The 119,249-nt window shown below is 39.3% G+C and overlaps 6 protein-coding genes across 20 annotated transcripts; 4 read left to right on the forward strand and 2 right to left on the reverse strand.

The window, feature by feature from the left end:
- Positions 1 to 486: 486 nt before the first annotated feature.
- Positions 487 to 9,196, forward strand: trappc13 (trafficking protein particle complex subunit 13). Of its 2 annotated transcripts, XM_086152324.1 has the most exons (13): positions 487 to 646; positions 2,106 to 2,174; positions 3,161 to 3,260; positions 4,262 to 4,346; positions 4,432 to 4,559; positions 5,034 to 5,106; positions 5,326 to 5,370; positions 5,906 to 5,923; positions 7,482 to 7,615; positions 7,944 to 8,142; positions 8,226 to 8,326; positions 8,641 to 8,788; positions 8,882 to 9,196. In XM_086152324.1, the coding sequence occupies exons 1-13, from the start codon at positions 601 to 603 to the stop codon at positions 8,987 to 8,989; spliced, it is 1,254 nt and encodes a 417-aa protein (XP_086008450.1). In that variant the 5' UTR covers positions 487 to 600; the 3' UTR covers positions 8,990 to 9,196. The 2 variants fall into 2 exon arrangements, with proteins under 2 accessions (XP_086008450.1, XP_086008451.1); XM_086152325.1 differs by lacking the exon at positions 5,906 to 5,923.
- A 605-nt stretch (positions 9,197 to 9,801) lies between these two features.
- sgtb (small glutamine rich tetratricopeptide repeat co-chaperone beta) lies at positions 9,802 to 18,160 on the reverse strand. 3 transcript variants are annotated; one of them, XM_086152329.1, is made up of 12 exons: positions 18,045 to 18,160; positions 15,564 to 15,676; positions 15,309 to 15,412; positions 14,099 to 14,174; positions 13,826 to 13,925; positions 12,849 to 12,953; positions 12,583 to 12,721; positions 12,424 to 12,486; positions 12,003 to 12,040; positions 11,814 to 11,897; positions 11,610 to 11,730; positions 9,802 to 10,484 (listed from the first exon to the last, which is right to left on the reverse strand). In XM_086152329.1, exons 2-11 carry the CDS (start codon positions 15,661 to 15,663, stop codon positions 11,619 to 11,621), a joined length of 921 nt encoding a protein of 306 aa, XP_086008455.1. In that variant the 5' UTR covers positions 15,664 to 15,676; positions 18,045 to 18,160; the 3' UTR covers positions 9,802 to 10,484; positions 11,610 to 11,618. The 3 variants fall into 3 exon arrangements, with proteins under 3 accessions (XP_086008455.1, XP_086008453.1, XP_086008454.1); XM_086152327.1 differs by having other exon boundaries at positions 9,802 to 10,626; XM_086152328.1 differs by lacking the exon at positions 18,045 to 18,160 and adding an exon at positions 17,814 to 17,833 and having other exon boundaries at positions 9,802 to 10,626.
- nln (neurolysin (metallopeptidase M3 family)) lies at positions 18,146 to 32,034 on the forward strand. The gene is made up of 13 exons (XM_086152323.1): positions 18,146 to 18,336; positions 20,572 to 20,822; positions 23,449 to 23,597; positions 24,009 to 24,113; positions 24,425 to 24,527; positions 24,617 to 24,777; positions 26,479 to 26,614; positions 27,598 to 27,964; positions 28,859 to 29,060; positions 29,657 to 29,843; positions 29,911 to 30,039; positions 30,371 to 30,507; positions 31,188 to 32,034. Exons 1-13 carry the CDS (start codon positions 18,296 to 18,298, stop codon positions 31,383 to 31,385), a joined length of 2,166 nt encoding a protein of 721 aa, XP_086008449.1. The 5' UTR covers positions 18,146 to 18,295; the 3' UTR covers positions 31,386 to 32,034.
- A 181-nt stretch (positions 32,035 to 32,215) lies between these two features.
- Positions 32,216 to 88,704, forward strand: erbin (erbb2 interacting protein). Of its 6 annotated transcripts, none has more exons than XM_086152330.1 (27): positions 32,216 to 32,804; positions 46,299 to 46,373; positions 58,972 to 59,166; positions 60,227 to 60,344; positions 62,461 to 62,539; positions 62,758 to 62,847; positions 65,502 to 65,558; positions 67,781 to 67,844; positions 68,128 to 68,202; positions 70,067 to 70,211; positions 71,482 to 71,554; positions 73,073 to 73,202; positions 73,338 to 73,453; positions 73,698 to 73,767; positions 75,135 to 75,234; positions 76,075 to 76,196; positions 76,918 to 77,091; positions 77,224 to 77,406; positions 77,503 to 77,620; positions 77,729 to 77,912; positions 78,444 to 79,947; positions 81,163 to 81,306; positions 83,387 to 83,443; positions 83,552 to 83,719; positions 84,315 to 84,407; positions 84,622 to 84,696; positions 84,787 to 88,704. In XM_086152330.1, the coding sequence occupies exons 3-27, from the start codon at positions 58,981 to 58,983 to the stop codon at positions 84,892 to 84,894; spliced, it is 4,233 nt and encodes a 1,410-aa protein (XP_086008456.1). In that variant the 5' UTR covers positions 32,216 to 32,804; positions 46,299 to 46,373; positions 58,972 to 58,980; the 3' UTR covers positions 84,895 to 88,704. The 6 variants fall into 6 exon arrangements, with proteins under 6 accessions (XP_086008456.1, XP_086008459.1, XP_086008458.1 ...); XM_086152333.1 differs by having other exon boundaries at positions 83,573 to 83,719; XM_086152332.1 differs by having other exon boundaries at positions 77,503 to 77,605.
- A 337-nt stretch (positions 88,705 to 89,041) lies between these two features.
- srek1 (splicing regulatory glutamine/lysine-rich protein 1) lies at positions 89,042 to 103,066 on the forward strand. Of its 7 annotated transcripts, none has more exons than XM_086152344.1 (11): positions 89,042 to 89,285; positions 89,430 to 89,563; positions 94,066 to 94,181; positions 94,578 to 94,724; positions 95,378 to 95,556; positions 96,672 to 96,802; positions 96,894 to 97,008; positions 97,133 to 97,237; positions 97,655 to 97,726; positions 97,865 to 97,979; positions 99,012 to 103,066. In XM_086152344.1, exons 1-11 carry the CDS (start codon positions 89,158 to 89,160, stop codon positions 99,165 to 99,167), a joined length of 1,398 nt encoding a protein of 465 aa, XP_086008470.1. In that variant the 5' UTR covers positions 89,042 to 89,157; the 3' UTR covers positions 99,168 to 103,066. The 7 variants fall into 7 exon arrangements, with proteins under 7 accessions (XP_086008470.1, XP_086008465.1, XP_086008467.1 ...); XM_086152339.1 differs by lacking the exons at positions 89,042 to 89,285; positions 89,430 to 89,563 and adding an exon at positions 89,812 to 93,716 and having other exon boundaries at positions 94,575 to 94,724; positions 99,012 to 99,193; positions 102,379 to 103,066; XM_086152341.1 differs by lacking the exons at positions 89,042 to 89,285; positions 89,430 to 89,563 and adding exons at positions 89,813 to 92,224; positions 93,596 to 93,716 and having other exon boundaries at positions 94,575 to 94,724.
- LOC147231152 (interleukin-31 receptor subunit alpha) lies at positions 102,656 to 112,911 on the reverse strand. The gene is made up of 16 exons (XM_086153000.1): positions 112,731 to 112,911; positions 111,898 to 111,951; positions 111,758 to 111,817; positions 111,540 to 111,657; positions 111,278 to 111,426; positions 111,037 to 111,182; positions 109,988 to 110,126; positions 109,794 to 109,882; positions 108,487 to 108,689; positions 108,216 to 108,388; positions 105,736 to 105,867; positions 105,489 to 105,647; positions 104,941 to 105,084; positions 104,746 to 104,827; positions 104,582 to 104,654; positions 102,656 to 103,982 (listed from the first exon to the last, which is right to left on the reverse strand). Exons 1-16 carry the CDS (start codon positions 112,801 to 112,803, stop codon positions 103,575 to 103,577), a joined length of 2,202 nt encoding a protein of 733 aa, XP_086009126.1. The 5' UTR covers positions 112,804 to 112,911; the 3' UTR covers positions 102,656 to 103,574.
- Between the last annotated feature and the right edge of the window lie 6,338 nt (positions 112,912 to 119,249).

Below are 119,249 nucleotides of genomic sequence, written 5' to 3' on the forward strand. Positions count from 1 at the left end.
ATGTTGATCATTGTTTGGAATAGTATAAGAAGAATTGAAATGAATATAAGTTTTATTTTAAATGTTTAAGTTTCCAAATTTCTTTAATTTTAATGTCAGCCACCAGATCCACCCCACCCAATTTTGACAAGAATTACTATAATGAAAGTATCAGTTTCACAAATTGATAAATACGTAACGTTAATTTAAACCAATACACTTTAATGACTGGAAGAAAGGTGTACTATAAAGAATATCTATGATATCTTTTTAATTCGAAATAAAATCATTCTTGTAGTCGTGAGTTACAGATTTAAGGGATTCTTTGTGAATCTCCGGTTAAGGAGAAGAAAATTGCTCTTTTATTGGTTATTCTAAAAAGATTAGGATTCATAGTTAAAATTAAAAGTTGAGTCAAAATATCCTTGTTGAAGTAGCTGGTTTGTCCTGTGGGTGGCAGTACACTTCTCTCGGTGTCTGAATCAAAACAATGAAGAAGAAAGCCACTTCCTGTAAGGTCAGAGTTCGCCGGCTAGCTTGTCAACAACCTAAGATGGTCAACAACTAGCATAGCAGCTAACACCCCTGTCATTCCAGTATATAATTAATTCCTCTGTCAAAATGGATGTAAATCAAACAAAGCAAGAACACCTCCTCGCGTTAAAAGGTATGTACTCGTTTTAAAAAAATGATATTTTTTTAAATGTATTTTCGAATGTAAAAATCTTTATGAGTCGGGCTATGGTCACTTCTTGTTGCAGCAAAATGCTATCAGCGCTAGTAATGTTAGTCTAAAACTTTGAATTGTGTAATTTCTATGATATAAAGGAAATTAAGAGACTAATCCGAGAATGCTTTTCCTTTCGTTATCGCTCTCCGAACCCCCAAACTGAAACTTGTCTTCAGAATGTACAACGGTCCATATCGTCATTGTAGCACAGCTTTACAGCTGGTTCATCAGCTGTTTTAGTCAAGAAACAAACCAGGGGCGGCAATGTTTCTTAATGCTTTAAAGATATTCTATGTAGCCTAACTTCGTATATTATGGCAACTGTCATTTGAACATGCTTGTCAAACTATTTAAATCAGAAACATTGCATTGTGGCCCATTTAATCTAAGTCTTTAAGTATATGACTAAAACATACTATTCCATATATCGTGCAACTTTTATGTACCGTATTGCATACAATCTTTTTCTTTGTGAAGTTTATTGTGAGTTGTCTGTTGAACAGAAAAAAAACAAGTTGACTGAATAATTCTGTTATATCTATGACTGTCATTAAAGTGCTTTATTCAGATTTTTCACTCTATGACAGTGGTTTTTAACTTTGTTAGAGGTACTGAACCCCAGCACTTTTATAAGTGCATTCACTGAACCCTTCTTCATTGGAAAAATATGACCTTGGGGCACCTTTCACATTCAAGACATAGGTATATGTTTTACTGGTGGACAAATGAACCGTGCACCAAAATTACTGTGTTCAAAGAACAAAACCAGCAAAACATGATTTTCACTCAAAAACAGAAACATAATCATGAATATTTACTGCTGCTGCCTTTGAGAGACCAGGTCAGAAATGTGCAGCTTCATCTTGGTTAGTTCCACTCTCATGTCATTTCGCAACAAAGCTTGTTCCTTTTCTTTGTTTCTATGTCCAGCATCCTCAAAAAGGATTGCAAGCAAAGATATGATCACGACTTCTTAATGCATCAAAATCCCTGCAGCACAGATAGGCCAAACTATGTAGCATGGTCACATGCTGTCAGTGATGGCCAGACAGGACGAATTATATGAGTCCGATGTGTGCTTGACCCCCGCCAAACCACCGAGACTGACTCACAGAACCCCCGGGGTTCGATTGAACCCAGGTTAAGAAGTACTGCTCTATGATAATATCACACCTCTGTTTAGTGTAGTGTTGGCCCAGGCCTCCACTTAGGATTGACAACATTTTATCTTTGCTCTTGAAATGTACTCAAGTTTCAGCAGTCTGGTTACACTAGAACAGTATTTACTGTGAGGGGGAAAGGTTGATTTTACAACATAAATGTTGAAAGAATCTGAACAAAGCACCTCTCCAACCGATTTGACTGTCACTAATTAATTCTACTTTTTTTGTATCAGTGATGAGGCTAACAAAACCAACGCTCTTCACAAATTTGCCAGTGACATGTGAAGATCGAGATCTGCCAGGTGAGTGAGTTCATTTATTATACAGAAGTATTCCCGTTGGTTAGTTCGCTGGATCTCCTCATTCAAGGGCTTAAAAGTTCAAATATCCTTAACTGAATCTCTCAGCTGGACTGAATATGTCTGCCCAAGGATGTCAAGGATGTCTTTCAATTTGGTAAAGTCAGTTAGGCATTTTATATGACTGTGAAAATGGATAATAAAACATATCAAAACCTACTCAAGTATCATAGAGTCCCTGTACAAAAAACTCACTACATTGGGCAGGAACGACCACTATAATCCTACCTAAAATTTTAAAGAAATATCACATTTTGGTTTAAAAACATATTTAATTATGGGTGTTTATCATTAAAAAGGAATATGGACTACATGCAGTTCGAGCAAGAAATTTCATGTAGACTTTTAAGCTTGGTTTCATTATGCATTATTTGCTCATCCTACATGCACATTTGCCTCATTTATCAGAGGGTCTGATGTCAAACTTAGACCATGTAGACTTTCTGGTGTTTGTTTTTGCTTTTAACTAAGGGCAGCTCCGCACAGAACCCTGTGTTTCACCATTAACTGAAATCCACATGAACTGTAAATCACCCATACACTTTTGGGAATGGCTCCTATTAATATGTTGCTGGTTGCTGGTGTCAAATTTCAATATTCAAAATGCTTGAATTTTGTTTTGGAATTGTTTTTTCTGTCTGGTTTCTTGTCTTTAAAGATTTTTATTGTGTTAATGCAGCATGGATAGTATTAAGAAAATATTTATGCATATTGGGTTTAGATTTTCCCGCGACCCTGAGTGCAGGATAAGCGGAAGGATATGGATGAATGGGTTTAGATTTTGAATGACTCATTAGCTGTCAGAGAGCATTGCAGACGTGCATTCCCTCTGGCATGTGCTCTGTATGTTGTAGTAGCCGGCGGGACGCAGGCCAGGTTCATCAGTACGTGTGGCACTCACACATGAAACACCTTTTCCTCCTTTGCAGGGGATCTGTTCAGTCAGCTCATGCGAGAGGACCCCTCCACCATCAAAGGAGCGGAGACGCTAATGCTGGGAGAGATGCTTACCTTACCACAGAACTTTGGGTAATTAACCTTTTTACTACCCGACTCGTGTCGGATCAGTGAGGTAACAGATTCGCGAGCATTGGATGTTTGAATTTTTTTTCAACAATCTGCCAGATGGCTGAATTGCCCTGATGTGAAAACTGAAATTTCATACGATGACTTTTTGACAATTGGGTCTTCTTTGAGGCAACCAGCTGGATACCGGCTATATTTGTATATAAAATTATATTTCTGGCTAACCAAAATCCAGACGTTTCCCAACGTCTAAATCTGGGCATTGACGTGGCACGGAAAAACCTGAAAAAGCTGGAAAACAGTGGAACAAATTTCCAGTCGCACACATCATGTGGAAAACGAGAGAAAAACCAAAATGTCCTGGATATGTCAAGAACATTCAAATACGGTGGTTGAAATGTAATATTTGAATAGATTAGTGTTTGTATTTTCTTTAATTATATTGTATCACTCAGCGGTCATTGTAAAATATGGTCGAATTAGCTATTAAAAAAAAAAAATACAGCTGCAGTAGCTGCAGCCTTAATGAATACTGACCCTTTCTCAGTTCTTCCACAGAAAGGAACATATTAGCATTTGGACACAATCCCCATCTGTCACAGCAGCGACAATATGGCTGGACATTTCCTGGAAATGATCTACATATAATAGTGGGAACCTTATAAATGTCAGCATTGATGGCGCCTCAAAAGCCAACATCTTGTAGACAAACCTTATAGTATAAGAGTTTTTTGCATTTTTGAAGTTTGTATTTATCTGGGAAATGGACATTTGTTTACTAAATATCTGCATAAGCCAGAAATCTATATCCATATAAATCAATCTATAAAATCTATCTTTTTTCCTCTGAATCAGATATTATTCCCTTTATGCGAGAAAGACAGTTAAACTACAACATGCAGTTCAGTCCTAAAGTGTAAATATATACGTGCATCAGGTAAATTGTGGTCACACATTGCTCTAGAACTGGGATTTTGACATTTCCGTTCCTTATACTTCCACAGAAATATTTTCCTCGGTGAAACCTTCTCAAGTTACATAAGTGTGCACAATGACAGCAGTCAGGTTGTGAAGGACATTCTTGTTAAGGTATTGTGAATCAGGAAAATCACGACACGCTCCTCTTCCCCTTTTCACCAACAAACGTGCCATTTTGCCGCGTATTCTGTTCCAGGCCGATCTCCAGACGAGTTCACAGCGGCTCAACCTCTCCGCCTCCAACTCGGCGGTGGCAGAGCTGAAACCGGAATGCTGCATCGATGACGTGATACATCACGATGTCAAAGAAATTGGAACGCACATGTGTGTGCCCATTCTCTGGAGTTTTTAAAGAATTCACGTCCTTGTGTGATTGGAAATACTGTAGCCCTGAGGGTCAAAACACGATGACAATACAGAAAATAACGAAAAACCTACACGTCAAGGGTGTCAACAAAATCAAATGTTGCGTCAAATTGTAAATCAGAACCACAAATACAAGTGAAAAACAACAAGATGCACAAACATGACGAATGAAAATGTCACATAACAACTGGAATTAATAAAATACGCCAACAAATAAAATCAAAAACCACAATGGCATATATTAAAAAACATTAAAACACAAACACCACAAGTTAATCGAAAGAAGTTTTTCTGTTATGAGTTAATCATAGTTAAATTCTCGTGTTTTCCTGACCCTCAGGCCCAGTGGATTAAAACTGAAATGTCCTCTGGTTGCCAATGCGGGGCCTCTAATGATGGTGTGGTTCTAAGTCTCTATCCCGTGTGTTTCAGCTTAGTCTGCGCGGTTAGTTACACCACTCAGTACGGAGAGAAGCTCTATTTTCGGAAGTTCTTCAAATTCCAGGTGAGATATACTCGAGCATTCTCATTAAACGACTCATGTGCTAGTTTGGTAGAGTTGTGAGAAATATCACAGATCCACAACAGAACAAATGCCGCCCGCCACCCCCTGCTCGTGGGGTGGGTCCCATTCTCCTGCCCCCCCACCAATCCTTGGATATCTCTCTGCTGAATGGAGGCGCAGGGTGAGAAAACCTTCAGCTTACAGTCTATTTTCAATCAGGTCTTGAAGCCGCTGGATGTGAAGACCAAGTTCTACAATGCCGAGGTGAGTGTGTCCCTCTCCCGAGTCCGCGCCGGGGTCGTAAAAAAAACGTTCAGATGCCAACATTCGAAGCGGTTTGGAGCTCGTCTCTCACCACGTTCCTCTGCAAATAGAAGATGTTAATTGGATGACACGCGACCTCTTACTTAAGCAGTCGTAACATGCTTTTATATCATATTTCATTTGGTAGCCAGGAGTGCTTGTAATAGAGGCACTTAGCATAAAACAGGCCTCCCCTGGAAAAACCTCTTGTACCTCCAAAACTTGAGAGACTGATAAAACTCACAATCTGGACCTTTTTTTAAAACAAACAAACAAACAAACAAAAAAAAAAATCAATTTGATTTTTGTTTGGTTCATTCCTTTAAACTTGGAGATCCACAGGTTTTTTTTTTGGGTAAAAGTCAGCAAGCTTTTTTTTTTTCTCCCTTCTCCCTTGTTCATACCAGTATTTTTAGAATGCAAATATTCATTGTCATCATCTTCGGCATGTAACTTCATTTGTTTATTGTGTCTTGTATTTTATTTTCTCCATTAGAGCGACCTCAGTTCCGTGGTAATTGTTTCCTACGTTCTCATCACTGAACTCTTTTAATCTTCTCTTAATCCTTTTCAGTGCAGCTGGCTTTTGCTTTCCTGGGGCAACCAATAGAAAGGTGCAAAGTTAAAAAAAACAAAAAACAAAAAAAAAAACATGGAAAGGCGGTAGATATTTGAAACTGGCCAGCCAATAGTCTTTAATTTGGATATTTGAAAGATGTGGGTGTCTGGCTGCTGGAAAGGAAAATACAACCAACCGATGTGTTTAATTCCCAACGGAATTCTTGGTACCGATCATCTCATAATTCCATCTAACCACAGACTGTCCTTGAAATGTTAACTTTCCATTGTTTTTTTTGTTTTGTTTTTTTTTCTTTCATTTGCTCTCTCTTTGGACGCCCATGCTTTTTCTGGCAAACTCTTTGAATCACAGCTTAGAGATTTTGGTGTCAGTTTATGGTGTCAAATTGTGTTGGGTGGGGATTTGGGTGATTTAAGTCTTAATTAATTTTTTTTTATTTTTACGAATGACTGTTTTTTAAATGGTTTGGAGCTCATAAATTAATCTAAAAATACTACAGTGTGCCTTCTAAAGTTTCCATGCAATGCTAGGCACTGATGCATGGAATGGCTCTGTGATTGAACTTCATGAATGGTTCCATCGCAGGCATGAACTAATCCGCTCTCCACTCTCACTGTATAGTAGAGGTTGCATTGATGGAGTATATGCCAGCTTCAGAAAAGATCAAATTGTCGCCTTCATAAAAGCAGAAACCAACAATCCTCTGAAATGTTTGGGGGGGGCTTCGGAACTGAGGGGACACCTGAGGTAGACTTTCCCTCCGGCAGAGGGACTTCCTGACATGTGGAAGCAGGTGGTGGCTCGTGCTGCAACAACACCCCTCCATCTGTGTTTGTCTTGGATATTACGGAGGAAATCCTATATTCGCTGATTGAAACAACATCCAGAGGGTGTTAGCTCGCTGTTTACTCAGCCGCGACACTGTTGAATCAAACCAGTTGATGTGTCGCTCTGAATGGCTCATCCGGTAGCCAGAATCACAAGTGGTGCAACCCCTACTGTAACTTTTTTTTAATTTATTTTTGATTGTTTTTCTGCTGGTCTGCACATGTACTAACAACTCCACTCGAAGGGCACACTGAGCAAAATTAGCAGTCTGCCTGTCGTGATTCACTCATGGGTTCATGTTGACAGTGCTCCCAGCATTTATTGGAAAATCGGGAAAAGTAAAAAAAAAAAAAAAAAAAATGAAGCTATGTTGAAAACGTCACGCTTGGACATTTGTATGTGTCAGGTTACAGTACAGTGAAGCAGTTGCACAGTGAGGAGCACTGGCTACATCATCCCTCACTTTGCCCCACAAATGTCATCTTGGAAGGTCTGGTAACCCCTGGTTACCACGCCACAGATTTCTCATGGCTGCAGCCCACCTGATTGATTGATTGATTGATTGATTGATTGACAAAACCAAACATAATTTTGCTCAGTCCACCTTGGGGATCGTTTGATTGGAGCTGCGACCCTCCCCGTGACCCCTGGCTCTCCTCCACAGACGGACGAGGTGTTCCTGGAAGCTCAGATCCAGAACATCACCACCTCGCCCATGTTCATGGAGAAGGTCTCCCTGGAGCCCTCCATGATGTACAACGTCACAGAGCTTAACATGGTCTCACACAGAGAAGAAGGGTATATCTTTTCTCCGTCGAATGACCTGCACAATGAAAGTGGCCACTCTGGGAGTAGATTTTAGTTTTTCACAGAGCATGGCTGAAAGCACAGCACAGGTTTTTCTGTTTCTTCCTGACATTAGCTAATGACACAGGCTCTTTCTGCTCACCTGAGTGTGACAGCAACATCAAAAACTGCTGTAGCTCCTCAAGCTGTGTGTGGTTCATACTCAGACGCTCCGCTCCCAACTTGTTTCGGAAAAATATTAGTAGTAATAATAATCAATGAACCTCTATCAACCTCACTACTCAGTGCCGGCACTCACCCATTCATTCTTTCCCACCAGGGAATCGACGTTCGGTAAAATGTCCTACCTGCAGCCGATGGACACCCGGCAGTATCTGTACTGCCTGAAGCCAAAGCCGGAGTATGCGGAGAAGGCCGGGGTCATCAAGGGGGTGACGGTGATCGGAAAACTGGATATAGTGTGGAAGACCAACCTTGGGGAGAGGGGGAGGCTGCAGACCAGCCAGTTGCAAAGAATGGTATGACTGCGGCCAGCTTGAGCCAGGCCGCACCGGCGCCCTGTTTACTTCCTGCTACTAGCCTGTCGCTTTCTGCCTTCCAGGCGCCAGGGTACGGGGACATCAGGCTGTCAATGGAAATGATCCCAGACACCGTCAACCTGGAGGAACCTTTCGATATCATATGCAAAATCACCAATTGCAGGTCGGTCCGGCTTAAAACTCCTGAGGCTTTTTTTTTTCCTTCTTCCTTTTTGAAATGAATATTTAAACACAACACATCTGTTTAACGCAGCCTTTCCATCTGACGCCAACTGCTCGGTCCATTTGATTTATTTTGATTAGTTACAGGTGAGATCTTGCAAATGATTTCAAATTACTTCTGCCAAACCTAACAGTGGACTTTGGTTAAATTCTTAACCTTTCTTACTTCTGACCAAAGATAGTCTCTCAATGCATTATTACACTTCCTCTATTTATTTATATGAGTTTTAATTTGACGCGTGACTTGCGCTGCAGTGAAAGAACCATGGACCTGGTGCTGGAGATGTGCAACACCAGGTCGATCCACTGGTGCGGCGTTTCGGGTCGACAGCTTGGGAAGCTCAGCCCTGGTGCCTGCCTCTCCCTCCCCCTCATGCTGCTTTCGTCCGTCCAGGGTCTACAGGTACGCCCCCTCAACCGGGTGATGTAGATATTTAGAAAAGAAAAAAGAAAAAAAGGTTGGTGTCGGTGTGTAACGCTGGATTCTTTGTCCCAGAGCGTTTCAGGGCTGAGACTCACAGACACGTTTCTGAAGAGGACGTATGAATATGACGACATTGCACAAGTGTGCGTGGTGTGTCCGCACACCAGCAACGAGTGCTAGGGCTTTTATCCGCTGTATTGACTTTTAAACATGAAACGGACCAACCGTGGAATTATGCACGTCATGCCGGCATTTCACTCTCTTTGGGGGATACATGTGTTTTAAAATAACTTTAAAGAAAAATGAAAAGTGAAGAATACAAATCTTTGGAAATATGTATGTAAATGTCCATAGGTGTGAATAAAACCTCTCGAGTTTTGTTCTAAATTGTTCTTCTTTAGTGGTTATTATCATTTTTAAAGTCCTGATTCTCAAAATAAAATACCTCTGAGACCCAATTAATCCAGAAAGTCATTGTAGGCTATTAGCGGTCTGACAAAACTTATCCAAATTTAGCAGTAACATTTTAACCGCTAATTATTTTTGCTTTTTTATTTTTTTATTTTATGTTATTAATTTTTGGTGATGTGGGCTCATTTCTTGGTACTATCCAAGTCATCTCTGACAGATTTTTATTTATTTATAGTTGTTTATTTATATCGTTTATTTAGAGTTGGACCAATTGTGAAATCACTTAAGTGGGTCTGTTGATAAAAATGTTTTTGCAATAATTACCAGATAAAAATACATTTAAAAAAATAAAATAATCTTCTCAGAGGAAACAGCGAGATCAAACCGCCGAAAATAACTTCCACCGATTGACAGCAGAGTCTCTTCACAGAAACCGTGTCCTTGTTGCTATAAATAAACCAGATCTGGTTGTGAAGCCTTGCACGAGTAACTTCTACAGATGCAGGAGTTGCTGCGCGGAAAGAAGCCTCCTGTCTTTGTCCCGCTCGTTCATCACGAAAAAAGACGTGCAAGAGCCGTACTCAATCTCAAGACATTTATTCACAAGTCGTTGGACAAAACACGGCTGCCCCGGCAAAGCTATCTGTTTCCATAAAGCATCTGATCTCAAATACCAGATTGTAGAGCATGCAAAACCAACAATCTGGAGACTTCAACAGTTAATGAACAATTCAGTTGGCTTAAAGGGGGGAATATTTATATTCTCTTTACTAAAGTGCAATAATAACATGATGCAGGCGGCAAACTCTGCCATATGAGTCGTCTCTACCCAAAGTAAAGTGGTGCCCGCTGAGAAGCCGCTCCCGAATTTAAAGGACCGGATGTTCTTCGACTGTCGAACGCGCGCTCGGAGCGCGCATGTCCTCCAAAAGGTGATAACGAATGGAATGCAGCACTAAAAGTATAAACTCACGTCGAGTCGCCGGACAAGAAGCCGAAAGCCTCTCCTGCCATGATGTTGAAGGACATTCCTCAGTCACCCTCTTAAGTGACAAAAATGAAAACTAACCCGAACTGGTAACATGAGGAGGGCGGTGTGTTTCCACGCATGTGATGGAAAAGCTCTGAAGGAAGAAGGAATTCACCCGGGGTTCCGTCTGCGGCCTCGCCGGCTTTCTCGTTCTATGATAAGATGTTTACGATGTTTGGGGAGCATCTCGTCACGTTCCACTCTTCGGGGGCCCTCGTCACCTCCGCTCCAGAGCTGTTAGTCACAGTAAAGTGCCTTCAACCCCCATCCTCGTCTATTCATTCCAGCTCGGCTGGGTGGGATTTGACTTTTAAGAAATGGGTGTAGAGATTGTTATCGCGCCATATGGTTGATCTTCCTTGAAAAGAGTGAGAGGCTGAAAGCGAGAAGAGACGTGGTTTTTTATACAGACGCCATCAAATGTCGATCTTCATCGTGCTGTCAAAATGCGGAGAGCTCAGTGTGCGAATGCCGCTGTTTTTCTCGCGTGGGCAGAAACTACTCGGACAAAAAGAACTCCGTGAGGTGAAGACCATATAACTCCTGGATATGGTTTAGATGACTGGCTAGATAAATATAAAGAAATTGTTGGAAGTTTTAAAAAGCAGTTTTAGTTGGCTTTAGGCAAAATCAAATTACATAAAAAAATGCGTTTGAGAATACTGGGAAAATGGAAATCCTGACAGAATTTGTTTTTTCTTCTTCTTTCGGCTGCTCCCATCAGGGATTGCCACAGCGAATCAACTTCCTCCAACTAACCCTGTTCTCTCAATCGTGTACTTTGATACCAGCTAACTTCATGTCCTCTTTCATTCAATCCCTAAATCTTCTTTTTGGTCAAATCTTCTCGTCCCCCTACGTGGCCGCTCCAACCACAGCTGTGATTGGACCTATATACTCACTCTCCCTCCTCTGCGCAAGACCAAATCATTCAGTCTGACTTTACCTCCGAAACGTCTAGCATGTGGCGTGCCTCTGATGGACTCATTTCTAATCCCAAAGAGAACCTCAGTATCTCCGTCAAATCTCAGCCTGGCAGCAAGACTTCGTTCCCTGAAGATGTTTCAGCTCTCAACTCTGAGGCTTCTTCAGTTCCCAAGCATCAGCATCTTCATCTTTGCTACTTCCAGCTCTGCTTTGGGTCTTTTCGTCATTACCTCTGTATCTAACCCTTACGCTCTGTCTTGACAAGGTAACTGGTTTTAGCTTCAGATGATGAAAGTTGTCACTAAGGCAACTGAACTTGGTGTCATGATGACGAAATGGTTGAGGCAAGAGTGAGATGACTGGCCTGAGAGGTGGGCGTGGCAGACGTTTTTCCAGGAAAAAGCAGTGTTTATAAAATGAGGAGCGGCAAACCTGAGTGGCTCATGAGTGCTCCTCGGCGCTGCCGCTGAAGGAGCGACTCCGGATGTGGTTCCTCAACTGTTCGATGAGTTCTGGGTTCTGCTGCTGGATCTGCTGGGCGAACTGCTGACCTCTGGAGTGTAGAAAGGTGTGGCACGTAAGATAGAAATACATACTAAACGTGCTAAAAGAAGTTTCCGAGACGAGTCGACCTACGCTTCAATCAAGCTGGAGATGTCCGACATCCCTCCCACGCCTGCGGCGGGACCCCCGACCGCGTTTGACATCATTCCTGACATTCTGGCCACACAGCGGGAGGGGGGGGGATCATGGTTAGCCACCGTTCTTTCACACAAAAGCTAACAATAGTCTTTATTTCTAAACTTGTATGTGCTCGGCACTCACAGCTGCTGCACCTGCTGATTCTGCATCACACTCGCAGCCTGCGAAAGTTAAAACACACATTGATTTTTTTTTTCTAAATGACATTTGTCTATTTAAGAAATTGCATTAGATACCCAAAAACAACAGCATTAAAGGATATAATTCGATTTGATTTACAGTTAAACGGATCTAATGTGTATAGGTTTTATTAACCTGGATAATAAATATATATAGGTCACACAGTGAGTCAGAATTATGAGACAGTCTTAAAATATGATCAAACAGGTCAAAGTTAAGAGCTTAAAAAGTGATCAAATTGATTATAATGCAGGGCCACATATTCTGTGTCTGACTTTTTAAGCTTTTTAAACCCGGGGTCAGCTGATCGTTTTTTTTTAATTGTTTTTTTAGTTTCCTTGTTGTGCATGAATCTGGATCTCACCATGCTGATGAAAGCAGGGTTGTTGATTAAGCTGGCCATGTCAAACCCAAGTCCAGCAGCGATCTGTGGCACGCCGTCAGAGTCCAGGGTTAGTAACGTAGTAATGACTTGGTAATAATGTCCGTCTTTTTGTTTTTTTGATTTTTTTTTTTTACTCACCGGGCTGGTGGCTTCCTTTTGCTTCTGCTCTGCAATCTTTAGGTTAGATTTATAAGTGTCGTTCTCTGGGTCCAACACCAGCGCTTTCTTGAAGTAGGAGATCGCTTCTGGATATTTGTTCATGGCTGTTAACGCCAACCTGGAAGGACAGGTTGCAGACTAACTCGTTACTTCTTTAATACTAAATAACTATAACTTATTACATGTCACCCTATAAAACAACATGTGACACAGAGCCTTTGGTGGGGGGTGGAGGAGGCGCTCACCCCATCCTCCCGTAGGCTTTGCTGTAGCTGGGGTCGATCCCGATGGCTCTCTCGCAGTCGCCGGTGGCCTCGGTGTAGTTCCCCATCTTACTGTGAGCCGCAGCCCTGCGGTTTCGAGAGGCAGCACACAAACGCTGTAGCAATTGTAGTAATTCTTTGCCATCCTCGTCTTCTCCATCCCTCTACCAATATATATTCACCATCCCTCCTCTCCACACGTCCAAACCAATTTGGTCTGTGGTGTCCCTTTCATGGACTTTTTCCTGATCTTATCCCTCTTTCTAGCACCCAAAGGAAACCTCAGCATCGTCATCTCTGCTAACTAAGTAAAATATCCGACATCTGGTCATATGTTAAACAAATTTGTTTTTGATTGCAGAGTAACATTCTAAATGATTAAATAATTGATTAAAAAAAAAATGTATATATCTTTTTTTAAATGTCTTTTTATTACCTTTTTTCATTTTATTTTGAGTTGTACAGAAATATTCCAAAAAAAAACAAAGGTAATAAATTTAAGGAATGCAAATAAATCGATATATATATATATGATTTCGGTTGTCAGTGGAAAAATTTAGAATTTAAGGATTCGGTGGGTTTTAATGAAGACACGGCTTAAATTGGAAACATTTTTTTTTTTTGGGTTGCAGAGTTATATTCTTAAGGAAAAAAGAAAAATAAAATACAAAAAAATTATATACATTGTCATTTAGAAATTAAAGAATTGAGGGATTTACTGATTTTTAATAAAGACCTTAAAATAGAAGTTTGAGGTGTTGCAGAAGCAGTGAGACTTTGGGTTGAAACGGACTTAAGTTGAAACCTATGAGGGTCAAACAGTCAGTTTGAGCAAAAACTGAGAAACCGACTTGACACGAAGATGGGTCCCGCCTTCCAGGTAATTTTAATTTCATGAGCTCAGTCAAAAAAAAAACAGCAAGCGCAGGGGGGGAAAGGGGCTCAACCCCTCTTCGTACCTGTTGCAGAAGTAGACAGCGTTTCTCAGGTCCAAGTCGATGGCCTTTGTGTAGCACTCCACTGCACACCTGTAGTTCTCCTCCTTCATGTGATTATTCCCTGAAAACAAATCCCTCTGTCATGGATTGCTTTTTGGATGAATCAGAAACCCAAACAGAAGAGGAGACCTTCACCTTGGTGGTATTTTTTTTTTTTCTAACATTTTATGTCATTACTGTGTTATTGACAAGTGTCCTGCGATTGCAGTTTCATTATCCAATTGTAAACAATACCCTCATTTTTCAGCAGTTCTGCTCGTTCAATATCCTCTGGAGACGGCGAGGTCTCTGGTAAAGTCAGGTTGTCATTCTGCGGGAAATTGAAAACAGGAAGATTTATTAATTTGATTGAAAAAACACGAAAATGACCGACCGGCGTTTCATTTTCACTCCGTTTATTTATCAACAACTAACATCCATCTGTAATATCAACAAAAGCTAAGCTTTTACCGTCACTCCTGCAAAAGTAATTATAGTAGTTATAGCAGTACTTCAAGTATTGCTATCTTAATATCTTGTACTTGTAGTATTCATGGCAGAAGTATTTGAAGTAGCAGTGGTCGAAGTTTTAGTGTTTGCTGTCATGGACACTATTTTACTAATGTATCTGAATATTTCCTTTGATATAATCTTGTTATATGTATTGAAAATAACAGCTTCACTGTTAGTAGTGGATGGATGGATGGATGGATGGATGGATGGATGGATGGATGGATGGATGGATGGATGGATGGATGGATGGATGGATGGATGGATGGATAGATAGATAGATAGATAGATAGATAGATAGATAGATAGATAGATAGATAGATAGATAGATAGATAGATAGATAGATAGATTCACACATTATAAGAAAGCCATACCAAAGTAATTCTGTATACTATATATACATATGTACAGTATACAGGACTGTATCAGAAAATTTGAATATTGTGATAAAGTTCTTTATCTTCTGTAATGCAATTACAAAAACAAAAATGTCATATATTCTGGATTCATTACAAATCAACTGAAATATTGCAAGCCTTTTATTATTTTAATATTGCTGATTATGGCTTACATGTTGAGAAAACTCAAAAATCCTATCTCAAAATATTAGAACATCATAAAAAAGTAATTTTTGTTTTTTTAATTGCATTACAGAGGATAAAGAACTGTATCACAATATTCTAATTTTCTGAGAGTCCTGTATATCCACACACACACAATTCATATGTACACAATGACATTAAGGTGATAAGAAATAAAAGCAAATACATGACAGTAATTTGATCAAAGCTTCAAAGTTATTTGATAAATAACCAAATGCTAGAAGTCATTTTACCATCTGCATCACTTCCATTTGCAACCTGTGAGACACATCTGACGGACACGAATACAGTCTGGAAGATTTAAACTCTCCATCATTTCAAAATCTAGTAAGTTTCATCTGCCTTTCCAAACCTTGAGCAGGGAGTTGAGGAAGATCTCCGTCAGGGGCTGAGGCACAGCGAGGTGACAGTCACTGGAGCTGATCTTAAAGGTGGTTTCCAAACACTGGATGGCAACTGGAGCGGGAGAACGGAACAAGACCACATCCAAAAATGATGCCAATAATGCAGCGGGTCGGAACCAGGCCGAATTATAACGAGATCCGAATAAAAGAGGAGGCCGCGGCCCGTCTGCGACCGCCATCCCCGCCACGGTGAGCTGACCTACCTTCCAGGCTCTCCTGCTCGTCGGAATTCAAAGCGCCACAGTGTGTTTGATCTCGTAGGAACTGCACAATAGAGAACGCCAGGCGCTTCTCCACCGCCATTTTTACCTACAAACTACCGGGTAAAAGGAAAAAAAAAAGAAAACAGCTGCATGATTCATTTTCAGATGGTGTTATTACACAGTAAATACCGTGTGATTGACAGCAAGAGTCAATCACCTGCCGGTCTGGATTTGGGCCTTGACCGGGAGAGGAAACATCGACTGGGAGAACAAGAACGGATTTTCTTAATATGTTATAACGTAGTTATTAGTGGTGTTACAGCTTGATAGCGTGGCCATAAACTCGGGACAACGATACAAGAAACATGCCTTTCTTGGTGAAACATGTTATAGATGTTACTGCAATTAATATATAGACTGCCCTGTCCATTATAATATAATTTCATTTGACAACAGCTTGTTTGTTATTATTAATTTAAGAGTTGCATTGATATTTACTTCTATTTATACCTTGATCAACAAATTATACTCTTGTTGTTTGACGTTAGTAGGAAGACTGGAGAACAGGTTGCTCTGAGGACGTTTAATGGCCCGGGATCAATAATTTACCAACAAAAACCATGTTCACGACGCTTTCGTTTTCAGAACTATGAATGAAATGTAATGTTATGAACCAATTAGGAGGACGAGTAAAATTTTATACATCATATGAAAAGCAGCAAAGGAAATATTCTACTTGAAGCACTCAAGTAAAAATTCAAAGTCCCGACAGATTTTAGATTCACAGGATTAGAGAGAAAATTCACATCAGTGAATGAAAACATGCAGATCTACTGTAAAATATGATTAATAAATGTTTAATAACACAACTCTCCAACAGCTGTGACCAAATACAGGAGATAATATTGGTCAACAAGTTAAATAATGATCGAAAAACGCCGCCCGTGGTGGCATTTTCCAAAGTAAACAGCTCGATATTGAAGTTCAGCCAATGGTAGTAAACATGTCATATACATAAATATGTTTTATGAACACCTGTATCCGTGTTATATTACATTAGATTTATACATCCTATATATTTAATCCGATTTTATTTTGGTTCTACCTATTTTTCAGACCTTTCTATTATTGCTTACTACCATTGTGCCGTACTACAAATCCATATCTATTCCTTTCCAACAAGCTTGTGTTAATTTGAAGAGATATAACAATGAAATGTTTACATACAACTAGTTAATATGGTGATGGAATTATTCTTATTATTATTGTTGTTGTTGATATTATTCAGATACGTCCTTCGTTTTTTCGGTGCTTTTTCTCTTTCACCAATTTCAATCATTTCGGTGTAACTCGCAGGATTTTGGACAAAGTCACGTCTGCTTTTCAGTCGAGCGTGGGATGAATTACCGGAGATAATCCACAGATCCTGTTATGGGCAGTTCGATATATATATATTTATATATGTACATAGAGATATATATATTTACTGGTTAAAGGATAGATTATATTAATCTGAATATTTAGATCTTGAGATCTTCTCCCTGGCGTGCTGCGGTCGTACACCCTTCACCCTTCGACCTCACATCGATATCCCTTCTGTGTCCAGTTGCTGTGCCCTTTATGACACCAACAGCGAAATAAAATCTTGAAAAAGAGATTATATTAAACAAAACTGCCGTTTCCTTGACGGCATCACCGCCAGTCAGCAAATCATGCTGATATAATGTTAGACCGTTTTTTTTTTCCCTGCATATTTTCATCCTTTTTTCTTCCCTATGCAGAGCGTGTGTGTTTGTGTTCCAAGAGGCCCTACTGGCTTTGTCCTGTTTAGGGAAAACACGCTGTAGAAATGGATTTTCGGGGTAATAAATCATGGTTAGAGCCTGCTCGGGCCAGAACATGTTGACGGTGCAAACATGCAGGATGCAGGTGACCTCTGCACCCACGACATCCATGCCGGTGGATGCAAATATTGAATCACATTTCCATCTCTTGCAGCTGGCATGAGATGGGTCCGTCTGGAAAACCTCTACTCCTCCTTCAGTGTGTGTGTGTGTGTGTGTGTGTGTGCGTGTGTGTGTGTGTTGACACACGTACATGCAGTGATGCAGAAGCTGTGATGTAATACCATAATAGGAGAGGGGAGGTGTGTTTGTGCAAATGAGCTTTACATCAGATGAGCATTACATCGCAGATACGTAGGTAAAATGCAATAAATGCATCGAATTCGAATGTTTTCAACGGATTTACCGGGCAAGTGCGTGTGTTTCTTGCCCGTTTCTGACGGGAGGCGGTGCAGCCTGGGGTGATGGAGGCTGGAGCCAAGTCTTTGTCAACGACAGGGAGACGAGGAAAAAACAACGACGCGCACGTTTAGCGAAACACCCGTTCGTAAATAACAACTGCGTGGAAAGGACAGAACCCCCCTCCCCTCCCCACGATCGCCCACTCCCCCACTTTCCTCTTCCCCCACCCACCTACCTGAGCTCGTCTCCGGCCGCCTGCTGCCGCCGCGTCATGAGGACTTGTGTGTCAAGATTGGGGCTCGTCCTCCTCTGCGCATGCGTGAGCCAGAACGGAAACAAACCAGCGGCGGCTTTTCTCACGCCGGACCGACGGAGTGCTGCTGCTAAAGCTAATGCTAATACTGCTGTTTAGCCGGGTAACAGTAAGCGCAAGGGTGAAAGTGCGTTTGTGTTTGTACTGGAAATAATCTGCATGAAATCCCCGGCATGTTTGCGAACAAAGTGTCCGTCTGCCGAACGCTGTGCAGGTAATTCACCTCCCAATAATCTGCAGCGGACTAACACCAGTGTGGCGGATTAGTGGAGAGAATTAACTCCGATCTAGATACTGGAGTCCTAATCTGTAAATCCACATGCAATTTCAGATCTTTAATTTCTCTAAGAGGTTAGATTAAATCTACAGCGTTGTGTTTTTTTTTTCATCTGAATGTCACACCCACGAAGTTTGTTCAAAGTATTTGGTTCTTCCTTCGCTAATCCCACCTTTGAAACCACTGAGTTTAGTGTCTGTTTCAATTAGTTTTTGAATTTTTAGTTTTATCTTAATTTTCCGTTTTTTCGATCACCAAAAATTGACGGCCTTTTTTTTATTTTTCTAAAGCTCTTGTGATTTGAAATCGATGGGCAATTTGACATCAAGACAGTCAGCAAAATATTTGTGGATCAGCATCGTTCGCATAACATTATGCATTTGTTCTTAATTTTGCTTGCTGTATGAATATATACACGTTTGATTTTGATGATTCCAGAAGAACTTCATGACCCCACTTAGGGATTTCACTCCAGATCTAAATTATCAGACAGTCTTGTTGAGACTTAAATTGTTTTAAGAGACAGAAAAAAATAGCAGTGCTCTCCTGTAACTGTCCAATGCCCACAGTGGGCGCACGACACTTTCCACCACACTGTCACACAGCACAGGTAATAGTAACAGTCCATTTTCCGAGCGGACGCTCTTGATTCTCCACACGTCCTTGACCAGAGATGCGTCTGGACTTCCAAATCAGTCAAGGAGATCTCTGTGCAAAGTGTCAAGAGCCGAGCGGCTCGCAACCGTGTCGGCAACACATTCCAGATTGGCGGGCTGGGGTCAAAGAAGACCAAGGAGTCTGATGCTGGACAAGTGTGTGTTTGCACCTATGGCAGTGACCAAAAACTCTCAGCATTTACTTCACTCATCTTCTAATTCCAACTTGTGAATTATACTTGTTTGTCCTTGTGTCCACTTAAAGGTTTTCGCTGACAGCTTTCATTTGACACGCGATACCCGTTGGTCAACTTGGGACTGGCTGCCACTCTGGGCACTTGATATCCAGTTCGCTAAATATCTGGATCGAGTCCATGAAAGGCTCCAGTCGTGAGAGCAGCAGAACGCGGTCTGGCTTTGCTGTGATAATCACTTGTATTTGTGTTCACATCATGGACTTGTGATTGCTAAAAAAAAAAAAAACAAACCTTGCCATGCATGTTTTTTTTTTCTTTCTCAGTTGTGTGTTTTACATCAGAGAAGGAACTCTGACACCATTTCTGAGTGACACAACAGAAATCTAACAATTTGGGAAGGCCGGAATGTTGAACTTGACTTTTCCGACTGGCAACCCAGCTTTTGCATGGAATTTCACCTTTTCCTTCATCGAGTTGGATTGTTGACAACATTTACGTCATTTAAGAATAAATTTAGGAGTTAGTGAAGTTTAAACACTTCAAAGTTCAGCCATCCTTACACTACAAAACATTCTGAATAAGGGTTTTAGTGTTTCTATTGCTAAAAATCCCAAGGGAGTTAAAGTTTTGTAAAATGAATGAATCAGTTCAGTGAGCTCACTGATCCCTCCGGTGGACACAATGAGTATCGCATGTATGTTTTTGAACACAGGAGTCTGTGAAAGAAGACAGTTTAGCTGGTGAAAACTTCTGAAAGTCAAGTTGTTAAAAATATATTTGTGTTTATTCTGTAAAAAAAAGTTAAAATGTTCTTATTTTAATAGATTTCTGTGATGTCATCTCAGTTGTAGGTAGTTAGCTCCAATTAAAGTCTCCTATCCATCAATAAAACATGCTATAAAGACATTGTTTGTTCATAGTTTAATTACTCTATCAACAAAAACCCTTGTAAATGTTAAATTCCTGTTATACAAATAGATTTAATGCCGTATCCCCGCGTTGCACCTGTTGATGTTAAAAAGGTGTTGGCAACAGCAATTTCCCGCCATGGAGCATCTGAAAAATCACTGAGCTGCTTCCAAGTTTTGACGGTGATATGATATTTGGAGGGAGGTCGTATAGTTCGTCTGCCCTCCGGGGCTTGAAACTATACGGCGTGGAAATGCTAAAGGGTCAGCGCAGAGGGCAGGAAGAATGTAGAATACGTGTCAAGTGTGATTTGAAGAATTTATTGCTTTCATTAGCGGCAGCTGTTTTTTTTTTCCGTTGCTGTGATATCGAGGTTGATACAAAGCGCACAAACCTCTCTTCTTTTACAGAACTTCCAAAGCCCTCTTGAGAATGACCATCCAGAACGTGGCGGAGGGCTCGGCCAGAGGCTGCTCGCAGGCGGGAAACAGGAGAAGCGCACTAAGATGGGACCTGTCACCAGAGGAAATCAGGACCGAGACAAACGACTTGGTGAAGAGAGTAAAGAAGGTCTACGACGAGATCGGGTCTCTAAACATAGAACGGGTCTCTGTTGAAAACACCTTGAGAGCCCTGGCGAATGTCAAAATGGATTATGCATGTGAGTTTTAAAAATACAGAGGTTTTCTTTAGAAAAATACACATACAGTTGGTCTGATCAGTGGAGTTATATTATGGAAAAAAAAATCACATTAATAAATCATTTGATAATCTGATATTGGAGCAGTACGTGCAATAAGTGTTGTTATAGTAAACATACTTCAGCACCTGATACTGCTGCAGCACAGTGTTGGAAATAAGCCAATTTATGGTCAAAAAATTGAGCCGGATTTAACAAAAATACTGTTACTGTTAATGCAAATGTTGGACATAAAACAAAAATCTTCGAAGGATTTTAAACTGTTGACTGGACGTTAGCACTGGGATTGTTCCAGACTAGACTCAAAGCAGGATAACATAAATTGAAAGTTACACGGCGGGTGTCTTGAAAAAAATACTCTTCCTCCTTCACTGTAATACATCTGACACCTAATGTTTGGACCATTGCATCCAATGAGGGATACTAAGTGTGTGAAAAAATCAAAAATTATGACGATAATGATAATAACATTTCTAAAAATATTCACGTATCAAATGTATTTTCTGTCCTTTTTTTCCACTCAGGCCATTTACACTCTTTCTATCTCCATACAGCATGCGTGGCAGATAATATTACCCTCCCCAATCCTCAGAGGCAGCCTATTCAGTGTAATTCCTCATTTCCTGCTGCAGAGTCCCTGCCAGCAGTTCCTTGTTATTTAAATAGCACATCAATGCATTAAAATATTAGCACCTGTACCTTGCAAAGCCCCAAGTTCATGCAAAAGATTTTTTTTCCTCACCCTGAACCCCAGTCAGTATTCTGAATCAAATTGTCCGCATAAGACGTCCTGGCGTCGTCAAGCCAATCCACAGTTCAAGTCATATTGACGTCTAAACAACATAAGTGTCCAGCTGAATGCCTGCTGGTCAGCAGCAAGTACTTTACACTCAAAATATTGAATTTAAATTTGAAAATATCGAATCAAGTGTTAGTACCAGCCAACAATTGTATATGTATCAGTCTATATACTGTACATATATCGGTCAGGCTATAATTTCTTGTTAACAGCTGGATGAATGGATGACTGTTTTCAACCGATCCTCGATGCAATCCGCCTAACAACTGTTCTGTGACTGCCGTCGCAACCACCCAGAGTGTGTACTGCTGTGGTCAGTGTGTAGGTTGTAACCCCTGCCAGTCACAGAGGGTTAGGCAGGGTTCTGCTCCCTTCCCTCTCTTAAATCCCACTCTTAAGATGATAACAAGATAGTCGTTACTTCCATGTGCAATATTTATGTCATGTACAGGTGTCAAATATCAATATAAATTTAATCAGCTGAAATTTTCAGAGTCCATCTGGATAAGTGGCCTATTTATAGACATTTTCCCTTCAGTTAAACAGATAGTTCATCTGAATAATGGATTTCTGGCCCGCTGCCGACATTCATTATGCTGATGCAGCGGTGTGACATACGAGAGGGGTTTGCTAAATTCTCGTATTTTACAAATCGGCCGGCTGCTGCATGGCACAGTGGATAATGGAACACTCAAAGAAAGGTGCAATGCATTTTATGCTTAACATATTTTAGCTTGTGGAGAAGCCATGGACAACGAAAAGAAATCCTGAAAATGAAAATTGTCTGAAAGCCCTCTAAATTAATATTAGAAATAGTACAGCCGGCCTTTAGATTCACAGAGGTTCCCATCTACTTGGCTTGTGGCTCCACTTCTACACTGTGTTGACCGCTGATACAGTAACCAGAGGCAAAAAAAAAAAGCTGAGAAGCAGAAATGATGAGAAACCTGGTCTCAAATTCCAACCCTTCCATCATCTCTGCCAGTACTGACGTCCAAATTCAGTGGCACGAAACACGTGTGTTGAAGTATCCAGGCGTGTCCACACGAGACCGACATACCTGGAACCCCCCCTGGACACATGGCACCGTCATTAGACCCGAAGCTCAAACCTGGGCTCGGGTCCTGACCCCAGAAACAAGATGCGCCAGACCCTTGCCTAATTTAGGAAGTTTAACAAGCATCAAATGATTTTGAGACTATTTTTTTTTTGAATAATATTTTTTTCAACATTACATTTTTTTCATTTTAAGAATAGGGTTAGATTGAGGAGGTTGATTCGCTTGGGCGACCTTTGTAGGGAGTAGCCAAGAAGGGAATCCTCTACTCGTTTAATTATTGCTTATTTTTCTGAACAGCTCTTGTCAAGCTCTTGTCTTGTTGATTTTGTTGATACTGTTGATTTTTTGTTTCAGATGTTATTCATCAATTCTTGTTGACATTAAGTACTAGTTACCAAATCAAATGATCTCTTTGAAAATATTTTCTGCTAAAATTGTAGTATCTCTTCATTTGTAATCATTTTTGGCCTTCCAAAAAAAACAACACAAGCAATGATATTTTTAATGAAAACACGTGTCAAAGATCGTTTACTGATTACAAATATCTGCGGTGGAGATTCTGAGGAGGTCGACAGTCTGAAGATCTTTATCTTTTCATTGAATTGCTAACAACAAGAAGATAGAAACGCTGCTGTGTGCTCTAAAGATAAACCGTGTATAATCTCCCGTCTAACTGCTTCCTGTCTGGTAAAAAATCATTGTTGTGAACACTTCTTGGTCCCTGTCAGCTCGTCGCCACGCTCTGGACTTCCCCCAGTTCGTTTGTCCGTCCAAGGAGGTTCGGTCGGCGAGCACCGAGGCGGACAAGCAGCTGTCCGACTTCGACGTGGAGATCAGCATGAGGGGGGACGTCTTCGAGCGGATCACGGCTCTGCAGGTACGACCCGACTCATACCATCCATGTTGTCCAGATAATAAACTGAGTTGAGGTTGTCTCACTCTAAAGAACTTTGAAGCTAATTCGATCTAATACGCGAAGTTTGATGCATTTATCACGGTAGCGGTGCTAATTATTATTTTTGCATTTCCTGTCACCCAGAGGGAAGTAAACACTGGTCATGCAAGGACTGTGTTTTTATATCAAGATCAAGGCTGCCATATCCTCATTTGCCCCTTAACTAGTTCTTTTTTAGCCCCCTGGGAATTTTGTAATCTCTTCTCCTCATCTTAAGTCACAAGTCCTTCCACGCAGCACCGCCTGCCTGACAGGCTGTGTAACAAGATGACGAATATTCTGACATTATTGTAATTACTCGGCTGGATGTTATCTTTTTTTTTTTTTCCGCAGATAAATCCGAAAGAAAACATCTCACCTGAAGAAAAGAGATTATTAGACAGGCTTGTGATGCTGGGCCGTCGAAATGGATTGCACCTGTCAAAAGATATACAAGAGGTACTTCACGTTACTTCATATTTGCGGTTGCCTTGTAGAAATTCACCCTTTTATATTCCAACTTACATACCTTCTGATCCCATCTGATTATAAACAGTATTTGTTTATTATCAATGACATTAGGCATTTTTACTTGTATTTGAAATCTGCTGTCCATTTACATGTAATCAGCACGGCATTCTTTTTAAAGATAATTGTATTATTACTACATGTTGTACTTGTAGTGATTGAGTTATCACATCAAATAATGGCTTTCAGACTCAGTGTTTATTTTTGATATATGAACACTTGATGTTTTTTTGTCACTTTAGGAAATAAAAAGAACTTCTAAGCTCATCACTGAGCTCTCCATCGAGTTTAACAGGAACCTGAATGAAGACCATACTTTTCTTCTTTTCTCGGAGCACGAGCTTGGTAGGTTGATTTGCACAAACTGTTGTACGCTTTGTCTGAAGAGTGTTTCTGATACATGTCGATCATGTTGCCACCACCCCCTTATATAGAGGGGTTAGCCGACAGCTACCTGAACGGACTGGAAAAGACAAAAGACGGGCGGTATAAGGTGACGTTGGAATATCCCCACTACTACCCCCTGATGAAGAGATGTCACAATCCTGAGACCAGGAGGAGGATGGAAACAGCTTTTCACAGCAGGTGTAAAGAGGTACAACGTAAAATTTGTGCGTCGTCGTCTTTGTCTAAAGCAGGAAAATCAGTATAGATAATTAATGAATCAAATAATCATGGCTGAATGTGTTGAAATTAACATTAACATTAAAACAGCATGTTTGCTATTTATTTTTTATCACTACTTATCTAGTTAGTGCTACTGCAGATGGCAAGGTAAGAATTTCATCGTACAGGGAAACATTCAGCCCTGTTTAGATACAGAGTCCATCCGTAAAACATTTTTGCAGTCATACATTTTTAAAGGTGTTGTTTAATTAGTAAGGATGAAATTATAACAATGTCTCTATGTGCACAGATATTTTATGGGTTGTTCCCCGTCCCCCCCAAATGTTTGTGGTAACAATTGTGTTCATTTTTTAGGAAATACAAGAGCAGTTGGAAGGCACGGACCAATGCTAAAAGTATTTTCATATCAGTGCGGCCCACACAGGGAATCCCAAAATTAATCACTATTTACCCGGGAAAGTGAAAGTTGTAAAAGTTAAAAACTAGAAATCTCAGAAATGTCATCATGGACTCGGGGAGCCAAAAAAAATGCTTAAAAAACAAACACACTAAAAAAAACAACACAAAGATAAACGAGAAATTTATAGTTGCTGTAAAAATAATTTGTGAAAAGGAATGATTTACTATTCTTAAATATAAAAAGATCTGAACCAGCTGACTTGGTTTGTTCTCCTGGAGGACAGATTTGTTATGTCAACTATTTTAACAACCTACTGTTTGTTAGAACTTTGCTGCAACAATATGGGCCGCCATGCTCAATTCCTAACTTTCTGCAAATTCAATGGGATCATCCTCTACCCTTTCTCTACTCCGGTGGTTTTCACCTGTTCCTGCGCACAGGCAGACAAACCAGCAGAGTGAAAGCGTTGCCTTGTCTGTGGGTGTAATTACCTTTATATGGCGGTTTCCTTTTGTTAATCCGGCATTCCTGCCATCACATGCTTGAGGGATTTACATCAGATGATCCGTGTTTAATCCCGCGTCATTGTTTTTAATATAATCCCGCCGACATAAGCTTCACTCTTTACTGATACTTCTGATGCGGCCAGAACAGTGGCCACCAACTGTTTCCAACGCAGCATAAATTCAGATATATAAAAAAGATCTAGGCTTTTTTTTTTCTTACGTTATGATATACATGTCCTATTTGAATTTATGTTGGGGCGATATACATAGAACATTTCAAAACTCAAGTGTAGGAAAGGAATTTAAAACTTATCGTGGCTGTCCAAGATATTTGCTTGCCATCTAAGTGACTGAGGGGTGATGACAGAGCTGTGTTGGCATTATGTCAATCCATTATTTACTATTTAATCAATGCAAAAGCCACCTTGGAGACAGTGATCATGAGGCTGTAGCTCCTGAAGAGGGCTGTGCAACCCACATGGCTCACATCTTCATCATTATCATCACTGCTGCTGCTGCCGGTGACTCACCTCGCATTGGCTTCATCACCTTAACCACTTCCAGATAATTTTATGGGTCTAGTCGGGCCTACATTCACGACTCTGGATTTTTGACAGCACAGATCAGCCATACGGTTATTTGGCTTACAGCTGATGACTAAGAAACAAAAAGATAAATAAATTGAAGGGCAACCATGTGATGGATGGATTCTTTGTTGTGTATAGTGTATATTCAAGCTTACAGCCTTCCTTTTTTTCTACAGGAAAACACGGCGATCCTTGAAAAGTTAATAAAACTGAGGGCGGAGGTCGCAGAGTTGCTGGGATACAGCAGCCATGCAAATTACGTACTGGAGATCAACATGGCCAAGAATGCAAGCAATGTATCGGACTTTCTAGGTACGCCACCTCCACAGCACATGCAAAGGGAAACCACCTCTACCATTTAAGATTTAGACCTGCGCCATCCTGTTGCAGCCTTGCAGTGCAGTTACGGGGGTGGTGGAAAGGGGAAGAAGATGCAGGTCGAGCTGGAGGAAAGAAATGCAGTGGTCATTCCTCCTGCATGTAATGAGTGTTACACTGCATGACTCTATGTATTTTAACATGCAGCATTGTATGGCTTATAAGTATGCTGAGTACATATGGTTATTAGTCACACTGTGGGGGAGTCCAGCCTGTGTGTTTGTTTTGAAAGGATCTATACAAGGGGTTCTCAAATTGGCTAAACGGTTGTCCAGACGGTTGTCAGCGGTATAAATAATACTTTCATTTAACTTCACTCAAATGTTTTACGAATGCCTCTCATAAGGATTTAAACAAATGTGACCCAGCGTTACTCATCACACTCTTAGACGTGTAATTTTATCAAGTGCTAAATAGCTTTTCCATCAAGCACATGGAAAAACAAATACGAGTGAACTTGCGATACAGGGTGATTTGAATTCCTGTCGGTATTAGTTGTTTGTTTTTTTGGGGGGGTTGGTTGTGGGAAGGGCAAAACCTGCTAAAGCTGGGAAACCCTTGTTAAAAGCAATTGAGTTTTATACAATTGTCTTTCTAAAAATCTCACGTTCAGTCAGGTTTTCTTGAATGTTTTTGAGAGAGGTCATTTATTTTATTTTACCTCTCGAGGCTGTGATTTACAATGATGGTATTGAAATGAGTGTTAGATTAGATTTACGTAAATTCAAATATAAATTCAAGTAAATTCAAATACACTTGGGTCATTTGAAGATACGAGTAGAGGACATATTTATAGGAATAATCCAAAAAATTAGGTTACCTTAATATCAACACAAAGTCCTCCACTAAGGCATTTAAAGGAAAGCCATGAGTGACAAGATGAGATTTTGCTTGAAGCTCTTGTTCCCACTTCACAGACAGATTTTATGAGACCCTGAAGCCAATCGGGATCAAGGAGAGGAAATATATCCTTGCGCTGAAGAAGCGGGACTGCTTGATGAAGGGCTACCATTACGATGGGCAGATCAACGCCTGGGACCTGCCGTACTACATGAATCAAGTGGAACAATGCAAGTTCGCTGTGAACAAGGACAAGTTGATTGAGTATTTCCCGTTGGACGTGGTGACAGAAGGATTGTTTGGCATCTACCAGGAGCTGCTGGGCCTGACATTCACCGAGGTGGAGCAGGCTCATGTGTGGCACAGCAGCGTTCGGCTGTACACTGCCCACGATAGCAACACTGGGGAGGAGGTGGGCCAGTTCTACCTGGACTTACATCCAAGGTACAATGTCTCGGTTGTTGTGGATTAAAAAAAAAAAAAAACAAAGCTTACTAGGACCTTTTAGATATTAAATCATTTCATGACCATAAAATCCAAATGATAATTTTAATATAGTCCCTATTCTTATTCATTAGATAAGTTTTCGTGTAAACTTTAGGCCTTGCTGCAAAAAACAAACAATTTACAATTCTTTAAGCCTTCCTACATAACAGCAGTTCCTGCTTTAGATACAGCTGCTACAAAAAAGAACAAATTCAGACTTATATGGGAAACAGAAAAGATTTGTTAACCTTCATAAGACATGTTTTCATTTTAGATCGAGTTGATGCAAAGCTTAAAGTTAATTGGAAATAAGTGCATAATAAAGACTGCTGCAAAAGAATGACATCTAAATGACATTTATACTCAATAAGTGGGTTCATGAAACTGGTAAATACACATCACACATTCAGAATTAATATTTTTCATGACTATGTATTTCCCACATTTGTATAAGCACTTCTTAATGGGATATAATCCCACAATATTCAAGATTTAAAGTGCTTATTGTCATTCACATTCTGGAAACGTTTTCCTCGTACAATGAAATTCTTGTTTTGACGTCCACAGCGAAGCCAGAGAGGTAGTAATAAAAAAATAATAAACATACTGTTGCAGCTAGACGTAAGCAATGCACAGCATTGTAAACATTTTGTGTTTGAGGATCCCATTGTCTATTAACTGTCATTTGTTATAATGAACTTAACATATATACCTTAAAGGTACCTTTAAAAAAGTTGTCTTAGATGATATGATCCCACAAAAAAGTAAAATTGTAGCCATTATCAAAGTGGCATGTGCACCAGTCTCTAGACTGTTGCCAGGCTGAGACAGTCGTGACCTTTTTCCCCCCAGGGAGGGAAAGTATGGCCACGCAGCCTGTTTCAGTCTCCAGCCCGGCTGCAGAGGCCCCGATGGGAAACGCAGGCAAGCAGTGGCAGCCATGGTCGCCAACTTCACCAAACCCAGTCAAGGCTGGCCGTCTCTCCTCCAACACCATGAGGTGGAGACTTATTTTCATGAGTTTGGACATGTGATGCACGAGCTCTGCTCCAAGGTAAATCCCTCCAAATATCCCACCAACCACTGAATGACCCCAGCCAGGGAATTGATGTTTTAGCCGTGTTGTGCACAAACCATTGTGTTCATTTTCATCAAATGTTCCACTTTCCTGATCACAGCCAAAGCTGTGTTCTGTGGACAGACTGATAAACAATGTATTTTTAAAATGATAATTTAAATTTAATTTTGTTTGCCTTATATCAGATTATTTGTCATTAGCTAAATATTCTTGGTTATATGATGGCATAATGTTAATTCTTAAACTTTGTGGATACAGTCAGTTTCAACAAAATGTATGTGTGTGTGTATTGTATTCCGAATAATCTTTAATAAAATAAATAATAATTTTAGATTTTTGACATTTTCAATCATTTCATAGAAAATGAATGGAGACTTTTGAAGGCAGACATATTCTTTATTGTTTTAGAGCCATATGTTGATCTGTCATAGACAGAGGAGGGATCTGTTGATCATGGTGGAGGTCTGAGCCCTTTGACTGCACTCTTAAGTTACGTGTGTGTGTGTGTGTGTGTGTGTGTGTGTGTGTGCGCGTGTGTGTTGTGTATGTGTGTGGGTGTGCGTGCAAATTAGACCACTTTCTCAGAATTCAGTGGAACCCAGGTGGAGACAGACTTTGTGGAAGTGCCATCTCAAATGCTAGAGAACTGGGTATGGGAGAAGGAGCCTCTGAGGAGGATGTCTCGCCACTACAAGGACGGCTCTGCCATCCCGGACAATCTACTTGACAGACTTATCGCATCCAGAGTTGCAAACACGGGTCAGTCAAGAAAAACAAGCAGCAATGCAAAAATAATTTTGTGGTCTGACTGTGTTTTTCTCTTCAGGTCTGATGAACCTGCGCCAGGTGGTCCTCAGTAAAGTCGACCAGTCCCTCCACACCTGCTCCCGTGCAGACACGGCCGAGGTGTTTGCGAACCTGTGCCAGAAGATCTTGGGTGTTCCAGCCACAGAAGGTCAGTTGTAAAAGTTGGACAGAAAGGGAACAGGCTATCATCCAGTATTAAGAGAGGCAATCTTTAAAGTTATTTTCCTTCATGGATTTTTCAACGTCTTCTAAATACAGTGGAAAGAAACTGCTTGTGTTCCACAAATACCTCTTATTAGGCAAGTGATTGCAATTTGGGATATACAAGACCTATTTCAAACAAGCTGTGTATTATGTCACATATAAAACATGGATGTTATAACAAAATACATTTAAAATATTCAGATTCAGTCCAGAGCTAGAATTGGGATATTTATTATGGACTATTTTAATGCCAGGACAATGATCTTTGTTTACAGGCACCAACATGACTGCTAGTTTCAGCCATTTGGCAGGAGGATATGATGGCCAGTACTACAGCTACTTGTGGAGTGAAGTCTACTCCATGGACATTTTCTTCAACCGCTTTAAAAAGGAAGGCATTCTCAATCCCAAGGTGGGTTTAAATCTGACACTGACTTGTTAATAGGTTCTTAAATTATCTGTAACAGAGGTGTAACAATGAACGGTGGTATGATCTGAAGCAACTGAAAAGTATGGAAATATGCATCATGGAACTGAGAAATAGGTCACAATATTCAGTCAGTTATATCTGCAATAATATGTTCAAGAACAGGTTAGGATTTGAGCCTAAAATCTACTGGACTTTATGCAAACAGGAAAACTAAAAGATTTAGTTTTACTAGAATAACTTCAGAGGTATCTAAAAATGAGAAAATACAAATTTGAAGCCTATCTAAAAATAACTAGAAAATGAATATGAACATTTTCAGAAAATTGAAAACAGACTGTCTGAAATTCAATTATTAATTATTAGTCTTATTCTAAAGATACGAGAGGCCTGATAATTAAAAAAAAGAGGAAAAGATGAACAGTTTATAAGGATATTCTTACAATATGAATAGCATTCATCTTGAAATTAGTAAGAAATTACTTGAAAAAAGATCACAGTTAGTTTGACCCCAAGGCTCAATGGACTCCATTACCAGATGGATAGAAATGCAATTCACTGTGCAGGGTAAAGTAGAAAAGATAGAACAACATAGAACAGGTTTCCTATTTTATAATACATAAAGAGGAAGGAGTGACTGTATCTCCTGTGATGTCTTAAACCAGGTCGGAAAAGAGTACAGGAGAGTCATTCTGGAAGCTGGTGGCTCTGTGGATGGAATGCACATGCTGGAGACATTTCTCGGACGTTCACCACGCCAGGACTCATTCTTTCATTGCAAAGGGCTGATCAAACCGGAGACACAGCTGGAACGTGATGAGCACCCGAGAAGTCCTGATGGCGGGCCCCACAGAGAAAAATGACAATGATGATTTTTTTTTTGGGAACTGTTTCTGCCTTCCTCGGACCTCGGGCCTCACTGTGACGCCTGTCCGTGGTGCTCATTATAAGTGGCTTTTAAATCTCCCTTTCCACTCTTTCTCCTCAGGTGACTCTCCAATATGACATGTGTACTTTGAATGTCTGTGAATACAGTTTATAATGTCTGACATTCAAATATTGATGATTCTAATCAGAAATAGCATGTTTTGCAGCACCTTTGTTAGATATAAGATATGAAAGCCGTCAATAAATCTCAGCTCTTGGCATCTTAAATGATCGAGATTGTGTATTTACATCCTAGTATGACGTGCCAACTCTACAGAAAGATGTAATAAAGATGGAAATCTGCTATTTTGGAAGTTGTAAAGTCGAAATTACCCCCTTACATGCACGGCGTCTTGTTGTTGTTGTTTCAAATGCGGCACCGTGTGCACTAGGGGGCGCAACAGTCTTAAAAGTGCTGCGTTGGTAAATAGTGCAGAAAAATTAATGTGATAGATTACGCTGCGAGGATATTATCATCTTAATTGTTCTTCCGGCTTATTTATTTTACTAAACACACTGTTTTTGATGTTAATTAAAGTATTCAAACAGACGGGCGGCGTTTTAGATTAAATGTATTTTTCTCAACTCGCCTCTTTACTTGGCTGCCTGGCTGTGTATTTCCTGAAACTAATCAGAAGTGGAAAATCCGGAGTGGAGGACGAGGTCAGACGTGGGGGTCCGACGGGGTCATTGAACGCACCATCACCGAGGGAGGCAGGCGGGGCTCGGTGTACACGGACCGCAGAGCCCGGAGGTCGAGCAAAGCAAGCCCCACCGTCTCACGTCCAATCGTGCAGTAAAGTATCTCTTTTCGACAACATTGAAACTGCACTGACGGCAACCGTTTCTACTGGAAGGAAATAATGACTACACGTACTTGGGTGCGACCGACTTAATAGAAAGGAAAGAAAGGGGGAAAGAAAAGAGAGGTCGCAAGCAGTATTTTTTTTCGCCTTCTGAATTTTCTTGCTGAATGTGGACATTTTGGATTTTGTTTTAAAAACGCTGTCATTAGCGCTCACTAAAGTGAGAATCGGGTTGCTGTCGACCGTTCCCTTTTTAAATTTTTATTTATTCATATTTTTTCAAATCTGGAAAGTTTGACGAGGCGCCGGGGACTACATCGTTGGCCAACTTTCGGGCGGTTGGTGAGGAAATGTGCGCACTGGGCCAGCTTCGAGTTGCTCTTTAAGGGGGGCAGTGTTAGCTAGCGGCTAGCCAAAACCTATTTAACGGTAACTACGGACAAGCAAAGCTTGTACGGCTGTCTAATGCCCGCGTCTCTGAATAATCTCGGATAGTAGCTAACCAATTTCACCTGGACATTACTACAGGACACACGAATCCTGAAAAAGGTAAGTCTCTTTTGTTTTCTCGAGTTACGGCTTATGTCTGCGGGGGCCCCGTTTAAAATGCTAACATCGATGCTAGCCACAGCGTCGCGGTGCTGGTGCCTCATACTGTTAATGCTTTTCTTCCTCCTAAATTGGGTTTGACAGTTAAATTACAGCGTAATGAAGTGGGGTTAGACACGACTATGGCAGGATTGAGGTCAGAGCACATTTTTTTCGTTTTCGGACGAAAACAGACATGGAAGCAGCTGCCCCGTGTTGTCGGAACAGCTGTGCATGGCTGGGCACTCGCAATGTTGCTCGATTGTAGCGACCAAAATGTACAAGGAAAAATCCAACGGAATAAAGTGTGGCGTGTGTAAAGACACGCCTGTTGTGTTCGGATATTTTGACCTCAATCCTCTGTGATAAGTTGCAATCTGCAGACACACCGCTGCGTCGCAGCTGCAATCGCATCTTTTGTTGCGGGGCACCTTCAGCGCTTCCGCGGACGAGGGATTAGTGTACTCCTCACATATTAGGGTTTTCATTTTCTCACATCTCAACTAATCAGATTATCATTCCCCCCTTCAAGTCCAATTTAATCCCGTTAAGATTGAGATAGACGCGGGGCTAAGCTCGGGTTTTTTAAAGGAATTTGCGCAGGTCCGTGCCCGTTGACTTATTCGTTGTTCGTTAGTCATCTTAGGGAAATTCTGCGATGAGAATCGGCGATAGGAAATCAGGTAGAACTGGTAGCAGGCTTGAGATTCTGGCTCATGACACCGTGACTGAGTGGCCGACAGTAAATAAACCAACAGTGGGTACAGATTGAGATAGACATATTTACGCATCTGTGTGGGTTCCCTGACGTCGGCAAAGCAGCTCATCAAAATAAAACTTGACCCAGATGAATTAACCTCTGAAAGTGGCAGAATGACCTGCATTGTGTTGCCAGCGAAGGAAGCCATAGAATGCACAGATTTCACACCAACACAGCCTGAATCTAAGGGCACTCTTACATCATCCAGACTGCTGCTTTTGGAAATAGACAGAGGGATTATGGCACCTTGAAGTCACAGTTTAATGACTGCCATTGTTGTGTTGTAAAACAGATTAAGTGTCTTGATTATCTGTGAAAGAACATCTACAGTGTTTGTTGTGAAATGTAAGCAAAGAGGGGGCTATCAGATGGCAATAAAAAAATGACATATATATATATATATATATATATATATGTGTGTGTGTAGTATAATCTCACAGTCAGCTCTCATCTGGTTGTAGGCATCAACCAGATATCACTAGCAAAATTAGAAAGATGAGGAATTTGGTTCAAAGCATTACAATTATGATGAATCACCCAGTGTTCCTTCTTTAGAAATAGCATCATTTTGGGAATTCATTGTTTGGTACTGATCCACATATGACATTTGCATGCCATATAATATTCATGACCTAATTGTTGTATGAGCAGGGTTTATTTCTGCCACAACAGACAGACTTTAAACACTCCATACTGCTGAATAGTCAGAAACAAGTATCTCTGTTGTGCGTTTATATGACATCTGAAAGGCTTCACCTTAATGTCAGCATCCTCCTTGGACAGACACTCAGTTTGAGATGAGGGATAATAATCAGGTTACCCTTCAAATCCAAAAATGGATTTTAAACCAATATCATCAAAACATCAATGTCAGAAGATCTATCATTTTTACCCCCTGGGTTTTCCCACAGTCCAAATCCATGCAGCAAGTTAATTTGAAAAAAATGGGAAAAAATTGTCCCGAATGAATGAGTGGATGTTTGTCTGTATATGTGGCCCTGGCGACTGGCGAACAGTCCAGTCCCACGTCTCAGCCGATGCCTGCTGGGTTAGGCTCCAGCATCCCCCGCGGCCCTGAGTGGAGGATAAGTGGCAGATGATGGATGGATGGATGGATGGATAGATGAACATGGTAAAAATTAAAAGAACAAAAATAACTCTAATTGGATTCTTTGACATATTTATCCATACCTTAATAGATACATATTGATATTCATGATTGACTGAACATACTATCATAAGGCTTTCAAATTGATAAGCTGTAACTAAACAAATTTCTAACCTGTTTTAAGGAGTGTTTGTACAATCTCTCAAAAATCCCCTGTGCAAGTTATGATTTTTTTAAAATAATTAACAGCAGATATTCAAGGGCAACTGTGAGTGTGAATTGGTTGAATAATTGCACAAGATGCTCAAGACAGTCCAGCTTGATTTTTGCCATTGAAATATTGAAAGCCTATGATTGAGACCACTTATTTCATCTACTTCCTTGTTAGATAATTAAGAACAGATTTTATGAAGGATGAAAGATAAAGTTTATTCCAACAAAAGTTTTGTACTGTAATGTTGAATACTCCATCATGTGCCAAATTAGTGTAGCCACAGATACAGTTACCAGTACTGAAGTTTTGGTGTGCCGCTTGAATACTGAGGAAAAATTTCAGCAAAAGCCTTCAGCAAAGCAGTATTTCCTGATCTTCATCAGCTTCCCTTGTGAATGTTTCATAACATACTTGGGGATTGGACAAATCGAAACACTTCTGGGTTTTGGCATTGGGTCACTCAGGTTAAATCCCTTAGCAGGTCATTCTGAACTCAGCTTGATTTTCCCTTGTGACAATTGCTCTAAAAGCCTCATGCAACAGGAAGGTTTTACATCCTCCAGGCAATGTAATGAGATTGGAAAGGCAAGAAATTATGCTGTCAACCAATAGGGTATCAGTTTTTATTACAATATGTTGTTAGATGACAGAAAAAGGTAACACTTGTGGGTTTTCTTAAGAGGATGCATTTACTCTGTTTGTTTAGGTTACACCTAGTGTGCTATTTACTTACCTCGAAGCACAGTATTCAGCAACTGTGAGTGCAGTAGTAGCGTTGGTCTAGTGTCAAATAATTTCCTTTGCTTGTTTTTTATGTAGTCATATAATTACACACCTCTTTTCGAACAAACCTCTTTTTATTTACATTCACTTTACAAGGAAATGAAATACGTCAGAGAAATGTTAAGTTAAGGAGTAGAATATTTGATTTCATGGCATATTTGTCACGTAACATGATGTTGGCACTTTGCATGTATCGGTGCATGTATTGTGTCATTCTACACACATGTAGAATTTGCTCAGTACCGAAATTGGATTGCTGTGTCTGTCAGTGTTTGGTGTGTTTTGTAATTCAGCCTTTCCAACTTTGGGTTGAAAATATTGTCATATCATTGTGCATATTTTCCCTGTAAATTGAAGTTTTTCAGTTTCACCTGTATTAATTTGCCTCATGTGGTAAATTGTCTTTTAATGGTTTGAGATTCAGCAAGTTTTGCGTTCGTGTGTGTGTGAAAGCAGGGCTGCTTCTTTTCAACTGTATTTTGTTATAGGTGCACATAGACCCAAGTGTTTCTTCATTTTAGACTTCTGGAACTTCGCTGCTTCCAACAATTATGTCATGATTTTTGATCCTTTTCCCTTTTTCCTGTCGGGAAAAAACAGCTAGTAAGTGTCTATTTTGTGCCGAAAACCCCTTTGCTCCATATTAATAAAGGAAGGCACTATCCAAGGCTCCCCTCCAAAAATTACCTGGTTGCAGCAGGGAGTATGCTTTGTTGCAGCTCAGCAACAGATTGAAAACACGAAAAAAAAAAAAAAAAAGGATCATGAATGGAGGTGCAAAATTGAGAATTTGAAAGTGCTTTGACATATATTCATTAGCATAACTGAATATTTGGGCCATCTGGGGCAAGACAAAATAATTATGTTGTCAAAAAGTGGTGGAAATAGTCATGTATTGCAGGAGGATAAAAGCGTATAATATAACAAGAGTAAATAAATGATAACATCAAAGGAAGGTCACAAGTATAAAGGCTTAGGGAAAAATTAATGTTTTAACGTTACGAGATTAAAGTCATTATACTACAAGTATTATTTATGTATTTTGTAATATTTTGAGTGTAACGTAATAATTTATGAGAATAAACTATCAGCAATAAAGAGAGAAAAAATTCAATCTTTTTGTAAGTTTCACCTATTTATTAGTTAAGCAAAATGTAATGATGATAATCTTATGCTAATGAGCCCAAATATTATATCAGTTCTGAGGAAATACCAAGAAGGACATGGGGAAAAATGTCTTGTCAAGCAAAGTAGCTGTTGGTTGGATATGTGAGGCATTCAAAGGACTTTTAATTGTTTTTAGGGAGCTATGAGATTAGTGGTAGATCATTGGTAGTGGTAGTGGTTGTGCCATGTGATGTTGTAATCCTTTATTCTCCTAGTTTGATTTGAAATGTTCATAAATCATGGCACATTTTTTATCTTACGATTGTCTTGTATTCTGGCCCAGTAAACAGGGCCCATCATGAATTTGATAATTTGTTGCAACAAGTAAGACAAGTAAAGTAAGACTTTATTCTCCACCTTAAGAAATCACTACTTATGGCAGTCTTTCCCAGAAATCTACTTTCTTGGAATGTTGTTTTTATTAACATCATTAAATTTGTGTGACAGTTTCTACTCTGCAGTTTCTTTCAACCATTCAATCATGTTTAAACTTGGTGGCTTGATGTTGTTTCTCTTAAAAGAGATACTTTCTGTACACATTGGAATATGAATTGCATCTGTATAGACTCACTTGATACTTCATCTGGTAGTACCAGGTCCTTCAGAACTGCTTGAATTCTTCATAGCATAAATTCATCATGGGGTCAGAAGCATTCTTTAGAGATTTTGGCTCATGGTGACATCATAGCATAACCCAGTTTCTGTGGATTCGCAAGGAGCATGACTATTATGTTAATCTCCTATTCAACCACACCCTGGAGTTTCTCTATTTGATTGAGACCTGATGACTGTGGAAACCTTAGAGCACAGTGACCTTGGTGTCAGATGTAAGAAAGCTGTCGTAGGTCATTTGAATTTGGTGATAGGACGAGTTACCCTGTCTCAAGTGTCCGTCAGAGGAAGGCTACACTGTGATCATAAATGGATGAATATGGACAACAATGATACTTGAGTTGGCAGTGGTGTTTTAAACACACGCTTCACGACCCAAAGTGTTCAAAGAATTTGTTTCCCATTATCATTGCATGACCACCACCCAGCCAATTTATTGATATGAGACAGGACGGATCCATGTTTTCATGTTGTTTATACTGGTTCTGAGTGTGCCATCCTAAGGTTGCAGCAGCAAGCAAGACTCCTCAAAGCAAGACTCTTCAGACAAGGCAACAAGTCTTTTTCAAGTCTTCTGTTGTTCAGGTCTTTAAGAATTGTCGCTTCAGTTCCCTGATTTTAGGTGACATGTGCTCGTGTTGTTTTTACTGCTGTAGCCCATCTTCAAGGTTTGATCTGTTGTGCGTTCAGGGATGTTCCTTTGCATTGTCTGGCTGTGATGAAAGGCTATATGAGTCGCTCTTGCTTTTCTATTGTCTTGAACCAGTCTGACCATTCTGTGAGCTCTACTATCAACAAGGCATTCTTGCCCACAGAATTGACACTCACTAGATACTTTTTCTTTTCAACTTTTCTTTGAAATCCAAACAAAAATAGAGGCCTTCTTATGAGAGACATTTTATTCCATCTACACATTACTTGACAATATTGAAACAGGACTCGTGTGAGGTGTTTTTTGTTTGTTTGTTTTAAACCTGTAGTGTGTTTTCTCTGTCCTTATTAACAATATCATGGGTGAGCATATCAAAAGACATCTTCACTCATACCTGTCTAAGTTCTCAGGAAATATTCTGGTGTATCTTAATAATAAAGCACAAACTTGTCATCATTTTGTCTTCGGTTTTGCAGAATCTTGAGTGGAATGCTGATTATCCGAGGAAGTAATGTTTCCTCCCTTTATATCTACTTACCACACAATTAAACAAATTTTCCCACTTAAGGTAGTTTTATCCAGTCTCTTGTCACCTTGGTTGCTTTAATGTGATGTCAGATTTTTATGTGGTGACTGGTATCTTTTCACCTGGAAACAGCATCCTTCACCTTTGGTCACAAATATTGTGATAGTCCTCCATGCCCTTGAGAATAGCTTTCCTCATTTCCACTCATGCACCAATTTCTTGCAAGAATACATTTTTTGTCTGCTGGTCTCTGTCTCGAGTGAACTGCATCAGGTTTCCCTGCAACTGTGAAGCTCTTATGTGTAGTTTTCCATTGCAAGTTTGAAAGAGTTTGAAAATTAAATTGACCACACTTAATATGTGTATGTTTGGTAAGAGCTATAGCAACTCTGTGAATGGCACTTTGATTACCTTTTTGAGTCATCTCTTGGGTTTCATGTAAAGATAGACAGATTTAGATCCAGCTCTTCTGAAGATCCTTTAAGTGCAACTTCAATATTGATTTTTTTTTCCCCTCCTTTTCCTCTCCCCTCCCTCCAGTGATGTTGTTGGAACATTGCTGCAGGACAGGGTGCAAGCTGGATGTCCCTCATCAAGCCGAGGTTTGGCTTACGTCACTGACTCACCCGAGGAGCTAATGTTTGTAGCTTCACATGGATGACAGATTAGCCATAGACATTTGGCCGTATAACAGATGCTTTCTTACTCAGTTTTTTAAAATCCCATTGACTGGATTGATTTGGAGAAATGTGTATATGGTCTTTATAGTTATTTTGTTAAGTGCTATTTTGCTCATCAGTTGTAAGCACTGTAAATTCCGGACAATAAGCCACAATTTTTTTCACACGCTTTGAACACTGCGGCTTAAACAACGATGCGGCTGATTCGTGGATTTTTTTTTTGTGGGGGGGCTAATGAGCTTCACGCGTCTAAAACATTTATCCTCGTCACATTGGACCGATGAAATGACCGGGAAAGTCTGAGGCCGTTCAACTCTGACACCGAAGAAGACGACTTTGACGGTTTTAGTGCGCAGGAAGAAGCCCAAGATAGCCATCAGCTAGCTGACGCAATTTATATTGAGGTGCGCTCAATAGTCCGGAAATTATGGTATTCCTTTTGCAGACTGCTGTTCACTTCTGAATCACATTTTTATATTTATACTTTTTCCAACATTGATTCCTTAGATTTTAGTGGGTGTTGGAGAATCCAGAACCCTTCTAAGAAGAACCTTTTCTATATTTTGATTGATTGACACAAATCCATGTTCCAGTTTCAAGATTTTGATGCTTGATAAGTGTTTCAGCACAAATACTTAAAATTGACAATCGTTTCAGTAAATTTACACATCTGGCACTTCATCTTCATTGTTGCCCATGTTTTGCTACTGAACAAGTGCTCATTTTGACACCTGTTTCTCCCAAACGGAAAGTAATTATCCCAGAAAGCATTGCATAGCTGTGTGACAGTAAATTGAACGTGAGAAGTGGACAAACAACTGGAGGAAAGAAAGCACTGACAGACAGAGATCATACTGTGTGTGAAAAAGAATTAAGGGCAGGAGGGAGCATAACTGATGTATTCCTAACAGTGGAAAAGAAGAAAGATGGTTTTAAAATGACAACCGTGTGTATCAATACTTCTAACATGATGCTTAATTTTTACAACACACAGCAGTGCAACTACCTCTTGCAACAGCATTTAAACAAGGTCTCTCATGTATTCAGGGCACAGTCCATTGCCAAAGCACTGAGGGTGTTCATCCTAAAAGATTTACACCCCTGTGATGTGGCAGTGAATGGTGGATTTGACATATAAGTAAAGTGCCGAAGCCACACAAGAAATCTTTAAACCATGACATCAAAATTCTGACACGAGTAAAACCTTAGATATAATGAAATGTTCCACCCATAATTCAGAAAGGAGAAAAAGGAGAAGAATCAGACTAACTTAACTGAACTTCAGCCCATATTTATTATTCAGACAAAGAGTGTTAAACACACAAACACACTCTGCAAGCCAATTCTGTCATAACAGAATTGCACGGTAACTACTAATTTGTAGAATCACCATTCATTGGTACCACAAAAAAGGTCTATAACAGAACTGTGGTGACCAATAAGTTTTCAGCAGAGATCCCTGCTTGCTGACCACACACACAAACACAAACACACACACACACACACACACACACACACACACACACACCAATAATTACCTCTGAATGATGATTTTTCAAAAATTGTTCAAATAAGACAAGCTAAAAGGATGCATTGTTGATGTGCCAAGTCTATTCATCTGACACCGCCATGTTTATTTTGCATCTTGTGTTGTCCCTAACAAAAGTGAACAAAATAGAGACAGACTCAACATCTTAATTCCCAGCAACAAAGTCTTGATCCTAGTTCTTATTCAGTCCAGCAGCTGCACTCAGCTCCTTCCATTTCTGCTGTTTTTCAAGTTCATTACAGCTTGTCTCCAAAGTAAACAGGAGAGTAAACCTGCAGACATATTCAACCAATCACTTTGAGAGTGCTTGACTTGACAGAGTTTTTAATGTTTGAACTGGCGTGCCAGCTTTGTTTAAGCTTCTTGGAAAATAGTGTTTATGCATGTTCTGTGACTGGTTTAGGTAGCAGTGCTTTCCCATGAGCCTTTTAGCTTTTCAATGACTTTGCTCTGATCCCTCTGAATCCTTAAGAGGCCAGTGATAGGGCAAAGTGTTTGGCTGCCAAGAGCTTCTCTCTCTCTCTAAGCAGGTGAAAGTATGCCACAGTGTTAATAGTTGATACAACACAAGGGGAGATTTCATTGCAGACAATGACTACCATTGTGATGTTGCCAGTGTGGTCAGGTGACAGGAGAGCAAGATATCTGTGTGTGTGTGTGTGTGTGTGTGTGTGTGTGTGTGTGTGTGTGTGTGTGTGTGTGTGTGTGTGTGTGTGTGTGTGTGTGTGTGTGTGTGTGTGTGTGTGTGTGTGTGTGTGTGTGTGTGTGTGTGTGTGTGTGTGTGTGTCTTTTGTGCAGATAATTGTGACGGAGCACCAAGCACTCACAAAGTTTTTATGGTTGGGCTTGGATCTCCTGATGATTAGATGTCATCTGTCAGCAGTTGTAGTCATACAAAACATTTTCGATGTTCTCATCAGAGCCAGTTTCCATCGCAACAAGTACTAAAACCAGTACTATTAACTTGATTTGGAGCAGGGTATTTTAAAAAGGTGATGAAACAGGTATTTATAAATTATAGTCTTTGGTTTGGCTGCTCTTTAAGACCACGATTTTACTTTATGCTTTATGACTGAGAGAGAGCGAGTGTGAGAGCGAGTGTGAGAGAGAGTGTGAGAGAGAGAGAGAGAATAATTATTCCCTACATTGTTGTATAGTAATCCTATGATTGTAGCCACCTTTTCTAGTCACCAAAAAATAGTACTAGAATATGGATTCATAAGTGGTCATAAACATTTTTATAGTTTAGCGCCGAGGATGATTCACCAATCAGTCACTGATTCAGCCACTTGTTCAAGATTAGTATGGGGCTTTTACTAAATGGAAAGTCAAGTTGCCATAATAAATAGACCGTAACGTACATTCACGATTGCAGAAAATGAGTATGGAGTGAACTTTGAACAAAATTTGTTAATGTAGCATGTCTTTAAAATACATTTTGACTCATTTGTGTGAAAGCGTCATGTAACATGGGACACCTTTTCTTGCAGTTTGAATACAAATCCTCACATTTAGTTTGCTCGTAATTGGCTCTGTGTTTCAGTGACGGTTAGAAATATCTCTGCCTTCCTTTTCCTCTTTAAGAGCATAGTTGAGAGAACGGCATAGTTCTTTGTCAAAGTTAACATTTCTGTGCACTTCATATGTAGATTTTAAATTCTTAGAGCTATACCGTATGACAAGATTTAGAAATCCTAACATCCAGTTACTACTTTTTATTGTCATTTTCAGTAAATTAAGTATTACACTGTATGGATATATGCTTTTTATCAAAAATAGGATGTGAAAAAAATCTCATTTTAGATCTTTACAAGTGCTGTGTTTCAGAGTTCATGAAATACCATCACATCATAATGTTAAGTAATAATAATAATAATTTATACGTTATTAATCCCTCATGGGAACATTTGTTCTCTGCATTTAACCCATCATTGATGAACCAGGCCAGAGAAGCAGTTAGTGGTTCAGTGTCCCGCTAGGAGGAGCCAGGAATCTAACCAGCAATGTTCAGTTCCAAAGACAATTGCTCTACCTCCTGCGCCATGCTTGAAATGAACTTGAAATTTTGAGCCATTGAGTTTTAATACTACACTTAATCAGTACTAAGTTTGCATAGGCTCCAGCAGTTTTATTAAACTATGCCTTTGGGTGCTTTCTTTCAATTTCCATTATCTTGTCATCCAGTGTGTGACAGCAAAAAAAAAATCCTCCCCATGAGAGTGCCACCACTTCTTTTCTTTATTTTAACTCAGACATATGATGAGCAACTGGTGTGTACTCGCACACAAAAACCATTGGACATTGTGACAAAATATTTACATTTTAATTTTATCCAACCCAAGGGTCTCGCTTCTCACCAACTTATTCGGTTGCACTTGTGAACCTTGTGGGCTGCCATGTAACTGTCAAGAGTGGAATGTTTTCCCTCTACACACTTTATCACAAAAGTAGGTGACTTCTGCTGTGGGGGTTGTCTTTTGCATGGTACTCCCATGTGTGCATAAAGAGCTAGATCGGATACATTGTGACCTTTGTGATCCTGGTTACCTCTTAAGCTGTGTCTCCTTGGTGAGGAGTAGGACTAATGACTCTGCACCCATATGATGACATCCTTCTCCTACAACCATTGATTTGTATCTTTCAGTTCTTTGTCAAATATGCTTGGATACTGTTTTACTCTTTACATTTGGCGGCATTTATAAATCTTTCTGTCTTGGAAAAGGGACCTGTTACCAGAGATATCCTTGCTGTTTTCGTTGTTTATGTTTTTTTTTTCATCAGGCTTTGTCTGCTAAAAGTTTGAACAGTATTAGATCCATACCTAAAAAACAACAAACAGAGCACAGGGATTCAGTAAGAATTTCCAAGAAAACATAATATCATATCATAGTATGATGACCATTGATTGACAGACAGAAGCCTTTAATTGTGTATTGTTTACAGCTGGTATTCTGACGGTGCATGAAGTTACAACACTAAATGTTGAACATGGTGAAAATTCGGAGAGTGGTGTTGGGTGTCTCATTTTTAACATAAGTGGTTGGATCTATTACCGTTCTGAGGCTGGTTAAAGTCCATTGGTAGACCTTGATGAAGAGAGGAGGAAGTGAGAGGTTGCAATGCTTGGACTTAAGAGAGAAGCATTGCAGGATGAGCTGGAAGCACTGAGAAAGAATCAGGTTTTGTTGAAAGGGTTGTGCGCAAGCCTTCAGAAGGACCCTGATGAATTTGCTGAGGTTGCAGGGAGTGCACTCATAGCTCAAATGATCACCAAGTCAAATACTCTTAGGAGATACAAGGACAAATGCCTTGAACTGAAAAATGTTGAGACAAGAGTTGGAGCAAAAAAGGAAACAACTAAGAAAGATGCACTAATAATCATACACAAGATTAAATCCATGTGCTTCTGTGGTTCCTTTGTCATACAGAAGGTTATATTTACATATCTGTACCTGTGCAGAATCTATTCCAGAGTAAATTATTGACATTATTAGAAATAGGCATTGAATTTGTTTAAAAAGCATTAGAATAAAATGAACTGATACCTGCAGGAACCCTGTTTCTTTGCGTATCTATTTCTAAAAATTTAAAATATGTTCTACACCAAAGACATATACTACACTATTTTATGGTAAGAAAATAGTACAGTATATTTACAGTGGTATAGTGTAAATCGTGTGTATAGATATAAAGGGCTGTTCAACAAATCTCTGTCATCCCCCAAGCATACATCGAACAACGTTGAGATTCTTGCATCCCAAGAAAGAGCTGAAGAATACATCTGACCAAGCATATAGATCTGCTATATGTAGGGCCAAATGTAAGGCTTTGTTTACTGACTGCATATAAAACTGTAGCATTTGAATCTATAAATTGAAATCAATTGATTTGATATTTGGGGGTAAAGAGAACATTATCTGCAAAAAGAGAAATACAATGACAGCCTCTCATATATTAAAGCACTCCTGTGCCAGGTGTAGAGCCATATTCCCATTTGTGAATTGGATCACCAGAGCTAATACCATAATCATAAAATCGAGTGGAAAGCAAGTAGCAAGTGATATAACTGCAGTGTCCCCCTTCCCCCATCGCCAACACCCCAATTCAGAAATTGATGCTTTCTTTTGCTTTCATAGTGTAACGAAGTGAACTTTTGTTCAGCAAAATTCAGCATCCTAAATAGATGAAATGGGGATAAAGGCATGGCAGAGGAAGTGGAGCAGAAAGTAATGAGAGCAATGTGTGCTCAGCTGATTGGAAGACCCCATGAATAAGTCAGAATATCTCTCTCTCCACCTCTCTCCCTGTCTTTCTTCCCCTCTACTCTTCTGTTGCTTCTTTCTATCTCTTCCTCACAACACTGTAGTGCCATTGTGCTCAGAGAGTATGGTTGGAGGATGATCTTGTCTTTTAAATGGCTCAGTTTCCCTGATCAGCTGACAAGACTAGTGCTTCTCCAGGCATTCACTGACAGTTCTGCTGTGAAGTGCCTGCAAGGCCAAATGCTTTCACTTTCTCACCCAAGTCTCTTTCAGGTTGTAAAAATGGGAACGTGTTCTTTTAAAGGGATACAGCTCACCCAGGTTATCAGCAGTAGGACAGTGTTTCTAATGAGAGGAAAAACTTTGTGAAGCCTATTTTGGTGCCTCTAATGTTTTTATGACATCGAATACCCTCACTAATTGATGTGCTTCACAGTTGTGGCTCTTGTGCATCCAGTGTCAGCTACTAAATATTGCTTGGAATTTTTAGCCATGGTTTTAGCCAAGATTTTATTTCCAATGTTTCTCAATTTCTAATAGCAGAAACATTATAATTATCATCCCAATCCTAACTCTGTTAGTCTAGTTTCCACCCCATAAGACACACTGACAAAGCTGCAGATTTTGTTTTTATATAAGCTGGCCCACAGTTAAAATCAGAACTATAATCTGCATTCCCTTCATATAAAGGCTGCTGTGAGAAAATTGAATGAATAGTTAATTATGAGGCATTGTTGCATCTAACAGTTTACGTATATTGTTTAATGTTTAAAAAAATAGTTCTTCACATTTTTACAATTGAGTTAAATGGAAGCCCAACTTTAATAATATGTTTTTAGCTTGTTGTTTGGCTGTGTCACGCCGTAATTTCACTGCAAAAATCTATCGAACTTAATGGTACTGTGAGTCTTTTAACTTACATGCCAGCATCTGAAGTGACATTTATTGCATCTTTGATTTAAAGTTACTAAATACTGAACAAATTACTTGTTGAAATGACTTAGATGTTGGAAAACTTGCCAATTTGCTAAATCTTGCTAATGTTTAATAATTGATGTTTTTATCAACAAACATGCTTGATATGAAATATGTTTTAACTGCCTGTTCTAGTTTTTGATATTTGGCTCTATGTCTTCCAACAGATAAGCAGATTGTAGCAGTTGGATCTGTCACCCATTATCCTTTGGAATCCAGGCGCTTGAGTCCTAAATGACAAGGTATGTAAGGCAGCTCATTTAATGTCATTTTATTTAGTCTTCATCGGTCTTCTTTATCTCCTCTTTAGGTGTCTCTGTCCCGCAGAGACAGTTTATATTTGATAATGATAGTTTTTGGCCAGTATTTGACACATGGGTGTCATCAAATACAGCAGCAATCGACAAGCTCTCCCGAGTTTACTTTGCTTGAGTTGAGTTCTTTTTAACTTTAGTACTTACTCGTGCTCAAACAGTCTGATGGGATAGTTGTGTTCTCATAGGAGTGCAAACTTTACTTCAGGTCTAACAAAACAACAGGAGTGCCCCACCTTGTTCTCCTGGAGGCCAGGAGACATGATACACCTGTCAAACTTGTTCGGTGTGCAGTGAGCATCCTATTTGATCTTCCAAAAGCCAGAAAATAGCTGCCTGTTAGATATCATGTGATCTCCTTTCACATGGTTATGTTTTTTGTTAACTTGTGATATTCATCCATTTTGACCACTTTAATAATTGTGATGATAAACAACTATAATAATAATTTATCCTTCAATAATCCCCGTGGGGAAATTCATTCACCGCAATGAACCCATCGAGGATGGACCACGAGCTGCCATCAGCCAGCACCAGGGGAGCAGTTAGAGGTTCAGTGTCTTGTTCGAAAACACTTCGACACACAAGGAGGAGCCAGGAATCAAACCAGGAACGTTCAGTTCCAAAGACGATTGCTCTACCTCCTGCGCCACACTGCTCCTACTATGGCTGATAGTTTTTCTTTAGATATAATTTCTGAGGCTGATGGGAACTTTACATTTCATTTTCGCTGAGAAAAAGTGTGATTTTTGCTGGGCAATGTACCTGCCAGACATCTTTACATCTTGTACCCAAATACACACTCTAAATCTTGTGCTTCTACTAGGCGAAAAAAAAATTCCCTCTTTTTATTACCATAATATTTTGAATCATTGTGCATACCCAACACCTTTACACAACATTAATCCAGTAGTTTGGCCATTACGGAAATTCTTAGAAAAGGGACTTGTTAGATTGCAAATTGTCCTTGCAGAAGTCCTTTCCGCAGCTGCCTAACTGGAATCGCGATCCAGTAAGGAACATAATTGTGTTTACTGTGATTGTTCACCACAAATCAAAGTGATGGCCAGTGACATTGTTGATATGATCTTTTGGAAAATCTAGTCGTACAAATTGATGCCAGATAACTTGCTAGCTTGCTTCACAGGAAGTCCAAAGGCATGCCCAGAAGATTAAAAGGAAAAAGGCAGGATTCAGTTATTTTGTGTATGCGTGTGCGTGTGCGTGTGTGCGCGTACGTGTTGCTCTCCCTTAACATATCTTTAGGTGCAGGTATGGTTGCTATCATTTTGGCTATGTTGATACGGTTACTGTGATATTGAATTTCACCTCTATACTAAGTGAGTTGTCTTGTTTAAAGGGAAATCATTGGTAGAACAGCTGTATCTTGTGATAGACTGTATCTGTGAATTGAATTAACAATCTTCAACCATGTGATCTAATATCGTAGCAGAACATCTAATTGATTTTGCCATGCCCACAGTTTCAGCTGACAGCGTTTTTGGCTGTAGGGCAATATTACCATGATTAGACTAAACTTTTCTCTGACTTCTGAGTCCTCTTACCCATCTGGGTAATATTTAACATCATGGATTAGCAGAGAAGTGTTTCCCAGGCATTTTCCCTGTAGTCCTTTCAGGGTATGGGTGTGGGTTACAATATTGCAATAGGTTTTTGATTTACTAGGTTGTTCTCATATTTGCACAACGTTACCCATATGAATAGGATATTAGTAAGGCTTTAGTGTTACGGAAGCTATTTAGATTGCCTGATATATTTTTTCCCCCCCAGCAATTTTCTCTATAGGAAACACAGATTTACAGTGTCATACATGTAAGACATAAATTTCCATTGTGTCTCATTGTCTTGGCAAAAAAACAAATGGAAAAACCTGCCTGCATTGGTTGAACATTGATTCCATGGCAGAATTTTACTTTTACTTAAGGACATAAATTCAGCAGCTGTGTTGTTTTCAGGGTGGAGAGATTTTGCAGGAGTTGTTGACTTTGACAACCCATTCAACTATTTGTTGGTGGTTCATTCAGTTATGTTCATCCATAGTTGACAAATGGGAAGTGTAAGATCTGATGTTTTTCCCTGTGGCATCTCCAAAGCCTTGGTTTTAGTGTCATTCTCTTCACAAATTACAAATTAAGTCCCAGTTAGTTGTCTTTTACTTTTAATACATAATATATTAGCTTGACTTTTTAGTCAAAGCACAATTGCGGTGTTAGTCATTTCCATGCTCTCCAGTCTTCAAACAGAAAATGTGGCATTTGTCTGCATGAGTACAGTCCTCTGACCTGAATAAGTCTGACCTGGTTATTGAAACTAGAAAAGCTACAATTTGTCAGTGATATCTATTTTACTCATACAGACCAATTAGTGAGGGTATGACAAATCTGTCCGCCTATGGTGGAGAAACAATCATCATTATGAAGAAGCTTTATCTTGAAGACAATTTTAGCTTCCAAAATTATGTCCAATAGTAAGTAACCTTGCAGTTGGGGAGACATATTAACTCTATTTAGCAACACCCAAAGAAGAAACATGTATTTTTTACACATATTGAAGACTCAGAACAATTGAAAGTTTCATGCATGTCTTTCTTATTTTCTCCATTCCTCTGCCGTTTCTGTTCTTGGCCATCTGTGACATTAACCTAGATCGTGAGCCCTCCAGGTCCTGTAGAGTCCCGTGATTTGGAAACAACTTGTATAGTTGTGAGTGTTTCTCACTTGAACTTATGTCTCCGTTGTCTGAAGAGGGTGGATGTTTATTGTAAACTATCAAGACCACGCTTTAAAAAACAGTGGTTTTGATAGAGACTTGCACATTGCCTAAACTGCCATGCTGACAATTTGTTTATTTGATGGCTGTGTTAAAGAGGCATGAACGAAGATATGATCTTTGCTTACGTCCTCTGAGCGGATAAATATTTTTAAACTGATACAACATTGTGGCGAATAAACACATAATTCCTGCTTTTGTCTTAATATATATTTTTTTTCCATTTTTTTTTTCAAATGCCAGTTCATCCTCCTTAAAATCCAATAATTAGTTTCTTGTCATACGTGCTCCATCCTCCAAATAGAAGGTTTTAGAAGGTTTTTAATCCCTCTAGCACAGTTTATATTTATAAACCTAATAATCAAATATTGCTTCTTAGAGCAACCTAACAGTAATAAATTGCCTATCACCCCTGTAGTCTCAACAGCATTGTTTGTAAGAACTAATGTCAGTGTTGTGGTCTCCATTCTCCCGATGTATGTATGAGGAGCTCATATGTAATTGGATCTCATATTTAATTAAACTCACTGGCTAAGGGGAATTTTGAGCTCTGTTCTATTAATAACCAGTCAGGTTCTCTACAGCTGCCCTGGTTAGGTCTTGATAAGAAAGTGCGCTCCAAATATCCAGAAGGCATTTCACATCAGACCCAGAAGCTTAAAGATTAGATTTTTTTATTCTTTTGAAAACAGTATAAATCATAATTTGGCCATGATGAAATTTTACATTATCTCATCTGGCAGTGATATTTTATTTGTATTTATTTATGTATTTATTTGTGTATTTATTTATTTATTTATTTATTGCTTCAAAATTTTTAAAAATTAGATCAATACTGTAGTTTGCAAAACAAATTAAGTAACATGTCAATGTCACATACATATAACATTATAGGCACATATTGTAGAAGTTAACCCTGAAAGGTACAGTAAGTCCCTTAGCCTACTTGCATGTTCATGTCAAGTTAAATGAATAAAACCATAAGGCCTTGAGAATGCAAGCAAGGCTTTAACACAGTTTAAATGCCACCACCAGCATGTATATGTCTGAGAAATGCAAAACATGTTGAATGGGGACATGCATTGATATTTATCTTTCAAAATATCTTTATGTTGATGTGATTAATGAAATTAACACCCCTAATTTGCTGCATACCTCACACATTTCACAAACCTTTTGCATTCTTTGCCATTAAAAGGTCAAAGCGTTAACATGACTTTACTGCTGTAGTAAACTTGTCTCACAGGACACCCTGCAGACATCAGAAGAAATGTAGACAGTTTTTCATGTCACCAGGAAGTGGCTTTCAAGAAAGAAAAAAACAGTTGTAGATCTTCTGATAAAACATATAGTATCTTTCCTGGACTATATAGGTTGTTACCTATTAAAGAGTATGCTTATATTAATGGCATATTAATTAAAAAAAAGAGTGAAACCTTTCCACTTCAATCCTATCCTCATTCTCTAAATTTAAAATCAAATTTAATGAAGCTCCCTACATGCAGGTTGAGGGTAGGCTACACAAGGCAAAGGTTGAAGGAACCTCCCTGCCTTATTGTAAATATTGAATCTTTTCATTTGGAGGTTGGAGGAGGTAATATGAAAAATATTCCTATTAATTTAAGCCAATCATCTTTTGTTGTTCACATCACAAGATGTAACATGTATGTCTCTATACAATACAAAGCAGCAAAAGTATTTATTTTTGTAAATTTAATGTTTTCTTTTTAGATTATTTTAACTGTTTGAGAAAGTGTTGGTATTACATTTTTAAATGCTTACTCAGTAATGATGAATATGATAGTTTGGTTGTACATTTCATACTGCTATTTCAGATTTTTACATGAGTGAACAGGGGATAAATATGCTTGTCACGTAATAAATGGTAGAGAGGACATAACCTTTGGAATTGGACTGTATCATCCTCATTGTTATCCATGACAGCTCTATAATATTGTAGTTGAGAGTACATGGGCACATACAGTGAAAAGAAGATCATATTCATTTCCCTCAGGCCCAATCCTTCCTGAAAGATATAATGTGGGAATTATTCATTAGAGTAATTATGATAGCCATCTCAAAGGGAACTGAAATGAAGATGCTGTGGTTGCAGAGGAAAAAGCAAAATGTACTTCATTATGGATTCAAATGTTTTAAATTAGGACTAATAGTTGAATGAAACTTCCTGTCTTTTTTTTGTACAGACATAATTAGAAACTATGAGAATATTTTGAGGTAGCAGGCCCGAGCACATGTTGTAGATAGATTTGCCAGATCTTAAGGCTCAATCAGTGATTAAGACACTGATTTTAAATGAACAGGCTAAATAATTGCCTTTTTATAAGACAAATATAATTAATATTTGGAACAGTTTACTGGAATATCTATGTATACTGTTTGGAGCTCACATGCGTCCTTTCTACATAACAGTACCATATCACAAATTCACAAGTTAGTTGGAAAACAGAAGTGAATCCTCTCATCCTCAATGAAGTCACTTATAAAAGCTTTGTAGGCAAAATACCAAACGTGTAAAAAACAAAAGACCAAAAAAAACACCCAAAGTCTACAGTATAATGTGTCAGAGACCTACAACACAACCCTTGTTGCAAAAGGAACAAAAATTGACAGCAGCAGACAGAATCACCTCCATCCCCCACATTATTTGGTTCCCAAAATAAAAGGAAAATTGAATAAAGTTGTTTCTCATGATCTAACCTCCCGTAACAGACTTGAAAACAGAAGTAGGTTGGGGAGCCACTCTGATTCCCATCCTAGCCGTTCTTAATTGGTGCTGGGTTAACATTACACTTCTAAGCTACAAATACTAGGTAATGCAGTAGGAAGTGATACTTTTGACCAGTCATAGCTGTGGAAGAGCTGAATGTTATCACTGCCAGCGTTGTTTTCTCTTCATTCTTTGAGTCAGCTATGCCAAGAATTAACCAGTTTATAGGAAAAGACCTGCTGCTAATTTCCCTAACGTTAAAGTACTAAAGTATAGAAGCACTCATGTACTGTGTCTGATTCTTCAAGAGCTGATGTCTGTTTATATTATTGTCTTACATTTAAGGAGAGCTAAGGCAAGGCCTATCACAAACTTAATCGATAACAACCATCCGTTTAATATGTAAATGTGCTGATCGAGCTTAGTGTTACACTCAGTTTGTCAGGGGCAGTCTGCCATGAGTGAAAGTCGGGAAGATGCAGTAAAAGCCATTTTGTTCTTGTCACAGATCGGATTACTTACCCTCATTTCACCACAAATTCAAAGAAAACAATCATGGTTTTGTTTTCCAGAGTCACGCAAGACTACTGAGACCTAAAAACGCTGGTGAGAACCAAAACTAGACAGAGTGAAACTGGAACTTCAGGTTCCCCTCAAATGCATACCCCCACTACAGATATTGACAACGGAGCTTTGTCTCAATTTCAGCAGAAATTTCCCCTTGCTGCAGTTTTATTTACATGGATTTCTGCCTGTGTTTAGTCATCAGCCTGCACTGTGCAGAAATTGGCAATATGTTAACTGCGAGCAATGGGGAAATAAGACGTCTGTCCATTCATATGTGTCTAGGATTGCATGGACAATAGCTGCTGTCTGGAGACATAGATCTGTGTGTCCTGGTCAGTAACTGAACTGGTTTTCTCTTAATTCAATATCTCTCTGCATTATTGAGCAGAGGCAGCTCTCCCGTTGTGCCAAATGGAGCTGAATATGGTGCTGTTAATGAGGCCCCTTTAGGGAAAGCCATCAGTAAAGTTTATTTTTGACACAATACTATTAAGTTCTGTTTGAGTACAGAAATGTGTTTTTCTGTTAATAAAATAAATGTTTGTTATACTGCTGTTACATTTTGTAAAATATGAACAAATGCTTCAGGATTACTGCTTTGACAGTAATCCCTCCAGACTGCTAGGAGTGTAAACCACGGATTTATTTAGACAACAATGCAATTTGTGCCAATATCATAGTGATTCATTCAGTGATTCAATCATTTGATTCAAATTGTAAGCCTGACATTGATATTAGATAATAAATGCCAGTAGTCATTTTTTTCGAATGTTCAAGGAGTTTCGTATAATAGGAATTTGGATATCAAAATACAAGGCGGTATGATAAACTAAGAAGGGTATAATTGCCCCTTACTAAAGTGGATATATTTTATCAGTGTATAAATCTTGATGAATAAAATTACAGCAACTTAATAGAAACAATTGGACCATATACTCCTGATACAATCTCAGTACTGCACCAACTGGAATTATGGTGTGTGTGGCATGTGTTTACAGCAAACAAAACAAAGCCCAGAAACAGAATAAAGAAAACATTCACAATGTGTGAATTTACACAAAAACTGGGATAAGGGAAATTCTACAATGCTTTGATTGTATTGTAGATTTGAACTTACATTGCACAATGTGATATCATCTCATATGGTGTGCACTCATGTTCACAAAATGCTTAAATGGAGGTGAGAAAGATAAAAACGTGTCGCTTGACATTAGACTAAACAGGTTTGTCATGTTATTAATCCTGCTTGGAGGCATACCACATTTTTCTTTCTTGGTATAGGCTTTGTTAGTAGAATGATTAAAGAATGGGATAATGGTTAAGTACATGATCTCATTTAAAAAGATTTACAGCTGCTGTATGGGAAGGGTGAGAAAACAATCCTATAACCCACTGGCACTCCACCCGTGCATGGAGGAAGTTGCTTTTTCTTTCCTTTTCCTTCAGACAGAAGCAAGTCAAGTGTATCCCACAGGCTCTGTAGACTGTTGTGTCTGTTTTTGTCCTTAGTTGCTTTTGTTGCCATAATCTCTAATATAAAATGTTTCAGCTCTGGCACAGCAATCCGGTAACAGTCCTCTGCAATCTGGATCAAAAGCTCCTTTCATAAGGCAAGGGCTAGCGTGTACTAATCACATTCTGCCATATCAACCAGACAAGTACTATTTGCTATAAATACCACAAGCAGCTCGCTACTGTCAAATGCTGCACTTGTATTTCCTCTTTACATGTTGCACACATAAGCAGATAGACAAACTATATCTCCTGGCTTTAACTTTGTTGCTATGCTCATACTTGGATATTTAGATATGCTCCTCTGAAATCCCATTTCTTTTTCAGGATGTTGAGTTGCTGCATCCTTCAGTGTATGTAATTAATAAATATGTGGTATTTATAAACCTAATACAAACATGCCTCCTGCGTGTTGCTGGTTCGGTTCCCGGCTCCTCCTAGTGTTTCGAAGTGTTGTTGAGCAAGACACCAAACTGCTCCCCTGGCGCTGGTCGATGGCAGCCTACTGTTCATGGTTCATCCATGATGGGTTAATTGCAGGGAACAAATTTCCCCACGGGGATTAATAAAGGATAAATTATAATAATTATTATTATAATTACCGGTATTCAGATAATTAAATCAAAATAAATAACATCTTAGAGAGGGTCACATTTCTAATTTATGTATTAAGTTATTTTGGAGTTTTAGTGGGAAAAACACAAGATGGCTTTTTATGGATTTCTATGTGGTCATTTGTCAAATTTTTCCATATCACTGTGCCAGACAGTGTTTTTATTCATTTTTGCAAAACATGATAGCAGAGATTTCTATTTGTTATAGAGTAACTCTTTTGACAGACAATAACACATGGTGTAACATTCATCTTCGTCAGGTGGAATTAAGCTATTCAGTCTCATTATCCTGTGTCTCTCTTTCAGTTAATCCCTTCAACAAAATTTCTCAGGCTCTGACTGATGTACAGTTTTCTGTACTCAATCAGTCGATACCTTTCATAAACAGTTAAGCAAGCTCAGCTGTGTGCTTTGTGTATGACCCAGGGGTCGGGGTGCGGATTCTACCCTTGACCGTAGTTTCTATAGCAACAGCCCTGACCCGGGAGGCTCTTGAGTTACAAGGAGAGGGTTGCAGCAGCAGTTTCCTGGCTCTGTCTAGAAGAATAAAATGGGAATCTGTGACTGCCCTCTGGACTATTTCATTCAGTCTTGCACAGATGAAGCCACAAAGATTATTGCCAGACTGCAGTGTCACATGTTCACCATTCATACTTGCCCACACATTTTGAAATTTCAGAATAACTGGACCTTTTTTTGTCCTCCAACATTTTCAATGCCATCATGCAGACTAAAATGCTGATTTAAGTAAAATTGCTGCTCAAATAAGAAGACCAAGAAAGAAAATCTGAGCTTAAGATGTCTGGAAATGCTGATTGCACATCTTTAACTGTTAGTTCATAAGTCAAAGCCCTTGATGGACTAAAGCTGGGTGAGTGGAGTCCTTCATCATTTCAGTAACATGTAGGTCAGTGGATAAGCCTATCTATGCTGCGGGCAGTGTGGTGCCTTCCAGATTACTCTCAACAGGCTCCAGTCAGACAGAAACCTACCAACCCGGCATTTACCCAGCCCAATTCATTTTAACTTGTAGTAATTGTTGGGGAACCTTGCAAAAGAAAGCATAAACATCACATGAAAATTTACAAAAACAAGAAAATGCGTGCAAACAAATAAAACAGTGGTTTCACTGAGACTATGTTTTGCAAGTACCATAGTATGAACATTGGAATGCCTCTGCTTATCTACAGTGTTAAGAAAATAGTACCACATAGAATCTATAAAGCCAGTGCAGGGATCCCTTTTCCTCCAAATGTCATATGTTTTAACCTTTTAAATGCAGTTGACACAACAAGAATGAAGTCTGTAGATAAAAACACTCTTCAGGAGGGCACTATCGTTTCATACCTATTACAGTGATATTTCTGAAGCAGCTACTCTCTGCTGAGAAGCTGGAATTACCATTGGAATCCTATAACCGTTGCTGTCATAAAGGAGAAAGTATGTATCATTTAATAGCAATTACAGCGATATTTAAATCGCAATTCTGATATTTTTGAAGCAGGTAGTCTCCTCTGTAAAAGCTAAAAATCACCTTTGCTATCCTATTACCAAAGAGTAAGGATGTATGTGTGTTTTACTAATGTAATTTATTTGGAAATGCATTATGTTATTATATGGAATTATATGTCACTGACTTCAAAACAGTTAATGAAATTCATAATTTTAAATTCAAAATGTTAATAAACACTTGAATTCATTTGATTCATTTTGTTTTGAATTCAGTTTTTAAATGTGTATGTACACTTCTTGCTTTAGGTACAGGCTACTACGTTTCTGTTTGACATGCTTAATTAATGATGCACCAACCCTGCTTAGCAGTGGCCTGTTGAAGAAGTCTTGTGTTGCGTATAAGTGTTTGAACACATCCCTCAGTCCATTATTCCTGCTCCTCCCCCAGCCTAGCCAGAGAAACTGAACAGTGTGTTGGTTCCACTGGACCTCTCCCAGTGCTGTCATTGAAAAGTCTGTCATGTTTTGTCATGTATCATGTGTAAAGGATTGTGCAGAACAATTTTGGTTTGTTTTTATAAACTAAAGAGGAGGCGGACAAAGGTTTGTAACTGTCAACAATTCCAAAGAAAACATGTACTTCCAATTGTCAACGCTGCCTTGTGTTTGACACTATCATGTGCTGCTAGATAGATGTATAAGCCATTTTTACGTTCAGCCTGCTGAGGTAGCCCATTAAATACTCGGACAGATTGATAAACCGCAAACAATATTTTCATTTGGTGTTAGTTGAGATGAGCACACCCAGTGTACAATCTTACAGTGTGTCCACTGGGCACATTTTATTTTAATATTTTTTTTTAGTGGTATACTGCGATCTATCATTTTAGATTACAGCTTATATAACTTTTACGGATGAATTAGTTTCTGTCCTTTTATTTTAAAAAGTGAGCATTTCTCCTCATACCTCACCTTATGATGTTTTTGTTTCATCATGTCTGATTAGACTCTGCCTGATTCTGCTTGGGTTATTGATTATAAAAAATGTGTATACACAATTAACCAATTAAAACATTTTTTTTTTAAGAAACTCATCCATGATGATACTCGCATTTTATTCTCAGTAGTCCCAAAGGTATCTGCACTTATTTTCCAATACCTAGTACAACAACACTTATTTGTTTTTAAACTGTAGAAATTTTGGCATGGGACTACAAACACTTTTAGGCAATATACTGTACACAGTTAATCAAATAATCTGCTAGGACAAGCTCAAACTTACAAATACAAATGTGCCAACACCCACACACTGTCGCTGCTGATAGTGCAGGTCAAGGCTATCACAATTATGGAGCTCAGCCCAGCCAGGATACACAGTGAAAAAACATCTCGGGGATGATATGCTGGTGTACAGATTAAGATGAGGCAGAGGAAAAGTCACATTCTTGGCATGCCGTCGTGAACAAAGCCTCTGTTGACCAGAACACATTCCATAGTGCATACTGTATGTGAATAAAACCTCTGTGTTGACCTAAACCTCAAGCAACAGGAATTACAGTACATAGTGATTCCTGTGGCAAGTTATAGGGTATATTCACAGCTATATCCATTTAAGCTCTTCCCCGCCAGAATGAAACCTCAAAAAATGTTTCCTCTTTCATGCCTCCTAATTGACAAAGACGTCGGTCTATCCATACAGCAGTGTTGCTGCAGCCGTTACTTTCACTACCATTTCACCTCTCTTGTTTTCTGAATGAATTGATTAATTTATAGTTTCACAACTTAGAAAAATGCATTAAATCATGTTCCCTCTAGCCCCATATGACATACTCAGCGGTCTCAAGTGTAAAGGAAATTAAATTTTGTGTCACCAGGTTTAGGTAAAGAGTGTTAGGTGTTGTTGTTTCGTGAGCAATGAGAATGGAATGCAGACTTTTCTGAAACTGAAAAGTCTAATATCAAAGTAGTCGTAGATTAATATTGTCAATGAATCATTTCAGCTTTAATTTGAAGTTTGCTGCTGCTGTTCTACAATTGAGTTCAGAAATTGAAGGTTCAATTAAGCGTTCTTAAATGTTGAACACCTTTTTAAAACTGAATTTCAGTTGATTTGTCATGTAGATTGTCAGCTCAGTGATAGCAACAAGAAAGAGAAGAATTTGATGTAGAAATCTAGAATTAGGAAAACCTTTAATGAAGATGAGTTGCAATTACAAAAAACCCTTTGGCCTTGGATCAATATTTAAAGCCAATTTTTAATTTATCATGTTAGACTAAAATAAGATGTCTTTGTGATTTAGTGTACAGCATAGACAAAAACACAAGATCTTCTTGGCTGAATTATACATCTCTTTTTCAAAGAGGGATTACGCTCATTATTGCAGTTGGAACAGAGCCCATATTGAGTATGAATGCTGCAGTACATCATCTTCTTGGCTCTTCTTCTTTAAATAACCTTGTTGCCCTTTAGTGTGTGTCTGCTTAGTTCTCAATCACTGTAATATAAATCCTTTCTTGTATTTTGTATGACCAAATTTATAGAAAAAAAACTGTTTGGAAACTGTTAATTGTGGAGGCATTTCTCTTAATGGATCTGTAAATTATTATTTTTCTAATGCATATTTCTGGTCATACCCCATCAGTGGATAACCAGTCATACAATTGTATTCCGACAACTGATTGTAATAACAAAATAATGAAGGAAATGGCCAAATCAGAAATTATGAAAGGCTGCGAGTATGAGATTTATTACTTTCACACTGCATTTCATTACATAAACTAAAACCTCTGTCTGGATTAGGAGGTGTGAAAGTATAACATATGCCTCTGCTTGTTTCTCTGAATATGTTTTTGTCTACCCTAGTGCCTAAGGATGTCCAAGCGGAGCTTGTTTGTCCGTCTGGTGCCGTGCCGCTGCTTGCGGGGTGAGGAGGAGACAGTGACGTCTCTGGACTACTCCCACTGCAGCCTGGAGACTGTTCCTAAGGAAATCTTTGGTTTTGAGAAGACCCTGCAGGAACTCTTTCTTGATGCCAATCAAATCGAGGAGCTGCCTAAAGTAAGATCTGACACTGATGAATTGAAATATCTACTTCACCTACTTTTACTATGTAAACCCATTTAATATTTATGGAAGGTGAGACAAAAACTTTTTTTTTTTATGACTGTAGCATCATTGCGCTTCTATATTACACTTTTCTCTCACCCAGTCTCTTTCTAACCTTACCCTGTTTTAAAACTTCCTTAAGCTAAAGTCACATGGGTCATTGCAGATCTCAAGTAGAAACAATAATCATGTCTTGATATGAGCTGCAGAGTAGTTGGGAATCAGACAGACAGCAAGACAAAGCTGGAGGTTAATGAAGTACATGGATATTCCCCCCAAAAGAATGTGCGAGGACGTTGTTTTTCTGACAAGAGACATGTCAGCCAGGCTATTGACTGATGCAGAGTTGTTTATGACCTTTAGGCAGTACACTGAGACAAGCCTCATTTTCCCTGTCTGCCTGTCTGAGAAGTAATCAGTGTCATACTCAATAATCAGTCAAATATCATTTACAAATATCATTTTGTATGTAAAGACTCTTTCTGCAGTAACATTATGCTTGCATGAATTGGGCTGGAACCAGAGCTGTTCCTGACAGGTAGACCAGTACACTGATTGTGGGGCAGACAGTATGAGAAGCAATATGTTGATTATCAAACTGATTATTACCATAATCATCCACTAAAATGAGGCCAGGTATTGACAACAATCACGTGTAAGACTTTATCCCCTCATGAAATCTGGCACTTTGAATACTTAATTACATGGATATCATTGTTGAAGAACCTTTTAAATAATATGAGATGAGATGAGATGAGAACAACTTTATTTATCCCGAAGGAAATTGTTGTGCCAGAGTTTCAAGTAAATATATTCTTTAAGTAAATATATTCAAGTAAATATATACTTTATAAATATAAAGTAATATTCCCCCTTGAACATCAGGGCATTAGAATTATCTATTGCACTGTCCACCGTGATTGCATACACATTTTGAAGAATCCAAGTCATGACTGTTTTTTTATCTGTTTAATGTACTTATGTCTTATCTGTCACTCTTTCTTTCCAACAGCAACTGTTTAACTGCCAGTTACTGCATCGATTGAGCATGCCTGATAATGACTTAACAGAGTTGCCCGCAGCGATCGCGAACCTCATTAATCTCAGGGAGCTTGATGTCAGCAAAAACAGTAAGTTAAAATGACCACTGTTTCTGCATGTCATTATCTTTCTTTCACAAACATCACAGGGTCACTTGGGCTTTGTTTTGACTGGCAGATTAAATGAGGTATGTTATAAGGTGTCATCAGCCTCTTGCTTAAAAGTGAGTTCTGAGCCAGGCCACCAGTTCATTGACCTGTGAAGTTCATAGCTTCAGCTCTCCCTGTTGCTTTTCACACTGAAGGGTTGCAGTTTTAGTTTAAAAATACTCAATTTTAAATTAAGGTCCTGAATAAAAATAACTTTGGTAAAACTTCGAAAGTTTTATAAAGAACAGATTTCTAGTCAAGGTATTAAATTTGCAGACGGTGTGAAGTCTTTATGACATATCATAACATTATAATATAATGTTTTCTGTTTTTATCCAAAACAAATACAAGAAAGAAGGAAATGTCATGTTATTTGTATCAAGAAGGAGCAGTTTTGAAGACTCTGGGTACAAAGGTGTACTGTACCATTTTAAATTAGAGTCAAGAGTCTCATGTTCTTTTATAAGCAACAAAATCTAAAATTATTTAGCATGCATTGGTCACCTGAATAATAGCCAACACTGTTAGAATCATTAAAATGAATAAAATGAATTTAAAAAGTACAGTATTTTCCTCTGAAACGTTATAGACTAGAACTAAAGAAGTATCAAACAGAAATAGTCCCGTTGGAAAATTTGATTAGTTTTCTTTCTGTTACTGATTAAGGAAAATGACAGACATACTGCAGTAAAAGCTATCTGTTTAGTACGTTTTTTTATAATTCAGTATGCAGTACAATTTATTTTCACCTAGTCCGGCAGCAGACATCACATATCTACACAATCACACAGCCCACCAACAGTGGAGCTTTGTTGTGTGTGCGCTGTCTACTGTCTTCTGAGATGATAACGGTGTGGTTTGGTTATTAGTTACCTGCATAGTCCACTGAAATTAAGGTTGAATAAAATACAATAAAATAAAATATTAGTACATGTAGTAGTCACAACAATGCCACCATTTTTTTTCTGGATAAGCCTGATTTGATTGTTAAAATTGAACAGTATTTTGTTAAACCTCATCTGGCAGAGGTCCATATGTTTAATGACTTTGTGTATAAATATTTATGTGTATTGCTGTGAAACCACTGATATTTTCACGAGGCAGTTTGACTTGGACAGCACCAAAAAGTCAAGGATTAACGTAACTGGATAATGCTCAAATATTTGAACTCTTGGCAGTTTTGCTGGATGTGTCATTTTAAATTTCAATATTTTCATAACATCCTAATGCAGATTTCTACAGGTGTTGGGGTTTTGCATCAAACAAGTTGTCAATATACACAGTATCTTCATCGCTGTCAAAGAAAACAAAGATAACACCCTTAGCAGAAGCAGCACAAGGTATCTTTCCAACATACAGTAAAAGCTAAGCAAGGAAGAAAAAGAGCAGCTTGCTCGGCAGAGCGGCCTCATCCGCACAGGGAGCTTGAAAAGGTAGCTTTGGTATAAATCAATGAGCACACAGGCAGCCTATATTAAACAAATGTCGAAAGATGTGGTGGTTTTTCATGAACCAGAACTGTGTGGCTCATGTTAGAATTAAAAATAGCTTCTCCTCCTTCACTGAGCACTCTGTGCTAAGTGTTGTGAACACAATACAAAGTGGGTGGAAATAAACTTTGACACTCAATCACATCCCTGTTCTTGTTGTTTGTATGGTTTGGGTGTTTGGTGAGAACTTGCAGACAATCATTGTGTTTTTGTCTTCTTCTTTTCCTCCTTTGTTATGTCACCTGTACTGTTTAGAGAAAACGAGAAAAGGTGCAGAACCACTCTTAATGTTCTACTCAATGTAAGCTTTTACAGTTCAAATAGACAGCCTTCCTGCTTGACATACTTGTTAGCTGGAGTATCTACAGCCCACCGGTGTTTAAAACTGGCAAAGTTCCTCTCTAAAAATGAATATGATGGCATGCGTCCTTTGAGGTTTTCGACAGGGGTGGTTTACTTTGTGTCAATGGTACTTGCTGTTGAAATACACTAGACAAGGGACTTCTATTAGAATTCCATATTTAAATCACGAATTGCAACTTCTTTCCTGTGAAATATTTCTTCAGGTATCCAGGAGTTTCCAGAAAATATCAAAAACTGCAAAGTCCTAGATATAGTAGAGGCCAGCGTGAATCCCATATCAAAGTAAGTACAGACATCATGTGCCTTTGACTTATTTTTTTTCCATTTATTTGAAGGCCTGAATGTACTGTAAACATGCATGCCTTCTATTTACTTTGGTGACAAATTTTTAAATCGGATGCTTGTATTGAAAAAGTGGTGTTTTAGCCTTTTATTTTGTCAGCTATATCAGGCTTTAATATGAATTTCTTCATTTTTGACCCCATTTGTGTTTGTGCCAGGCTCCCGGAAGGCTTCACCCAGCTTCTGACTCTAACACAGCTCTACCTGAATGATGCCTTCCTGGAGTTCTTACCAGCAAGCTTTGGAAGGTAAGTTGTTCTGTTGTTAAGCACAATTTAAAACAAACAATTTGGCCAAACTCTTGATTCAGGCTGCCAACTGTCCAAAGTGGTTGGTTGATTGGATCACATTTTCATGCTATAGTCATTGAGAGATGTTGACATGGAAAACTGTATATATTTAGTTTCAAATGCTTATTCTTAAAAGTCATGCATCAATATTTTGTTCAGAGACGCATGAATAGTTTATAAATAAGATGTGTACGGAGGTTCTCAGTTATCAAGGTCATGGTGAATTTCTGTTGAAATCTTGCCACAACAAGAACATTTCGGCCACAATATTAATAAGATTTGTGATTGGTTTGTTGTATATTAATTTATATATACTGTTAGCCCAACTGATGGCCTAACAGGAAAATAAGAGAATCCTACTTGTGGTTTATGAAGGGTTGGGCAGCAGAAGCACAACTTCTCACTTTATTTTTCTTTAATGAATCGTATGATCTCAAATTAAATACATTGCCAGACAAGTAGCATAAGACAATGTTCCAATAATGCGTAAAGCACTACAACTGCAAGTTTGTCCAACAATTTAACATCTAGGCATAAGACATAAAGTAAAAGACAAAAAATATAAATTCAAAAAAACCCCAACTTTAGCAAAGGTTTTAGCTTTCAAGGACAGTGGGACTTGGTCAATTCATATTGCAATAAATTTGATCTGATATATTCAATCAAAGCTACTCACTGTCTGGTCTAAATGTCAATTATATAGTTAATCTTTTGCTGGGGAAATCCCACTAAACATTTTGAAGACTTTTTAAAAAGGTTTTCCAGCACTGAGTCCCCAACATATCGAAACCAAAAGCAGTGAGCAAGAACTTGGGTTTCAGTGTAATAGGCCCACCTCCTGCTGGCATGTGGGTTGGTAAGTGTATCATTAGTCACAGTGTAAAGGAGCACCCTGACAGCTCAATTAAAAAATGAATTTATCATGACGCTTATGTCATAACACTTAGAAATATGCCATTCTAACCCGGCAGCAGTGCTGGATATACTGTACCAATAAACATTGTGTCACTCAGAAGACTCATGAGCTCTGTGCCACAGGCCTCTGCTTTCAAGAAACTATCATGTTAATTTAATATTATTCAAGATTTAACGAAAGAATTTAACAGTTGCTGAAATATCTTATTTGAAGTATAACTCTGTATATACAGTACTTCAGATTTTGAGCCAATACTGGAGTATATACTAAACTTTTTGGGGTATATCCAAAAGCCAACTATATATGTACACAGCTCCTGCATAACTATTAATGTGACTCCATGCCCCAATTTATCATGGGTTTGTGAGGTCAAACTTCTTCTTCAGTCATGTTGTGTGTTGTCATGCTTGTAAAAGTCTGCTTTAAAATAGAATTTCACTATTATGTATTCTCACTATGTATACCAGGGGTGGGCAAACTACGGCCAGCAGGCCACATCCATCCCATTGGTCTTTTTAATCCGGCATGCCAAAGATTGGTACAGAATTCATACTTGATGTGGATGATTGGATCAATGAATGTGGGAGCTCAAACAGGAGATTATTTCATTTTTGGAGCTACTTGAGAACACTTGAGAATTTTCCTGAGCTGAATAACACAGATTGGCTCTGTGATTAAGCCGTTACTGTGAACATACTGACACACATGTATGAGCAAGACGTGAAGCTACAAGAGAAAAATTGGTTGTGTATGAAATGCAAGCAAACGTCAGGGCCTTCAAAACCAAGCTGGTATTATTTTCAAAGCAAATGTCAGACAATGTTCAGAAAAATGTCGGTCGAGTCTGATATGTAGTGGTAACAAATGTGGTTTTTTTTTTATATGTATCATATCTTGTGCTGACCCGGCCCGTCTGTCAAATTTTAAAAGTCAATGCGGCCCCTGAGCCAAAAAGTTTGCCCACCCCTGACGTATCTCATGGCTCTGCCTGAACACAGTTGGAGCAACAACTGCTGCTCTTTTAACAAGCACATATTTATACCTCCCGTGACATGGAGTTCAAGGCTAAACTGCTGGTTCGTCAAACCTCAGGGTAACTCTAGTTTGTATTGTTTTCAGGTTACACATTTTTTGTTTAGCCCTCTGAGGACGCCAAAAGTCTGATGACACAAAACATGCAACATGAATTGCCTCTTCTCTCACCTTGTGTTGTAGCCATAGTAACCATGACCTACACATCCTTTTGTTTTCTGGTTGAGCACAGGTTAAAAAAAAAAAAAAATCACAGTCCTGCAACAGCACATAATAGCTGGTTATGTTGGATAAGTTAATTTAAGAAATCAGGGTGACCATTAATATTCTTAATGTGAAGCAAGGCTTTATTACATTCTTGTCTTTAGTCATCTTTTGCATAAACACACTGAAGAATATGAATTTAAACTGTATTAAGTGTCACCAGTGGAGCACTAATCTAATAGGTGGAAAGGTGCATAATATCATGATTTATATTGCCATTAAGTAAAAATCAAATTGAAGACCCCATTGCATTTTTGATTGTCGAAACACGCGAAATGAACAGGATGCATTATTTGGCTCAATCATCCTGAACATTTATTCATATTTATTTGTCCTTCATAAACCTTTGCAAAGAAATATACTACTATGACAATGGCTTTCTCCTGTGTTCTTCTTGTAGGCTGACTAAACTTCAGATCTTGGAGCTGAGAGAGAACCAGTTAAAGATGTTACCAAAGTAAGTTTTACTCAAGATCATAAAGTAATGGAAGAGTATCACAGCTTCTGTGCTTACTCTTCCCTAGAGACCCCTGCAGCATTTTTGCTTCATCTGCCATCCTGCCTTTTTTTTGTTGTGGATTCACTCTCCGCACCTCTAACAGTAGTATTAAATTCCACTGCATTACATAAGAACCCTGCTTTTCATGGTTGCTTGCTGTGACAAGTTTTATAATCCTCCACTGAGACAGGGCCGAGGGTGGGTCCACCATTTGAACAGGTAACATTGCCGCTGGGAGCCCCAGGAACATTTAGGAAAGCTCTAAGTGATTGAGGAGCCACTTACTTTCTCTTTCTGTCTTTTCTCATGCTTCACTTGCTGTATCCTTCCATTTTATGTCATGCCCATTTTCCAAGCAAAGCTGCATTACCCCTTTGCCTTTTTGTCCTTCCTGCTTGTGGCTATGACTTTTCTTTCATCTATTTCTGCTTTTCATTATTTTAAACTGAGAGACTGGCCAGCCACTGTATTAAGTTCAGTGCGGCACTGGAGCTCTTAGCGGATCTTCCCTTGCTGTGTTTATGTGACAGATGCCAGACGTGTTAAAGGCTGGAGCTCTGACAAAGAAAGGCACTAATGATTGGGAGTGTTGCCAGAGCGACACGCAAGCATCTCAAAGATGTTAACAAATGTTTTCATGGATATAAAGGTGCAAGTCGTCTCTGGGCTTCCTCATGGAAAGCAACCCCTCCGCCCCCCTTCCTTCAGTGCACAAAGAATAAAGAATCACAACAGGCGTACGCTTCAACCAAATATTTCTCCGTTTTAAAAATGCCCTTTCGCTTCTCACAACATGAGTTGTATGCCATAGTGGTTTATTCAACTGCTGAATTTTATTTTTTCCAAACAAGCCGGTCCAGCTCTTCCTTATCCCTTTTAGTTCTCTGAGGCATCTGTTGTCGCCAACTATGAGGAAAGAATGTGAAAAAATTGCCCACTAAAAACTTACAGGGACTTGATTTATATTTTCTTAATTCTCAGAGTATTTAAAAATCAGTAAAAGCTTTAAATCATGTTATAATTTGTGCCATATGTCTTCTCATGTGTTCTCATTTGATGAAGAGCTTCTCAAAGCAAAAACCATTTCCACAGTGATGTCAGAGAACCTCTGCCTCCCACTCTGCTGAATCCCACTCTGATTTTCAAGCAAAGGCTGGTTGTAATCACGTCTCATGGAAAAAATAATCTTTTACTAATCTAACCCCCCCCCCATTGCTTTATTGTACAGAATTTCTTTGTCGGCAATTTTGTACCATTAAAACACCTATTTACCTTCATTTTCTCAACAAATGAAATGTTTGTGTAGTACGGTTATTTATACCATTAGATTTCAACAGTTTGTACAGTGACATGTGCAATGGATGATTAGAAACCATTGTCAGATTACCAACACAACAGTATGGTGCTAGCAGCAAAAGAGGATCCTCTATTGCCATACAGAAAGGAAACAAACTTTTGCTCTGACATTCCTTTTGCTGTATATCCTTGATTACATCATAGAATTGAATACACCATACAAGCCCCTGTTGGTTTTACAACTTGTAATGGTTTTAGAATTGTCAATTAGCCTGCCATTTCTAATCTAACCTTGGCTACTTTTCTGATTCTTATTTAGATTTATGTGTTTAGACGCATGATATTGCCTATTACCCTGAGGATGTTTTATCTGTTTGTTTTTGTTTTGTCATATTTGGCAGTTCTGTTAAAAAGTTTGCGTGGAAGTCTGCCTGTGGTTAGAACTATGGCTAGTTTAAATTGGAAATAGTGGCCTACAAGTATGTTTTGAGTTTTCATCTCAACCTCCTCAGAAATTGAGTTTGACACCCTTTGCTTCGAGCTAGCATACGTCATGTTTTCCATGATTTAAGCATATTTCTGTCCTGACTGAATTCTGAAGCTTATTTATTTATTTTGAAGTAAAATCACTTTTGAATAAGGCACAGTATTTTGCCACTTCAAAATCTGACAACAATCTTTTGGCTTGCTCTGATGAAAATATGCGTTTTATTGCTTGTAATCTTTCAAGATTTTATTTTTCCTGATCAAAGTTTGGCATTGTAATGGCCCTCTTGTAAATGCATGATATGGATGAATGGCAGTTATATTTACTGGATTTTTTTGATTATTTTTTACATTTTTATCGGCGTATTTGACATCCTGTTCTTTCTGTGTTTCTACAGAAGCATGCAGAAGCTCACACAATTGGAGAGATTAGATCTGGGCAGTAATGAGTTCACTGAAGTGGTAAGTTTCAGGCAGTCGGTATGTTGATGCTTAGTGCTCTCTGTCTCTGTGTTGGAGACCCCTTTTTTCTAAATATCTCAAATTCAAACAAGTTTGACTGCCACATAGCCTTTAATTGGAAATAATATCCTAATACAAACACAATGGTTGATTTGCCAGGATTTGTTTCACCATATTCATGACTTGAGCTTTACACGCAGCTACTGTATCTGTACTACAAAAAAATGTACCTATGTACCTTACTTTGCAAATTTAACCTAATTTGTGCTCTAAATCTCTCCAGCCTGAGGTGTTGGAGCAGCTGACTGGGATGAAGGAGCTGTGGATTGATGGGAACAGACTGACATTTTTACCTGGGGTATAATTCAATGATACATACTCTCACCGATTGCTTACCTCAAAAAACATCCTTTTCATCAACATTATTGCAGTTTTAAACTACATATTAGCACAATGCAACATTTGAAAATAATGCAAAATTCATTCCTTAATAGTCCTTTGGACCGAATCCATGTATCCATCTGCACAGTAAATATTGAAAATTCAGTTGTTTAAAGCATGAGGAATAGTTTCTGTGTGTGTGTGTGTGTGTGTGTGTGTGTGTGTGTGTGTGTGTGTGTGTGTGTGCGTGCGTGCGTGCGTGCGTGCGTGCGTGCGTGCGTGCGTGCGTGCGTGCGTGCGTGCGTGCGTGCGTGCGTGCGTGCGTGCGTGCGCACAACCTTTTTTTTTGCAATCGGGTAGTTAAGTTGTTAATTTGCACATTTCTGTTTGATTTTCCTTGACTTAAATTGAGATTTATCATCAATATTTAAGACTGCAACAGTTGATTTGTAATCTGCTTGGTTATCACTTTATGGTTTGCATTTTTCTGATAATCATGATATGCTATTTTGAAAAAGATTAAATCAATATGAAGGTTTAAAAGCAAGGAAAAATGGACCGGAAAATTGTCTGTGTTTGCTAGCATTATATATCACATTTGATATTAAATAATTCAAACTGTTGTACTACATTTGTAACTTATCCTGGATGTTGCTATTTGTCCTTTTATATCAGGCTTTTATCATGTAAAAACCAGTAGACAAGGAGTTGATGCAGCTGTGAAGTAATGGCTTTCCATGAGCATAATTCATTCAGAGCAATGTTTTGATATTTAGTATGTGTTGCATGAAATTCCATTTTATCCAACTGGCCAGCTTGTTTAGAACTAGGCCATAATTAATGCATTAATTCTGCTGCCAGCATTTCAGCAATGCCAACTGTAACCACAGTCTGGTATATAATGCATAATTACATCTATGAGGCTTGCATGCCTTACAAATAATTCAGAATGCAGAAACTCCCCTTCATAAAGTGTAGTAATGTAGCACAGTATATATCATGATCAAAGTGTTGGATTGATTTTAAATCCATAACTTTAGTGTTACACCAACACCGCTTTATAAAGCCAAGCTCCCACTGGAGTGACTTAGTTTTGTTCCTTCCTCCACATGGCATTATATTCCACCGAGAGTTTCAGAAGTGGAGCAATATGCCTGCCAAAATTTCAGTGATTTGATCATTTACCCATTTTGTCTGTATGTAGTTACATTAGGTTTTGTTTATTTTGAAATAGATTTTTATATCCTTCTGATGGTGCTGTTGTTTTCAGAGTTAATACAGTTCTTTTCACTTGATCCACATATTTTTCCAAATTCCAAGATAGACCTCTTGGCATTTATGCCAAAAGCCTTCTGACTGGTGGTTTCCTGGCCTTGAATATACAGTCAGCCATCTGTCAGTTGTATTTTACAAATTTAAAAGGATGCCATTCCTTTTTTATGTCTGCGCCGTTTAGTTTGTACTGTGTAAATAAATACACTTCCCAACAAAACGGTACATGTTTTAACCAAGTGGATTGCAGAAAATGCTGAAACATGTGTCATCACTTCTGGTAGAAGCACAAGAATCATCTCAAGTGGCTGCTGTCATCAGACTTTGGTTAATGCCACTTATTATTTATAGGTGGTGAGTTCTGTTCACAAACAACCAACAAAAAATATTTTCAATATTTTATCTTGACTTGCCAAACTCAAGAAATGACTATCACTGCTGTCCAGACACCCGTATCATATGTCTGTGTGCATCCTCCTTTGCATGTCCATAGAGGAAGAACATTTGAATAGCATGAACGTCAGGGGAAAAAACCTGCTCTTACCTGCTTTTTATGTGTATCTGTCCAGATGTTGGGGATGCTAAAACAGCTGGTCTACCTGGACGTATCTAAGAACAACCTTGAAATGGTAGATGAACAAATCTGCGGCTGTGAGAGTCTCCAGGACCTCCTGCTCTCCAACAATGCCCTGACACAGCTGCCTGGCTCCATCGGTAAAGATTGAAAAACACAACATACAACTTCACAGCATTTATCACCTCGCAGTCTGGTTAATTACTGGATTCTTCTTTTAAAGTTATGCACGCATTAATGCTTTGTAGCACAGCAGTTCGGTTGTAAATCCTGTCTTCTAATCCTTTGACTCTCAAGTTTTCACTGCACCCAATATTCGGAACAGTGCAACAGCACCACATATTATAGCTTCTAAAATGGCCATTAAAATAACCCAACACAGATTCATTACAACTTTTCGAAAATGTTGAGTAGAGAATAAATTAAGGCATTTTGTATTGTCTTCTGTAAGTTGTAACAATTTGTTTAAAAAAATGGCATGTAAGTGTTGATTTCAAAACCACAGGTATTTACTCGAAATACAGGCTTTTATAATCCATTGTAGTGGTACCTCAATTTATGGATAGACAACCTCAGGAACAAATCTGTTTAGAAACACTACATCCATTAGTACAGAAACAAAATTTTGGTTGATGAGCAAACAAATTGCTAACAGACGGTTCATCACTGGTGTAGATACACATTTGCACATTGGTCACGCTGCAGCATCCATTGTTGGAACGCCTCCGCCGAACTTGCCATTGGTTCTCCGTGCATTGTTTTTGTGCTCCTTTTATTTATTTATTTTTCTTTCTTTCTTTTAAATCTTAGAAGAAAAGATGGGGAAGAGATTGTAGTGAAGCATGAAAAAAGCCGCCCTGTTTTCAATATTGCTTGCAGAACCGTATTGCAAGATTATCAGTCAGTACCACAGTGAAGGATGGATTCCATTGTCTCTTATGGGAAAATCTGTTTTCGTTTATGAAATGATGCCACCACAGAATTAAACCTTATGGACTTCTGTCTGGTGGTGTCCCATTTTCTCTACATATTTGCCTTCCTCTCAATTGATAAGTCGAAAAGGAAGGGTAAATTCTTCACATTAGTGCCTAACCCTAAATTTATAAAATGTTTTACTGAACCCTTTTTATGGTTATTTATGCTGTTATCTTTCATCTTAAAATATGAGGTAATACTGGGTTAATAAACTCAGAGGAGGCTGCATGCACAGAGCCATAAATCCTAGTATTTATTACACTAGGACTAGCTGCTGTATTGATGACAGTATGAAATAATCCAATTAACTCCTGTAATGGAAGTTCCCCATTGTGATGGAACAGTAAGTGATAACCTCTGCCCTGTGCTGTTGTATGCATATCTATAATACTCGCCTCCTCTCTCCCTCTCTTTCTCTGTTATCCATTTCAAAAGGCTCTCTGAAGAAGCTGACTGCGCTAAAAGTTGATGAGAACCAGCTTATGTACCTGCCGGACTCTGTTGGAGGGTGAGCATCCCAGCAGTAGCTCTAATATCAACAGAATAAACCCTGAGCTCAGTGGATTATTGCACTGCTTTCATCTGTCATTACTGATCACATAAAACATCAGTCTGGAATAATCAGATCACATTAAATATAATGAGGTCTATTGGTTAATGTGTTTATTCTTACACCGATGACACTCAAACAAAAATGACCGTCATAATGAATGCAACAGTGATTGAATATCTTTTTTCAACTAACTCATAATAATGCTTTGGGGTTCACTTATTGGAAGGATTTGGTGGTATATTAGTCATGGATGGTGTCAGCGGAATGGTCCACTATGTGGTCAGCTGCTGAGACACCAACCCTTCATCTACTCTGAATGATTATGGTCCAGCACACAAAGCTCCAATTAAATCTCCCACTGTTCTTTTTATTTGTTGTGTTTTTAAGTCTCCCCTATCCCTCGCCAGTCAGTGAACCTATTCATCATTTTCTGACTGATACAGATGGAGTTGTTTTTTTAGCCTTTTGTTTCCAAACACCACCAAATATCCAGAATATTTATCTGTGTACTTTGACACAGATTATGTGACAAAGCCTATGGTTTAGGTTAATCCCATGCAAGGATTTCAGTTTAAAATGATTTTTGCCTGGATGTATATGTAGACGCATTATACAATACGCTCTCTACCAGTTATCCATCATGGTTCCCTCTGGGTTGTATTCTTCAGGAAAGGTTAACTTTCTGCATTGAATTGATGCAGCACTGTCGGAAAGGTACATGACTGAATGTTATGAACATGTGGGAAATATTATCCAGTTCCGTAGTATCTTGAGTGAAGGTGGTCAATATTACCAACCCTGACACACCAGTCTAAATTGATAAGTACCAGAACAAGCAAGGGGTAGCCATTGAGCTGTTGTAATGTGTTTCAAAGTTGGCAAGAAACATATGACTTCCTAATTGTTGTTTTCATGATACATGTTCAAGAGGTTTCAATTCTCCTGCAATCTTTCATTTAAATAAGTAGTCACAAGAAAAAATAAATAGACATTAATGATTGGAAGATCTGTTAAAACACACAGCCACCGTGTTAAAAATTGCTTGAAGTTTTTGAATAAAACAAAAACAAAACACATTTTCTGCGCTTGCCCAAGTAACAGTTTATATGTGATGATGAAGGTGTTACATATTCAAAACCTTCTCCTCACATACCCTGACTGGTTTTGTCTTGGTTAATCACACTTTTTAAAATCAGACCCTGCTGACCCCTCTTGACGTACATAGATTTTGATCACTGAAGTTCATTGTATATGAATCTCTTGGTACTCTTGGGTATTTTCACCCTGGTGAAAATGTTCTAAGGCTTTTGGAATGAAGGAACCATCAACCTTAATTCATGTCCTTCCCTGTTGAAATCATAGTCAAGGATCATTTACCTGTCAGACCAGATATCCTTGTTATTTTACCAAGTTTCACAGTTGTCACATAAGATGATTAGAGTCCTCTTATCATCCTGCTTCTCTCCGTGTCAGGCTGACATCTCTGGATGAGCTAGACTGTAGTTTCAATGAGATAGAAGCCCTGCCTTCCACCATTGGCCAGTGTCTCAGCATCCGCACCTTTGCCGCTGATCACAACTTTCTCACCCAGCTTCCTCCAGAGGTGAGCTTTCGTTCATATATGCAAGTGTCCTGAGGTATTTCCACTTGAGGGCCACCAGAGTTTGCTTACAGTAAAAGTTTTCCTTGTTGCTCAGCTTCTCTGTTTCTGTTTGTGGGGGGGGCTGGCTCTTCACAGATGGGGAACTGGAAGAATGCAACTGTGCTGTTCTTACATTCCAACAAGTTGGAGTCATTGCCTGAGGAGATGGGTGACATGCAGAAGCTCAAGGTCATCAATCTCAGCAACAACAAGTCAGTCAAGACTCACTTAGGGTCAAATACATAGATTTTCCAGATATGTATTAAGCTTTTGTTTGATATAGTCAAAAATTGGACTTTATTACAGGCTGTTTTTCACTCCATAACAAATAACATGCAATCAAAACCTGTCAAAAAGATTTGTGTGATTAAAAAGAAAATGTTTACCACTACAGATGCTTCTTGAAATTTCCTATCTGAGTTTGGTTGAGTATCTCCCTCTTTGTTTCCAATACAGGTTGAAGAATCTTCCATACAGTTTTACGAAACTTAACCAAATGACTGCTATGTGGCTGTCTGAAAACCAGGTAAGGCCTTAGATATATTAGTTTTTCCGTTACATAAAAGAATTTTCAAAACTCTCACCTGCGTTTAATCCTCCTGTCATTACAGTTGCATTTTAGGTGTGTTATATATATATCTCTATTTGTCAAGTAGTAGTGAAAATTCAGCTCCTTACTCAATGCAAAAACTTAACATCTGACCTGAATGCATGTTTAAGGACAAGATTTTTTTAATATGGAAATTATTTTAAGTCCTGTATCAAGTACCATAACCAAATATACTCAAGAGTTATGCAAGAGGAGGTTTGGCACCTGAAATTTGGACTTGCTTTTCTGCTAACTTTGCCCCTAGCAGAGAGGGAGATAACACTATCGAAGGTAGAAATGTTTGCTCATAAAACTGTAAGGTGACTTTTCCATGGTAGTATAGCTTTTCATTGGGAAAGACACATTGTCTTGAGTGTTCTCAGCATGCTAAGCAAAGCTGTAGGAGTGCTGAGTTTCTGTCTGTTGTCAGACTTTTTTTTTTTTTTTTTTTTTTTTTCCTCTTCTTCTCCATTGCAGTTTCTCTCATCTAATGTAATCATTAAGATCACTGATTTTACAAGTTACCACCGGAAATGTTGATCTCAGTCTTGGAGATAAACTGTCTTTAAGGACTTTTATCATAACCCTTTGTCCCCTGAGTTAATTTAAATTATCTAGATAAAAAAATGTATAACAGTATTTTCATTTATAGTTTGTAATGAATGAAAAAGTAATTTTGCACTGATATTTTATACCAGACATGGATACATTGATCTGATCCTTGACTAATATTAACTAAATGGTGAAAAAAGACATCATTCTCTGATTCTTCCGTTCATGTTTACATTTGTCTTCAAAGTTAGAATGATGTTTTATTGTGATTTATTTTTTTATATATATTTTTTTTTTCTACTTTTCCCCCCAATTCTCTTCTACAGTAGGACCCACCTAAAGTGACGGTTCCTAGCTATAGTGGCTTATAAAAAACCTCAATAAACAGGTGTTCTACACTTTTTATAGATTTTACTTGATTACAGTCAGGAGTACAGAGTGTGCTGTTTGGAGTAGGTTAAACAAAGGAGCATTAAATCACATCGATGAAGCGTAAGAGAAGTTAATTGGTAGCTTGAAAAATAATAAAAGGGGAAGAAGGTTCTCACCTCAAAGAAGAGAAAACACATTATATGTATCATCATCCATGCTTATGTGGTGTTTTGCCACCCTCTCCTCAGTGATGCCATCAAGTGCACTTGCCATGTAAAGGAAAGTCAACAAGAACACCAGCGTGTCTTTCACAACTGAATGTCTCAAAAAGGCAGTGTTAGTATCAGAGCATTTTAAAACCTCCCTTGTTTTTGTCACAGTCCAAACCACTTATCCCGCTCCAGAAAGAGGAGGATACAGAGACACACAAAACTGTCCTGACTAACTACATGTTCCCCCAGCAAACGAGAACTGAGGACTGTGAGTACTATCCACCCGACACAATTTTTATACCCTGTGTGTGTGTGTGTGTGTGTGTGTGTGTGTGTGTGTGTGTGTGTGTGTGTGTGTGTGTGTGTGTGTGTGTGTGTGTGTGTGTGTGTGTGTGTGTGTGTGTGTGTGTGTGTGTGTGTGTGTGTGTGTGTGTTTTAGTTTTATATACATATATATATCCTTTCCTCCAACCCAGAGGAAACAACTATTGATAACTTGTAGAGAGTGTATTATACGTATATATATTTATTTGCATATCGTTACTCAGGGTTGAGACATCCTGTCTCAAAAGGTTTGCCAGTGTATGTGTATGAGAAATAAGGGGTCAAACAGGCGCAATCCTTTTATGATTTGATGCGAACAGTTCACAGAGAAATTACTAGCAGTGATGGAGGATGACTAGTTGAATATTTTTATGATAGTGTTGGTGAGCTTAACATTGTGATGGTCATGAAATCCCATGTAAAGGACAAAACCATGTATTTTGTGATATAGCTATTTATGTTGCTCATAGATATTTGGGACAACAATTGGAAGCAGTCAGAATATTGCTATTTATTAGGCAATTAATTTGTAATGCATTTTTAGAAAAAAGCAGCCACTGGCATAATACAAAAAATGATTCTAACTAAATAATTGAGGCCATAACATTTAAACCAAATTAAATACATATCCTCTTACTCCTTTGCTCTAAGGGGGTTTCTGCACAGCCCACATTGCTTTCTGTGGTTGTTGCAGCATCTTGTGGTCAAACTGGGACTTGCATGCAGTTATTGCAAGAGAGCAAGATAAGAAACCGTTGCATGTCAATTTCCATTTTTACCTTAGACATCCCGAACTCTGACTCTGAGAGCTTCAATCCAGCTCTCTGGGAGGAACAGCGCAAGCACAGAGCTCAGGTGGCCTTTGAGTGTGATGAGGACAAGGATGAGCGAGAAGCCCCCCCAAGGGTAAGTCACTGTGGCCATTCTTAGTCTATCTCCAAGCTGAAAGGAACAGGACTCAATGTGAATCACTGTTGATGAACTATATTTATTTTAGATGTATTTTTATGTGAAATGACAAAGACTTCAAAATTGATAGTTCTTTTACATGGAGACGCAAAGAGAAATGTATTTGGGAGTTCTAATTTAAACACTTTAAGACGTTTTACTTTGGCCTTCAAGACCTTTCCAAATGCACTATTTGCAGAGCCAAAAACTTTCACAATCTGTGAGAATAATAGAATTTTCAATCCATACTAGATCTGCATTGACTGTCTGGTGGGTTTTCACTTTGACAGTGTGTTGCATTACTTTCTTTTGAGACTCTTTTGAAAGAGTGTGCGTGCGTGTGGTTTTGGTTCATCAGGTATTGCTCACACTTCAAGTATGTCTGCCTTTCTTCCTTCCTGCCACAATGGCTTCAGTGCATGTTTTAAGCTATAAACATTTTATATTTGGGACTGAAAATATGTTTGTTTCCTTATATATAGTGTCTGCAAAGAAATTCTGAAAATCTTTTTTTCTGTGGAGAACATTGAATGTTAAACTGTAAATCAAATGGTTTTTTTTCCCCTTTTGAGTGTTTCTTATAAAAAAACAGTATTTCACGTCGGTTGGCACAATTTTCTGATACACTGCAGTCATGGTTATTTTAATATAAAGTCCATGCTTATTTGTACCCTTCAAGGAGGGAAACCTGAAGCGGTACCCTACACCATATCCAGATGAGCTGAAGAATATGGTCAAAACAGCCCAGTCAGTGGCTCACAGGTTGAAGGAGGATGAGTCCAGTGATGGTTCAGTGAGAGACTCCAAACCAGTAGAGAGGAACCACATCGGAGTACAAGATGTGGGAGTTAAGGTAGACTACTGTCATTTTCATGCCACCTTCACTGAGTTTTAGCCTGCTTCATATTTCCATTAACAAACCTCATATTGTAAAGTGCATGTAAGTTCAGAAGCATGTTTTTCTCCACAACCATATACTTTGCAGGTCATAGAGGCCCCGTGTCCCAATGGGATGTCATCAGACTCAGAGACTCCAGTATCAAACAATGCATGTCCTCAAAACTTCTCTGAGGCAGGATCGAAAGACACTTCAGAGTCTTATAGCTCTCAAAAATTTCCACTTAAATCATCAGAGGCCTCTATGATGAACCACGAGGACACACTGGAGGTAATCAAAACTTTCAGCACTGTGCTCTCAGCAGGGGCTCTCACCAACTTTCAGTTGAGAATCATTGTGCCAGACAATGTTCTCTTTTCTGTCTAGGATTCTGAGGAGTTGTCAGATGAAGAAGAAGAAATGAAAATTGCTGAGATGAGACCACCTCTTATTGAGATCTCCATCAACCAGCCCAAAGTTGTGATGCTAAGTAAGGACAAAAAAGGTAATTTTAGGTGTCATTTGAATCATTCAAATATAATATCATAGGGGTAAAACTAAACTGGTAAACAACATTGTGCAAGTCATGTTCACGGTGTTGTCTAATCAACAGATGACGGGAAAGATGCAGACTCCTTGCTTGAGGACACGGTGGCAAACAGCAACCAAAACAATAGCAACTGTTCTTCTCCATCACGCATGTCTGACTCAGTGTCCCTGACCACCGACAGTAGTCAGGATAACTCTCTGTGTACCCCTGAGAGAGAAGCAAAGATGCCCTTCCTGCCAAAAGCCAGGCAAGTGCCATTCCTCAGTGTTAATGGACAGTTTAAGCAAATTGCAACATGGGCATTATAAAATGACTGATCACCCCTGGAAGTATAGTTGTTGTCCTGATATCGAGAAAGATGGCCTGCCACTGTGGAACTACTGTAACTGAATTATCCTGCACAAATAAATGCATTCAGGTTCACCTTGTGAAAATCCTTCATTATCCAAAGAAGCAGTGTCTCAGAAAGGAAACCCTTCATTTGTAAATCTCACTATGAATAAGATGTTATGGGAACATAACTGTGGAGTAGAGTTGCTTTTGGAAGATTTGTTACATCTAATTGAAATGTTCATGGTACATTTTGGAAATGTTTTAAAACAGGGTGCAACATGTCAGGAACGTTTCAGGGAAGTTATTATCTTTGCAGGAATAAAAATACAGGAATTAGCCTTAAAATTGTTCCAATCTTCTGCCTGCTTTTCATGTAAAAATCACATTCCTTCATTTACGTATCAACACGTCTCCCACCTCCCCACCCCCGATCTATTCATTTTAGGCAAGAGGATGAGAACATGAACCCACCTAAAGACACCACCCCTCTTCTGCATAATGGTAATGGCTCTGAAACATCCCTCCGGGCTCTTTTGAGGACCCAGCAGACCCCTGCAGAGAAAATTGGTGACTACGACCTCTCCATGGAAGCCAGACTGGCCTTCATTGAGAAAGGAATAAACAGCGGGATGGGAGACACTTACACAAAATGGGACCAGATCAACATGAACATTTCCAAGCTGCCCACAGACAACATGGTTCAGTTGGAGGAATTTGACAAAACCAAAAATGGCTCAGTAGCACAAGAAGGATTTGATAGCAAGCAAGGCTTTGGTAACGACAACACGCACCACATACAGAATGGAAACCGGCAGATCGGTGACTGCATCACAAAAAGCCAAGCAATGAGGGTGGAGACATCTGCTGTACTTGCAGCCTCAACAGGCATGACAGCCAGTAGTGACATGTCCCTGTCTCGCAGTACAGAGGAGCTGTCTCCAGAGAAGCGGTGCCACCCCCCACAGGTGATAAAGTGCCAGAGTGTCAGCAATATAGAAACAGGTGGGATGAAGTTGTATGCCTTTGAAGGGGATTGTGACAGCTATGATGCAGCAGCAGCAAGTAGGATTGCTGGCCCCGTGCTTGTGACTGGAGCTCAAGGCCAGACCATTGTGAGGAGCAAGTCGGCCTCATTGCTGAATGATCAGACTCTCCAGATCTATCCAAGCTCTTACGCATCTTCTTCAGACCTGCTCTCTTCCTCTAAGCCTCCAGCCAGCACCAGCAGATACCCAGCTCCCTCCAGCATGGCCATGGGCATTCCTCCCCCACAGTACAATGTGCAGTACACAAGCAGCGCATTGCCTAAAGATGGACTTTGGGCCCAGAGGACACCAATGCCTCCCGAAGACTACCTCCCTCCTCCTTCCCACTCACTCGCCAACACCAACTACTCCAATCGAAACCAGGTACCTCCTTATCCAATGCAATCCCACCAGAGGGGTCCGCCCATGGGCACCAAACCCTCTGGAGACATGTGGGCAAAAGACTGGCTTCATTCTGCCGGCGGCCAGTCAAGAAGCAGCACTCTACAGAGGCAAAGTAGCACCGCGTCCACAGCTTCTATGAGTGACCCGAGGCGCATGCAGTTGCCAGAAGGTGAATACATGACATACAGAGACATACACACGCTCGCCAGGGGACCGCTGGCCATGAGCCACAACATGCAAAGGCCCCTCTCAGCCCGCACATACAGCATCGACGTACCTGGATCTTCCAGGCCTCAGAGCGCTAGGCCACAGCAGCATGAGCTTCCCGAGAGGACCATGTCTGTTAGTGACTTCAACTATCAGCAAAACAGCCCAAGCAAGAGGCCCAACACCAGGGTGAAGTCAGAGCACTCTTTGCTGGATGGGCCGGCCCAGGTGTCAGGAGTGGGGACTGGACGGGTGCCATCCGACTGGAGAGACCAAGTGATGAGGCATATTGAGGCCAAGAAGATAGAAAAGGTAAAGAATCATAGCTTGATATTTGGCTCATTATTTTGTATGTGAAACGTATTTATATTGTTTTACATTCACATATGCTTATAGTTACACTTTTTTCACCTAATTATGACAAAGGGCAAACAATGCTGTCCTATGTATAAGAACTCAGAAATTTTCCCAACACACCAAAATACCAGGAATTACTCATATTTTATGTGTATGTATGGGCATTTCATTTCTGATGTGAAATGTCCAAAACGCAATATATCTTTGAACTGCCAATGTTTTTTGTGATATACTATATTTCACAAGTGTATCTGACACTGATCTATGTTACTCACAGATTCCCACTCTTCCTTTTTGTCCTCTCTTTGGTGTCTCAAAGCTGTTAGTTGATGCACCAAGAATTTTGCCCTATCATATAATCAATATGACATCTCTGATGGTTGAAAACCAAAACAACTCCAGATGAGGAAAACAACACAGCCTTTTTGGGAAATAGACACTCATCTTATTTCCTCATGCTATTGCTTAATATGGCAGTGTGTTACAAAAGACTGTAATTTAGCTTCTAAAAGTTTTTAATCCTAATTTCAGAAGTTACCAGGTAGAGTAAAAGAAAATAATAATTTTAAATTTTTGACCATAAAGTTGAGTGATTTGATAATCCTCTCTCTACTGCCTTCATTGATACACAAAACATTAAACAGTTGAGATAACTGAATATCCAAATCACCCAAAAATGTGACTGTAAATTTACAATTTACACTCTGTGAAAAAGTAATAAATCATCCTTATTGAAGATCACAAGCACAACCATTTTAAAATTATTTGTTCAACACAATTGGCAAATTTTCGACAAATAGGGAAACTATTAAAGCAACTGACTGTATTTTTTTAATCTTTTCTTGTGAGACCAGGATACCATTTCTGGTTTTGAGTCTGAAAAAAAAAACATAAAGTTTTTAGCTCTAGCTTGTCTTTATTTGTCATCTATAAATTGTTTGAATTACCAAGAGATGATTTTATCCTGACTGAAGTATTCCTTTTTCAGCCGTCCAACAGGCTGACTAATTCAGCTGCAATGCAAATATATGTTGTTCATTCCATGTTTGTCTGAATATGTTGTAAATCTTTTTTTTATTTTTTTTTTTTTTTTTATGTCTCCTTGTGTGCTTGCTCATTCGGTGGATTGCATGGCCACCTCTTGTGTACAATTGGTGCTGGTCTGTTCAGAATGTGCTGTCTCGATCCTATAATTCCAATTACTCTCCACTGAGCTGGTCTCACTACGGCAGCTGTAGGGAAATGCATGCCAGCCAAGGGTCTCTGGTCCTAAGTGGCAGAGACGGACAGCCCTGTGGACCTCTGGGCTTTTGTGTGAGTACTATGGAGGTGGTAGTTGGTCTCTGCAGCTTCTAGTGAGCCAGCACCTCCGCTTCCTGCTAGTTTCACATCCTATAGAAGATAGGGAAATATCTGTTTCCTTGTGTCGTAGATGTTGAAGTGAATCCTCCAAAACCATAGTTCACTTGTGCTCCTATGGACAAGTGAAAGTAGGTTTTACCCCTGGACACCCTATTTCTCAGAACCAAAAGCCTTGTTGTCTCAGAAGGAAAGATGGATCTGTAGTTTGTGTTTTTGTTTTGTTTTTTTTCTTTCTTCCTCTTCTTGTGGCCACTTTTGGTGTCACTTTAATTTGGGGGTGTAACGATACAGTCAACTAACAGCTTAGTCTAATAAATGCAAGAAAGTTTACAGCTCAATCATTCACTCTATTTATTGATGAAAGAATTGACATCATCTTAAGTTATGTAAAATTGTAAAAATAATGCTATCAGATTTCTTCTCCAAACTTTATCTGTGACTAAATACCAGCATAATACAACAATAGAAAGAAATCTAGTAGGAACCAGTGAACCTGAGGTTTCTCTCATGTTCATGAAACTAAGAGTGGATTTTATTCTGCACCATTTTTCAAGTAATGTCACTGTTTTTCAGGTATTCTTGCTTATTAACAGGTAATTACTTGCTATTTTTTTCTAATTTTGAGATTTATGATCAATTTTTCAGTAATGTCTTACTAATCACTAACAGTCTAGTAAAGTGTCAGGTCATCGATTTAATTGGCATGATATGTCCTTGCTTTTTTGGCTCTAGGATACAAACATAATTTTTAAAATCTGAACACAGTGTGGACTGATTCATTGTTACACCCCTAATTAGATTTGTTTAAACAGGCTTTTTGTACCATCATTATGATTTATTCAATGACTTCACCGATGTCCTACTAGAATTAGAGGATAATTTGTGGCTATAACTGATTGCCGAATACATTGATCAAGTCATCCTTTGGATGTTTTGTAATTATGAAAAGATTAAAAAAAATATCTACTAATACTATTTCATCTAAAAAGTGTGGAGTAATTTCACATAAAATCTGTTATGGACAATATCATCCTACATAGTCAGGAAAAGAATGGCACATTTAAAATTAATTCTTTGTTGAGTTAGTGTTCCAGGCTTATTTTACAGAACCAGGTTCTTCATAAAGAACCATGTAGCCTTCATGTATCCCCATGTTATTTAACATACACATAGAATGAAAATGGTGTATGGTACAAAACATCCTTTTTTAAACCCACCCAGTTCTTTACAATAGCAATCCATCTTGCCTCACCCCAGTCATACTGTCATTATGAATCCGTGCAACATTTTGATTTTCATTTTCTCTTTGATCACTGATTTACTTATTCATCGTCTTCATCCCCACTTCTGATTACCTCAGAAATCCATTCACACCTTTCACTTTGTGTTTTGGATGAAACCATGTGAATGGTAAGTGCTTATAGAAAGTGTATATTACAGTCTGTAACAAAGAAAACAGAAAATTCCACCATGAAAAAAAATGGACAAAGTAAAAGTTACTGCTTGGAAAATTATAGACATGATATAGCGCTAACCTCTGTTTTTCCTTGTTCTAAATATGCTGAGGTGCAATCTCTCCCAACTGATAGCATGTTGTGGAGGTTTTTGAATTATTAGAGTTCTGATACACAATTCTGTCAAAAAATTTACTGTAGTGCTAACTGTGTTAACTGTTAAGAAATATCCTTTAAATGGAATGATTTATAATGAATAATAAATTAACAATGAGAAATTAGGTAAAAATTAAAATCAACGAGAAAGGGTTTTATATTGTGTTTTTTAATTACTTTTGTGTATGGTATTGTTTTATTTCCTCTGTGTCGCTCATCGCAGTGACTAACTGTTCTTTAACTATAGCATCCATTTCCTCTTTTCGAAATCCACACTCCACTACTTAATGTCACGATGAAAATTGACAAAGCTTGATATTAATATCTAACTGCCTGCGTTATTCATTGGCTCTTGAAAATGAGTTCCATGGTGAGGATTTACATAATCAAAATCTTTTTTTTTTTTTTTCCACCACTTTCAGGATGATGTTTTTGTTCCCCAAGGGCAGCAGAGTTACACCATGGACCCTCACAGGAAAGTAGGTGGACACAAAATACTCCATGGATTACACTTTCACTTTGCATTAGAACAAAAAAAATTATCCTGCCACCTCTCCAAGGAGTCAGTATCTGGTTGTGTGACTCAGGTGCCTATGATGAATGGTCAGGTGGGGTCCTCTGTCCGTCCTCCGATGAGCCAGGCGTCCATGGCCCGCCACCCTTCACGAGAGCAGCTCATTGATTACTTGATGCTCAAAGTGTCTCAGCAGTCCCAAGGGCCCCAACGCACACCTCATGACACACTGCAGCAAGAGGTAATGTAATGTTAGCTGTTTTGCTTCTTGTCAAAGTCTTCTTCTCATAACAACTGGACTTGTTTTTCTCCCCTTGAGGATTCTTGTTGAAATCTTCTCGTCTTGGCAACTGGACTTGAATTTCTACACTTGAAGATGTTTCAACACTCATCCTCATCAGTTCAGTACTAAAGAAGGATGAGGGGTGAAACATCTTGAAACATCTTTGGCTCCACATTAATTAACTGCATTCCCGTATTGTATGTAGTTATAAGGCTCTGCGTATTTCTTTTTTTTTGTGGCAGCACAGTTTAATTGTGCAGAATAATTGGTAACATCTATATTTAAAAGGTTTAAATGGGTTAGCCATGCTAATCCAGACAGTGGATTATTTTACCTTGGTCCCACAATGGGGAATTCCACTGCTGCGAAAGCATGTCGGAGCAAAAATAACTTCACTTGTTTGAAGTCTTTTAATTTTGCTGTTGGTCAGTCCTCACTCAAGATGCATTAAAATGTCTTCAAAACATCATGTCATGTTAACCTCCCTTTTGATGTAAAAGAGCTACTGTATATTGCACTGAATGTCTGAAAAAAGTGTGTGGCTGTGTTTCAGATCCATGTTAAAGTGGAGAAGAATCCAGAGCTGGGGTTCAGTATATCAGGAGGGGTGGGAGGCCGAGGAAATCCCTTTCGTCCAGAGGACAATGTAAGTTCATGCTTTAGATTATACTACCAAACATATTAGTTTGATTGATAAAGACACAACTTTTTTTAGTTATTATTCTTTTATGATATAATTTTGGTGTTGTGTCCTTATCTTCCATAAAATGGTTTATTTTCATCAAAACCACCTGATTAAATAAAAGGGCATGAGCGTTTTAGAAATGTAAATGGTAAATGTAAATTTCATATTATCCCAGGGTATATTTGTGACAAGGGTCCAACCTGAGGGGCCGGCATCCAAGATCCTTCAGCCAGGAGATAAAATAATCCAGGTATTTTTACCTTCTACATACATATCACTCTCATGAAACATTTTGTCATTAGTCTGTGGTTTTCATGCCTGTTGATATTTTCCTTTGCAGGCAAATGGATACAGCTTTGTGAACATTGATCACGGGAATGCTGTGTCCCTCCTGAAGACATTTGTAAACACTGTGGATATGACGATCGTAAGAGAAATGCAGGCATAGACTCAGCTATAATTGACCTTTTAGGTATGGGGAAGGAGAAATTTCTCTTATTTTTGTACACAAAAGTGACTGATCTGTTCATACCTGTCGGGACTATTTATAGCAGAGGTCCGCAGAGCCTTGATGAAATGGGGGAAACCACTGAATGTAGTGGATTGAACAGCAACTGCGACAAAAATCTGCAAGTCCTCTATAGGCCATCACTGTGGTATATATATTTTTTTACAAAAGAAGCTGAAGACATGTCCTGCCCTGATGCAAGTACTGAACTGTGGTCTCTGTATAGATCATCTTTAATTTTTCTTTTTCTAATCCAAAACCCCATTCACCCTCAATCATGAGTTATGTCTGTGGATGGAATTGAGGTTGACCACTAAAGGGCGGGGATCCCTCTCTTCCGTCATCAAATTTGCCTTTATTTTGTTATTCTTTTCAACTTTTTGTTGTCTAATGTTGAAAAAAACTTTCTGGCCTGCCAAGTGATCCAGTATGGAGGACAGTGTTATGTGCTTTTGCATGAGGAGACGAATGTAGATCAAAGTGGTGTTTTGTTTCTTACAAAGAGATAAGATTTCTCTCCTCACAAAATGGGAGAGGCAGAGAGGAAATCATCCACACCTGCTTCCTTAAACCTGCAAAGATGCTCCAGCATTCAGACACATCAGTCCTCACTTCTTCCAAAACATCAAGCAACTCGACATCGCCATCAAATGGATCACAACTGCTCAGAGGAGAAGAAATACAATGTGCATGTAACAAGAACGGAGAAAGGAAATTCCAATTTCTTGGATATTATGAAAGGAAGGACATGTCGTGTATTTGTTTAGCCTTAATTTTTTTTTGCCAGTGGGAAGGCTTCAACCAGGGAGAGATGTGGTTATGCTAGTTAACCAAAGCAAGTAAGTACATCCTGGACAGAAGGCAAAAGCAGGAAGTGATCTGAGAAGACATTTTTGAATTAGAGCAAGCCAGCGTTTTATTCGTGTTTTTTTTTTTGTTTTGTTTTGGGTTTTTTTTTTCATTTCTGAAGGGCTTCTTCTCCCAATCAGAAATTACAAGAATTTTAACATCTATCACATTTTTTTACACAGGGGAAGACCACAGTTTGTCTTTTGTGTCTATCAAACCATTTTATCATGCTTTTTACTCATCAGCAGTGTTTTTTTTTTTGTTTGTTTTGTTTTTTGCTGTACAGAGTTGGGAGGAGCAGGTTGTCAAGTAAGTGCCATAGACCTTGAACTGTTTGAATAGGGGAGGACCTTTGACCCCAGCATCCAAGCAATATCCACATATTCACAACCTTCTGAGTACATTTGCAGCATAATGGCTTAAAAGCAATACTCAAAGCCTTTATTTTCATTCAGTGAAACAAACATCAGATAGCATTTTTAATACCCAACCTTTTAGAGGTCCCTGTTAATTTTACATGGTTTTTTATATTATGAAAACTATTTTGTAATGAAATAGCACAGGAAAATATTCAATATTAGTGTAAAGCAAAGATTTCTCTGCATTGTATAAATGTGAATGTTTGTGTCTCTGCCCAAGATCTTCATACAGTCCTGTAATCAGATCAGATGCTTTGAACAAGGGTCTGAATGTTGGCCATCATCAGAAAAGGTAATAGTCTGCAAGTCAATGTCATGCAATGATAATATCAGAGGTGCTGTATGTACATTTGCTAATCAGCCAACACTTAACGCTCAATCTGAAGCTCTGCCAATTGTAATTTGCATTGTGAGAAAGAGTGCTGAGACCGCTGAGTCTCAAAGCACTTGAATATACACAACCAACCCCAGGCGAGGATTGACTATTATATGCTCTGCCTCTGAGTGAGATGCAATGCCTCCCCATACCTGCAGGTGACAGTAATCTGTACTTTTCATTCAAACAGTGAAAGTAAGATATCCTTACCATGAGCAAAGAAAGGTTTGATGACTATTGCTACATATTTTGATTTTGTTGTAGCTCAGCCATATGCATATTAACCATATGGTTGAATTTCAAAGTGGCCACCTCCTCGCAGTGAACATTAAGCATCCCAACTTATTCTGAAGGGGATTGCTTCCAATGTGTGCAAAAGTTGTCCCTTCCAAAGGGCCCTCTGTCAGTTATTTTCCAGGTGGATGCTCAATTGAGACTCTGCTGCCAAAAATTACAAAATTCTGTCAGATGTAAATTGATACCCTTAAGAAAGTGGTTTCAGCCAGCAGTGACTAGTTCTCATGTGGGTGCTTGCACATATTTATTCATGTGTTGCCTGGACAGCTGTCATTTTGTTGAGATAAATTAGAGGATGGAAAAATGCACTGAAGTCCACTCCGGGCGAGCTACATCTCCTCAGTGCCTCTTGTAGGCCAAGTAACTTGTTTTTTTGACTTAGAATTTGGGTTGTGTTACCCAGGAGTAGAACTAAGAACAGAGCCATTGGTCTTTTACCACTAGCTGGTTAGCAAAGTACATATAAACTTTTATTAAAAAGAAAAAAGAAATGGAATTCATAATGGTTAAAGAGGTATAAATTTTTTCTGATTTAAAACATTCAATTTTAGATGCATGAATAGGCGTGCGTGAGTGTGAGCTCCAGATTTTAGTGGGTCAAGATTCAGTCCGCTTTATTTCGGGTGTCGAGGGCATGAAGGTTTGGGAAGCCCTTGTTTAGATGACATAACCCTTGATGTTCATATGTGCAAAAAAAAAAAAACTATTTTAAGATTTTAAAAAATCAGAAAAGGAAATTCAGTCAAAACCGCTTCAAAGTGTGTAATGTATCTTAAATTGTGTCTGAAGGAAAAAATGTGTTTTAAGCCAATGTATGTCTATTTCATGGAATCAGTTTTTACATTTACCTGCCACTGATATTAAAATAGCCTGTTTTTATTCCTTGACTGAAAAATGATGATGATTCAGTGGGACATGTTTCCATTAAAGATGGAAATGAAATTCACATACAAATAATACTCCTGTTCCAGCAATACACTTATGACCACTGAATCATTTTAGCAATATTTTATTAAAGTTTCACTTTTATTAAAGTCTCACTATGTCTACACAGTGATTCCCCCTAAACCTTTTAAATGGTAGATAATGTAATCGGATGCACCGTTCCTTCATCTGAGTTACATTTTATGATTCTGACACTATCAAACCAAGACCAAAAATAGTTTGGTAATTGACAAAATTAGTCTCTTTTTGAAGAGTTTAAGACTTCAAAGTGAAGTTGTGCCCTAAAATTTAAGATGAATCCATAAAGGTGGGGAATCTTATTGACAGAGGGGAATATATATTGTCCATTTCTCTTGATTTCATCACATACATTGTATTTTACACAGTTTAAATTGTTTGTATTAAATTCTCTGTTGACTTTTTAAGTAGAGTTGGGACATTCTGGCGTAATGATCACTTTATATCATGACAAAAACTTTCAGTCAGACATTGTAGACAATCTAGGGAGATAATATGTTGTCACAATATCTTTGTCCATGTTGATCTGTTTCTTATGCTCCCACATTGTTATTTATTTAGCAGACTTCTGTGGATTTTAGACCTTACTAATCAAAATGTAAATACTATAAAAATAACTGAGAAAAGATAATAATGGCATTAGTGACTTGCGATTGTTTAAACCAGCAATAAATTGCAAATGCAGAGGCACCTGTTTTAATGTATAGCTAGTATTTCTTAAAATTTCTCTGGAAACGGCCACAGTGAGATGCTTGATATGCATTTATCCAACATTCCAGATTTTGTACATACTTACCTGTTTCTGAAGTAACCTGTGGAGAATAAACTAATGCTCTTTAACAATGACTCATTGGGAGTTTTTCTTTTATTTATTTTTATTTTATTTTACTCATTGAAACATTTCTAAGTAGGACTTCAGGGCTTCGATGTTGTCATATTGTGTCAAATAAGGGGGTTTGGAAACCATATTTCTCTCAATTATATATATGGCCATTTGGTACAAATGGTATAACATGTTTTACTTCCATCTTCAGACCGATAGGAAGAAATCTGTCTGAAAAAAAGGAAGATATGACAGCTGTTTTCTTTTGATTATAGTGCGCGTCCCGGGCGGCTGGGGGCGCAGGAGTGCTTGAAGCTTCATCATAGACCCATCTTGAAACCAACGACGAAGTTGGCGCTCCTCTGGCTCCGCCCGTCCGAATTCGGCACCGAATATACCCAATTGGTCTTCATGAGAAATAAATACCGTTCAAGTGTCGCGCCGTAAAAACTGTCAACGTATTTATTAGGTGCACGATGAGCGGGATCCCCGGAACCGCCGTTGTCCAGGTCACGAACCTGTCCTCGGCCGTGACAAGCGAGCAGATGCGCACTCTGTTTGGTTTCCTGGGAGACATCGAGGAGCTGCGGCTCTACCCGCCCGAGTAAGAGCGACGTGTCGCGCCGTCGCTAGCTAGGCGGCGGCGCGGATGCGCGGCCTGTCCGCGGTTCGCAGAAATTCACTGCTTGCCGTTACTGGGAAAACCGCCGGCTAATACGTTTGTGCTTGTGTTTGTGTCCTTCCGCAGCAACGCTCCCCTGTCTTTTTCGTCCAAAGTGTGTTATATAAAGTACCGAGACCCTTCAAGTGTTGGTGTGGCGCAACATCTCACCAACACTGTTTTTATTGACAGAGCCTTGATAGTAGTGCCATGTGCGGAAGGTGAGTGCAACAAGTTTAGCGAAAACGAATGACCTAAAATGTTTCAGTGAACTTATTGACCTCGTCTTGAATTCAACTGTTTTGGTGTTCTTGTTGAATCCTGGGGTTTATTTACCTTTTAAGTTGTGCCATTGAATACCTTTCTGTCTCGACTTTTTTAAGCTAGCTAGCTCATTTCTGATAGCACCAGCCAAGGTTTCCTTTTGGTGTCACAAGGTGGTTTCTGCTAAAAACAAATAAGTAATGGTGATGGGTGACAAATTAATGGAAAACACATTTGAAGAAGCGCCTTCGTTGAACGTATAAGCATTATTGGAAAAAAAATATCCCACCCCGTTCGGTGCTATTAATAATATTGGTGGGTTGGCCGTTGTGAATACTAATATTTTTCTATGATCTGTAACATTGGAGGGCCCCTCATGTTATCTGGATGGAGCTTTGGCAAAATAGAAATTAGGGGATGTGACGAGTCAGCCTGTAGGGCTGAGCAATATGCCTTTAAATCTGCACATCTACTGTGTCACCCAAAACACAATGCTTCCATCCTAGACTTCTGTCCTATTACTCAAATAATGAGGAAATATTCAAATTCTTAGAATTGTCTATTGAAAGATATAAGCGATGCTGCTCCAAAAGTCTTTTTTCCTCTGTAGATGTAAATATCTTTGAAATCAATATATATCACAATTTGGAAACTGCAAAGTGCTATTGAATGTTTTTGTTTGTGTGTGCGTTTCATTTTGCACAGAGCTGCGGGCTTCTTTTTAGGTAAGACTGCTCAGGTCAAGGGGTACTTGTATGCCCAGTATCGGGTATTGGTCTGTTAGAATGCAGACTTACCTCTGAAAACATTTTGAAAGAGATAAGTACTGAGATTTTAAATCAGCATCATCTAGTCTGCATGGGACAGTGGTTGTAGAGATATGTTTTGGTACATTGTGGGTCAATCATTTCTATCTTTTCCCATGCTTGATGTTTTCAAGATATTTTTTTCCAAATCAATTCATGTGTGATATAATTGATTGAAATTGAAATTTACATTTTCAGTTTTTCATAATTCAATGTAAACCATTGACCAAAATTTGATCATGATTATTTCTACAGATTCTTCAGCCTCACATTGCATGTGGTCGTTCTTTTAGTCATGATGACGTTCCTCCGTACTGCATTGTTGCATCCCGTTTTTTGTTCCTGTACACAATACATAGTAGTAAATAGTATTTGAAATGTTGAAGAAAAGTGTAATTGAAATTTTGAATCTCAGTTTTACTGTTTTTTTTTGTTTGTTTTTTTGTTTTTTTTTATTCTATTATCTAATTTCTTAGCTGATCTCTTGGGTTTCCTCCCATCCAGTTGACACCAACAGTTTTTGGAGATTTTGAAAATAAACATGAAAATGTGAGTGGCAAATTCCTAAATCATTATTGAATTAGAAAAGTATTTTCACAGACAAAGATTAAAGTGATCGATAATCCCCTCTTTTGGATTTGGATGTCACAACTCGGGATATTTATAAATCACTGATAAGGGAACGCAGTTGGATAATATGCAGTATGTATTGGTATATTGCCCAGTCCTAATGTTAGCGCAATTAGTCGCGTGGAATCCCACCTCCTTTTTGACATTAAGTCGTTTTTCAATTTTAAACACCAGTGTCACTTCACCCAGTGTTTAAAAAAAAACAAAAAAACAAAAAAACAGTGGCTTGCCACTATGATCCAAATTTAGCATCCACCTTATCGTAGCACTCATTCAGGGTTTTCCTTTTAATTTGTCACCTGTCTGTGTTTTGATTTTATTTATTTATTTTTGATGGATCTGCATTATTAATGGATACCTCTGCAACACTGGGTTCTCTGGATTGAGTAGTTTTGTGTATTTTTCATTAAAAGAAAAACCTGTCACCTGTTTCTTGTTTCATGGAAATTAGAAATATGTCCATGGTTACACAGCTAACTTTTTCTCCCTTTCTTTTGATTTATTTTTTTTTATACTCCATTTTTTGTTAAAAAATTCCCCACCGACTTGGTGCAACTGTTGTTCCCTTGTGTACAGTCAAAAATGATGTCACCTCTAACTTGATGCTTTTGTCCACGTGACTTGGTGCTGGATGGCTACTGAGTTTATTAATTTGGTTTTGTATGTTTTTTCTGTGTGATTATGTGTGCATATCAGATGACTAGACTGGCCCAGCCGTTACACTACACTAGCCTGAGTCAGGCATTGTTTTCCAAGCCACTATCCCCGATCGGGCCAACGCAGCCTTCAAGGGGGAATGTGACCAGGAGAATAGCCCGCTGAACCTTCCAAGATGGACACCTTGTCTCTTTTTATTTTAATTTTATTTTGGTTTGTTTCCTTTCATACTTTCCCATGTTGTCCACTCTCTACTGTCTCTATCTAGAAACTGCAGTATTGGTTATCTCTAGCGTTGTGTTTATATTTGTTATTTTGGTTTGTTGTTTTTGATTATTGTCCAAACCCCATCCCCCTCTCTCTCTTCTGCTACAGCTGCAGCTTGTGTGTGATTGAATTCTGTCCAGGTTGCTACGGCATGCCGATGGGATGTGTATCACACATGGGATGCTAGGAGGATCACTAACACTTGACTTTCTTTTGTCCTACTCCTGTTGATGTAGCAAGGTGCTAGTCTTTGAATAGGTCAGATCCAGTGTAACATTTGGGATAAAAAAAAAAAAATACCGTAAATGCTATCTGTACATTTCTGTTTAGTAGTAAAAGGCCCCATTTGGAGTTTTCCCTCATAGTACTACACTGCACATCTGGAGCCAGATGCATAAAACTCAACTTTTATTTTTTTTAATGTATTTTTTTACCTTAACTGTGTGCATGCACAAAGACAGAAATATGATATTAATGTTTTTTAAAGCCTCCCAAACATTCACTTCAATGTAGTTGACAACTGCTGTGCTAATAACCAAAATTTCAGACACATCCATTGTGTTTTGTACATTTTCAATATCACTGTCAGTGCTGCAAAGCACGATCAAATATTTCATCACTTGTTGGCCAATCCATTATCAGGACTTAAGTTCAAACAGCAATTTGTATTTTGAGAACTAAACCTGATTAACGCCAGAGTTGCTCATTTCCATGAACCAAATGGATTGGCTAAAGTGAATGAGGAGCCAGACCATCTGAGATACATTTCATAACACATGTTACATGGAGTTTAAAAAGAAAAAGGTTTTATCAGTAACTTGTACTGAATGGACTTTACTTGACATTCCAACTTGGACTGTAACTATTCTGTTACACTTTTTAGCTTTGGCGGGGTTTATTTTGTTTAGCTTTCTTCTCCTCTCCATTTAACAAGTTGGGTCAGTGGTTCGGGTGAAAGTTTAGTTGGGAAACTGTATTTCAAAGAGGCTACAGACCAGCTCTGAATGGTCAGTTCACAACAGCACCCCCTTACAAAAACACAGATTTCCAGCAAATCTCATCATTGGCAAGAGTTACGACAGTGTAATAATTTAAAAAATGTGCACTTTGTTGCTCTGTAACCTTTCCCACAGCCTGCAGTCAAAAACTGCCTGCTTGGTGTCAAGTATGTGTGGAAGTATGCACATTGTCACAGCATGTTGTCCAATTTTTACATTTTTTTCTTTTTTAAACACCAATTTTTGGCTACATAATGGCTTCTGCATGTTTGTGTGTGTACACAGCATTTATACATCTGGCTCCTGATCTCAATGTTTAGTCTTAACAACACAGATTTTCTGCTTTGAACATATATTGTGATACATGCATTAATTCTGTCTGGCAATTTTTGTTTTGAAATATATTTCCCACATTTGTGGTGTTCAGGAAATCCATAATTTTTAAAGATAATCCAAGCTCAGAGAGTCCATTTGTAGTAAAGTCAAGTTTTCTTGTTAGCCCTCATTTCCAGATAATCTAAAAAAAAAAAAATCCAAATTCGCTGTCTTAATCATAAAGTCATGGCTAACATTTTCTCCAGTTCTTAAAATTGTTGTTCTTTTCTGTATCTGATGTCCTGTGTGCTATTAGTGATGCAGCCAATGGGGTTGTCTTGTGTTGCACACCTTTCCAACACTGCGAAACGATCGCCCCACGGAAAGCGCCCATGCTTGATATGGCATGGTTCATGACCAATATGTTTCCAGTACAGGTGACCCATGCATCAAAGTGTTGACTCATTCTCTGCATTGTTCTATTTTTTTTTCCTTTTTTTGATCTATGAAAAGAGACCAAGGACATATTCATTTTTATGAGAAAAAAACGATAATTAAGAGTTTTGCAGTTTGTTATCAATAATAATTGAAATAACCGTGTAAGACCAAAGGTAGGATGTTTCGGTCTCCATTATACCATGGGTAGACCTTAGAAGACTTGTAGGCAGTTGTAGGAAGTGTATGCTCTCTTCCTCTCTAGAATTCAGTGGGCTAATTGTGCAGGCATAGAAGAGACAGAGGAAAGTCTCTCCACTGCCCTCGCTAACATCCTCGTCTGTCTTGCAGGGAAGATTCCGGAAGAGGCCAAGGCCTTGTCACTTCTGGCACCGGCCACCCCAGTGCCCAGTCTGATTCCTGGCGGAGGGCTGCTGCCAATTCCTACTCCAGCGCCGCTGCAGAATGTAAGTCAGTGTGAGAGTTGCACCTAAAGCTTCAGGTTTTGTTTTTAAGGAGTCTACTAGATAGTGGTCACTCTGTCCAAAAGCATCACTGGAAACAATTTCCCAACACCTCTGGACAGACAAGCATCTAAGATGAATAATGAATAAATGAATGAATAAATTCATTTATAAAATCACAAGAAATAGCCTAAAATGTGTTAAATAACCTAGTTCCACCATATTCTTGACCTGTGAAAATGTCAAATAGTTAAAATAACTTGGATTTCAAATCTCGGTCAACCATACTGTATGCCGACAGGTCTCTGCTGCCTCTTATTTTGTCAGGTTAGAACGTGAAGTGTTCAGAATTCCTATATTGATCTAGTGCGTTTCAGAATGTGTGCTTTGCTCCAGCAGCTGAATCTTCCCCTTGTGAATCGGGTCCCGGCTGCCATCGACGCCTCAGCATCGGTCGCCTCCCAGCCCCCTCTCATGGGAAACGTGGATCCTTCAAAAATTGACGAGATCAGGAGGACAGTTTATGTTGGCAACTTAAACTCACAGGTGATGTGGTTTTGTCTCTTTCCTGCTCAGTGCTCCAGTGTGTTAGCCCGCTGGCTTTGGTTCCTAGCGCTATCCAGGTGATATATTGTTTTGTGTGCACAGGGACTCATCGTCATCTCAACTGAATGCTGCTGTTGTCGTAGCTAAAAACAAAAGTTGCTATAAATCCAGATTAGTTGAAGGATTTTATCATTCTGCTTGTGACAGGCGCCACTAATATAAAAATATTTGTTGTGCTCACAGTTGCTGACTGTAAGCAGCAGCTGTGAATGATGAAGCAATGGTGATGATGGCCTGTCTTGAGATAATGCCCAGTCCTTATGTAAATGTTCTTAAAGACATGAAATAAAAAGTGAACACATGAGAAAGCAAAATAAAATAACAAATAATGGTGTGAATAGGATGAAGAGTGACAGTAGGGTTTCCCAAGTGGAAATCACAAAAATGTGAGATGTTTTACTGGCTGTTTTCTACAGAACAGGTTATTTCACCTGGTAGCGAGAGACATTCAATGTCTCCTGCACTTCCATAAAAGCAGTGGTGTTCAGTCAGTAACTTAGTTGGGAAGTCTTAGCTTCTCAACATAACACCAACTAACCCTACACCTGTCCTTAGAGTATGTTAATGTAAAGGGACATGGCTTCATTCCACAGACCACCACGGCCGAACAGCTGCTGGAGTTCTTCAAGCAGGTCGGAGACGTGAAGTTCGTGCGGATGGCTGGAGATGAGACACAGCCGACACGTTTTGCTTTTGTGGAATTCGTCGAGCAGGACTCTGTAGCTCGAGCGCTGACCTTCAATGGAGTCATGTTTGGAGACAGGCCCTTGAAGTAGGTTTCGTTTTCTTTTCGTTTCAAGGCCATTCTAATGCAAAATCGGTGGCTAAGTGCTTGTTATGATGAGATTATTTAAAAGTTCATTGATCTACCGCGCCACCCCACATAATGGGCAGCTCAGAACTACCAATCATTGTTTATAACGGTTTTAGGCGGAACACTGAGGCTGCAGGGCGGGAAGATAAAGAAAGTGGAGGATTTTAAGTACTTGGGGTGAATAGTCCAGAGCAATGGAGAATGTGGCAAAGAAAAATTAAGAAATGCATTCAAGCAGGCCTGAACCAGTGGTTATAATTGTCAGGAGTGATGAGTGATAAGAGTATCAGCCAGAATGAAAGGAAACATACAAGACAGTGATGAGAACAGCAGTGCTATCTGGTTTAGAAACAGTGGCATTGAAGAAAAGACAGATTCAAGATTCTATGTGTTTATTGTCATATGCACAGTGTGGAAACATTTTTCCCTGCACAATGAAACTTATTTTGCTGTCCACAATGCATTTGAGTTTGTATTGACAATAAATAGGGAGTGTAAACACTATGATAAATATGAACGGTGTTGGCAGTGCAAGTAAAACATTTTACGCCAGCTTAGTGTGCAACTCGCAGGAAAACAGGAAGCAGGGCTTGAGGTAGACTAAGCATGAAGATGTTGAGGTACTTTTTGGGAGTGATGAGGATGGATTGGAGCAGGAATGAGTCCATCGGAGGGACAGCACAATTTGAATGTTTTTGAGATCAGGTCAGGGAGGCCAGACTGAGATGGTTGGTCATATACAAAGGAGGGATAGTAAATACATTGGTCAAAGGATTCTGTGGTTGGAGCTTCCATGCAGGGGGCTTAGATGAAGACCATAGAGGAGATTTACAGATGGATTTAAAGGGGACATGAAGTTGGCATGAGAGAAGAGGGTATCGAGAGGGCAGGATTGATGGAGGAAATTAATGTTCTGTGGCAAGAAGATAGTTAAAAACTCGCACATTTTAAATTGAGAGTCTTTACTTTTGTGAAGAAACCCTGAGCGTGCTGTGCTTCTCCCAATCCATATTATTTTGAGTTTGTCCAGTTCCGAGGTTTACATGTTGTTGTTTTTTTTCCTTTTCCTGCAGGGTTAATCATTCCAACAACGCCATTGTAAAGCCGCCAGAACTCACGCCCCAGGCAGCTGCCAAGGAACTGGAGAGTGTCATGAAGCGCGTGCGTGAGGCCCAGTCCACCATTGCTGCTGCCATAGTGCCAGGTACAGTCAGACCTTCTGCCTGTGTCAAAAAATCACAGAATTCCCACATCTGAAGTTGTGTCATGATGCCGCTGCCTCTTTCTCCCTCTAGCTGACAAAGAGAAGCACTACTCAGGCCGGTCGAGGAGGTCGCGCCGGTCGCATTCGCGGTCGCGCTCAAGTTCACACTCGAGGGCACACAGGAAAAGGTCCCGTTCGAGACACAGGTGAAGGAAAAAAATTGACAACTGTTGTTTCTGACTCTCGAGGGGTCGGTCTCAGGAAGTGGAGATAGAGATGATTAATTTCCGTTTCTTTGCCTCTTCTTCTACCTTCCTGATAACTTACCAGACCCACACAGAAGTCCTGGTCGAGAAGTGACACCCACAGTTCAAGAGGCGGCCAAAGGCGGGGCTCTCACTCCAGAGACAGGAGGCGCAGCCAGAGTCGCCCGAGGTTAGTTGAGAACATACACAAGAAAGAAATGCAACAACACTTAAAGTTAGCTTCTCAATCCAAGCTGATGATGAGACTTTCTGACTCCTCAGTCCACTTCCTGTTAACCTGAGGATTTACAGATGATTGCGTAAATTCATTTCAAATTCAATTGAAGATCCTTACCTATTAATCTATTGTAACAACGTGGTTTGTACAAAGTTGAAAAAATCAGTACTCGGCTAAAACGACAGTGGGAATGTGGTTACGGGAACCCTCTAGCGGGCAAAACGAGTATTACCACACACAACTGAATTCCACCTGAGCTAAAGAAAGACACGCCTCTTTGGCATCTGACAAAATGTGTAAACTCTTGCAGCCGAAAGTGGGATTAGCAAATAATTTGCTGACATCTTCCTGGTCATGTGTTTCTAACAGGGCCCACAGGAAGAGGAGCAGAGACCGTTCCAGAACCCCTCCGAAGAAAGCCAGATCTCCGTCAATAAAAAGGTGCATTCCTTCTTCTCGCGGGAGTAACCAGATGCTCCTTTTGTCTTTGATTTTCCTGGGAATTTTCAATCTAGGACACATGCATTTATAGGTGGTATAGCTGTTGCTGACCTGAAGATGATTTTATGCTTCTTCCAGAGGCAAGAAAGACAAGAGGAGGGAGCGCAGCCGGGACAGAAAGGACCGTTCCACTTCCAGGAAGAGGAGCCACAGAGACGAGGAAAGGACAAAAGGCAAGAACAGGCCATTAAAGGTAATAATGCTGCGACTTATGGGAAAGTCATCGAAGCACATTGTGATTGGCTGGAGTTTGTTCTACAGTCACCACCCCGTAGGCAGAATAAAGTGGCCATCACACCAGTCCTAAAATAAATACCCGCTCTTTAATCTCTCTGAAACACCTCCTGGCTGTGGGTAAGAGAGGTGACTGGTAGGAGATGGCTGGGAAGTGCTCCTTCCCGCTGGCTTTACACTTCATTGGAACTTTGAGTGCATCTATTAGCCGGCCCCTTTTGAAGCTCTCTGAGCTTCAAAATAACTAGAGGCTTACAGTACTGCAATGCTGCTTGCAGATCGGGACATAAATTGACATTTCACCTCCAACCACTGAAAACACCCATTTGGACACACCGGTGTCGACGAACAGAGAACCATGTCTGCAGATTCCCGGGGGTTCTGCTAGCTTATTGTTTAGGAGCCTCAGTTCATTTCTATTTTCTATATTATCACTATATATATATTTCTATTGCCATATTTAAATATAAATGTGTATCATCTTTAGAAGACTTAACTAATATGAGTGGCCAAATTTAAAAACAAGTACTGAGCCATTGACATTGTCTCTGTGGAGCATGTTAGTTTTTATCAAAATTTTAATTTAAACAATGACATATCAATTGGGAGAATGCTATGGTCCAAAGGGGCCCCAAATTAAGCATGTAAAACATAAAAGAAAAAAATATGAGTATTAATATTTACCCAAGCATAGCTCCATATTCTGCAAAAACTTGTAAAAATGGTTAGTAATACATATGAAAAACTAAAGAAACAAAGGATCAGATTTTGTATTTTATGCTGGATTTTTACACATTAAGGAAGCTGAAACGGCGACAGCAAGATTCCAAACAGGGAAGGAGTTATTTATATTCTTATATTATATTCAGACAGCAAGATTCCAAACAGGGAAGGAGTTATTTATATTCTTACTTTCACATGGACTATCTAGTATATCTCAGGTGTGAAGAAGGAAATGTGCTGTGGAATAAGTAAGCTTCTGTCCCTCCAGGTGGAAAGGGACTATGAGCGAGGTGTAAAGGGAGAATGTGAGAGCGAAAGAGACGACTCACCCAGCGCCCCGCCCTCCCCCCTCACCCAGCACAACGGCAGCTACAAGTCTCACCCTGCGGACAACACACTCTTTGGTGCCAACATTGCCGAGTGACTCAAAGGAGCGTGCGTCGTCCTCAGGTGAACCACCTGGCTTTTAACATTAACTTTTCATAAACGACTCGGACTTCAGAAATCCTACAACCCACCCATTCGAAGTCACTTCCCGAGGACACCCGGTACATACGAGACACTTACAAAGGCCCCGGAACTACCAGCTGATTTAAGGAAAAGAAAAAAAAAAGTGGCTCCAGCACTGGGTGAGATGGTCATAGCCTGCAGTCATCAGACATCTGCAAGATTAGATAATCCCTTAGCAGCCAAGCAATGGGCCAAAATGTTCCCTTTCCAATGAACAGGCAGACAGGGAAAACCAGTAAATGAGGGATAAGTTGTTTTTTTTTTGTTTTGTTGGTGTGTTTTTTGCAGCAAAAGCCACGTCTGGTCAGGTTGGGGGCTTTGAAGGGCAGTTTACTGTAGAACTCCGTCCATTTAACATCTTCGCTAGTGACAGTGCATCGTCTCCGTCATATCAGACAACATCCCAGGAAGGATTCATACAAGGAGGGAAATCACTGAATCCCTCTTGTTATTATCACCATTTACCACATCAATTTCACATATATACACACACACACACACACATTGGCGCGTGACCAGTCTGCAGTCGTCACAATTACCGGTGATCATGTTAACAGCACAATCTAATGTGATCTGTTGGCTGATTCAGGACAACTCCAGATAATTCTGCAAACACTATCAGATCACAACATGTGCCAGGTGAGAAGTCATTACAATCACTCTTAATTATTCCTTCATCAATGTTGGCTGAGGTGTGTGTGTGAGACAGTGCTGTGCATCATTTCATTGACAATGTAGAAAGTTGATCACCAAAATCCTTTTTAACACTATTCTTTAACTGCCTGCATATTTTGTCCTCATCCCCGTGCTCTTTTTTCCGAGTGTGACAAATAGCAGACGCACACATGGTCCATCGTGGCGCCTCGTGTGACATTTCGGAACGTGAAGTGTATCTGACAAGTTGACAATATCGCAATTTTCCCAGTCCTCCTGATGAACCCAAGCTCAGGAGGAGACGGGGAGTTGAATAACGCAGGATGTATCATTGAATCTTCAACCAATCTCTTGAGAAAATACTTACCCACTTTCTGTGTATGTTTTCAGTTACTTGAAAAAAAAAATGTGTATAAATGTTGTGTTTCTCAAGCTCTTTAGTGGTTGGATCCACAGCAGATTGACTCGTGTTGGCTTTCAGTGCTGCAGCCAGCTCCTTCTGTGGGGAGTTCACCTTCATCTTCCCAGTCGTTGAAGTCCTGATTTTTATCCCAAGGTTTCCCCATTGTAGATATTTGGTCACAATGTTTGTCTCCATTACATTACCAGGCATGCACGCGCACGCATTCTCCAAAATAACCACTGCAGTTCCTGGTATTAATGTCATAGTGTGGTGTTCTTTCATCATGATCTGTCATCAACAGCAGTGCAGCTCTAACGATAATCAATTACCAGAAATAATGTGTCATTGATTTCTGATCATTTAAGTTTTATAGGTGCTTTAAAAAAACTGAACGATGTTGTTGCACATGGCCAACGCGCCTGTCGTGCTAAAATTACGAAGGATTCAGAAGTAGATCTGCCAGAGAAAGCATCATCACTCGAGATGTGAAGTCCAGAGAGCCAGGCGTTCACAGCTCGCTCGCATTGAATGTGGCAACTATATAAATTGTCCCATAAGGGACAAAGATGTTTTTGAGTAAAAGTAATTGAGTACTTTTATCTGATCATACTGTTTGTCGACAATCTGCAAAGTCGAACCCGCGAGAACTGAGTGAAAATGGCACTTGGGAGCGCCCTGTCGTCATGTGACCGTTGTTGCTACACGTGTCGCGCCTCACTTCTCTTTGCAAGGTTCTGAATTTTGTGTAAGATTGTGGCCGTTAGTCATTCATGTGATAACACTGATCATCCCCTGATACGACTCCTGTAACTACAGACTGTCAGTGTACTGTTTTGGTAATGACGGTGAAGGGTTTTTTTTGGGGGGAGTGGGTGAGGGACTTATTCAAGATGATCGACAACGCTAGTAAAATCTTGTGCTTTTAGCTCAAACCCCCCCCCAAGTGCATGCCCTAGCTGGTTGTTGAGGGCAGACAACAAATACATCTGTAGCAACAAATAATTTCATTTTTAAGAGTGCAATGAAACATGGGTGATTCATTTCACTGTCTTACTGTAATTGCCGGAATGCCCCGCTTCCATCCTTTCCTCCAAACAACCGTTCATCTCCTTTTCAAAAAGAGTTTTATTTTCAGAAGTACTTGTGAAATGTGGTCTCCAAGAGGAGGCAAGTGTCACATGTTCAATGTGTGACAATTTCCTTGAAAAAGATACATTCATGGTCTTCTCTCTGTCTTTTTTTTTTTTTTTGTCTCTTTGCTTCTGCAGTGGCCTCAGTGTGTGTCAGTTCAACAACAGCTTCCTGTATTTATTTTTTGTTTGTTTTTTTTCTCTTGCCTTCTCAGTGTAAACCACTTAATGCTCCAGGGTAAATGAACTGAACTGGCATTAGCACACAAGAGGCTACACACTGAAAAAATGATGAAAAGCTTGTTTATTGGTGCCCTGGCTAAAATACAGATTCACTGAAAAACAAGGTTTTTCTGTGGCATTTTTTTCTCTCACCATAGGCTGTTTTTCTTTTTTTTTTCTTTCTAATCTCTGAACGATCTTGATGTGTCATATTCTCTTTTCCTGTTCCTGTTATTGTTGTAAGACAAAACTCATAACTGTTGTACATATGAAAATCCCGGCGTAGCACATATTGTAATATATCCATTGTGATGCTAATTGAGTGATAGTGGGTGGTTTAAAGGGGGGGGTTCAATAGTCTAAATATTGACTTATTATTATTATTATTATTATTATTAAGATAATCAGTTTTATAAAATGTGAATACGGAGAAATTTAAAGTCTGTTATTTGGCTTTTCATTTTCCCGACTCAACATTACATTTGTCACTTTTTTTCTCCCCTCTCTTTTGATAACCAAATTTTGACTTTTTGTTTTATATCATCTGAACTTGTGCTGCAGCGGAGTCTGGACCGCTCGTGGGTGTCAACTGTCTCTGGGATGGCGGGGGTCCTTTATCTGTGACCCCATTTTATTTATTTAATTTTTGAGTTCTTTGGGTGGGAAGTTATTCTTTTTTTTTTTTTTTTTTTTTTTTTTTTTTTTTTTTTTTTAAGGATTCCCTGGTCTAGATGAGCTCCACCTCGAAAGCTCCTCCCAAGCACAGAGAGTTAAAAAGTGCCTAGACCAAGATTGTCTGGAACACAGTCGTTAAAAACCTAGATGGAGGCGCAGCAGACTCACCGTTTTCAAGTGTTGTCAGTTAACTGTGGTTTTTAAGATTTCAAATATATTTGAAAAAAATATATTGGGGTTTTTATTTCCACCATTATCTCCTGTCATGTTATTACTGCCAGTATTGAGTCGTGTATCATAAGGTAAAAGTGAAACTGGCCTGTACTTAAATTGCTATATATTTTTAAAGGAGACTTAAAAGACCTAATGACTGTCTTTGCCTAGAACAATGGCTTTTATGAATTTTTTTTTTTTTTTTTTTTCTTTTACATGTACAAGGCTTCTGTTAGATGTAGCGCCAGTGTGATTACGTTTACGATACAAAACTGACAGTATGTGAAGAGTTTTATTTTTTATATCCACAAACCTTCTAAATCCTGTGTATACTGAACGACCATCAGACAGATTCGCTCCCCAGGGTTGGATGCTTGACATCTTCATTTTAGACGTAATGTAAAGGCTTGGTTTGGGTGTGTATGTGTTTTGTTTTTTTTTTTCCTCCGTTTAAAAAAACAAACAAAAAACCAATATGTGTTTTCAAGCACAGTCATTAAATAGACTTTTCATTGAGTCACTTTGTCTGTCCTTAAATTTATTGTAAGGCAAGAAGAGGCTTGTTGACGAAACTCCACAGCGCCCGTATGGGGATTCATCAGGGTCAGGCAGGTGGAGGTCTAAGCGGGCCGCAGTCGGTTAACTGAATTATGGGACGTTACTTCCAGAGTTGAATAAAACATGGAGCAGCACCAATTGGAAGTAATTGGACCCTCCTTCACACAAACTACTTGCCCTGGAGATGATTTGATATTTCGGTGTGCAGGAGTCGCAACTCCGCTCCACTGATGGGGTGCTGAGGGATCTGTTCGTTTATTACAATATACAGGAAGAATTCTGTATAGTGTTACGAGCTGTTGACATGCTATGGGCTGTTATACAATAATGTGGAAAATAAATGTATAAAAAATAAATAAATGTTATCACGTTATGTAATGGGTTGTTGACACTTGTGTGTCAGCGAGTTAGTTCAAGGCCTTCAGGAAAAACAGCTGCATTCTTTTCGTCCCCTGGGCCCACCAGACTACGTGTTTTTCACATAATCCGAAGGCTCTGAGGTCGAATGTAAATACTCCGTTTTGTCTCGAACAGATGGACCAAGGTTTGCGTTTACCGTCATCCCCTGTTGAAACAGCTCCATTGTCGTGTAGTCGCTTGGAAAAGCACAATGAGGGTTGGGGAGGTTTTTCCACGGGGAATCCAAGCATGTCTCCGGGGGAACATCTGGTGAAAAATCCCCGGTCACGTCACCCGAGTCCCCGTGGATCCCAGCAGAGCTCGCTTGTGAAGAATCATCATCTTGATTGTTGAGGGGAGGAAGTAACGCCTGCGGCAGCATGTCTGCAGGGGCCACATGCTGTTCCTTTACTATTTGAAGGCTGTTTGCATCCCACTCCTCCACCATCAGGATTTTGATGGATGAAAGCAGCTCCTGAGTGAATTAAAAATGTGTAATGAAAAAATCTCACAACGTTAAACTAACAAAAGGCTTCAGACAGTGTTGTTTCCGTGACAACTAATCGCATTTTGTATCTCAATCCCTCTGGTAGTGAAAACTTTTAGGGAATTCTAGAAGTGTGGAAAAACACACAAATAAGCATAATTACACATTGAACCATTCAAACACTCCATCCAAATAGAACTGTAAAATTATAGTTCAATTATATGTTTTTGGACTTAGTGCACTGTGGCCTCAAATTCTGACCTTTTACCACTGATTTATAACAATAATCCAATAATGACATCATTGAGTTCAGGGAGAAGTCTGCCAGGTTTTTTTTTCCCCCTTCCAAAAATACATGTACTAATGGGAATGAGAGGCCACTGTGACCTCCACCTTTGACCTTTGATGACAGCAACCAAAGTAGTTTACACTAGAGAAGAAACTCCCAAAAGCATATTTTTCTGTTTCTCAAACCCCAAACTTGGATCCTCCCATTTAACAGAATCCAGGGATTATTTGTTTTGATCAGGAGCCAGCTGTGCCTCCCCCAACGTAACAGTTGTTGAAAGAACAAACAGATTCCCTACCAGTTCCTCTATTCTCTGCATTGTGCAGCTCTTTGCAGGGTCAGGGATGGTCGGCCAAAGGACGGATAACGCCCTAGATAGAAGAATTTATCGGAGAGTCGAAAAAGTAGAAATACATAAAATAGAAAAGGGTGTTGAAAGTGGGACGGTGAAAGTTATTTTACCTTTTCTTCAACACATATCCAGCTATCATGAAAATGAGCACGACTGTGATCGTCGCAAGGATTCCATAGCGATGAAAATTACCTTTGGGAAGAAGAAGAAGAAGAAAAACGCAAATAAGCTTTGTCAGTTTGACGAAAGAAAAGATTAGATATGCAAATTTCATGGCACGTCAAGAGCTATTTGATGCATCTCACTGTGTTTATTTGTCTGAAAGAGGCTCGGGGGGCTTCGCGGTCCTGCTCCTGCCCGGGTGAACCCAGACATCTGGACCTTGTACACGGTGTCGCTTTTCAGACCCATCAGTTGCTGAGTGTTCTGCTGTGGATCCACTGTGACGTCTGATTTAAACACAGCAAACGTGTTCCAGTGTATTAGTCACTCTAAAATCCAACAGAACTTCAGTTATAAACCATTTATAAATAAGATGAGCACGTCATATCCCATTCATTGGTTTGAATACATTGATTGGAATGTATTGCCGGAAAGTGTTTATTGTTAGATCTGCACTTTTTTTGTAAACAGGTTTTTGCAAGATTAGTTCATCAGATGTTTAAATTTTTTTTTTTTACCACAAAATGTGTTTTATTATTACACTTAAAACCTATTTTTAACTGGATAATGACAGAAAGCCAGGGTAATGGATGGAGCGGGTGGATATAGAACAGTGTCATCAGCATCGAAATGTATTTTTGCAAAGCAGAAACAAGGAAACCAAGTTATGATAGGATGGGGGGGTGCCTACTTCTCTCCGCTTTTGACTCCAGATTGTACTCGGTGTAGTGGATTACGTAACCCAGTAAGAAGCCCCGGGCGTCCTCCTCTGAAATGGCCAACCACTGCAGCACCATTGACTCCATTGTCACGTTGTGGCTACTGATGTTCTTTGGAGCGGCAATCGGTGCTTTCAGTTGACAAAAATAAGTAGCCAGATTATTGTGATATGGAACTTGAAGAAGGCCAGGCCGAAGAAAATGTGAAAACGGACGCACCTCCTTCCAGAAAGTAGAACTGCGTGGTTCCGTAGGTGCTCTCGCTGCCGTTGAAGTACTTCAGGTTGCAGGTTTCGTTCTCTTTTCGCGTGTGGAGCATCATGGCATATCTCCTGTAGTGCTCCAGAGGCTCTAGATATTTAAAGAGACAATGAGTACATATTAAAAAAAAGAGTATATCCGATTTGAAATCAACCCTTGCTCTAATGTGCTGTGTCCTTTAACCTTGTCTCTCTCTCTCTATATCTATATATATATATAGATATATATATACTGTATATGTTGTGAGAACAGGTATTTGATGCTGATATTTCAGCTTTTCCCACTTACAAAGCATATAGAGGTCTTTAATTTTTATCATGGGTACTCTTCAACTGTGAGTGACGAAATCTAAAACAAAAATCCAGAAAATTACATTGTATGATTTTTAAGTCATTAATTTAGCTTTTTCTTGCATGACATAAGTATTTGATACATCAAAACATACTGAGCTTAATATATGGTACAGAAACCGTTGTTGGCAATTTCAGAGATCAGACATTTCCTGTAGTTTTTGACCAGGTCTGCTCACGCCGTAGCGGGAATTTTGGCCCACTCCTACAGATCTTCTCTAGATCCTTTAGGTTTCAGGACAGTCGCTGGGTAATATAGACTTTCAGCTCCCTCCAAAGATTTTCAACTGGGTTCAGGTCTGGAGAGCGGCACGGCCACTCCAGGACCTTGAGATGCTTCTTTCAAAGCCACTCCTTAGTTGCCCGGCTTTGTGTTTCGAGTCGTCGTCATGCTGGAAGACTCAGGCACGACCCATCTTTAAGGCTGTCACTGAGGGAAGGAGGTTGTTGGCCAAGATCTTGCGATACATGGCTCGTTCATCCTCCCCTCAACATGGTGCAGTCATCCTGCTCCCTTTGCAGAAAAGCATCCCTTAAGAATGATGTTTCTGCCTCCATGCTTCATGGTTGGGGTGCTGTTCTTGGGGTTGTACTCATCCTTCTTCCTGACACAACAAGTACAGTCATGGCCAAAAGTTTTGAGAATGACACAACCACAGAAACATCTGGCAAACACCTAAAAACCCTGAAGGAACAGACTTTGTGAAAGTGTCATTCTCGAAACTTTTGGCCATGACTGTAGTGACCTTCTTCTTCTTCTTCTTCTTCTTCTTTCGGCTTTTCCCTTCAGGGGTCGCCACAGCGAGTCAACTTTCTCCATCTAACCCTATTCTCTGTATCTTCCTCTCTCACACCAACTATCGTCATATCCTCTCTCACTACGTCCATAAATCTTCTCTTTGGTCTTCCTCGAGACCTCTTGCCTGGCAGCTCCAATTCCAGCATCCGTCTACCAATATATTCTCTATCCCTCCTCTGTACATGACCGAACCATCTCAGTCTGGCTTCTCTGACCTTCTCTCCAAAACATCTAACGTGTGCCGTCCCTCTGATAGACTCATTCCTGATCCTATCCATCCTGGTCACTCCCAAAGAGAACCTCAACATCTTCATATCTGCAACTTCTAGTTCTGCCTGCTGTCTTTTGGTCATTGTAACAGTTTCTAGTCCATACATCATCGCTGGTCTCACCACTGTCTTGTACACCTTAAAGCTCTATTTTTGTCTCATCGGACCACATCGCCAACCCAGTGGTCATTGGCAAACTTCAGACGGGCCTAGACTTGTGCTGGCTCGAGCAGGCCAGCGCTTTACTTTCAAAAAACTTGCTGATGTTCTTTTACATGTTGTACTTACTTTATGTTCACCTCATTATAAGTATTATTTTTCACGTTTTTTGGTTTTTTTTATCCCTGCCTTGTGTGATTTCACCTTTAAGATAATTGAATATACAGGCAAACCTGCTACTTGGCAGTAGCAATGGTTTATATGATAATGATTTATTTAAAATTAATATTTATATTATGAGGAACTATTTTCATGTCAACAATTGGGCTGCAGTTCTGAGTAAATGTTGTTATACAAACAAACTTCAGCATAATTATAATAACTATTTTGATGATTTATGTATCCTATTATAAATACGAGTTATTTATCCTCATCGCTGGGTTGATTGCAATTATAATTATTATATTGGAATTATGGAGAATACGGCCTCAGGGTGTCACGGGTCAGTGTCTCCCTGACCCGGTCCCAAACCCGGATAAATGCAAAACCAAACATACAATTTAAACCTAATAACCAGATCATCACTAAGGAGAAGATTTATGGACGTCATGAGAGAGGATATGAAGGTAGTTGGTGTGAGAGAGGAGCAAACAGAGAATAGGGTTAGATGGAGAAGGTTGGTTCGCTGTGGCGACACCTGAAGGGAAAAGCAGAAAGGAGAAGAAGATATTGGAATTATGGAGAAGTGATTGGCGATAAGAATATTTTGCATTGAGATTCTGAAGCGTAAAAAAGAAGAGAAACAGTAGTTTTTCAAGAAACCCAGGAGGTGAACTAGTTCCTCGTGAAATATTTACACACCTTTGAAAGAAGACAAGGTTATGTCGTTTGTATTCCTGTAAAAGGAAAAGTATGCTGGTTTGTGGTTGTTTGTCCTCCACTCCACAGCATAGCAAACAGCGTTCATGAGGTTGTCTCTCCAGTGGACGGTAAAAGACGTCTTGCTGTGAACCGTGACGTTCAGTGCGTCCGACCTTGTGTCTGCAAGCATAGTTTTGGAATAAGAAGGTGCATTACACAGTAATAAATGTGATCGTACCACGTATTTGTATTTAAATGCCAAGGTGAATACTCACCGGCAGCACGATGTGGTACGGTCAGGCTGGCGGGTGGAGACACGCTGACCTTGTTGAAGGTGCTGATGTTGAGGTGAAAGGTGGAGTAGGAGAGAATGAGCGTGATCCGGGGTTCAGTGGTGCTCAGACTTTCGATCACGGCCTCACCCGACCTCCACACCGTCACCATGTAGCCGTCATAAAGCTCTCTGCTAGGAAGCTGAGGAAAAAAAAAAACTGCAGGTTTAGGTTTTCGATTTTTTTCAGCTCCAATCCATACCAGTGTTATACCTTTGGTGTGATGAAATGCTTTGTCCTGATTGGCTACTCAGTTTGTCATGTTATATGCATAAAAATACATTAAAAAATGAATTCTTTATATTGCGACTGTGGATTTAAATTTATGATGTGCACTAAAGCCACCCATTTTTTTATGAGGTGTCCAATCTTTATAAGGTAGGTATCACATATGTTTAAAAGGTGCTGTCCTGTGAGGTACATAATAATAATAATAATGATAACCTTTATTTATACTTGTAAGACCACTGAGGTCTCCCTCATTTTCAGGGTCGACAAGTTTACAAGCAAAGCAGAGCGCAGCACAACAATAAAATGAGATCAAAATAAAAAACAGGAGATAAACTAAAAACAGGTGAAAATGAGATTAAATTAAAGACAGTACGGAAGCAGTAGATAAAACTCGAAACAAGTAAAAAATGAGTACATACTATGAGGTACATAGTTAGTTTCATGTGACTAATCGTCCCTTGGGATCTACTATCTGGTTTTAACTTATACCAACATGACTGGAATATATGCAGATTTGTAAAAAGATAGATTGTGTGACATGTATTGAATTTTGTAAATTTAGTTCAATTGATGCAGTGAAAGAAAGACAGACCAGAGTTACCGGTTGCCATCATGTTTTGACAAAATAAGTGATGATGATTTTTTTTTCATTGGCACACATGTTTGTGTAAAAAAAGTTTTTACCCACTTACTCCAAAATCAGCAAAACAATGTTCACTTTTTTTTCACAAAGCCGACTTATATCCAGAGAGTGGATTAGAGATGTAATCAAAGCCTTTTTTAACCAAAATATAATCTGATATACCTATGATTTCCTGTAAAAGAGACAAGCTTTTATGACACACACACACACACACACAACATATTTTTCCCTTCTGACGCAGATTTCTCTACTTGGCCGCAAAAAAACACTTGAATTAGACCTGTGTATATTCTAAAAGTACCAGATCACTTTATCAAACAATGGGTACTATAAATAGAATGTGAGTTGTCTGGTGAAAGTGTAAAAACTCACCATCCAAGCGAGAGAAAAAATCCGTGTGCCGCTTTCCTCAGAAACCTCTTTTTCTTCCCTCTGGGTTATGACAGGCTTGACTGTGAGCTCTGGAAGCAGAAGTGGATCGGAGGGTTACTGCAGTGTTATAGCACAATATGGTGATGTTTACTTTTTAATTGAGCCCAAAACAGTTAGAAAGAGAGCAACCTCACCTGCTGGGACGGTGTAGATGTTACTCCACAGACACTGTGAACACTGGTCACTGATGACACACTGGATCTGCACCAAATAGACCAGGGAGGTGTTCAGGCTCTTCACTTCACATCTCCTATCATGGCATTGGACTAACGTCTGGAACAATAAAGAGTGATGAACAGTATTAAAGAATATTTAATGACTGATGAATTCACTTTTTTTTCCCCCACGTGATTGAGACCAAGATTGATTGATTGTGAAAATTTTGTGAAATTTTGTGTCGGAGAAAATGCATCCATCGTGCCGGTTCCTCTCGCACAATATCAACACGCTCATTAGAGTGAGTATGTTATTATTTCAGAATAATCTGTTATACTTTCTGTCTCTCTCATATCGATGGCTGGAATGCAAAACCTTCCCAAAAAAAACACTTTTTTCAAGAAATGAAAAAGTCGATTCATTTGATTATAGTATCATCTTTGTTAAAGATATTCAAGAATATTCTATTGTTCACAGACTATATTTCTATGATATTATTTAAAAATACCTAGCATGTATCTTTACCACTCACAATGCAGATATGTGTTTTTTTCCTAATTTTTTCTGCTTCATCGTGCTCATATGTGTTTTGTGATGTGACAGTTATTCCAAAAGAAAGGGCGGGATTATCTTGCAGATAGACTGAAAATATGGAGCCATGCCATTTCTCACCATTCAATGCAAAAACCCAAAATCGAAAAATTTGCAGATAGGAGGTTTTGCATTCCAGCCATCTATATGACTTTCAGTTGAATGTTGAGCGAAAGGTTAGTGATTGTGAGAGAGGAAGAGTGTGTGAATCTTTAAATCTTAGAAAATGATATCAACTCATAAATCATCCCATTTGAGCATCAAATCCATGACATTGTTTAATCAACATTTTAATCCTTAGAATGGTTATTTTTCTCACCAGAATGGATGCGAATAAAAGAAAGTACTGTAAAAAATGGCACTTATATTTGTCTTTTTGTCAGAGTGCAAAGTCAGAGAGCCGCCAAAGAATGTTCCAGAGCCGTAACATACCCACCTTGTTCCCTGACGGGCCGCTCGCCGGCCAGTATCTGACAGCAAAGGGCTTGAAGGCCCTGCTGTGCTGCTTCTGCCAGCTCACCTGCACATCCAGCCTTCCAGAGCGGCGCCGGAAGGTAGCGTTATTGGGGGCTTCACATCGCACTGCAAGGCGACAAAATGCTGGCGTTTTGGTGACGTTTTCGTTAGGTAAAGGCGGCCGGTTGAAGGCCCGGCGCATGATCGCTTTGAGAACTCACACAAATTCTTGAGTTGGTTTGTGAAAACCGTTTTGGTGCAATTTGATGACTCCCTGTTTTCGAAAACCTCCACCGTAATGTCGGGACTCATGAATGGCGTGAACTGTTTTGAAGTCTCGGCGATGGCGCTGAACAGAGAGCATCTGTTTCTGCGTCAGCGAAAAAGGGATTTGAAAACCCCCCCAAAAAATCAAACAACCCCCCCCCCCCCATGTTTTTGATGATATTTATATTGGAATCATTTAAAAAAACAAACTTTTACCTCTGCTTGGTGATGAGAACGTAGGACTTCTCCGAAGTGTGATTTCCAGGTTTCCACTCACAGTTCAACAAAGAGGTTGACCCGTGTTTTATAAAACAGTCCAGGTCATAGACTCCACCTGAGAGAGAGCGAGAAGAAAGAAACAAAATTATATTTTCTTAATAAACTTTAATGTGGTTTTAATGCCTCGCTGATCCAAGCAGATGGCGGCTCCTCACCTGGCTGCATCCTGCAGTGCTGGTAGTCGGCAGGATAATTCTTCGACTTGCAACTCACTCCTGAATTACATGGAAAAGGCGCTCGTATTCGGAATACTTGTAAGACAAAATGTGTTGTTAGAGACTCAGCGCTGGCTTACCAATGGGGCTTTGGGTGTGACAGGATCCGATAGCGTTGTGGAAGATCATCAGACCTTGAGGGTAAACGAGATGACTGTGAGGGTGATTCGATGATTTCAAAGGAACGTGTCACGAGAGACGATTCAAGAGAAAATCTTTTTGTTGATGTTAAAGAAGAGTTTTGATCCAACTCTGCACAGCCTAAAGTCACGCTGACAGCGTTGGCCCAAAGCACAGCCAAGCATCCCAGGCCTTCTCGACGAATGAGTGACAGGCTGCGGGGAAATGTTCACCGAGACTTCTGGCACTTTTTCTTTCCTTGCCTGAAATTCTCAATGTGCAGCGCAGCAGATGGAGTCGAATACAATTTTAATTATCGAGTTTGAGAGGATTTTACCATTTTTCAATGTGTATCTGAGACTGTCACCTTCATCCTCCAACCACTGTCTCTTCTATGTTCCAGATGAATACATGTGTAATCACTCTAAAGTAAAAATACAAGCGAAAAGGGCTAGTTCTTGAGCACTATTGGATACTTAGTTACTTTTCATTGTGGTCCGTGTGAAAGGACAGGTCAGCTGGAAAATGAGCATTCATTTTTCTAAACTTTACATAATCTAGAGCAAAATGTTGCCATTTAAGGGCGTGCCATGATTGAAGTGAACAAATAAGGAATTTTAGATTCTCTTCATGGAGGAGTGAAAACTGTTCCTCGTGAGTCGGTGTAATTCTCACAACCTGTCTGGCCCTGGAAGGGCGTGAGGAGACGAGCGGTCAGCGGAGGGTCTTTGCGTGGAGTTCGTCTGCGGGGTCAGAAGAAAAGCCCGGAGAAAGAGAAGTGGCAATGACTCACCTAAGAAGGAGAAAATGTGGGAGGCCCGCAGGTCGCAATTTGACCCCCAAAAGAGAAATCCAAGGTCGGTCATTGTCGGTTACTCCACGTCGACAAAGGCGCGTTTGAGGCGCACTATGACCTGCTCCCCGGGGGCGCCCAGAGAGATGGAGAGGGAAGGATCACGACCTGTGAGCGTTGTGAGCGCTGTGGGTGGGGTGGAAGAAGTTTCACATGTTTCAGATGACTATCAAAAGCTGACTGAAGACAGCAGAAAAAAAAGCATCCTCTTTATACTTCTTCTTTCCTAAAATAGACCAGCTTGGCATTTTACACTTAACCCATTGACATTAAAAAAAAAAAACAATATTATACTGTCACATATATATACATATATATATATATATATATATATATATGTATATATATACACGTATATATACGTATATATACGTATATATATACGTGTGTATATATATATATGTACAGAGAAAGAGAGAGCAGTTTAAAGCACAAAGATGAGGTAGTGCAGTACCAGATGAATGAAGTATAAACCTTTCTGTTCTAGTTGATTTGAGGAAGACTTGGTTTGCTTTCAATGAATTGTTTTTCAGCAGAGTATCTCATCTCATCATTTCTGAAGGCTGGTTATGACTGGATGATTTTATCTTGAACAACCACTGGAGGGCTCATTTGAATACTTCACACCCCTGCAGGGAACAGGTTCACATTAATATCTGTAACTAAACAGTAGGTGGAAAAAAACCCCTAAGCTTTGGAGCAACCTGTCATTGCACTCCTACAGCAACATCACGTGCACCATTGATTAGTTTTTAAGTTTTCGTTGGTCAGGAACATCCAGATGTTATTTAAATGCTGTAAAAGGCAGGCACTGAAATGTCATCTAGCAACATAAATCAAGGTAATAATTGACGTCTCCTTGCGTACCACACTCCTAAATCCTAGACATCAGATAGTCAGCACCACCGTTTTATATTATGTGTTCAAATCTTTACCAAGACCCAAGTTGATTTTCGGAAACTTTCCTTTTCTCCTCATTTATACCCAATTCCCATTTGCATCTACTTGACATCAGGTGTGAAAACCTTAAAAATGACTTTTGTGAAGTAAAGCAATAATGACTGTGTGAATACCACTACTGCTAATAATGATGATAATAATAAACCTGAATTTGACATGTTATTTTACCATAATGCAACATACCTCATCAAAAGAACACAGATTTTCCAAAAATGGTAAAAAATAGTTTGTAGTATTTTCAGCTTCTTAGATGTTTTTTTGTTCCTTCTCCCATCCTGCGGTGTTTCACCACCCACGGTCTTACTGATAATCTGTCAAATTAATCATTGCTGTCTTGTTGCGGTGCAGAACACAGAAATGTATGGTTTTTATTGCCGGGGTTATATAAAGGGTTCCTTTCTCAAGGATTAATTAAGAACTTTTCTTTTAACGTGATATTTATAACTCTTGGTATAAAACAGTTACTTATATTGCGTGTTGAATTGCTTTGCCTCTCTCGCTAACAATTGATTGATAGTTAAGTAACAATAATCGCTACCATAATTAAGACAGGCTATTTCCTTGTGGTTTTATTAAAAAATGTAATTTGCGGAGTGAGTAAGATGCCTACAGCTTAAACAGAGGGCTGCATTTAACACTAGCAATAATAATGCACAATATGGAACAAATGTATGTATAAAAATATATTTTGATATATAGATATGTATACTTTTTTACCTTATTGATAAAAAATGTATAAAAACAAGATGAAAGACAAACTACTATATATCCTCAAATTATCATAAAAAAAAAAAATGATGGAAATGTGTAAAGACTCAAAAGAACTGAACATGCATCATAAAGATTTAAATGCAATTAAAAACAGTAATGCACTACTTTCTACTTTATGTTACATTTATGTTACATTACCAATTTAAAAGAAACTGAATATACATATATATATATATATATATATGTATATTCAGTGATACTCCAAAATTTGAATTTATAAATATATTCTGTGTTTTTTTTCAGCTTTTTGATGATTAAATGTACAGTTAAATGATAGATATGATACATATTGAAAGATAGAGGGGAACCAAAGTGCATCACGTGTCTAGTTTTTCCTCCAGTGCACAATAGTAAACTCACAGGAAGTTCATTTCACACCTTACTGACTTCAAACGGACACACACTCACAAACAGGCCACTGTGTGAGCTAAATGCTCCATTAGTCTGGGAAAAAACATTTATGTCTTGACTTTTCACAGGTCTTATTCCAGTGCTTTTCACTTGAAACGGTTTTCGCAGTGAATGTGAAATAGGTGATTGCCGGTGATATTGATGAAAGTCCGGACAAAGGTGTTAAAAAAAAGGTCGAGTGGACGGAACCATAAAAGGGAGCCATTGCCACTATGATGCTATTATTACAATTTAGCACAACATCACCAAAAACAGGCCTTGACGTTCAATCGTACATCGATCTGTATCTTCCGCTGTTCTCTGACGTTTGCACAACCACAACTTTGTTTGATCTATCACTGCACGGAGCACGTAATCACAATTTCCTCTGTGTGTGCACGTTCAGATGGCAAAACTGATGTAGAAATTCTCAATCTGTGATTCGGATACGCCGTAATAACTTATTTATTTTTATTTCTCAGCAACACTGAAGCCCATCTTGGTGGGATGCAAGACCAGCCTCACCCAAGGAAGTTATACCTGGCGGCACAACCAGGTACTAAAATGTCTTGCAGCGGTGCTGAAAACTCGCCGGACGAGCATGAATGCCCTTCCTCTCCTGTCATCCTGTTGGCACGCAACTCTGTTTGTGCGGGAGGGGCAAGCCAGCCTCGCCCCCATGAGAGCTGACCTCGGGCATCTCGGCAGTCCACAGGACTGGAAGCTGCTAGCAGACCTGGACAAGAAACTTTGCTTCCCAACTGAGATCGCATCCACCAACCTGCGACCAGACCTCGATCTGTGGTCATCGTCACTCAGGCTCGTCTACATCACAGAGCTCACTGTGCTCTGGGACGGTGCAGTGGAGGAAGCCTATGCCCGTAAGAAGCTGAGATATGCTGAACTCTTGTAGATGCTTAGCAACAAGGCTGGAAAGCGAAGGTTCGTCCAGTGGAAGTCAAGAGGTTTCATAGCCACTTCAACATCTAGGCTACTCAGAGAGATGGTAATACAAGGATGCGTCCACAGACAGGCAGTCAAGGACCTCTCCGGGGCTGCTGAGAACGGGAGCCAGTGTCTGTGGTTGAAGAGAAAAGATCCAACTTGGGCCTTCAAGTGAGCTGACTACATCTAGGGAGTGAACCTGGGACGCTGGGAGTCACTGCTGAACCCTCTGGAGATGTCGTGGGCTAATCAGCGACCATTTATAAAGGGGGCGCTCACTTGACAACCCAAAGGAAGCCATCGCTCACTTGAACCCCACAGAGTCTCATTGGTGCCTTCGGTATGCTTTTATCAAGGGATATCAACACCTAGTCCTACACAACAGATCTCGACTGTTTGTAATGATCTGCTCTTGGCTCTCCCGAGAAATATTTTTACTTTAAAATATGTATTGATCTGCAGAAACTAATGCCTTCTCCTGTGATGTAGAAGGAGAATTGGTTCTTCTAACTTTTGTGATAAAGTGGCAGAATTACAGGCTGAGGAAAGCTTCATGCAATGAGGGAAATAGTGAATGACCACAATTGTCTTAGGTAATACCATACATACATCTGCTGTCTATGTTTACATATGAATAGATAAAAAAACCCAACACATAATAGTTATTATCAAACGGCTCTCCATGAGTTGATAGAAAGGAACTAATGAGACTCGTTTTATTGACCGGGAAAAAAATGATAAGAGCACAAAATGAATTTCTTGAGGACGTATGTTGGGATTGTACTAAAATGGGGAAACAGCATCCTCGTGTGGAAAAGTTGAGAATCTAGAGAGAAGTTGGTACCTCATGATTCAGTTCAGATGACCACAGGAGGAAGTCTCCAATGAGTCAAAGTTTATTCACGTTTATTTGGACCAGACAAACAGCAAGATAGAAAAGTGGTTGATCCAAGAGAAGTAAATGTAATGCAAAAATTGTGATTTTGTTAAGGAGCAGGTTTCAAGCAGGTAGAGTTTCCATTTCCTTCGAAGTGTCGGAAGCCTCTGCTCCCCCGAGATTTTCAGGATGGCTGTTTTCCAGAATTATGGGCTGCGGAAAGATAAACATGCTTGACTGTTGGGATTAGATGGGCCGAAAATTATTTCAAGGATTCAGAAGGGTTCATCAGTTATGAATAATACTTATTTTATAAAGGTTAGAACAAGACATTTAAGAGGTGTAAGAGCAATAATTAGATATAAAAAGTTGGCTATTAAGCATGTATTAGAGGATAGGGGATATTTTGACATTTTGTCATTTTTTCTTAGAAAGTCGTGATACTGGAATGAGTCAAAGTATGAACCACTGCTTTCAGTTTTGTCCCCTACATTTAAGAGAGTCAAGACATTCAGGGAGAGAAAGATGTTTGGCTGTCTTTAGTTTCCAGCGAGGCAAAGTTTAGAAACGCAAACAGCCGTATTGGAGCTTGGATTATGGATAATCGACTGTGAACACTATCTTGGGTGTTGACGTTTGGATGGAGATCCAAAACCGAGAGCAAATTTTGACTGGGCCTGTTTGGTGTGTTGAGCTCGCTGTACCGTGACATAACATGGGGAATGAAGATGGCAAACAGGGGAGTGTTTAAAGAACCTCAATGTGGTTTTCAACATGAAATTTACCCCTGATTGACTCCTGTTTTGGTTAGTTTAGGTGGAGCGTGCAGCCTCCTGGATGGTTTCAAACTGTCATCACTGAGTGAAAAAGTTTTATGTGCTTCCCTGTTGTGAGCAAACTTTGGCAAGAGATCGCTGCTTTCTGGGTGTGACCACTGACATCATTCAACAGTATAATATTCAAATAATAACAGTCTGCACTGCTGGGCGGAGAAAGGCAGTGGGTTCTTCATGACTAAACCCCTGCTCGTTCGCCTCCACCAAAGTAAAAGTTGAGAATTTACATTTTTCATTATTCAAATGACTTGCTACAAGTTTGATTAGCAAAAGTACAATATCACACAAACGTGTACTACTGTATGTATGCTTTCTCTGAGGTTTTATTCAAATCCAAAGCTCTCATGGATCCTTGAGATTGGTGTGCCATGACAAGATCACATTTAGTAACAGGCACTTCCTCCAAATTGGAACACTCTTGCATTGGAAAAATACTACACAGAGGTGATTTCAGTGACTATGCATGATTCAGTGAATACCACCAGAAAAGATAAATACCAAAATGACCAACACAGGGATGTGTTTTAGGCAAGGGAAGTGATTTACAAGATGCAGACAGAGGATGGTGGAGAAATGGTAAAGAGCTGTGCTTCTTGTTTTCGTTTTTTACATTGATCAGAATACGTGATGTGATGACTGTCAAATTACTGTTTCCTACAAGAGCATAAAACTTAGAACATGTAAACATAAAAGAAAAAAAACAATATCTACTATGTTACGAGACAAAGATGAAACCCGGCCATCTGAAATACCATACAGATTCAAGAGAACCATTGAAAGTGATTTAATTATTTCTTTAAACAATTAATGATTTCTGTCTTAATTTTATTCAGTTTTCAAGAGAATGAATACATTTGTGTGTTTGCCTGATTTTTAGACGTCCACTCCAGTTTACCCTCACAAAGCATACCCTCAAAAAAGAGTTAATTAGACATTATAAAAGGTTCAAGACTGTTTTTAAAAATAGCAATTTGAGCAAGTCCTCCAGCACTGTCCTTTCTACGTTTCAAGATGTCATCTAGTGCAACAATGAACCTTATCATAATAAGGTTTTTGAGCCTTGCTGAGGCTGATTCAGGCGGAGAATAATAACCCATCAACATCCAGAGGATTTGGTCTCCGGAGGGTGCGTGGGCCGTCATACATGAATCACCCACTCCTCTGTTGTGGGATTGGCAGTCATTATTTAATGTTGCTTCGATAAATTCACAAAATCTGGAGCTTTGGACACAAGCAATCTGAGAAGAGGTAATAAACAATGAAACAGCCTTCAAATCAGTAAAATAATCACACACCGCAACCCCTTGGAAAAATGAAAATAGAGGCCTCTCCAGACAGCCTACAATCAGAAAAGACATTTGTAAATCAAGACGACAGCAAAAATGTCAATGTTGTCAGAATAAAGATTAAAAAAATAGAAGAAAAAAACAAAGCAAAAATGAATCACTTAATGTTCTGTTTAGTAGCCTTCTTTGAGCTTTTAGCCCCGCAGAACACGGAACGAAAAGTCCCTAATCCTCATCTAAGTAATTCAGATGTTTTAATGAACCGAGGCTGCAGTGATGATGGTTTGGTCTGAGCTGATGGTGTTGGAAATGAGCCAGACGAGACATCGTCATCTCATGAAAAAAGAGAACAATAACCGATATCAATCTTCATGACACACATTGTCATGGCTGT

This window comes from Fistularia commersonii, chromosome 9 (assembly GCF_037954325.1).
Source record: "Fistularia commersonii isolate RoL2024-O1a breed Wild chromosome 9, RoL_Fcom_v1.0, whole genome shotgun sequence".
NCBI classification, from domain to species: domain Eukaryota; kingdom Metazoa; phylum Chordata; class Actinopteri; order Syngnathiformes; family Fistulariidae; genus Fistularia; species Fistularia commersonii.

What these genes read in the sequence shown, in the direction of transcription:
- sgtb (XM_086152329.1), bottom strand. Translation starts at nt 15,663, where the DNA reads ATGGCGGTGGAGAAGCGCCTGGCGTTCTCTATTGTGCAGTTCCTACGA. An exon ending in CGAGCAGGAGAGCCTGGAAG is followed by an intron (nt 15,413 to 15,563) that starts GTAGGTCAGCTC and finishes CTCCCGCTCCAG; the next exon opens with TTGCCATCCAGTGTTTGGAA. An exon ending in AAAGCCTACGGGAGGATGGG is followed by an intron (nt 12,722 to 12,848) that starts GTGAGCGCCTCC and finishes CTGTCCTTCCAG; the next exon opens with GTTGGCGTTAACAGCCATGA.
- trappc13 (XM_086152324.1), top strand. Translation starts at nt 601, where the DNA reads ATGGATGTAAATCAAACAAAGCAAGAACACCTCCTCGCGTTAAAAG. An exon ending in TGAAGATCGAGATCTGCCAG is followed by an intron (nt 2,175 to 3,160) that starts GTGAGTGAGTTC and finishes CCTCCTTTGCAG; the next exon opens with GGGATCTGTTCAGTCAGCTC. An exon ending in CGTCCGTCCAGGGTCTACAG is followed by an intron (nt 8,789 to 8,881) that starts GTACGCCCCCTC and finishes TCTTTGTCCCAG; the next exon opens with AGCGTTTCAGGGCTGAGACT.
- LOC147231152 (XM_086153000.1), bottom strand. Translation starts at nt 112,803, where the DNA reads ATGACCGACCTTGGATTTCTCTTTTGGGGGTCAAATTGCGACCTGCGG. An exon ending in CCACATTTTCTCCTTCTTAG is followed by an intron (nt 111,952 to 112,730) that starts GTGAGTCATTGC and finishes TTTACCCTCAAG; the next exon opens with GTCTGATGATCTTCCACAAC. An exon ending in TGCAGAGAATAGAGGAACTG is followed by an intron (nt 103,983 to 104,581) that starts GTAGGGAATCTG and finishes TAATTCACTCAG; the next exon opens with GAGCTGCTTTCATCCATCAA.
- nln (XM_086152323.1), top strand. Translation starts at nt 18,296, where the DNA reads ATGTTTGCGAACAAAGTGTCCGTCTGCCGAACGCTGTGCAG. An exon ending in TGTCAAAAGATATACAAGAG is followed by an intron (nt 24,114 to 24,424) that starts GTACTTCACGTT and finishes TTGTCACTTTAG; the next exon opens with GAAATAAAAAGAACTTCTAA. An exon ending in TGCACGAGCTCTGCTCCAAG is followed by an intron (nt 29,061 to 29,656) that starts GTAAATCCCTCC and finishes CGTGCAAATTAG; the next exon opens with ACCACTTTCTCAGAATTCAG.
- srek1 (XM_086152344.1), top strand. Translation starts at nt 89,158, where the DNA reads ATGAGCGGGATCCCCGGAACCGCCGTTGTCCAGGTCACGAACCTGTCC. An exon ending in CTGCGGCTCTACCCGCCCGA is followed by an intron (nt 89,286 to 89,429) that starts GTAAGAGCGACG and finishes GTCCTTCCGCAG; the next exon opens with CAACGCTCCCCTGTCTTTTT. An exon ending in TTTGGAGACAGGCCCTTGAA is followed by an intron (nt 95,557 to 96,671) that starts GTAGGTTTCGTT and finishes CTTTTCCTGCAG; the next exon opens with GGTTAATCATTCCAACAACG.
- erbin (XM_086152330.1), top strand. Translation starts at nt 58,981, where the DNA reads ATGTCCAAGCGGAGCTTGTTTGTCCGTCTGGTGCCGTGCCGCTGCTTG. An exon ending in AAATCGAGGAGCTGCCTAAA is followed by an intron (nt 59,167 to 60,226) that starts GTAAGATCTGAC and finishes TCTTTCCAACAG; the next exon opens with CAACTGTTTAACTGCCAGTT. An exon ending in GTGGACCTCTGGGCTTTTGT is followed by an intron (nt 81,307 to 83,386) that starts GTGAGTACTATG and finishes CACCACTTTCAG; the next exon opens with GATGATGTTTTTGTTCCCCA.